Source organism: Lathamus discolor, chromosome 3 (assembly GCF_037157495.1).
Source record: "Lathamus discolor isolate bLatDis1 chromosome 3, bLatDis1.hap1, whole genome shotgun sequence".
Classification (NCBI taxonomy): domain Eukaryota; kingdom Metazoa; phylum Chordata; class Aves; order Psittaciformes; family Psittacidae; genus Lathamus; species Lathamus discolor.
In genome coordinates, this window is record NC_088886.1 from 148480604 (window position 1) to 148603503 (window position 122900).

At 48.2% G+C, this 122900-nt stretch overlaps 3 protein-coding genes and 1 long non-coding RNA gene across 7 annotated transcripts; 2 read left to right on the forward strand and 2 right to left on the reverse strand.

The window, feature by feature from the left end:
• Nucleotides 1–7286: 7286 nt before the first annotated feature.
• Nucleotides 7287–23505, reverse strand: OAT (ornithine aminotransferase). Its single transcript, XM_065672440.1, has 10 exons — nucleotides 23398–23505; nucleotides 20365–20591; nucleotides 19180–19404; nucleotides 18957–19052; nucleotides 16315–16442; nucleotides 14226–14348; nucleotides 12585–12713; nucleotides 10900–11013; nucleotides 9976–10120; nucleotides 7287–8223 (listed from the first exon to the last, which is right to left on the reverse strand). The coding sequence occupies exons 2-10, from the start codon at nucleotides 20561–20563 to the stop codon at nucleotides 8063–8065; spliced, it is 1320 nt and encodes a 439-aa protein (XP_065528512.1). The 5' UTR covers nucleotides 20564–20591; nucleotides 23398–23505; the 3' UTR covers nucleotides 7287–8062.
• A 217-nt stretch (nucleotides 23506–23722) lies between these two features.
• Nucleotides 23723–28532, forward strand: LOC136010761 (uncharacterized). Its single transcript, XR_010610989.1, has 4 exons — nucleotides 23723–23983; nucleotides 25451–25544; nucleotides 27823–27878; nucleotides 28411–28532. It is a non-coding gene; the product is annotated as an uncharacterized LOC136010761 (long non-coding RNA).
• A 5226-nt stretch (nucleotides 28533–33758) lies between these two features.
• NKX1-2 (NK1 homeobox 2) lies at nucleotides 33759–40431 on the reverse strand. Its single transcript, XM_065670717.1, has 4 exons — nucleotides 40395–40431; nucleotides 37437–37532; nucleotides 36363–36524; nucleotides 33759–35507 (listed from the first exon to the last, which is right to left on the reverse strand). Exons 1-4 carry the CDS (start codon nucleotides 40429–40431, stop codon nucleotides 34942–34944), a joined length of 861 nt encoding a protein of 286 aa, XP_065526789.1. The 3' UTR covers nucleotides 33759–34941.
• LHPP (phospholysine phosphohistidine inorganic pyrophosphate phosphatase) lies at nucleotides 40374–121320 on the forward strand. Of its 4 annotated transcripts, XM_065672442.1 has the most exons (9): nucleotides 40374–40548; nucleotides 52025–52212; nucleotides 52866–53019; nucleotides 58524–58587; nucleotides 59801–59893; nucleotides 69045–69136; nucleotides 93023–93118; nucleotides 94038–94122; nucleotides 120473–120563. In XM_065672442.1, the coding sequence occupies exons 1-9, from the start codon at nucleotides 40430–40432 to the stop codon at nucleotides 120479–120481; spliced, it is 900 nt and encodes a 299-aa protein (XP_065528514.1). In that variant the 5' UTR covers nucleotides 40374–40429; the 3' UTR covers nucleotides 120482–120563. The 4 variants fall into 4 exon arrangements, 3 of the variants coding, with proteins under 3 accessions (XP_065528514.1, XP_065528515.1, XP_065528516.1); XR_010610990.1 differs by lacking the exons at nucleotides 93023–93118; nucleotides 94038–94122 and adding an exon at nucleotides 71533–71640 and having other exon boundaries at nucleotides 120473–120546; XM_065672443.1 differs by lacking the exon at nucleotides 94038–94122 and having other exon boundaries at nucleotides 120473–121320.
• The last annotated feature ends 1580 nt before the right edge of the window (nucleotides 121321–122900 follow it).

The window sequence follows — 122900 nt, forward strand, 5'->3', positions numbered from 1 at the left end:
CAGGCCACACACAGGGAAGTGATGGATGCCTCATCTCCAGGGCAATGTGCCCTCCTCCCCAGTCACCCTTGTGCCCGCAGCCAGTGGGCAATAGGTGCCAGGGAACCCTCCTTCAGCAGGGGGGCTGGACAAGACAACCCCAGAGGACCCTTCACACCGCTCGGCCCTAGCCGGCACAGCTCCAGGACATGGCTAGAGGAGAGGACACCCACCCTGGCTGTGGAGCTGCTGCACAGCATCGAAGAGATCCTCATGAGTCCCGTCCTGCGTGTGGAAAGGAGCGCTCGGGCTCAGGGTCTGCAGCCCCAGAGCCCATGGACCAGGAGCCCCTCCGCACCTACCATGTGCTGCAGCAGCTCCTTGCTGCCGGCCTGCTGTGAGGAGCTCTGCACGGACAGCCTCATGGCTGCTCTGTCAGCCTCTGCTGCCTGCAGGACAGGAGAGGGCACAAGAGCGTCTCCAGGAGGGGCTCGGCCCCTTCCCTCCATTGCAGACAACAGACCGCAAAGTAAATGTCGCAGAAGCACAGAATCAACTGGGTTGGAACAGAACTGTAGCATCGAGTCCAACCCTTACCCTGCACTGCCAAGCCCACCACCAAACCAAGGGCAAACTGATCTTCCCTCCCTCACGATCTCCCCTCATGGCTGCCCCTCATTCTCCACTCGCAGCCACCCCTCATCCCCCCTCACCATTACCTCTCATGGACGCTTCCCACACCCCATGGCTGCCCTTGCTCTCCCCTCATTGATCCTCCCTCATGTCCTGCCCAGCCATGCCGCTGCCCGTGGCTGCCGGGGTACCCGGACCAGCACTGACACCCCCTTCCCCGTCCCTGTCAGGACCAGGAGCCCCTCCACACCCACCATAGGCTGCAAACTGTTCCCTGTCCCTGTCCGCACACGGGTCTGGGCTCCGGCTGACCCTGCTTGCGCAGGGACACGGGCCCAGGGCTCCCTCCCCACCTCAGCCAGGCTGTGCCTGTGCCATCACCCTCCACACTCCCCAGCCCTGCAGCCGCTCCTTGCACCTCCTGGCCCCTGCAGAACGCTCCTCCCGTTGCTCCTCGAGCACACGGAGCGGCTGCTTCACCTCTGCCGCCTCCATGGCAGCGCGCCGGCCGTGAGGGGCACGGACACAGCACAGGTCGCTGTTGGTCCTCTCCCACTCCTGCCTGGCAGCACCCCGCTTCTCCCGGTGCTCCCCACCGCTGGAAGCAGCCCAGCGCTCCGCCAGGGCACCTGTGTCACAGCCCCGCGGTGACAGCGGTGGCATGGCCGCCGCTGCCCCGCTGTGACATGGCCGCTGCTGGCAGCAGGCCCTGAGCTGGGGCCCAGCCATGGCAATCAGGGAAACGGGGCGCCGGTCTTGGTGCAAGGGCCGGAGCGATGGTGGCACCAGGGAGTCCGACTCCACCATGGTCACTGCTGGGGCACACGGGTCACTGCATTGAGGTGGAGGTGGAGTTAACCCAAACCCAGGGCTCCACTGCGGATGGAGCAGAACAGGGGCTGAAAACGGATGCTTCTCCATCAGTTCCATGTAACAGGGCCGGAGCTGGGCTGAGCTGCTGGGAATCCCCCCCAAACAGTGGGAAACCCCTTGAAATCACTCTGGCATTGCTCTGGGGTGGAGGAGGCTGCTCAGGGTAACGCAGGATGCTTGAGGGTTTCTAAGCACAGAAATGGGGGGCTGGTATGGTGCAGCAAGGGGCTTGGAGCTAGATGATCCTTACGATGATCCCTTCCAACCCAAACCGCTCTGTAATTAGTCTGCTTCTCCCCGTGTCTCATTTCACAGCTATTCCAAACGACTGTGTTAGCTTGAGGATTAGCTCTCCCATGTGCCAGACCCCAGGGAAGGGCTGGGAGCTCATCCAAGGTGCAGGCCTGCGTTCGGTTTTTATGTCGGGAGGGGGTTCCTACGCAGCCTAAATCGCAGCAGATTAATAGGACTTTACACAGGAACAAGTAGGTAGTTGCTTTCTGCCCTTGTCTGTTTGGACTAGGGCCAGTAACAGCCAAGGGGGTTTCCAGACAGCACAGGCTGTGCTCAGATTGCTCCAGACAAGCGCAAGCAGACGGACAAAGAGCATCAAGGCAAACAGCAAGTGAAGAGGGTTTGTTCTGGTCACCTCTTACCTGCACCATGCTGGCACTCAGCATGCTGGGCTGCCCCAAGGATGGAAAGAGGACAGTGACTTGTATTGGAAGGACAAAACAAAGGAGCATTTTAACCAGTGGCCCAGCTCAGCAGCTCTTCCCTGACCCCATCTGACTGCATGGGCTCGGGTAGCTCCCTCCAGCCCCCCCATGTTTTAAAGATAGAGCAAGATGAAGTTACCTCTCAATAGCCCTTCCAAGCCATGGTCAACACAGAATCATAGAATAATGAGGGTTGGAAAGGACCTCAAGATCATCCAGTTCCAGCCCCCATGGTAGGGCAGTACCAGGGATTTTTACTTAATAGTGCTGTTAGTGTTTCTTTTCTTGTCTGCTTTTTGTGGTGAGGGCTGAGTGAACCTGCACCAAAACACCTCTTTTTACAGCACAAATACAGCAAGTCCAACTGGTTAAGCCTGTCACTTTGGATTGAAGCACCACAGGGATGCCCAGGGAAAGCATTTCCTGAGTGCAATGAAATATTTATAAACCTGGTATATAGAATAAATAGAATCCCAGCATGGTTTGTTGGTGGAAGGGACCTTAAAGCTCGCCCAGTTCCAACCCCTGCCACGGGCAGGGACCCCTTCCACTGGAGCAGCTTGCTCCAAGCCCCTGGGTCCAACCTGGCCTTGAGCACTGCCAGGGATGGGGCAGCCACAGCTTCTCTGGGCACCCTGTGCCAGCACCTCAGCACCCTCACAGCAAAGAGCTTCTGCCTAAGAGCTCATCTCAGTCTCCCCTCGGGCAGGTTCAAGCCATTCCCCTTGGCCTGTCCCTACAGGCCCTTGTCCCAAGCCCCTCTCCAGGTTTCCTGTAGCCCCTTTAGGTTTTGTCTCAAACCTCCATCTTCTGATTTATTCTACTTCAGTGCTGTGAGAAAAACCTTTTTCTCTTTCTGAAAAGCTGCACTGGAGATACAGGAATCCTTTTCACAATTCCCTTGACACAAGGTTGGCCACAACAGTGCACAACACAAGTTATGCATTAAGATAATGCCCAGAGAAGAGCCCGAACTTTGTGTCACCTTTCAGTATCCATAAAGACCAAAAGGAAACCCCCGGGCTCACAAGACACCCAAAACCCAGCAGCAAGCTCTTAGCTTAAAGCTGAGCTTTTGGCTCCACCTGATGGGAAAGAGGAGAAAGGAACAAGAAGCGGCACCAGCCAAAAGAAAGCGAAGCTGAAAGGCACAACTACAGCCTGCTTTTCTACTTCACTGATCCACAGACATTGCTGGTGAAACACAAAATAGATTGCTTCATCATGGAAGCTTCTAACAAACAGGGTCAAGATGTGCGGCTCTTTACCAGGTCATGACCAACAGGCATTTGGGGTCTTTTAAGTAAGTAAGCTATTTTGGTCATTTTTAACTTTAGGAAATAACTGTTTGATGACATCAATTTGTGGGCTTACAGGTGAAAAGCAGCCCAGATAACGAACAATGTCATTAGCATGGTTCCCATGCAGAAAAGGGAAAACCTGCATTGTGTGTTTTCCTATCTCACTGTTCACTAAGCTGCTCTCAGCATTCCACATGGTGCCTTTAAATCTTGGCTTACATTTATCCATAAATAGCATGATTTATTTTTAATGCCAGTATATATATTCCCTGCTTTCATGCCAGAAACCACGCACATTTCTCCTGCCAAAGTGCACAGGTGCCCAGCACAATTGGGCATTATTCCTGCAAACAAAGCCTCCAGTGAAGCCAAGGGCTGCCCTGGGTGCCCCAGGAATGCTGGTTTGGCTCTGGGGTACTTACATTACCTCCCTGTGTTTGCACAGCACTGAACGCAGAGTCACTGTTCATTTGGGAGAGCATTTCATGTGCCTGATGTAAAGAAGCATCAGAAGCTACTTCACCAGAGTATGTGCAGGCGATATGATGGAGGCACATTATGCCTTTACAGCCAAATGCTTAAAGGAATGTGTTGTAGATACATACAGATACATTTACAACATTTATTGTTCTTGTTAAAGAAACCTAAACCTTCCGGATAGGCAATACAGATCTCTGTCAAGTACCACTTTAAAAATAAATTCCAATTAAATTTAGAAATAAATTCTAAGAAAAGTAATTGAGAAACACCAGGAAGGTACAGAAGGGGCATTCTCTGAGCTTGCTTTTTGCACTTCTTCACCTCCTATGAAGTTAGGATGCAAAGAAAAGCCCCTCATATTTTTATGAAATACTACAGCCTGGCGAGGGGCTTTGGACAAGGGCCTGTAGGGACAGGACAAGGGCAATGGCTTGAACCTGCCCGAGGGGAGACTGAGATGAGCTCTTAGGCAGAAGCTCTTCCCTGTGAGGGTGCTGAGGCGCTGGCACAGGGTGCCCAGAGAAGCTGTGGCTGCCCCATCCCTGGCAGTGCTCAAGGCCAGGTTGGACACAGGGGCTTGGAGCAAGCTGCTCCAGTGGAAGGGGTCCCTGCCTGTGGCAGGGGCTGGAATTGGATGAGCTTTAAGGTCCCATCCAACCCCAACCAGCCTGGGGTCCTGTGAGATGTGTTACGCTGGTATGTGCAAAGAAAATATGTATAAACTACATTAATTTGTGAAGTATTTGCATTTCAGCCTCCTTCAGATTCAGCTTTGCTCAGCACCAGCATTTGGCTGAGCTATAGACACTTGAGCAATAAGTGGAACAAGTACAAACACGACAGCACTGGATTTCTAGCACGAAGCAGGTCAGGGCCCTTTGGTTGTCTACAGTCTTTTGGTAACAAAAGCCCTGAAGACAATTTCTAGGGCTAATTAAGATCCCAGACAAGAGACTGATTTAAGAGCAGTTAGTTATACAAGCTGCTATAGTTGAGAGGTTTAAGCAGTGTCACTTTCAGCCACGTCCCAGTTTATTTTTGGTAGAAAATTGACCAAAAACCACTTTCCATGATGAAGCAAATTCGTCTTTGCTCCCTCTTTTTCTCCCAACAGTCACACATATCAATGCAGATGGTCCTTCTGATAGCTTGTAATTGTGCACACTAAAAGAGAGGGAGCTTTGACATTTGCTTTGGCCATTCCAGCTCTTCCTGCTATCTCACAGACAGCTGCCAAGATGTTTTCTATTGTTGTTGAAGCAGAGATTAACTGGTGACAGGCTCAATGTCTGGGGAGAGAAATTCTGGGTTTCTGTCTTCAATCCTGAAATAATACATATAATTCTGTACTTGTTCTGACATTGAACTGTAATTAAAGCAAACATCAAACGTTCTTTGTCTGCTTCAGCTCCTAGGCCACAGCCATACACCTTTGTCCTTGCGTTGGCCACCTGAAACATATAATTAGGGTCTGAACATGCCTACAAGCTCTGGGGGCTGTCATCCTCCATCCTGTTCCTGAATTTCTGAGCTGCTTAGGCAGGTAACATGCACCTTCCTCCCACAGGCAGCTGTGGCTATGGGAACAACCCAGGGTTGAGAGCAAGGCAGAGAGAACCTTCAGGTTGAAACAGAGAACTCCTCAATTACCCTGTCATTAAATAAGGGCAATTTAGGATGACAGTTTTTTACTTGTGTTCAGAAAATCTTATACATACCTTGATGTTGTTCATAAGCTTGCAAAGAAATTGGATTCATGAAGCAAACATGACTAAAAAGCCCAGAGATCAGTCAGCAATAGCCTGATGAAAGAGAAAAACTTCAAGTTCTAAGCTGTCTTGGCCTAGTAAATATGCAACCAGAAAGTGGCTTGGACAAGAAGCGAGCTCAAATTGAATACCAGAACCTAGAGAAATACTCTCAGAAGATGAAAATCAGTAGACCAGACCACAGAATTTTACATGGTTGTAATTCTTGCTTATTGCACGAATAAAAATGGGGGGGGAAACAGCTTCAAAGCTGTTCTTCAGAACAGTCTGCATGAGAAGGGAGTCTGGGAACACAGTATGAGAGATAAAAATACGCTACTGCAGGAAAACCCAAACCACAATACCGGGGCATAAAGTACAGTACAGCATAAAAGCCATGTGGACTTGTCTAGCACTGCTTGGTGTTAGTGAGGGCACGGCCGGAGCAGTGAATCACAGCAGGAGATCAGCCAGGGCTTTGGGAAACATTACTCCTCTGCAAAGAGTTGGAATTTTAAGCAGAGGAGCAATGACTGAAACAAGCTTTAGGTATGTAAAAGGCTGTTGGATAGAAGGAAAATAACCTGTTCTCTGCAGTCTGATGGACACTATCAATGGGCAGCAGGAGAGACAGATGGAGAACATGGTGGGAGACTTCCTAACAGTAAGGACAGGGAGGCTCTAAAATACAGACTGGGGTCTTATGCCCTCCAGCCTTTTCAGGCCATTAAGCAATACCATAGATGTAACTGGGGCAGAGGAGCAGACCTGAGAGTGTCCTTCATCCTTGCCAGCCCTATTACTCTGCAAAAATAAACTTTTTGGCTGCTAAGGACTTTTCGGGGTTTACCTTTTTGGTCTTTGAAAGGACTCCAACAAATGCTGTTGACATTATGGTTTCCTTCAGTTATTTCACTCCTTTTTAATCACATTGCCTAAGTGCAGCTTTCAGAAATGCCCAACTTCCTAAGCAACACCTCTTGGCATACTTTTGTTATTCCTAAGACTAACAGTAACAATGACATATCACTCCTTGCAACAACGAGGCCTTTCCAAACTGAAATCAGTCTTACTTTATCCACAGCAGATGAGTGCTCATTTTCTCTCACCCAAAACAAGGTAGGGTAAACTGTTACATGCCCCTAACCAGCAGCTCGGTTCATTTCCACAAACCAAGTTGCCTTTAAAACCCCAAGGGATTATTTACCACTTCCTACTACAAACACGTGACTGCATTTAATCCCTATGCTTGGCAAAGGGAACATTTTGCATTAACAGCGATTAATCAGGGTTTAGTCTCAGCTCAACTCAAGTCAAGTTAAGAAATACAAAAAGCAACCTAGGACAAGAACAGCAGCCAACTCCACAGTTTCATATGGAATACCACATTGGCAGCATCCAAAGGCATGGAAGTGCAGAAGCATTCACCCTGTATAAAAAGCACAGCAGAAGCTTCCATATAGAGACTGACAGAAGTACATAGGCAGCACTTGCTCTGGCTCCGGACAGAGGCAACTCTGAGTTTCTGTGGAGCTTTTTGAATACACTCTGTATTATAATTACACATTAACTTCTTTTAATAATGCAAGGCATGGTTTAATATAAACATTCAGATTATAGAAAGTTTTACAACAGTATAAACCCGTCTGTCTGCTCAGCTCTATTGTACAAGACTGCAAAGCCAAACACTGAGGCCAAGCTCGAAAACAGCATCTCTTGTCATACAATCAGAATATTGTACATACAGAATACAGATCGATGCTTCTCAGGTTCACAAGCATAACACCCAGTTTGTATTATTCATCCATAATACAAGGGCTTCTATCCTACAGGCACCTCACCAAGGGGCAGAAATGCCAAATATAACATTTTGGAGAGTGATATAGAACCACAGAACCATAGAATGGTTTGGGTTGGAAGGGACCTTAAAGATATCTTGTTCCAAACCCTAGCCATGGGCAGGGATGAGAGTGCAAGATCACCCTTAGTAAAATATATATAAAATACACTTTGGCCAAGACTTTCAACAATTAACCAGATTTCTATAGATACCTCCCCTCAAACATTCTGACTTAACTGTTCAGTAGGTACACAGCTAGATGAACAGAACCTCATCAAGTTTGGGAACTCTTTAAACTGGAAACTCTTTAAAATCATTCTGTATTTTCTTCAGAGCTATTATAATTGAAGGGCAGAGCTATGTTTTAAGAGTCAAGTCCTCTTGGATAAAAGGAATGAGAGATGCTTGCTTCAAGAACAGGCCTCCATCGCGCTTGTTTCCACGCAGCACCTTGGGTCAGTCAGCAGATACACTTGGAAAGCCACGTGTTCAGAAAGACAGAATGGTCTTATGAATTATTTCAATGCACTCTCTAATTTCATCCTCCTTAATGACAAGGGGTGGTGCCAGCCGGATGATATCACCATGAGTAGGTTTGGCAAGAAGTCCGTTATCACGAAGCCGCAAACACACCTTCCAGGCATCGTAGTCTACAATTGAAGATAAAAAGAAACAGAAGACACTTAGAATACAGCACACAAAGCAGCACAATTGAAGCACATGGTATGTGGGGCCAGACTGTAAAATGCCTGCCATCTGGCAGTGAGAAGATGAAGTGTGTTCACAAATGAAGCAGTCACTTCTGAGCCATCCCCTACAATTTGCAGTGAACGTGCAAGACTGCTGCAGAACTGCAGTTTGTCTGAAGGGACTCACAAGTTTGCCTGCAGTACACTGAGTTTTGCTCCTTCACAGCTGACTGCTCGCCTTGTAGCAGTAAATTTAAAACAGGGAACCATGCGAAGCGTTACATTTATGCCTGGATTTCAGCGCATTGTGTGCATGTCTTCTGCAACAGCTCCCTGCAGCACTGTGTCACTTAGAATGTATTCATAACAAATACAATTGTCTGCTCTGGGTCCTAAGCAGTTTTCTGATATAACTCAAGGTGTTCATTCCTAGAAACGTGTTCCCAGTTGTCAACTTTTTCCTTATTTGTCCTCTCCCCGATTCATTGTACTCTTCCAGCTATCCTGGAAACAACCAACCTCAGCCAGTCCTTCCATAATCTGACAGAAACTAGTGTTCCAGATGTGGACAGTTTTATTCTGATGAAGAGACAAAAGCGTATTTGGTGGGGGCAAGATTCACCATCAGGTTGAACACTATCAAATCATAAAAGAATTTAATTCATTAAAAATAATTATTCAGACTTACTTAGTAAAAAAAAACCCTAATTGTAGTAGCACACAGTCACTTGCCTAGATTTTCAGTAGGTACTACAATACTGTAGCCAAGATCTGAACTCAGACATGATGCCTATAAACCGTCCTCCTACTCCATTAAGATACTTTCAGTTTAAGCTGAAAAATGTTTGTTCATGCTGTGAGACCTGGACAGGCTGGAGAGTTGGGCGGGGAGAAATTTGATGAAATTTAACAAGGGCAAGTGTAGAGTCTTGCATCTGGGGAAGAACAACCCCATGTACCAGTACAGGTTGGGGGGTGACCTGCTGGAAAGTAGTGAAGGGGAAAGGGACCTGGGGGTCCTGGTGGATAGGAGGATGACCATGAGCCAGCAATGTGCTCTTGTGGCCAAGAAGGCAAATGGCATCTTAGGGTGCATTAGAAAGGGAGTGGTTAGTAGGTCAAGAGAGGTTCTCCTCCCCGTCTACTCAGCCTTGGTGAGGCCGCATCTGGAATATTGCGTCCAGTTCTGGGCCCCTCTGTTCAAGAAGGACAGGGAATTGCTTGAAGGAGTCCAGCGCAGAGCCACAAAGATGATTAAGGGAGTGGAACATCTCCCTTATGAGGAGAGGCTGAGGGAGCTGGGTCTCTTTAGCTTGCAAAAGAGGAGACTGAGGGGTGACCTCATCAATGTTTACAAATATGTAAAGGGTAGGTGTCAGGATGATGGAGCTGGGTTTTTTTCAGTGATGTCCAGTGATAGGACAAGGGGCAATGGGTGTAAACTGGAACATAGGAAGTTCCACGTTAACATCAGGAAGAACTTCTTTACTGTAAGAGTGACAGAGCACTGGAACAGGTTGCCCAGGGGGGTTGTGGAGTCTCCTACACTGGAGATATTCAAGGCCTGCCTGGACAAGTTCCTGTGTGATGTACTGTAGGTTACCCTGCTCTTGCAGGGGGGTTGGACTAGATGATCTTTTTAGGTCCCTTCCAACCCTTGGGATTCTGTGATTCTGAGATTCTGTGATTGTGCAGTTGATTTTATTTCCTTACCTTTGGTTTCCCGAATTACAATTGCATTTAATAGTCCTCTTCCTCGTACACAAGTTACAATATCTGATGGTGTCTTCATGAGCTCATTTCTTAATATGTTACCCATTATTTCTGCATTTTTAGCCAAGGTTTCCTCTTCAATTACCTAAAGGGAAGTCAGATCTCCTGTTAACTGCAGGGCACTGCATTTGTTTTCTGTACCATGCTGCAATGGATGACTAAGGACATTACAACTGCTGAGCTACAAAAGCTGCTGCATCCAGAGTATCGCTGCAAAGGCTGCATATCCAAGCAGATTAGTATTAAGCCTTTACTCATTCTTGTTCACAAGAAACAATAATCTCTTTGAAATTTTATTCTAAATTAACTGCTTTTCATTTGCTGTTATTTACAAGTAAATGATAAGGCTCTGAAGACTCTTAATCTGTCCAGGTCCACAGACTGAGTAATGATGAGGCTTTCAGAGTGCCTTGCATTACATGTAGTCAATTATGTAGTCACAGACTAATGAGGATATGGACTCTGTACAAGGCATTTTGCTAGCTTCTGTTTGAGCCCCAGTAGCACATATGTTATCAATGTCACAAAGCAGCAGCCTCTGCAATATGGTCCAGTAAAATAAGCCAATTTAAAATGCCTTTGTGAAATTAGTGAAACTATTTTACTGAAACCTCCCTTAGGTAAATTTTGTCATTGAAGACATTGAGACCATAGGAACATAAAAATTAGGACACATTCCCAGTAAAGACTTTAGCAGTTGTTTTGTGATCTATGCAAAGTTAACCACTACCAATCTTCTACCCTTATTTAAAGCTGGATTTCTACTTGTACCATAACAAATAACATCATTTATTTAAGCAACAATCATGTCAGTGTGACACTTATTTTCCTTTGGAATCCAAATGTCTACTACAACACACAAACCTCCAAGGCTGCTATTGCAACACGGCAAGCTAATGGATTTCCTCCATATGTAGATCCATGTTCACCAGGCTTAATGGTCAGCATGACTTCATCATCACATAGTACTGCTGAGACCTGAAATGGGAAGGTCAGCCCATTGATTTACATATATATTCATATTGTAAACTTAAATATCTCTGAAGCATACTTTTCCCTAGGGCTCAGGAAAGGATAATTTTCAGCCTGTGGTGATAAATTACATTTACATTCCCAGCGCTGCGTAGAGGAGTGTATCTGACAATCACATTACAGCTTAATCCCTTAAATACACTTAGCTATAGTGGTGACATTAACATCTAACTACAGTTGAAGGGCATTTCTCCAAACTGAATATTATTTCAAGAGTTTCAGCTTCAAATGCTCTGTGCAACAACTCAGAAATACCTCCAATCAGCCAAAATCTTTCAAGGCATATTGTAATTTCCAACTAATCAGCAGGAATTTAAATCACTCCAAGAGGATAAAAATCAGTCATGCGGGCATGCCAAGCAGATGAAAATTGTCACAAATAGCTTGATAATGTATGTTTTAACGCACATTGGTATTTTTTTCCCCTTTGTTGGACTCTCTTTGGAGAGTATTTATCACAGTCTTGCTGTAATTATTTCTAGGTGAATTCTGCAGACTAACCAGTAATTCCAGAGTGAAAAGCTAACCACTGGATACTTATTTTCCTGACAGGATAATATCGAACTGAAGCAAATGGAGATTAATTTTTCAATTAGTTGACAAGGGCTAAAAACACCTAAAAAATCACCAGCCTAAGAAGATGGTATCTAATAACTTGCCACCCTAACAAGTCGAGTATCAACATAGCAAGTTCAGGATACCATATAGACATTTCAGCTATAAAGGTAATATATATCCATAGTTTTCTTATGTATCTCTCACAGCTTGAACTACTTGACAGCACTGTTTTGACCAGCAGGTCAAAGGAGGAGATCCTGCCCCTCTACTCTGCTCTTGTAAGACCTCATTTGGAGCATTGTGTGCAGTTCTGGTGTCCTCAACATAAAAAGGACATGGAACTGCTGGAACAAGTCCAGAGGAGGCCACGAGGATGATCAGGAGACTGGAGCACCTCCCGCATGAAGACAGGCTGAGGAAGTTGGGGCTGTTCAGCCTGGAGAAGAGAAGGCTGCGTGGGGACCTCAGAGCAGCCTTCCAGTACCTGAAGGGGGCCTATAGGGATGCTGGGGAGGGACTCTTCATTAGGGACTGTAGTGACAGGACAAGGGGTAACGGGTTCAGACTGAAACAGGGGAAGTTTAGATTGGATATAAGGAGGAAATTCTTTCCTGTTAGGGTGGTGAGGCACTGGAATGGGTTGCCCAGGGAGTTATGAGTGCTCCATCCCTGGCAGTGTTCAAGGCCAGGTTGGACAGAGCCTTGTGTGGGATGGTTTAGTGTGAGGTGTCCCTGCCCATGGCAGGGGGGTTGGAACTGGATGATCTTAAGGTCCTTTCCAACCCTAACTATTCTATGATTCTACGATTCTAATTGTCTCATAAATCATAGTTAATCTTGTAAACACTGATTTCCAAGAACAACAAATATCAGACTTACTGTTCTTCCAACTAGTAGGCTTTCAGTGTTAATTACTTAGAAATCACTATTCTACAAATAGATACTTCTTTGGTACTCACGGGATATAAGCCACCAGAAAGGGCCTTTCCAAGAAGAACTATATCAGGTCTCACATTTTCATGGTCAACAGCTAGCATCTTCCCTGTTCTCGCTAAACCAGTCTGTACTTCATCAGCAATAAAGAGAACCTTTAGAGAGACAAAGAAGAAAAATCCACACATAAAAGAATGACTCTTAACTCCCGTTCCCAACTTGGTTCAAATAATACAGCATAATTGCGCTCAGTAAGTGAAAGACCTTCCAGCTGCATTACTCTAAGTACATGAGGCGGGCCACGAGGATGCTCAGGGGACTGGAGCACCTCCCATATGAAGATAGGCTGAGAAAGTTGGGGCTGTTCAGCCTGGAGAAGAGAAGGTTGCGTGGAGACCTCAGAGCAGCCTTCCAGTACCTGAGGGGGGCCTATAGGGATGCTGGGGAGGGACTCTTCATCAGGCACTGTAGCAACAGGACAAGGGGTAACGGGTTAAAACTGAAACAGGGGAAGTTTAGATTGGATATAAGGAGGAAATTCTTTCCTGTTAGGGTGGTGAGGCACTGGAATGGGTTGCCCAGGGAGGCTGTGAGTGCTCCGTCCCTGGCAGTGTTCAAGGCCAGGTTGGACAAAGCCCTGGGGGAGATGGTTTAGTGTGAGGTGTCCCTGCCCATGGCAGGTCGGAACTGGATGATCTTAAGGTCCTTTCCAACACTTAACTATTCCATGATTCTATGAAGGTACTTCCTTTAGGTCCTTTAAACCTCCTGGAGACTTACGTGTTCTATGAAATGTGAAACCACCAACAAGTGAACATACTGTCCTCTCTCTCCAATATCTTTAGCACATTCTGTTCTACATAAGGCATAGTCCACATAGGGTTGGACACTGTCCAACCAGTATCTGTTTGCCATATAACAAGGAGTAGCATTTTCAAAAAGTTAGGATTCATCTGTCTCTACTCCCAATGCATTATTTGTACCTTTGGAAGTTGAAGGACACGGAAATACACAACAAACACATCTTCCCACCCTTCCAGAGACACTGAATGCAAGTCTGTCTTTCTTCACTCGCAGAGAACAGTTATGGATCTAACACTCCATTTCCAAAACTAAACCTTTCTTAGTACTGTTCAGACAGGACATAATATTGAGGAGTCTGGACTGGGGTATGAAAAAGAATCTATGAAAATGCTGAAAAAATGACAAAATTATGAGACCTCTGTTTGTCAGAGAATTTAAAAGATCACCCTTAAGCATATTTTCTTCACTGTGTCATTCTATGACCCACTACTGGCTCTTGGTAGCACTTAAGCACTCCATAACAACGTCTCTTGACAGCCATGGTAGAAGCACTGCAGGAATTAGCTTCTGGCCTAAGAAACTTATAATGTGAAAAAGAAATGAAAAGTTAATATAAACTAAATGCAATTTCAGGAGCATTCATAAGAAACTTCAGTCAGTGACAGCAGCAAGAAAAATGTGCACTGCTAAGAAGTACTTCCTGGTAAGGAAAGAAGTCTCCCTCCCCTATTCCAATGAAAGAAAAGGAAATTATTAAATAGTACGTGAAGTCCTGTACCTTGCGTACAAGGATGACCTTACAAAACACACCAGTAAACACCGTGTGTAATGTTTAAGCCACTTTGGTATGGAGAATTCCTTACATTGTGTTTTGTGCAGAGGTCCCGCACTCCTGTGAGATAACCTTTGTCAGGAATGACCACACCTGCTTCACCTTGAATGGGTTCGACCATGAACGCTGCTACGTTGGGATCTTGAAGGGCCCGCTGTAAAAATGGATACGTGGACAGGGAAGACAAGAAGAAAAAGCTTTTATTAGGTCAAATTTAGAAGAGATGGAATTGAATACATGTAGCAGAACCTAGCTCTAGGCCTGGAGTTCTGCCTCAAGTGATAATATTATCCATACCAGGAGTTATCCCCAAGTGCCATTCCAGTTCCAACACAGAAGCCTGTGTTACTTTTGCCTTGAGAAATCAGTTGCTGTGCTTGCTTGGAAAGTTACAAAGCTTAAAAATTGCAAACTCAGACAAGCAGATTATCAGGTCAGTTCTTAAATTACCTCAGAAATACACCCACTTTGGCATTACCCCATGCAGGACAAACAGTTGCTCAACGCTTCCTTCAAACAAAAAAGAACAGTGCCTCTCCAGAACAGTTTTGTCACCTTAAAGCAAAGTCCATAGCTATATTCTTGCACCATCAAGTTCTAAAAGGTTTAGAAGTCCATGAGACTCAAGAGATATAATGATTCCCAGTATGAATTTAGTACATAATTTCTCAGTATGGCCCCATAAACAGAATTAATTCAGTCATCACTGACAGACACAGATCCCCGTTTCAGGTCTCCACAGCACATTATTCAAAGCCTTGATAAAGTTGGCTAAAAGCCACTAAATACTTACAGGGCTTTCACAATGGGCAGCTTTATGTAGGTTCAAATCTGAGTAAGCTTTTCCACACAGCAACTATAATACACTGAGAGACCTTTGTTTCCTCTAACCAAACTCTAAGGAGGCAAGCATCTCTGTCCTAAATCCTCCGAGCAACCTGCTCTAGTGGAAGGTGTCACTGCCTGTGGCAGGGGGCTGTAACTGGAAGAGCTTTAAGGGCATTTCCAACACAAACCAGTCTGGGATTCTATGATTCTATTACCCAGATGATGGAAAAGTGGCAATGCCAATGTTCCTAGTGCTTCACGACTACCTGTGTTTGGCTGGAGCCCTCTTGCCTCCCAGGTCCCAAGTCTAGCACCCTATGGCTGCCATAAAGCACCATCTACCCTTTAATACTTTAGCCCAAATTATGAGGGTGGGAAAGTAGGTAGCTAAAGATACTAGTCTCAGAATTCAAGTCCTGACTTTGGAATGTATGCTACTGATCTCCCCTCTACTCAGCCTTGGTGAGGCCGCATCTGGAATATTGCGTCCAGTTCTGGGCCCCTCTGTTCAAGAAGGACAGGGAATTGCTTGAAGGAGTCCAGCGCAGAGCCACAAAGATGATTAAGGGAGTGGAACATCTCCCTTATGAGGAGAGGCTGAGGGAGCTGCGTCTCTTTAGCTTGCAAAAGAGGAGACTGAGGGGTGACCTCATCAATGTTTACAAATATGTGAAGGGTAGGTGTCAGGATGATGGAGCTAGGCTTTTTTCAGTGATATCCAGTGATAGGACAAGGGGCAATGGGTGTAAACTGGAACATAGGAAGTTCCACGTTAACATCAGGAAGAACTTCTTTACTGTAAGAGTGACAGAGCACTGGAACAGGTTGCCCAGGGGGGTTGTGGAGTCTCCTACACTGGAGATATTCAAGGCCCGCCTGGACAAGTTCCTGTGTGATGTACTGTAGGTTACCCTGCTCTTGCAGGGGGGTTGGACTAGATGATCTTTTTAGGTCCCTTCCAACCCTTGGGATTCTGTGATTCTGTGATTCTGTGATCTGAATTCCCTTAAGTTTTATCTGCTGTTCTTCATTTGTACCTTGAATATCTTAGTGATGTGGGAAATGAAGCAGGCTGTGTGGTTTTCCTTTTACATCCTAAAGCAAAACTGAAAGCAGATTTTACACACATCTCCTATATGTATTGTAATATATGTATTTCTTATATATGTCTAGATACATGTATCTTAGTGTCAAACCACATTTCAAAGGATAAACTGATTTTCCTGATTTGCTATTTACCAATGAGATGCTGTAAAATAATTGCTGACAAGAGAACAAAAATGGTCAAATACCTCAAGAGCTGGTAGGTCATTGTATGGGATCACTTCGAAGCCTGGCATGAAGGGTCCAAATCCATCATAGCTGGATGGGTCAGTAGAACTAGAGATAGCAGACATTGTTCTGCCCCAGAAGTTGCCAGCTACAGAAGAATAAAAGGGGGCAGTTTGTTACAAAACTAAGAGCCAGAACAGTTTAGAGGGCATCACACTTTCCATCTAGTAATGTGGTGTAAGAGTTGTCTAACATTAGCATATTAGCATCCTTCTGCTAATTGTCAGCATTTTATATTGATGCCATACATAGTGTTGCTGTATCAAAAGCACGTATCAACTTTTTAATTCACAAAGTTCAAGGAGAACCCATTTAGATTTACAGAATATTGTGACATTGTGCTATTTCCTATAGAAACATGAGTTAAAATGTCTAGGAACCATCTATCACCAAGACCATGACATATCCATTTAATATTTCAGTTAAATCAACATACTCTCAGCTAATCAGTAAGAAGGTGCTTAACAAGACTAAGATTAAGGGTTCAACACCTTCACAGCATTCCAATACTTTTCTTTCTCCCCTTATTTCTGTGTATGTAGCTGTGATCCCAGGGGCAAAGATTGTTCTCAATCTGCAGGAAATCCTAAAGTCAATTGTTACTGAAGCAGCCAGCTCTAGGCATCCCCTTTGTCTCATTGCCAGGGTAAACAGCATTACAGTGTTCACCGCAGCAATGTCTCCTAAGGGAACAATCCCTGCCAAGCTTTGCTCAGTCACGCGCTTGTCACCTCAAGGTTATGTTAGAGCAACCCTCTGTATCCTGAAGCAAAGCCCTGAGGACTGCATTACTCAGAGCAGAGCAGGCTGGCTGCTGATGGCAGGCTCTCTCCACCTTAGCACCACTCCAGTCTCTGTGCTGGCTCCCTGTCAAGCACAGGATCTACGTCAAGTTCTCTAGACTGATGTTTAAAGCCATATTTTGTTCTGACCCACGCTACCCAAGAGGGCCTTTTTTCTGCCAAAATGCTGGCTTTGACAAGAGGATTAGTGGGTTTTTTTCCTAGCTACTTGGCACATAATGACATATTGTGGTTCAGGGGACTGGATCATAAAAATGGAGAGCATATCCAGTTCATCAAGATGAGAAAGCACTTACTAAAAATTAATTGTATGAAGAGCAAAATAAACTATATATGGAAGGGAAGGAGGGAGAAATATATTTGTTCAAAGAATTCCTAGAAGAAATAAACAACCACCTCATCTATTTAAACCCAGAAACCATAATGCAATCTTTAACTATGAATTGCAATTTAGAAATGCTGCCTAATCACAGTTGATGGTTCAGGTACTATAGCTACCAAAAGTCAAAACCAGTATTTGCAGTTGGATCAATTAAAAAGAAGTCAATATTTAAGTAATAAGCTTTATTCTGGAAGGTTTTATAAAATACAGAACCACCGAACAACATTAGAATTGACAAACATCCTTCACCTATAACCAAAACCACCAAATGTCAGTTATCTGAATTAGACATTTATCTATTTCCCTAATAAAGCACAACAGTCTCTTCAGAGCAGGTAACTTCTGCCTGTTACAGAGCCAAGCAGAGCAGTCAGATAAAGGGCACCAAATACATAATCAAGACTTTCCAGGGCCCCATATCTACTTGAGCAACATTGCTTTTACTGTCATTGTGTGATCAAGACTACAATATGGCTTTACTGGGTTAATGCCAAGTTCTCAAAGACCTTAAGAACGCGGAAGAAAACTACTGGCAGTGAAAGCCTAAGAAGGAAACAGGCTTAACCCTGATGTGGAATCTATAAGAAGAATGAATTCACCAATTAGTGACTCCCAAGCAGCAGTTAAAAGAGCATGGTGCACTGAATGCACTTCCCAGGCATTCAACCTTTTTAGCTGTCAAAAATTGGTGAGTAGTACAAAAAAAGGTCCACTTTAAACGCTCAATACTGTTTATAAAGCCTTATCAACCCCCTTACTAACAAGTTTCCTCCCTGGATTTAAGTTCCTTGTTGCATTTCCCTTGCAAAACCAGACATTACCAGCAGTTCCTGACAGCACAGCTACCCTCATTGTCTCTTGATGCATACACCTCCACAAGGGAGAGGATCTGAAACTGATGTGTCACAGGAATTACACTCACATCTCTTGCTTTTACAATCATATAGAATCACAGAATCACTTCTGTTAAGATTGCATGCGTTTCTTTAAGGATATTACGTTAAAAAAAACAACAAGTTTCTAATTCATTGTAACTATTTAAGGTTAAAACCAAATAGCCAGAAGCTTAGGTAGACTGTTCTGTCAACAATATATTTTGAGACTGAACTTCACAATTTAGAAGGAGGCACTTGCCAAATCCTAAAGTCCTGCAAAGACTCGTGTAACCACAACAGAATCACCAACTATAGATATGTGAGTACAAACATAACCTGTTAACAGGTTGAGAACTTAGCTTACATTATTAAAACGTCAAAGGTTACGGAAACCTTCAACAGACTTGGTTCACTGACAAAACTGAAACATTAAGAATGCTGCAAAGTACTCGGTACAGCTATAGGACAAAAGAGGGTGCTATATGCAGTGGCTGGAGGTCTCTTCCTCCTCAATACCTCAACTCGTAACACATTTTACATACCTGCAAAAATAATTTTTGCTTTGTACTTTGGAATTCCTTTCACAGTGTATGCCCACTTCCGAGCCAGCTTACAGGCAGTTTCTCCAGCTTCCACTCCTAAAACATAAAGCAGAACCATTATCACACTTGTACATGAAACAGGTCACTAATACAGAACCAAATGCTACAAGACTGTTGAATCTCACAGACGAGAAATACAATGGAAATAAAGTTATCTTTTTACCTGTGTTCATTGGAAGAACTTTGTTATAATTGAACATTTTGGTGACAAACTCCTCATATTCACCCAGTACGTCATTGTAGAACGCTCTGGATGTAAGGGTCAGTTTTTCAGACTGAGTTTTCAGAGCATTCACGATCTTTGGGTGACAGTGGCCTTGATTAACAGCACTGTAAGCACTCAGAAAGTCAAAATACTTTCTACCTTCAACATCCCACACATAAATACCTAGGAAGACAAAGGTATGGTCAATACAAATAACAGAAGAAGACATGAGATAATGCTAAATAGTGGAAGCTGAGAACTACAACACAACCTGGTCAAATATAAATGGTATTCTTGCTATTCCTTAGGCATATCTGAAAGGCCCTCTAATTAGAAAATAATCAATTGACAGTGGAAGCTTGAGCAACAGATTAGCACAGTACAAATAAATGTCCAAGGAGGAATCAAGAAAAGAAGCATTTCACATGTAAAGCTGCCATTCCACTATGTTAGTAAGTAATACCAGAGTATTACTTCCCCTCCAAGTCCCTGTTTTGGGTCCTAAAATGTAACTAAGGAATATTTTTGTAAGGGGATTAATAAGAGTTGGAGGTCATAAAAGAAAGAACAAAATCAACACAACCCAAAGAGTCTCAAAATGTAAGAGATGGTCAGCTCCGAGCTGTCAAACTGTGTGCTGAAAATGACAAACTATTGGATCACTATGCTGACAGCATTTCAGTATAAACTCATAGAATTTAAAGGGCAGAGCACAAAGGTCCCTTAAACATAACTAAAGATCAGAGCAGGAACAGTACAAAAGGACTAAATAGGGTTCCAATGCACCTTTTCCTGTTGACATGAGCATTAAACCTCTCCACAGAAGGTAACAGAAGAAATAGAGTTGCTTGAAACTTTCTTGTTGAGTTATTCTGAATTATGATCTGAATTACAAACTTAGACCTCTATTTAGATTAATTATTTCAGAGACTACAACTTTATCAGGCAGCTTTATGCATAATGATCCAGTTCTCTAACCAGCAATTAGTCTTTATTTCATCAACTATCTCAATTCCACCCCAGCCTCCAAAAAACCCAAAGGTTCAGAAATTGATTAGCTCAACATCATTGTGCCATGATCCCATCCCATCTACACACACTCATCCCATCGACACCACCCAGGGAAGAGCCTAGATAAAATACCTTTTCCTTTTTCCAGAGCAACAGGCAGTGGGTGATAATTGTGGGCACCATATTTAGCCTCACGTTCAAATATGAACTCAGAGGATGGAGGTCCTTGAATGGTTTTCTTAGTAGCAACTGAGGTGGCAGAACTGAGCGAAGCGTGAACGCCTCGACAGAGAATAGCGATGCTCTGAGAGTGGGTTAGCTTGGAAAACATTATTGACTTCAGGGATGCTGCTATAGACCTGGGGGGAAAGAAAGAAAGTTAATCATTAGCACAAAGAATACTTCAGGAGAAACATATGACACAATTGAGGTGGCTTTATTACCAGGTTACAGGTTTTTCAACTCTTGTGCAATTCAATCAAGCTTATATGAAGTATAAACGAATGCAGTAGTAACTTCAAATAAGTATTGTTTTCTGTTTTAACATACACTTACAAGAACATACACATAAAGCACTCAGTGGGCAGCATTTTAAGACCATCAAAAAACAGATGGAAAGTAATAGTATGTCAGATATTAATGATCATGATGGCATCTTGTATTTTCTATAGCAGGATTCCGTGATTTCCCCTGAATCCATAACCTCGTACTGGTAATGTCTAAGGATTATCTGAGAGTAGAACTGGATGGGACAAACACATTTCCTCCTGTGCCTTCACCTCAGCCAGTGTAAAGATAGGTATCACAGAAGGGAAACTGAGTTGGCATTCTAAAAGCTCTTCAAACAAGCTCTTCTTACAGCACCAAGTACTGGGAGCAGCACAGAGCCCCTAAGGAAACCACAATTGCTTTAGCAAGGGCAAGAGTTCTCAAAGCTTGAGTTCCTAGTCCTGCAGAACATCACACATAAACTGGCAAAAGATGTAAGGCCCAAAGGAAAATCACAGATTATGACAAGTACTTTGATTATCAAATGTAGACTCTTTTGGCATACTCTGTAGCAAACTGAAGAGGTAAGTAGCCTTGATACTGCTGCACCACCCAACAATAAAAGCATACTGTAAAACTTAACCAAAATATGCTTATTAAATATCAAGATGAGAATGCTATAATAAATATATTAAATAGAAGCAAAGGAAGAAGTTCTTCCCTGTGAGGGTGCTGAGGCGCTGGCACAGGGTGCCCGGAGAAGCTGTGGCTGCCCCATCCCTGGCAGTGCTCAAGGCCAGGTTGGACACAGGGACTTGGAGCAAGCTGCTCCAGTGGAAGGGGTCCCTGCCCGTGGCAAGGTTGGAACTGGATGAGCTTTAAGATCCCTTCCAACCCAAATGGACTCTGATTCTATGAATGCAAGGATGGTTTACTCAAGGCTGTTGTTATTTCAGGCTGCTTGCAGAGACAAACATTAAGTCATAGATATTTTCTACATTTATTTTGGAAAAGGTCTGCACTCTGGATGTGTCACATTTAACAGAGAGTCATTTCTTCCAGCACAATCCTCAGGTATTACATTGCTGCTCCTCACTTCTAAGCAAAGCCAAGCCAGGAGACTATTTTCTGCATCTGCCAAAACCCAAGTCTTTAGGAAGCATCAATAGTCTCCATTCCAGCAAGGCATGAATAGCAGCTTCACAGCTCTGGGCATTTTACCAGCTATCATCACCGCTGTTACATATTGGCCGTTTGTGTTAACACTTTAAGATTTTGCAAATAAAAGAGACAAATATTTCTCTGTGCAAGAATTGACAGGAACTGAGCTCAACTGAGCCACTCCAAATTACAACTTGCTTAACTCCCAAAATGTAACTGTGCTGTGATATCCAGGCCCCTGGCACACCTCCACGGCACAGCAGATAATTCTGCCACAGGCTCCCACGTTTTTGGAGACTCTCTCATTCCTGAAATGAAAACTGCAAGGAGGTGAAGCTGCCCTGCATCAGAGAGCTACTGTTCTGCACAATGAATGACACACCACTAATATGAGGTTCTTCTCTTACTTTGTTCAGGCTGGAAAATACTAATCAGAAATGATCCAGAGGTTTTTCCCCCTCCATGAGGAGAAACCCCCTCAAAGTGTGCTAGCGAGGTCACATCATGTTAGCTGAGGTGATTACATGGAGTAGGCCTGGGTGAAGCTGGGCATTATGGATGCATCTAGGATGGAAAGGTGAAGAAGAATTCAGTTTTGATGATCAACATGAGAAGATGAACAGAAGTTTCGGGAAGGAGAAGAGGCACAATGAAGGGGGGAAGAAGGAAAAAACCCAGACTGTGAGGAAGTGAGAAATATGATCGTGCCCTGCAGCACGCAGTACTGGAATCAGAAGCCAGGGTGCTTCACCGAGTGGAAAAGGTCTTACATCAGAATAGAAAAGCTACACGAAGCACAGCTGTAAAACATACTTGAACCACTTTGCTCAACTGTTGAGCAAGAGCATCCAGACAAGAGCACTGTGCCTGCAGACCCCACCGACCAGCTGTATGCACCCCATCTCTGACATGCACCGGAATACACCCCAAGCTAAATGGCATGTATTATCAGATACATGCAAACCACTCAGGTTCATGTTGATACAGCATAGAGGAATCCTTGCCATCCTTCAGCCTTTACCAACTCAAAGATGGTGAACGTTCAAGAGCACAAGCTGTAGCAGGAGGGCTACCGGTCTAGACATGCCAAACCACCTTTTCAGACCACACCACATCACAAGCAGCCCGGGACCTAGCCCAGCAGACAAGAAAGAGCAAGAAATCCAGCGCTGGAACACCAGCACCCTCTCGCCATCCCCCGGCCAAGGCCGCTGCAAAGGTGTCACGGACCGGAGCAGCGCTGCCAGCAGACACAAAGAGGAGGGTGCCGGTGGCGGCCTGGCCTGGCCTGCCCAGCCCAGCGGCGGCGGCTCTGGCCTCAGTGCGGGCCCAGCTCCGGGAAGCAGCCGCAGTGGGGAGGCCCGACCGCTCCCGCCGCCTCCGTGACGGGGCCTGTGCGGCCTCGGCTGCACAACCGCTGTCCTGCCGCCGCCGCGGGGCGGAACGCCGGGCAAGGCGGCACTGCGGCAGGCAGGAACCGCAACCCTCGGGCCGGGTGCCCCCGCCGCGCTGTACCTGCCGCCGCCGCCGCTGCCGTTGCTGCTCGAACCGGAGCCCGCGGCGAAGAGACGGAGCCGGCCCCCGGCAACTGTCACCGCTCCTCGCCTAGCAGCACGCCCCGCCCCGGCCCGCTGACGTTCCCGTCGCCGCCGCCTCTGATTGGCTATGGTGGGTGATTGGCAGCCTCCACCCCCCGCTCTGCCATTCCCCGAGTGGCCTCCCCGGCCCTCCCACCCCCGGCCGCTTCCCATTGGTGGAACTGCAAGCACACCCCGCGCTCAGCCAATCAGGACGGGACGTCGGCACACCAATTCACCGCCCAGTTGGCCGTTGGCTGCCTTCCCTCAGACCCGCCGCCCGCCTCCTCGCCCCTTCTGCCGGGTCGGGGTGCTCGGGCTCCGCTCTCCTCTATGTAACAGCGGCCTTCGGGGCTATGGTAGCAGCCGCAGAACCCCTCCGCCACCCGGCGGCCCGAACAGAGCGCCCTCCGGTCCGGTATCACCGCCCTCGGGGCGGGTACCGCGGCTCAGCCGGCTCCTCCGTCGTGCCAGTCGGGCCTTGGCCGCGCTTGCTCCCGTCTGGGAAGCTGCTGTAGGAAAGGGTGAGCAGGGAAGTAAAAACCTGAGAGGAAAGATGTTCCTGGAAGTGGGAAGTGTGGGGGATGACTGTGGTCACTGTCACTGGCTGCTGCTCGTCCTGTGGCCTCCCTGCATGAGTATAGAATGGTTTGGGTTGGAAAGGACCTCAAGATCATCCAGTTCCAACCCCCCTGCCATGGGCAGGGACACCTCACACTAAACCATCCCACCCAAGGCTCTGTCCAACCTGGTCATCACTCCCCTGGTATTTTATGAGATATATTTTCACCGAAGCTGCAATGATCTTTTTTCAACGAGCTTTTTCCTGATCTTACACTTGCGGCTTACAAGAAATAATTTAAAATAACAGGGATTCGCTAAGTTTGCTAATGGATTCCTCACAGAGCTCCTGTGCCAACTGTTCTCTGCCCACATGTAGGTTGCACCAACTTCCTCTGCAGTTCCTCAGCGTGGTACCATGACAGGAGTAGGCTGCTGGTCCCTGCTGGTGGTGTGGCATTGACGGAGGGCCGGCCTTCACACCCTGCTGCCTTTGGAAGGATAGAAGCCTTAGGGAGTGAGGTCCATTACCGGACAACCCAGCTTAGAGCTTTCATGAGGGAGGCAGCAGGTGAGCAGGGGCAGGCTGTAGCTAGCCAGCACAACCCTGACCTTTCCCCAGGCTAAATTACACTTGGAGAGCATTTGGAAACACCCAGAAAATCTGGATGTTTACAAGGAGCTGTGAGACGTGTTTGATAAATACGTCCTGGGTTTAATCCAAACGAAACACATTGAGAATATTTCACTTTTCCTATGACCCACCTCATTGGGGGACCCCAAAACCCCTCAGTCTTAGCGGTGATAACTTCTAGCTGCCTCTTGCGTTTTGTTCTAAAATTATCCTGGTGATTTTATCACTGCTGGATAACAGTTTCTTTTTGCCACAAAGAAAACATGCTGTCCAAGGTTGATGTGCCATTTGCATATCTTCCCTGCAACCCTACAACTGAAAATACCCCTGAATCTTGTTGTATCTTCTAACTAAATTGCTCAAACCTCGGCTGTCAGAGAGCATCATTGCTTATGTGTTTGAAGAGCAATGCCCTGAGAGAAAACATTTCCCAGTGTGCAGTCAGGCTGACGCAGCGAGGGTTGGGAGCACAACAGATGATGCTGTGTTCACTGTAAATACACATACACTTAGTCTCAATTTGCTAATATAGTTATAGCTCTTACTAGGTATAAACTAGATATAGTGCCCTACATCTGCTGCCAAAGCTGAATGCATAAAGCACCAAAAGGTTGTGCCTTAGGTGCTAAATTGCAAAACACATTTCGCAGTAATTGTTGAATGAATATGTAGTTGTACTGTGCCAAGCTTTTAAGTCCAGAAGCAGTTATTATCTATCATTACCTTTATGATTTCTTTTTTCCTGAAATGCCTAAAATTTTAAGTCTGAAAATGTATTTATTGTTTTAATTTTAAGTATATTCATGGAGTCCTTCATCCAGCTCTGGAGCCCCCACAACAAGATGGACATGGAGCTGCTGCAGCAAGTCCAGAGGAGGCCAAAGAGATGGGTAAGTTTTATGTAGGATCAGCATAGTCCTGTTGTGGCTTATTTTCTTTCCTTCCTTTTTGGGGGGGCACTTATAATCAAGACACAGAAAATATCCACTTTTCTTGTTTAAATGCTATCATGTTGGGATTTTAAATTGTTCACATTGTGCACAGAGGCAGCTATTAATATACATCCTGAAGCAGCTGCTCCCAGCTACATATACTATTTCCTGTGACTTAAGAAGGAAAGCAGAAGTTCAGTGGGTACTGATTAGTTACCTGTAGATACCTAAAAGACTCCACATGACTGTAACCAAAATATGATCAACAGAAGACATGAAAGTTCACATTTGACAGAAATTTGCCCTGCAGAAAGAAGAAAATCTTGACCTACTTGAGAAAACAAGGTTATTATATTCATTTTGCTTATCCAGAAAATACAATTTGACATGTAAGTAAACCATAAAGTTATAAGAAGAACAAGTTAAGTCATGACAGTTGTTAGGAGTAATTCTGCAGCTCTGTCTCTGGCAGAAATGCTCACTGAAGTCGTCAGGAATTAGGCGTGTGGGGAGACTGAGGAATTGCATCCCAGTTACTGTGGTTATTTGGAGGTGGGGACAAACCCAGGGAATTACAGCCTGGGCCTCCGGAGTCGGTTTGGCTGCACAAGCTCAGGGAGTGCCAGGGATTAACATTCTGCTCATGGAGGCTGCTGAAGGCACTAACACAGTGAGTTTAACACTCTCTTAGCTCTGTTGCAGTGAATGTCCAGAGTGCCTCAGCAGCTGATGTTCAGGCACGTGGCACTGGTGTTCAATTCTTCAATGGCACAGTAGTTTCTTACTCAGCTCAGAGGAGGAGTTCTTTACCTCAGAGCAAGACCTAGACCAGTCAGCAGGTTGGATATGGAGTTCATCCAAGTCCTGAGGCTCAAGGTGCAAGTTCATGATTAGCTAAAACCAATGCAAGTCTATGGTGCTGGCAGCAAGGCAGACCCACCCCTTTTCCCATCTCTGGGAAAGCCAAAAGGGTAGTCTTCACTCTTTCTCTTCTTGCTGAAACTGTGCTGCCACTCAGCAAAAAAATTACCCTTCTCTGAGCCAAAGGCAGATTTTAAGGCAAACCTGGTGCTGAGTGTATTGCCCTGTAATACTGAACTTTTCTGTGGCACATGTCTCCTATTTGAAAACATATGTCTGGAAAAGACCCCAGGAGGAGATTAAGGTGATAAGATACCAATGATGGAGATGGATCCTATCAGGAAATTTCTACTTCTACACTTCAATCTTTCATCAGTGAGAGCTGAGAGATGGGCTTGTTCAGCCTGGAGAAGAGAAGGCTCCTGAAGGGGAGACCTGAGAGCAGCTCCAGGGCCTAAAGGGGCTACAAGAAACCTGGAAGAGGGGCTTTGGGCAAGGGCCTGTTGGGACAGGCCAAGGGGAATGGCTTTAACCTGCCATGGGGGAGACTGAGATGAGCTCTTAGGCAGAAGCTCTTCCCTGTGAAGGTGCTGAGGTGCTGGCACAGGGTGCCCAGAGAAGCTGTGGCTGCCCCATCCCTGGCAGTGCTCAAGGCCAGGTTGGACACAGGGGCTTGGAGCAACCTGCTCTACTGGAAGGTGTCCCTGACCATGGCAAGGGACTGGAACTGGATGAGCTTCCTTCCGAATCCAAACCATTCTGTGACTATGATTCTATGAAGTTGATGCAGGCTTTTGGTAGTGCCTTATATAGAAAAATGCTTTCCATGGCCCATGTTTGCATTATTCTGGTTATTTGCTGACAGCAGAATTCTACATTAAGACATTTCTTGCGGGACAAGTAACTTGAGTCTTTCCTGCAGCACAGCCAGAATATTTTATAGTGCAATGTGTCAGAACACAGGAGCAACAAATTGTAATGTGTGCAAAGCTCATCTACCTCTCACCTTCAGTTAGAGATTTGTTTTTCACATCATATCTTTAAAGATAGTTTGGCAAAGCTTAGCACAGCCCCCTCAAAATCGTGCTGTCCTATTGGATGGAGGCAAGTTAACCCAGCTTAAATAAGCACAACAACAACCCTTACAGCTGATATTCCTATTGCAGTATAAACCTTGAGCTATAGTTAATACTTATCCACCCCGATTTGTGTGTTGGCTTATTTTACAGAGGTCTCAACAAGACTCTGTTTGTTAGATGACAGCATGGATAACTGAATTAAAGAATCAAAACAGTTTAAGTTACTGTCTTCTGTTAGGCATTGTTTCCAATTTTGAACTTATATTTGGTTATTTTCCTTTGCAACTTATGACCAGAGCCTTCCACAGATGAGATGAGACATCTTATTTGTATGAAAAGCCTAGATTAAAAGGTAAATTATAAGCTTTTTATTTCTTGATCTTGATTTTGATTAAATGAAAGAGCCTTTCTATATACGTTTCTGGTGAGCAGCACATTCTATGTGCATTACACTACCAAGAAAACACACAGTTGAGAGAGTTTGGGAAAACAACTTTCAGTGTACCAAGACAGATTAAAAGAGCTCACTAGTGATGAGTTCTAGGTTTTTCTCTAGTTGTGACACACAACTCTGACAGTAGGGCGCCTGAAGTTCCTGCAGCAGCACAATGCAAGTGTGAGATCTATGAAAGCAGAAAGTGGGCAGGATCCTGAGAATCCCCAAGAGCCTGATAAATGGCGTTTTCTAGCATAGAAATCAGAAATGGAAAGATAAAAACCAAAGAAAATCTGTGTGAGGTTAAGTCAGTTTGAATTCCAGGCTTTCAAGTGCCTCATATGTGAGCTCACTTCTTCCATGTACAAATGTAGTTTGATTTGAATCCTGCGGATCTTCTGCTTCCTGACTTCCATTCTTCATTCTTGGATTCTTCATTCTTTTCTAGTGATTTCTGGAAGAGACAACAACTTTACCTCCAGACTTTCAAAATCTGACCCAGATGGCAGCTATAATTGTGATGAGAGCACAGAGAAAATGAACATAAATACATCTAACTGTGTAATAAGAATAAATACCTTGTCAATTTGGTTAATCTCAGGATTGAGTACTGAACATCTGGATACGTTTTCTCTCAGGAGCTAGGAAACTCTTCTCAGGATTGTACCAGGACACATTCCCACTGTGTCCTGCAGTTCAAGTGTTTGACATTGCTGCAACAAAGATTGCTGATCTTGCTAAATGCAGAGCACTGTGCTCAGGGGTGGTGGAGTCTCAAACTGAAGAACTTACATAATGCCTTGATCAAGTCAGACTTTAACTAGATGTCATTGCAGTGAAAGATTAGCAAAGGAACCTATTGCATCATCTGCCTCCTTAGGATGACATGTGGCAAGTTCCTGAACTTCCCCATTCAGGACTTTAAAAGAGCCATAGATTTTGTAGAATACAGATAATTCAGAAAATTACAGGGTTTTTTTGATACATGCTAGGACAAAAGACTTTTCTTTGAAGACCATTGTTTTAAAACAATTTCTTTCATAGAAGCATAGAATGTTTTGGGTTGGAAAGCACCTTAAGATCATCCAGTTCCAACCCCTGCCATGGGCAGGGACACCTCACACTAGACCATGTCATGCAAGATAATGATTGTTGTCAAAAATCACACAACTTGAGGTATCCAAAGTATGGAGAACATATGCCAAAAGGAAGTAAGATCCTCAGAAAGCAGAAAGATCTTGACAGAAATGACCTACTCTGAAACTGTCATACGGTGTTCCTTAAAAGGGACACACAAACTCGTAAAGCATTTAAACTCTTTGCTCTCTGCAGCTCATTGACCATTTCTCCAAACTACCGCTCTTCTCAGGCAGTTCCAGTGAAGTGCAGCATTTCTTGGATTCAGCAATACCTGGGACTTCTAGAGTGATTCAGGGAGGGACTGAACAATAAGAAAAGGTGTCAGGTTAATGGCCACCTACAAGCACTAAAGAAGAGGTGTCAGCACGGGTATTGGGTGTTGGGACATCAGCACGGAATTGACCTAACCTGAGATGACAAGGTACAACTCACCTGACTCTAACTCATCACATCAGGTTCTTAAAGATCTACAGATACAAAATCTGATATCTTTTAAGGTTCCCATTTTGCAATGTCTCTGTATCTCTGTATATTCTCCTTTAAAAAAGATAAATGAATGTTTAATCTAGAATCATAGAATCCTGGAATGGTTTGGGTTGGAAAGGACCTTAAAGCTCATCCAGTTCCAAGCCCCTGCCATGGGCGGGGACACCTTCCACTAGAGCAGGTTGCTCTAAGCCCCATCAAACCTGGCCTTTAAGGCTTCTTTCTTTAAAAAATAGCAGTAAAGTAACTCCCATGATCAAAGCCAGCATGTGTAGGAAGAAGTGAGATCTTTTATTTGTATTGATTTTTATCTTGTACACAGATCTGGTATCTCTGAAAGTATTTTCAGTATGTCAGAGGCTGCTTGCCCGAAAAGCATGAATCTGGGATACTTCTGACATCCCTCTGCAGTGTTGCAACGTGCCTCAGCCCCATTTTTAATTACATTTGTTATGTGGCGTTCCACAGAATGTAGAAAATGAGGTGATCATCTTGAGAAAGAAGCTTGTTTAGGAACTCTTCAGTGTTTGAAGGGGAAAATCTAAGAGAAATTGAGTTTAATACTTTGTGAAGCAAATGTCGTGTTGCTACAGGCTACATGAATCACAGGAACCACAAAACAGCTCCTGTGAGTAAAACAGCAAAGAAGGCAACAGAGAGGCTAAAGCAAACCTGTAACATGCAGCTTGCAAACTAGCTGCACACATCATTATCTTCCCAGAGACTTTTACTGAGCACGCTGCCAGCAACAGGGCCCAGACCATGAGTTTCCTATGTCAAAAAAGTGCTTTTCAGGGTGACTTCAGCTGATCCTGGAGTCATACTGGAAAACAAATAGATGTGGTCAGGTCTAGTGATGCAAGAACCCCGCTATCAATTTTTCCTCAGGAGAATCTCACCCACCAAAAAGTTTTCTAGACGTCTGGTCTGCCCATGAGCTGTAAAGCTGCTGGAGATCAGACTTTGATCTCGTTCCTAAATGATGTATGGGACCAACTCCATCACTCCCGAGTCACCTGACCACTTAGTGGGCTGATGAGGCATTTAATAGATCAGCTGTTGTATTTTGTGAGGCTTGTGATGAACACATGGGTACCTCGACTTTCATCGCTGCTCTGAACGTGGTGTAGAAGTGGCAGATTGCCAAAGAGATGGTGTTTATGAAATGAGGTGACCAATACAAAGGGTCTAACTGCTGGCGTGAGTATACCACAACCAGGTCTGCACATACCTGTTGTGATATGTGTCGCAGAAAATGAGGAAGGATTAGGTAGCAATATGTTTAAAGGGGACCCAACCTGCTTTGTGCATATCCTACAGAGAAACTGCAGGCTGGAATCCAGCCCACAGTATGTGAGTTTTAAATGTTTGGTACATTTCCTATGGCAGATCTTCCTAGTCAACACCTTCTGTAGTAAAAGCAAGGAGCTCATTTAGTCCAGAGAGAGCTACCTGGAGCCCATGAGGCAGGTGATAAAGAGAACAGCCAGAGCAAACCTCCATGTTCATATCCCCTGCACGTCAGCCATTCCACACAGCACAGGAGCATGTTTGTGGGTGAGGACGGACAAAAGGACGTTTGCCAGAAGACATCTCTATGCACCTCTCAACATAAATACAACCTGTGCTGCCATCAAGAGGTGGGACTTGCATGTGCCACAGCAACAACGCAAATCAGTGGTCATGTCTCTTCTGAAGGAACTGTTCTGCCAGAGGAAGAGCAGCAGAAGACCTCTGAGCTCACTCTCTCCTTGCTCCTTGTCTTGGGTCTTCCTGGGCTCTCTCTACATGGTCCTAGTTGATCTCAGTGAGGAGAAATACGCAAGTGGATTCTATCCTCAGCTCAGGAACCTGCGTGTAGGTAGCACGTGGCTTACTACAGATGTTTTAACAAATAATAATGATGAGAGAGAGATAGTAAGAGAGAGAATAAGAGACAGATTGTTAGGAAGGAAACAGAGTTTAATTCTCCAGTCATGTATTACACAAAAATCATACTGGTTTTCTTAATGAAAAATCACTGACATTTCAACAAATGTATTTTATCTGTCATTTCTCAGTGTATTTAGTTGTTCGGTCTATTCTTCAGACTTGCAAACCCAACTGTATGAGTTATTTGGAGTCTTTTTCTCAACTACAGATCTGAAAGCCAGGTTAAGTTGAGGTTTCTGACATTGTTAGGTGTGATGTTATGGTGTTCACCCATGCACTTCTTTCATCAGCAGGAATGAAGTTCATTTCCGCAGTGCTTTTGTGGTTCTCAGACCACTAATGTTGCCTGTGTAAAGAAAAGGTATGAAAAAAGAATTAAGTATTTTGTGCAGAGATGAACACTATGAGTCAAGAGCTTTCCCTTCCTGCAGCTGAAGCACAGCACATGTTTCTTGCTGTCCTATGATGCCCCAAGTACATGCCATTGCTGGAGGTGAGATTGCAGGCCCATTGCCCCAGCTGCTATGTTATGTTCTGGAATGGAAATGAAGGTGTCTAAGAAGAGCTTAACAGTGTTTTGGGCAGTCTGAAACCAGGTAGTTGGTGCCTGCTCACTGCAGACACTGTTATTATGGATGTTACAGTGCTATAAGGGAGGCAATTGACTTTCCTGTTCTCTCTGGAGCAATTCTCTTTGAATTCAAAACTCTTAATATAGATGCATTTTTGTTTCTTTTTATACATGGAACTTACTGAAGATTCCCTCTAACATCTCTATTCAGCTGTAAGAGAAGTCGATTTTTGTCTATGCCTGTAACTATTATACAAATCTGTGCTCAGAATTGTTAGAGATAATGGATACTCAGTGGGGCATTCCCAAAAGTGTTACCAGTGTGAATGGCATAATGTGGACAATGCAGTGTTTAACAGCAATTGCTATTTCCAGGGCTGCTTTGAATTGCTGCTGTAATAAATGGCCATTCAGCACATACCCAGCTAAAAGCTGAAGAGCTCACCCACCCGAGTTCCACAAAGCAGGAAGGCTTGGAAGCAATTAGCCGGAAAAGCTTTGGTGGACTGGGATCAGTGCTGTGCAGCACCCTTCCAACACTGTGCAGAGGTGTGAGTCATGCAAGGTGGGAACCATGACTGGTACCTTCTCTGGAATGAACCCTACAACATCTTTGTGAATCTGTGCTACGGAAGTGACCTAATGGAGTGGTGGGGGAAAAGGGCTGGCATTTCCTGCATGGGAATCCAGTATTCCCATTTCCTGTAAAGCTAATGGAGTTGGGCCAAAGGCAGAATTCCTCGTGAACCAGAGAGCCTAGAGATGTTTATGAACAGCAAAACTACAGCCTCACAGTGAAGAAATTCCTAATATCTAATCTAAGTCTACCCTCTGTCAGTTAAAAGCCATTCCCCCTTGTCCTGCCATATGACAAATGACCTGGCACAAATCTCCTTTTTTCCACCAGAGATTAGACATTAGGGAGAAGTTCTTCTCTGTAAGGGTGCTGAGGCGCTGGCACAGGGTGCCCAGAGAAGCTGTGGCTGCCCCATCCCTGGCAGTGCTCAAGACCAGGTTGGACACAGGGGCTTGGAGCAAGCTGCTCCAGTGGAAGGTGTCCCTGCCCATGGCAGGGGTTGGAACTGGATGAGCTTTAAGGTCCTTCCCAACCTAAATCATTCTTTGATTCTACAATTCCATGATTCAGGCAGCCAGCAAGGGACAGCAGGTTGTTGGCAGCATTGCATCCTGATGGTGCAGACCTCGGGACTGCCTTTTCAACAGCAGCTCTGGAAGTACACTGAGTGGTTGTAACGACTCCATATTTTATGACTCTAACTTCAAACAAATTAGAGTTTAAAAGTTACTGTAATTAACCTGCAAGTAAATACATTCATACAGTAGTTAGGAGTTCCAAATCCGTGACCTGAGGCGACTCGTGTTTTGTTCATAGCTTTGCAAACAGTGAAGAAGAAACTGATACCTCCCATGTGGTGTGGAAAGCAAACTGCATGCCCTTCCTGTTCCCCAAGGCTGGCCTTGTGGGTTCCACACCTCTGCTCCCAGCAAGGTGGAAGTCAGGAAGGTGATTTTGGGAAGAGAAGGGTGTCCTGTGAAGCCCCCTTCACAGCCAGGGCACCTGCACTCACGGACTGTATCTGCACCCAGCTGCCCATGAAGCAAATACTGCTTCAGCCCAGTACAATTAAAACCAATTAAACACAGAATAATTTAAAACCCCGTTTTATTTAGACAAACACAAGAGTCAGATAGGATTTATGAGCTCAGGTTTTTTGGTTGGACAGCCAATATGTACTTTAAAGCATCGCAACAAACCGAGAAGACACAGTCTTGAACAGTGTGTTGCAATAATGTGGAGAACTGCGTGAGACAGACTTTTGTAAACCAATTACTCCCCATCCACTCAGAGACAGATAACCCCCAGACAGAATTCCTTTTCATCCCAGTGCTTGGAACGATGAAGATGAAATGTGATTTTCCCTTCTAACAACCACTCCAAACAGCAAAAGAAGAAAAAGCCTGTGTTTCTCTGTTATGGAAAATAGGTCTTGGCATGCTGGAACCTCTGTATTTCTACCCCAAATGCCCTATTTTTAAAGGAATGAATAATGCAATCGTATTATCTGAGTTATGGTTTCTTTCCTGCCTCATTTGCTGTGTTAGTACAAGAACAACTGTTCTCTGCAAAAAGAGTGATCTTCAGACATCTCATCCAAAACCTTTCAAGTCACTGGGAATGAGCTGAAAGGAAGAAGTCCCACGGACCCACAGGCAGATTCCCGGCTCATTGCCCAATGACACAGAGCTGCAGTTCCATCTCTTCTCAGACAGAAAGGAAAACTCTCCTCCAGGTAGGAGGTCAACTGTACGGCATATAGTTTTCAGGTCACAAGCCAGATAGGAGAGTAAAACATGGGGCAAACAGGGCACAACTGAGTCGAAGGAGTGAATTCAGAGCAAACTCAGAGCCAGGAGACATCTTCACTGGCGAGCATCCCTGGGATTTGAAAAATCCATGTTCACCATCACCATCAGCAGAAACAGGATAACAGCAGTGGTAAGGAGTGCTCCCAAGCCCTTGAGAATTGCGACATGTGCTAACAAGCCAAACATCAGCGAGGAGTGCTTTAAAAACCAACTCAGAGTAGAATCTGGAGGGAATTAGCACAGGGCATGTGTAAAGAGAGTCACTGTTCCCATCTCCGACACCTATAATTACATCTCAAATGTGCTAATAAAATCCAGCGGCTTTTTCTCTTTGTCAATGTGCCTTAAACATGCTGCTGTGCCGCTTAGAAATGAACTTTCTTACACTTGAAATCGCCATGCAACCACCAGAAGGGAGGGCGCTGAGACCCGCACCCGGCCCTGGGCTGTCCCGCCGCAGCCTCAGAGGTGCGGGGCGTAGAAGGGGCCGAGGAAAGCGGGGCCGAGGAAGGGCGTGAAGGCGCCGGCGCCCAGCGCGAAGGGGGCTGCCGGCGGCACCAGGACGTTGGCAGCGGCGTAGGAAGGGAAAGTCTGGAAGGGCAAAGCGCCGGGACCCGGCGGGCTGGGGCTGCCGCCGCCCGTCACCGCCGCCGCCGCCGTCGGGGATGAGGATGGGGCCGCCCCGTCGGCTCCTGGGTGCTGCTTCTTCCACTTGGTCCGCCGGTTCTGGAACCAGATCTTCACCTGCGTCTCGGTGAGGCTGAGGGACAGCGCCAGGCTGAGGCGCTCGCACACCGACAGGTACCGTGTGGCACGGAACTTGTTCTCCAGGGCCACCAGCTGCTCGTAGGTGAAGGCCGTCCGCGCCCGCCGCGGTTTACCGCACCCCGGCTCGGCCCGCCGCCGCCTGCCGCCCCGCGGCGAGCCCGGCTCCTCCGCCGAGCCCGGGCGAGCTCCGGACCCGCTGCCGTCCCCTGCCGGGCCCTCCTCGTCGCGCTCGGTGCCGCTCTCCAACGCGGGGTGCGCATCTAGGCGAGATGGCGGCGCTGGTCAGAGGGGTCTGCGCACCCTCCTCCCGCACCTCCCCACAGACACCCCTCGGGTCCCGGCTCTGCTCCTCCGACACCCCCCAGCGCCATAAAATGAGAGAAATCGTTAAAACAAGATAAAGGTGAGGCGAAGCCCCCCCTCGCGCTCCCCGCTGTGCCACCGCACCCGCGGCGGGGAGGGGGGAAGCGGCGGTATGGATTTCTTACCAATTAAAAAAGAAGTTATTAAAGTCCCCCTTGTGAAGCGAAATAAATCCCCTCCTCCCTCCCACTCCTCCCCAACCCCGCGCTAATGGAGTTTCAGATTTGCGAGGGCCGGATCGATAGATGTCATCTATTAAAGGTAAGTTTTAATCGAACAATATTAGGATCAGGCCGGGGGAAGGAGGTTTGAAGTGGGCACCTGCAAGCTGCGGGCAGGAGATAGGCGGGAGTCGGTAATAGGATATCGATCAACGGGAGCTCAGGCATCCTCCGGTGGGAACGGGCTGAGCAATTACCCAGCCGGCCCGCCGGGGCAGCCCACCCCTCCATGCCTATCCCCGGGCAACGGGGACCGGGGGCAAGAGCCGGGGCGGACATGAGGATGCCTCAGGAGCCGGGGCTGACGGACGCACACCGAGAACTTTTTCCCTTCGCATCATCCAGGCTTCAAATCCAGCTCCAGCCCGCCCTTCCCCCGCGCTGCGCATTCCATCCTCCTGCGGGAGACCCGCACTGGGATCCCGCACCGGGAGCGCACCCCGAGCGACCGGGAATGGGGATCCCGTCCGCCGGCGCCTCCACCTGCTCGCCCCGCCAGCACCGGCCGGAGAAACTCGAGCGCGTTCCTACCATGTGCCTCTAGTTTATTCTTCCCGCTGCCGAGAGCAGCAGCGTCTTTTCCTACTTCAACTCTTCCCAAACTTTCCTCCCGTTCGCCGGAGCGGGGGACGCTGCCCCAGCTCCCCGCGGCCGGTTCGCGTCTCCTGCTGAATTTCTGAGGATCCAGGATGTCTAAGATGGAGAAGGAGATTTTATGATGGATGGGGGCCGCCTTGCCCCCGCGGTCCGGGCATTCCGGCATTCCCCCCCCACCCTCCACGCTTCCCGGAGACCTGCTGGCTCCCAGCGCGGAGCCGGCGGAGGCTGCGCGGGGCCGGGCCGCCTCCCGAGCCGCACGGCGGGGCGCTGGGCGCGGAGTGAGCGCCGGGGAGGAGGGTAGGGAGGGGAGGGGAAGGTGGTGGAGGCGGGGGGGGGGGGGGGATAGAGGAGGGGGCAGCGCAGCCATTGGCACGCTGCCCCCGAGCCCCCTCCCCGCCGGCTCCCTTCTTCCGTCCCTCCATCCCTCCATCCCTCCGTCACTCCATCACTCCATCACTTCGTCCCTCTGGCTCTGCATCCCTCTGTCCCTCCATCCCTCTGTCCTTCCATCCCTCTGTCCTTCCATCCCTCTGTCCTTCCGTCCTCCCATTTGTCCATCACTTCATCCCACTGTCCCTCCATTACTCCATCCCTCTGTCCTTCCATCCTCCCATTCGTCCATCACTTCATCCCACTGCCCCTCCATTAGTCCATCCCTCTGTCCTTCCATCCGTCTGTCCCTCTATCCCTCTGTCCTTCCATCCTTCTGTCCTTCCGTCCTCCCATTCATCCATCACTTCATCCCACTTCCCCTCCATTACTCCATCCCTCTGTCCCTCCATCCCTCTGTCCCTCCATCCCTCTGTCCTTCCGTCCTCCCATTCGTTCATCACTTCATCCCACTGTCCCTCCATTACTCCATCCCTCTGTCCCCCATCCCTTTGTCCCTCAGTCCTCTCATCCCTCTGTCCTTCCATTTCTCCATCCCTCTGTCCCTTATCCCTCCATCCTCCCATCCCTCTGTCTTCCCATCCTCTGTCCCTCCATCCCTCCATCCCTCCATACCAGCCTCACTGTGGCCAGGCTTTCCTGTTCCCTGCCGCAGGCTGGGTGAAAGGATGCGCCAGGGGCAGACAGGAGCTCTGGCCCCAGGGCCGGGTCCTTGGCCAGCAGAGGTGTGTCACTCACTGCTCATGGAGCCACTGTCCCCTTGGGTCCTTCTCCCACCCACACACTGACCTGCGTGCAGGCCCCAGCTCAGGAGTGGTCCTCAACCTCGTGCGACAAAGGGACAGAGAGAGGAGGGACAGCTCCTGCATCCCTCCGCTGCTCCAAGCAGACTCCAGGATCAAAGTGCTCTGCTCTTTCAGTCGGGAAATGTTTTTTAACTGTTCTCTAATTAGATAACTAGTATCTATTTTAGATTAGATATTAGGAAACAATCTTCCCTGTGAGGGTGCTGAGGTGCTGGCACAGGGTGCCCAGAGAAGCTGTGGCTGCCCCATCCCTGGCAGTGCTCAAGGCCAGGTTGGACACAGGGGCTTGGAGCAAGCTGCTCCAGTGGAAGGGGTCCCTGCCCGTGGCAGGGGTTGGAGCTGAATGAGCTTTAAAGTCCCTTCAACACAAACCAGGCTGGGATTCTATGAAACTACAGAGAGAGATGAGCAACTCTTCATTTCGGGGCAGCTCAGGGTTGGTTTGTTTCAGACCCTGGGCCAAGGGCTGGCCTGAACTGAAACTCACTCAGTGAGTAGGCAGGGAAACTGAGGCACGAAGTGCTGAAGAAGCACTTACCCCATGGGGCAGCCCCCTGACAGACCCTCCTTGCCTTGAGTGGAGATACTTCATTGTCTGTTCAACCTTGTAACTGGGACAGGGTGGGCAACAGCAGGGCCAGCCTCTGCCCTGTGCCAGTGCTGTGGCCACTGGTAGCCAGCTGTGCTTATTATAAACTTGCTGGCAATGTATTTCTGCACATCTTTATCTGCTCAGGAGGAAGCCTTTCCTTCTCCTTAGTGTCCCTGTTGGTGGTGTGAGTGAGGCTGAGGTGTGGATGAAGGAAGAGGCACTCTTTAGCTGGAGAAGGCAGCGCTGGGTGGGAATCTGCTGCTTCTGCTTTACCCCTAGGAAGAGGTGCAGGGCACAACCCTCCTCCTGTTACAGGTGACCCAGCAGAGCTGGGGTTCCTGTTTGCTGTTGCACACTGGCCTTAAGATAACAGGGAAACGAGAGGATGAGATGAAGATGTTCAGGGTGATGTAATCACAAGTAATTCATAGAATCCCAGACTGGTTTGTGTTGAAGGGACCTTTAACCTTATCCAGCTCCAACCCCTGCCACGGGCAGGGACCCCTTCCACTGCAGCAGCTTGCTCCAAGCCCCTGTGTCCAACCTGGCCTTGAGCACTGCCAGGGATGGGGCAGCCACAGCTTCTCTGGGCACCCTGTGCCAGCGCCTCAGCACCCTCACAGGGAAGAGCTTCTGCCTAAGAGCTCAGCTCAGTCTCCCCTCGGGCAGGTTCAAGCCATTCCCCTTGGCCTGTCCCTACAGGCCCTTGTCCCAAGCCCCTCTCCAGGTTTCCTGCAGCCCCTTTAGGCACTGGAGCTGCTCTCAGGTCTCCCCTTCAGGAGCCTTCTCTTCTCCAGGCTGACCCAGCCCAGCTCTCTCAGCCTGGCTCCAGAGCAGAGCTGCTCCAGCCCTGGGATCAGACTACAGACATTTCTGGTTGAGTTGCTGTGTCTGCAGGAGCTGAGAAGGTAAATTGCAGCACTGAATTCATTTGAGACGTCCAAACATCACCGGTTTAACACGTGCACACGCACCAGCACAGAAACGTGCTTGTGCAGAGGCACACATGGAATCCCCCACCCTCATGGATCAGCTTTAGCAGTCTGTTTGAAGTTGAGCCGTTTCCCAGCTCGAGCATTAAAATTCCACCCAAGTGCTGCCTTTAAATTGCTTTGATGCTAGGTGGGTTTCAACCCTGACCTGTCCTGATGGCAAGTGATGGCTGTAACAAGCTGTGGATCAATATTCATAGCGGGTGTCCTGGGCTGATAACACCATCCAAGACAATGTTCGCTATCGGTGGAGACAGCTGAGATATTGCACCATTAGGAATGTTGTTTTAAATAACCTGATCCATTTCTGGGTCTATTTAATGAATTTCACAGTTTAGATATTATCTTTAAGGGAAAGCCAGAGGCTATTCCAGAAGCAGTGATGCAAATCATTTGTGCCAAGGCTCCTTGGATTTTCTTAGAGTGCACTATAATTCCACTGCAGATCCTTATATATTCTGGGAATTGTGGCATGCTATTGATAATGTTAGCAATAAGAAAGCATTTGGACTTTATCGAGGGGGAAAACAGTATTATCTGTAAAGCTGCATCACATTTGATAACATCTTATCTGTGATTGTGAAAGTCTTTATATGGTGAGACAGTGGTTTTTTCTCTGTTGTCTGTCTGTATGAAGTAGTGGACATGGATGAGAAGACGCCATCGAGGAAGGGCACGGCCCTGTCAGCATCCTCAGCCTTCTGCTGCCCTGTGGTAGGTGCCTTGCTCCCCAAATCCTACCCTGCTGCAGCCCACCCGCCCCAACCTCACTCATGTGAAGGTGCTGCTGAGGGTCAGGAGCCCCTCTAGGAGTGACAAAACCAGGGTGGATTTTGAGGAAGACATCCCCGTGGCTTGCCACAGCCTCTGGTCCAGGGGATGTCCATCCTCAGGGACACGTCTTCCCTGTGAGGGTGCTGCGGCGCTGGCACAGGGTGCCCAGAGAAGCTGTGGCTGCCCCATCCCTGGCAGTGCTCAAGGCCAGGTTGGACACAGGGGCTTGGAGCAAGCTGCTCCAGTGGAAGGGGTCCCTGCCCGTGGCAGGGGTTGGGGCTGGATGAGCTTTAAGGTCCCTTCCAACACAAACCAGGCTGGGGTCCTGTGTGTCTGAGGTTATCAGACACCGCCCTCCTCGGACTACATTTCCCAGCAGCCCCCGCGGCTCGCTTTCTCTGCTCCGCACCTCCGTCGGGCTCGGTTCCTCCCGGCGTGCGGACCATGGCGGCCTGGTGGCGGGCGGTGCGGGGCGTGCTGCTGGACATCAGCGGGGTGCTGTACGACAGCGGCGGCGACGGCGGAGGGACGCCCATCGCCGGCTCGGCCGAGGCCGTGCGCAGGTGGGTGACAAGCGGGGCCCGGCCTGGCACTGACCCCCTCCACCGGAGGAGGCCGAGGCGCGGCCGGCGGCGTGAGGGGGGAAACACTCCAGACATGGCTCCGAACATCCACTGCGGGCCCGGCCCTGGGCTACGGAGCTGCACCAGGGGCGGCAGGATCAGCGTTACCCCCCCCGACTGCTCAGCCGCCTGTTCGCTGTGTGAAGTTGCCCAGCGAAGGGGCTGCTTTTAGGCATATTTAAGGTGGAGGGGGGGCGGCGGTTGCTGCGCTGATGGGGAAGGGAGCCCTGAGCAGCACAGGCAGCTCGTACCCTGCTTGAGTGTCTGTTTAGCCAGCAGCACGTGTAGCAGGGGGTGCACGGGAGGCCTGGCCTGCGCCCCTGGTGATCACTTTTAAGGCAGTGCCCACGCTGGCATGGTGCTGCGGTGAGTTAATTAACTTTGCTCCAGGCCAGGTTGGACACAGGGGCTTGGAGCAAGCTGCTCCAGTGGAAGTGTCCCTGCCCGTGCAGGAGCTGGATGAGCTTTAAGGTCTCTTCTATCACAAACCCGTCTGGGATTCTATGATTCTATGAAATTAGGTGGGGCTTCCTGCAGAGAACTGACACCCCAGCAGACATGGAGAGCTTCAGCTCTGCAGTTAATGATTGCTCAGCTTGTAAGTGACTCGGAAGCAAAGTATTGTCGTGGCAAGTTACCAGTGCCCACAGGCAGTGAACTCTTTCACTTGTAGCTGGGTAATGCAGTCCAGTTAACACGAGAGCAGTAACGATTGCTAAACAGCAGTGGTTTCACTTAGCGAAGTTAACTGACTGTAACTAACTAGGTTGACTTGCTGGTATCAATGCTGTTTGACCAGAGGAGCGGGATGGGGGCCAGAGGAGAGCAATGGCCACAGGGCTGTCTTTGTTTAAAGAGAGGTATTGATTCATGGGTCTGCTCTGCTGGAGGAGGGAGGTCGCAGGTTTCTGGAAGAGCCTCTGGCTCTCTGTGATGTTTCGGTAACCCACTGCAGAGCATTCAGATCTGTTTCTTGCGGGGAGTGCTGCCGTGTGTACCCCGTTTGAAAGGTACGTGTCTAAATGCTGAACCCCTGTGAATTGCTGATTGCCTTCTTGGTGAGCATCTCTGTGGCTTCTGCCTTCTGGGGCCACCCACCATGGACACACCTGTGGCAAGTGCTTTATCAAGCAGGGAAATGTGCAGCAAGAAATACTGAAATCACTAAAATTAATAATATGAGTTTAGCTAAATACGTGCCTTAACATTGGTGGAGCCACCATGGAAGAGGCAAAATTGGGGAAGATCGAATGTACAGGTGATGTACGTTGGTGTAGGATGTGTTTGATGAGAAGCTCACCACGACGCAGCTTCAGTGTGTGCTTGAGCACAGAACCCTGCCGTGTGCCGGGCTGCACCCCCAGAGCGTGAGCAGCAGCTCAGGGAGGGGATCCTGCCCCTCTGCTGCGCTCTGGGGAGACCCCCCCTGCAGCCCTGATCCAGCTCTGGGGCAGCAGCACAAGAGGGAGGTGAATCCTGTCTTCTATGGGACAGTGCTGAACGCTTTGCGCAAGCGCAGGTAGATGTTGCTCTGCCCCTTGTCAGCCTGTTTGCTGACTGCAAAGGGACAGACACAGCCTGGGTTAAACTTCCCTGGCGTTCCTGCTTGTCCCACTCAAATCCTCCTGGCAATGTTGCTTCTGCTGAGGCTGATGCCGGTGGTTTGTTGGTGGAAAAGTCTTCTGCTGTCCATCTTGCAGAGGAGCACATCTTCCCACCTGCCTTTCAGGCACTTTCTGCTGGGACATGGCATATTCCAAGTGTAGCTGGGACCTCTAGGCATGACCAACCCGAACGTAAATAACAACTTCATAATAACTGCTGGAAGAAGATCATTCCTTTAACAACCGTGACATACTCTACAATGTCAGAACCACTTTTGCCATATTATTGTTTTTTCTATGAGGTTTTTAAACTTTATTTTATGCTGTGTTGCAGGCTGGTATTAAATAACTTTTGTCTCTGCATTTGCTGATAACGTCCTGCGTGGAGGCAACATTAACTGCAACTTGTCTTACAGCAATATTAGAAATACAGTGATGAAACAGCAGTAAAGCTCTGGTCTTGGGCTAAATGTGGGATATTCTGGGCTTTTTCTTGATATCCTGGGAATGTGGCATTCATATAAGTGGCTCAGTATAATCAGTTTCCTTTGGTAGAGTTAAGCAGCTGTATTTATCTGTCTCTTAGTTTGGTTATGGTTCCAGCTCACACCATTTAAAATCTTTATTGACTCATTATCCTATTGCCTGTTGGTCATTAATTGTTGTATCTGTGTCACAGCACAGCTCGGTGGTTTCAGGCAGATGGATTCAAGCTAAAAGCATCACTTCTTTTAATGAATTCGTGTCAATTACGAAGTCATAATAGCAGATAGCTGGGAACTTTAGAACTAGTTCAGATTGCTGTGATCTTTTGTTAAGAGACATGTCTAAAACCCTTCAGTGCACATGTATAGGAGACTTAAATACTGTTTTGATCATTCATATTGCAGCTATGGACTCTCATAATATGACAGCTGACCTGTTCTCTTCAACTTGTTCTTGCGACATCATCTCCCACACCATTACAGCAGTTAACTCAGTGTAAGAACATGTAGTACACAGCAGTGAAGGTGATAAGCAAACAGTTTGATTTGCAGTGAAGCCATTTCCGCTTGTAAAAACTATACTTGCAGTATTTTCCTTGTTTTCAGCCGGATTCTGCAGTTATTGGAGTTCGTATTTGAGAGAGTTGCGATGTGATTTGTACCAGCAGAATTTGGCCAGTTGTATGTTTATGATGCCTGCAGGGGGGTGGTTCTCTCTTGTTTGCTTGGTTTTAGCAGCGGTACAGGCAGGTGGAACAGAAAAGTGACCAAAGGAGCTGGTGGACACTGAAACATCCTGACCAAGATGAGATCGGTAGCACAATCCCCAGTGCTGTAGAGACCATCCTGAGGAAAGCATCAGGAGTCGCTATCAAAGTTGATACAACTTGTAATGAAACACACAGTGTTACAACTGGGAAGGCTTTATTTATTGCTCACATATCTGCATCACTCATCAATCTAAGTGTGAAATGTCTTCAGGTTCACTCTGCACTGCCAGGGAATTGGTAAATCAGAGACCAGAAGGATGAACCACAGAGTATTTGTTGTACAGAGCAGACCATGTGTGCTCAAGTAATGATGAAGTGAATCCAGATCCTTTGTAACTCATCCAGACTATGGCAAACGGGCACCCACGTGCCTAAGGGCACTGACAACCCTGGTTTGGCCCAGAAGCCATGGTGCCAGGAATGTTATCAAATCCACCAGGGACTGCTAATGTTAACTTTAGGTGGGGGTATTGGAGTGCTGGATGACTGGAAAATCGAGGAGCAGCTTGGTAAGATAGTTTGGCTCTTTAAAACTTTTAAACCCGTAATGTTTCTTGCTTGTTTATGTACTGTGGCATATGTTTTAATGAAGTTAAATAAAACAGAGTTAAATAAAACCCATCTCTGAGTGTGTGCAGTTAACTGAAGAGGTACCATGGAGCAGATTGGAAAGCCCATGGACAAGATCAGAAAGCCCATCGGTGACTTAAAGGCTTCTTCTGGAATTAGCCTTAGCAGTGCCTCTGCGTGTGCTGTTATTGTCTTAACTGATTTACACAGCATTGACACGAGGTGAGCTATTCACTTTTTAGCTTACAAATAGCAGGGAGCTGGTCTCTTGCAAGACAGAAGGTGGTTAAACACCCATAAAAGATGTCAAGGCTCTGCTCTGTTATTTGCATTTACAACTGTGTGCTGATAGCGTTCCCATTAGCATATCCATATGAAAAGCACACAGGAGTTGGACATTTACAACATCCTGTTGTTTGGCCAGTATAGTGCATCTGTTAGCACAACTTACTACAGGGTCCTTTAAAAGAGCAGCGGAAATCTGGGGAGCAGGGAGGCTGGGGAGCAGCTGGACAGTCCTGTTGAAGTAGAATACCTGGAGAGTCTAACAAGGGGTGGGTTGGGAGGAGGACAAGCGGAACTGGAACTGTAAAGCAATTCAGCATGCAAGGGTTTAGCTGGGACAGTTGGGAGGTTACAAAGGGCCCTCTGAAAGTGTGTGTGTGACAAGGAGTAAGGAATCTTTGTTGTCACAGAAGATAAATGGAGCGTGGCTTAGCACAGTGTGTGCAGATGTTCAAAGTTTCAAGGCTTGCTGTGCCTTCAGGACATGCAATAGCAAGGGAGTAGTTCCCCCTGGAAAGAAGCTTTGAAATAAAACCACACAAACTGTTGTGCAAATATCCATTTGTTTGTCTTTGCACGTAACTCTTTGCCCTTTCTAGCCGTGGATCTCAAAGAAGGGTAGTGTCCTTTGCCCTTTGTGAAGCAGCAGATACAAAAAGGTGAAGTACTGTCATGCAGAACCAGAAGATCCAGGAGTTCATCCTCAGTGGGTGCAGTTATCACAGCTTCATCCCAATCTCTAACATTAACTGTGGCCTCAGTTTTCAGTGGCCCTTCCTAACCCGTGTTTGTGTTCCTAGTCAGCAGTGTTCATTCATTCCTTAAAATGATCTCTGTCCCTGCAGTTGTGGGGCCTCCAAGTGCTGTCTACACAAATTGCATGAGTAAGTGCTTGTGCTTTTGGAATTTAATCATCATTAGGGTCTTGAGCTGCATAATTATGTGCTGTGCAAATATTGACCAGCAAAGGATAATAGAAAATATTACCGTGATACCTACTGCCTACCTACCTAAGTGCTTGTTTGTCCACTACCTTGTGTAAACACTGATTAATCCCTGAAGTGGATGAGCAGCACTCTGCCTCGTTCCGCGCTTCACAACTTGAGGCTCGTCTCCGTTTACCACTGCAGTAGTATATTTTTTTCCCCTCGTCTTTCAAGTTTGCTGAGCTCAGCCTGGGATCTTAGAATTGAGCCTGATTCTTTGCATATCAGCAGAGATCTTTGCAGCAGCATCACCATTCAGATTCCGTGCTGTCTTGGTAAGTGATGTTCCCAGATCAAAATCACACTAAGTTTCTTGGGATGCAGCTTGGTCTTTGAGCTATTGCAATGAAATATGGGGCGCTTCCTGAAGCAGATAAGCAGAGCACCCAAGAGTGAATTCTTTTCTATAACAGAGGTGAAATGAAACCTTTTGGCAGTTTATTTTCTGAGAAACAGGGTGGTTTACGTACAAATAGATGCTGTTTGTATCCAACGTAAGAACTCGGCTGTGACAGAGAACTTGGTTTTGTCTGAAATTTGAATGGAATAAAAAAGCTACAGAGGCAAAAAACCCTGACTGCTTTTAGCACAGAATGAAAGCTATTGCAATGTGAGTCATTATATGGCAAACAGGCATATTCCAGACCTGTTCATCCGAACTGAATCCCCAAAGTTCACACTTTTTTCATGTCAGCTCCAAAGTGGAGTTACCAAGTATTTAACATCCCCCTGAGTTTCCTTGTGTTACAAAATACACCCATATGTTTGAATCTACTCAGTGCTGTGTTGCTCTGATGGAACACAGCCAGGCACTACAAGGTGAGGTGAGAAGCCCTGATTCAGTTCCTGCAGCCTGGTTAAAGCCTGGGGCTGCTAGGGGTAATATTTTAAGCTGACTTGGTAACCTGCAGCAGTTAGATGCATCTCGTTACTGAATAGAATGGACCAGAAGGGTTTTCCTTTTGGGTTTTCCTTTTGCTTTGTGCTTCCTTCCTGCAGGTTCACTTCAAAAGAACATATTTATTAAATAAGCAATTCTAGCTTTCACCCTTGTGGCATATTGTCTACAAATCTGTAGGCAGATCTGTTGATCACCCTTCTGTTAGGCAGGTGGGATGTGATTTATGGTACTGGGTGGTTTGTTCAGTAATCCTGGTATCCAGTATTTGGTGGTCAGAGAGAGGCAGCCTGTGTAGGGAATTCAGGGCAAAACAAGCTTTGTGGTAGGTTTGATGTACAACTGCCAGTATTAATTTCTACCTCTGCAGAATTCCAAATGATTGGAATACCTGAATAAAGCTTCCTGTGAGCTACAATTCGGTGATTTTTCCCAGTTTTTGCTGTTAAACAGTGTCTCAAAAGTGATGATTCCAGAATTTTTAGTTTTATAACAGTACCACTTCTTATTTCACCCTTGCCCATCCTTAAATAACATTGGCCTCTTTCCTTGCGACTCCTTCATTTGTGCCTGTTTTCATGTTCATTCATGCCTTCATTCGTGTTCAAAGGTATTGCCCTCCTATTTTTTAATGCCTTTTGGAATCCCTTCTTTGGATTCCCTCCAAGTTGTGCACTTCTGTACCTAGAAAAAGGTGAGCCATATGGGTCTGGGGAGGAAATTGTGCTTGTGAGATAGCAGATGTAGAGATGAGTTTCAGACACAGGAATCTAAGGGGGAGTGGGGGCAAAAAGTGCTGTACATAAGGATTGCTCAGGCCAGCCTCGCTATAGGGAGCAGAAAGCTGGGTCACCAGAGAGCAGCAATGATAATGAGCTTGGCTGTATTCAGACATCAGCAAGTGGAGACACCAGATCAGGGCACAAAAGCAGCATCAGGGGTGCCCCAGCAAGATTTAAGTGTTTTGGACCTACTGTAAGGGTGGCAGGCATCAGAGGAATGGAAAGGTTTTGCTTTCTTCCCCTCCCTGCCCATCTGTACAGGAGTATCAGCTTTCTCTTTTCCATGTTAGCGAAGCCCTTTCCGGTAGAAGCCAGTGACCAAAGATGGGAATTCTTATACCATGTCCTTAGTTGCTTCTGCTACGTGCAGGACAATGTGAATTTCACAAGGAATGACACCTTCCAGCCTAGATTCCAGAGCCGTTTCTTTTCCTGTTGGTGTCTTAACCTTTACATCACCTAAAAAGAACAGGTTTTGCGTTTTATGTGCCCAGAGGCTGCCCATAAAGGTTGGCAAAGGCAGTTGGTGAAGTCTGCACAAGGTCAGCCGGGATGTCTAATAATTGTCTTACCACTTTACCTGTTATGGAACAATAATGAGAGTTTTTTCATTATTTTCGGGTGAGTGAACCTGGCAGATGCTGACAGGCAGCAGATGTGTAAAGTTCGAGGTGATTTGTAAGGGACCGGCTCATCTGACGCATGGTAATTGCATTGTGGGACACTGTCACTCAGCGTCGTGTCCTGCGCCAGCGCAGCGAGGTAAAGGTCAGTTCAAAGAGCTGGTGTAGCATGAGGGGCAGCCCAGGGCTGGCATGAAAAGCCTCATCTCCATCTCTCCCCTATACCTGTGATCATAGCATGCCCCGAGCCTGGTGGGTGCCCTGGTTCGTAGAATCATGGAATGGTTTGGGATGGAAAGGACCTTAAGATCATCCAGTTCCAGCCCCCTGCCATGGGCAGGGACACCTCACCCTAGACCACGGTACCCAAGGCTCTGTCCAACCTGGCCTTGAGCACTGCCAGGGATGGGGCAGCCACAGCTTCTCTGGGCACCCTGTGCCAGCGCCTCAGCACCCTCACAGGGAAGAGCTTCTGTCTTATATCTAACTTGAACTTGCCCTGTTTCAGTTTGAACCCATCACCCCTTGTCCTATAGCTACAGTCCCTGATGAAGAGTCCCTCTCCAGCATCCTTGAAAGTTTTAGATTTAGGGATTGTGAGTGGTTGTTTTGGTCTACAGTGGGCTTAAACCCCTGCTCTGGGAAGGCTTAGGGAAAGTCTCCTTACCCACCTGTTGGTTACACTGATGTTCATCTCTCTGCTTAGAATTTGGGGCTTGGAGGTTTCTTTTGTGACTTGTTCATAGGCTGGTTTGTGTTGGAAGGGACCTTAAAGTTCAGCCCGTTCCAACCCGCTGCCATGGGCAGGGGCACCTTCTGCTAGAGCAGGTTGCTCCAAGCCCCATCCAGCCTAGCACTAGGAGTGGTATGAGCAGTCCTGTTGGAAACAGACTGGGTTTGTCTGATGGCGAACCTGTTGATGGCCCCACATGGGGAGCAAGCGATGTCTTCAGGATGTCCACATCCCCTGGACCACACAGAGTCCCTGCGCACAGAGTGCGGTGCTGCCTGTCCGTGTGCTCAGCTTGCTCTCTAATCAGGATTGATTTCTGGTGCTTCTGGAGGTTCAGTGGGATCTTTATCAGGCTGTGATGTGTGGAAGCCCTGATTGACTGGGTTTCCTGGGTGTGCCTGTGCTTCTGTAATACACATGCTGATAAACCTCTAATACCCTGAAGATCTTGATAAAATGTGTGTTGTGTATCTCGTCTGCTGTTGCCTCTTTCTTCTGTACTTGCTGGTATCTAATCCCCTGCTCTTTATCTTGCAGGACATCATTCTATAGATTTTGTCCTGTATTATTCTCCTAAAAGCCCTGCACTTACCAACACTAGAAATGGCAGTAGCTCTGCACGTGCTTCTTGAAGTATGAACCCTGGGTTAGCTCAGTTGCTCAAGGTTTCCGGTTAAGCTGGCCAGCTTAGGAGCAGTGCCCCCCATCGAGTATGAACTCTCTGTACAAAGCATCTTGACTCTGTCGGACAGAGACCTTCAAGCCATCTTTTAGTTTCTCATAGAACCCCAGTGTGGTTTGTGTTGGAAGGGACCTTTAACCTCATCCAGCTCCAACCCCTGCCACGGGCAGGGACCCCTTCCACTGGAGCAGCTTGCTCCAAGCCCCTGTGTCCAACCTGGCCTTGAACACTGCCAGGGATGGGGCAGCCACAGCTTCTCTGGGCACCCTGTGCCAGCGCCTCAGCACCCTCACAGGGAAGAACTGCCTAAGAGCTCAGCTCAGTCTCCCCTCGGGCAGGTTCAAGCCATTCCCCTTGGCCTGTCCCTACAGGCCCTTGTCCCAAGCCCCTCTCCAGGTTTCCTGCAGCCCCTTCAGGCACTGGAGCTGCTCTCAGGTCTCCCCTTCAGGAGCCTTCTCTTGTCCAGGCTGCCCCAGCCCAGCTCTCTCAGCCTGGCTCCAGAGCAGAGCTGCTCCAGCCCTCGCAGCATCCCCATGGCCTCCTCTGCCCTCGCTCCAGCAGCTCCACGTCCCTCTTGTGCTGCTGCCCCAGAGCTGGATCAGGACTGCAGGGAGGTCTCCCCAGAGCACAGCAGAGGGGCAGGATCCCCTCCCTGAGCTGCTGGTGCAAAGCCTGACCATGCAAACTGAGCGTGAGTTCTGCTGTAAACACAAGAGGAACCAGTGTTTCCCCCGTGTAGCGTTGTTAAAAGCTCTCCCTAATATTTAATCTCTTACTCAATAGTGGGTTGCTGATGTAGGTAGAGATGCAGGCTCTGCTCATGGTCTCCATGCTGGGTGTTAAGGGATAGGTTTGTTCCAGGGTGCGTGTAATTGTGCACGTACCAGTCAGTGTGACTATACTTTGGCAGAGAACTGCAGATATTAGACATACAACTTTGAAGGAAAAGGTGGCTTTTCAATGCATCATTTCTTGGTAGAAATAAATCTTTGTCTGGAGTTCTTGATGGTTTTTCCTTTGTTTGGTGTTCCAGGATATCTTGGAGACTCCTTTCCGTGTTCCTCCATAGGTCTCCCATTTGCTGACCAACTTGGCTTAATTCTTTGTAGACTTTACCTTATCCTAAGCATTTACTGAGCTCATTTGTTGAGGGAGCAATTACAGGTGGCCGCAGAGGCACGAAACAGTCCAAGATGCATCCAGACTGCTTCTGCTTTCCGAAATGGAACTGGTTTTCATCTGAATACTGAGAAGGGATTTAAATCTGTGCTATAGGGAAACAGTCATTGCTTTCACCAGGCTGACCTGTGAGGGTGTTTGGGCAAGGCAGTGCTTAGTGCTCTTCCTGGATTCATCCCATTGGCCTTTAGGAAGAGAAAGAACAGCTTCTCATTCAACAAATGTCTGCTTCAGGGTAGTTGTGCATCATGGGGTTTTTCTCCTCAGAGTGTGCAGATTGGCTTTGTATTTAGAATAAGGCTTCTTTAGCCATGGCACACTCGATGATAGTTTGTTACGTATCCAAACTCCACTGCTTTGCTTTCTAACTCCAGCCGAACGTGTGTTTGGAATAACAGATGCGGAATACCGTCATCCCCCTGTCGCACCGATTGCTCATTGTTCTGAGAAGGTCACATCATAATTCATTAACAATAATTATTCCCTGCATACCCCCTGCACTTCTTCACTCAATTGCTTCATTAACTTGTGAGTGACTCTCACGTTCACCGCTCCGATCGATGAAGATATATTTATAACGTACAAGTGGATGCTATTAGTTACAATATATTAACTGCCTAATTTAAAAGAGAAAAGCTATCTTTATGAAGGGCAATTAACCACTAAGTGTAATTGATAATTCACATCCCTCTGATTAGGAAAGACAAATAATAAGAAAGAAATGGATCACCAGTGTTATTGAAGAAGACACTGGCACGTGGTTCTAACAAGCAGAAGGGGCTCTCTGGGTCAGGACTGGAGTTCTAAGGATCCTTTGATGGAGAGCTCATCATTGGATGCGTTACCTCGAGGTGGGTTTGGTGTTTGCACCAACCGACTGGGATCATCTTCCCGAGAAAAGGAGCCCAGCGTGTTTTGGTGTCATGAGAAGCATAATTTTCCTAATAGAAAAGTCCTTTTTCATCCTAACATGAAGAAAAGTAATATTTTAATGAGAATTTATAAGCCTAGCCCCAAACTTACCAAGGTTTCTGCACCTGTATAAGCTCAGGTCCTCAAAGGTAACTGTGTACAAATTCACACTAAAACTGACCAAATTGAGGCTTTTTAATATATTTGAGGAGCTGAGTGATGCTCCCTTTGGCAAATATATATATATTATAAATCGTGATACATTTTCAATGCTTCGGATTGTCCGTGGCCCTTTGAAATACAATGGTTCTCCAAACAGCTGACCACTCATCCTTGGAGAAGAGGCCTTTTTTGTGACATCCTCACTAGATCACCACAGTTTGGGCAGGAAACAAAGAGGCAGGACTGGAATGAGGTTGCAGAGTAGTGATCCCCAGGCGCCATGTCCTCGCTCTGGCCACTTCGGGCCATGTTTTCTTCCTTTGAGAAGCCATTTACCAGTAAACATTTATTAATGAATCACTTGGAAGTGCCATATTTTTCAGGGTTACCCACCAAGTAACAGCAGAGGTGTTTTATGAGAGATTAAATAAGAGGTGTTTTATGAGAGATAACTGTAACTGAAGCCATCCCGTATCTCCATCATTTGGAGAGGGTCTTTTTGACAAGGGCCTGTGGTATCAGGCCAAGGGGAATGGCTTTAACCTGCCAGATGGGAGACTGAGATGAGTTCTTAGGCTGAAGCTCTCTGAACATTTTAGGTGTATCCTGGTCACAGTAAGAAATCCTGCTCCTGTTCTGGAATATCATCACTGCATGTTCATTGTGGTTACCCAAGTTAGGAGTGGGGCGGCGGAACTGATGCTCTATGTGTAGCTAACCCTTCTCTGCTCTCTTTCCTCAACAGGATCAAAGCATCTGGTCTGAAGCTGCGGTTCTGCACTAATGAAACCCAAGCGACCCGGGAGAAGTTTGTGAAGAAGCTCCAGGGCCTGGGCTTTGACATCTCCGTGGCTGAAGTCACTGCCCCAGCACCAGCAGCCTGCCGCATCTTGAAGGAGCGTGGCCTAAGGCCACACTTGCTTGTGCACAATGGTGGGACAACGCTGCGACAGATGCTGGGACATGGAGGGGGACAGCTCAGAGAGATGTGGGTCTGTGCGATAGAGCAGTGAGTTCCCATAGCTCGTGTGGGGAAGAGCTCCCAGATGCTGTTTTCCTACAGGGGAATCTTCTTCCTTAGTCATGAGAATGTGGAATATAACTTAGTGGTCTGGTCTGAGTGGGATCTCCATTGTGGCAGCGATAGAGTTGTGCTGGGAGGTAGCAAGTGCTCAGAGGAGTCTGCTCCTTAACCACAGTGACTGTGAGATAGGTGAGGTCTTTGTTACCATGACAGAGGTTTTAAGTTTGAAGTGTTTCCTGCTATAGAGTGTGGGTATGGAGAAAAGAGATGGATCCTGCCCTCACTGGTACCCATGTTTGCCTTGGGTCTGCTGAGACACGGGTGGCAGGAGCTAAAGTAAGGGGAGGAAATGGTTTATTTTGCTCTTTGTTATAGGACAGGTGAATAGCAGGAGCCACTCAGGAATAGAGGGGTCTGAAGAACACTTGATTAAGACTTGGATTTACTTATCTTTTTAAAGCGTTGTGTCATGGATGAAGTGAAACACAAAAATGGGGGGAAACGGTCAGTTCCAACGGGATCTGAAGTAGGGATTTGTGGTTTATTTTTTCCGTCCTTTTAGATCTTGTTCCTGAATTTGCTGACCTTGATAAAGCAAACCCAAACTGTGTGGTTATTGGAGATGCAGCAGAGAACTTCACCTATGCAAACCTTAATGAAGCTTTCCGAGTTCTCATTGGGATGGAGAAGCCTGTTTTGATCTCCCTTGGAAGAGGGTGAGTTCAGCATCATTTCTTCCTCAAGTCTCTACAGCTTTTGATCTGCCCCCGGTGTCTTTGTAGTTAATGGAGGCCAGATAATTGTGTGGGCATTCACAGTACCAACTTCTAAGCAGTTATCTATGCGTCTGGACTGGGAGGCTGATCTGCTCAGGTATCTGTGACTGAACAGTCCCCGGTGGGTCATTCAGTCAATTTACCTGTCCCAAGTCACTTACTTGTGGCCTTTCTAGGGGTGTAAGGGAAAACTGAGGTGATCACAGTGGAACAGGTCTCTAGAAGGTGGTATGGATGCTCGCCATGAGCCACAGTTCAGCCCTGTGCTGATGCTTCCTGACCTTGCCATGCCAAATCCTCCAGTTGACTTTGAAGATACTCATCAGTAGGGTCTGTGCTGCTACAGCCCTGGGTGAGCATCTCTTGAATATCAGCTCTCAGTGGTCTTCTTTCTGCAGACAGTGCAGAGGAAGCACTTGTGTGGATGTGTTTCGTTGGCTTCTCGAGGGTGAGGGAGATAGGTGTTCTAAGGAGGAATTATAGCAGCTTTTAGAGAAACTGGAGATGCTCTGGTGTATGAGCACAGCAAATGGCAGCCTCCAACCTTTTAAGGTGAGTGTTTAAGAGTGAGCTAGACCTGGATGAAACAATCCACATGTTTGCAGGTGGCAGTGGAGGTGTTAAATAGAATCATAGATCCTAGGTTGGAAGGGACCTCAAGGATCATCTGCTCCAGCATTTAAAGAGCTGTAGTTTGTAAGCCACCAAGAAAAGGACTTTTCTTGTTTTCAGAGCAAGTCTAAGCGCATCTTAAAATACCCCGTAGAAATCGTGCAGAGTTTGGATTTTGATGTGTGCAACCCCCAAGTGAATGAGGTCAGTAGGATTACAGGCACTGCTTATCTTGTCTTTGCCCTTGCAAGATCTCAGAATGAGAACTGTTGTCTGAACTGCTGCCTGTAGCCATGTGTTCCTGTCTGAACTGAAAATAAATGAGTTTGATAGTGACAGAAACCTAAAGCTGACGAGAAAATCCAACAAGCCATGCTTGGATAAAGTGCTGTTGATGTCGATTTGGGATGCGGTTTAATCTTCCAGCATCCAGAAGTTACTAATTGTGAGGAGGAGCAGGTGATCCAAAATTGCTCTGTTTCAGCCAACAGCCAGGTTTATTCTTCCAGGTTCAAATCCTGCCCATATTTGTAGCGGTTGAGTTGTGATGCTGGTTGTGGCTAACAGCCTGTGTGACCTAGATGACATCCTGCTCTTTGGGTGGTGCTTAAAGATTCTATCTCTGAAAGCTGGTGTTAACATCGCTGCAGGTTGACTCATATGTGTGAACACGCCAGACATAAGGGAGCACTTTTGTGCTGGTGGCTTGAGAATTGCTGTATGAGAGGAGCATGAATCACAGAGTCACAGAATCCCAAGGGTTGGAAGGGACCTCAAAAGATCATCCAGTCCAACCCCCCTGCAAGAGCAGGGTAACCTACAGTACATCACACAGGAACTTGTCCAGGCGGGCCTTGAACATCTCCAGTGTAGGAGACTCCACAACCCCCCTGGGCAACCTGTTCCAGTGCTCTGTCACTCTTACAGTAAAGAAGTTCTTCCTGATGTTAACGTGGAACTTCCTATGTTCCAGCTTACACCCATTGCCCCTTGTCCTATCACTGGATATCACTGAAAAAAGCCTAGCTCCATCATCCTGACACCTACCCTTTACATATTTGTAAACATTGATGAGGTCACCCCTCAGTCTCCTCTTTTGCAAGCTAAAGAGACCCAGCTCCCTCAGCCTCTCCTCATAAGGGAGATGTTCCACTCCCTTAATCATCTTTGTGGCTCTGCGCTGGACTCCTTCAAGCAATTCCCTGTCCTTCTTGAACAGAGGGGCCCAGAACTGGACGCAATATTCCAGATGCGGCCTCACCAAGGCTGAGTAGAGGGGGAGGAGAACCTCTCTTGACCTACTAACCACTCCCTTTCTAATGCACCCTAAGATGCCATTTGCCTTCTTGGCCACAAGAGCACATTGCTGGCTCATGGTCATCCTCCTATCCACCAGGACCCCCAGGTCCCTTTCCCGTTCACTACTTTCCAGCAGGTCAACCCCCAACCTGTACTGGTACATGGGGTTGTTCTTCCCCAGATGCAAGACTCTACACTTGCCCTTGTTAAATTTCATCAAGTTTCTCCCCGCCCAACTCTCCAGCCTGTCCAGGTCTCGCTGAATGGCAGCACAGTCCTCTGGTGTGTCAGCCACTCCTCCCAGTTTTGTGTCATCAGCAAACTTGCTGAGGGTGCACTCAGTTCCCTCATCCAGGTCATTGATGAAAATATTAAACAGCACCGGTCCCAGCACCGACCCCTGAGGAACTCCACTAGTCACAGACCTCCAGCTAGATTCTGCGCCATTGACCACAACTCTCTGCCTTCTTCCTTTCAACCAGCTCTTGATCCACCTCACTGCCTGATCATCGAGCCCACACTTCCTTAGCTTATCTATGAGGATGCTGTGGGAGACAGCATCAAATGCCCTACTGAAATCAAGAAAAGCCACATCTACCGCTCTGCCATCATCCACCCACCTAGTTACTTCCTCATAGAAGGCTATAAGGCTGGTCAAACATGACTTCCCCTTGGTAAAACCATGTTGGCTGCTCTTAATGACCCCCTCATCCTTGATATGTCTAGAGATGAAGCCAGGAGAGTTTTTATTTGCTAATACAGAAACTCTGCCAATGTTTGAAAACAGCTGCAATGCACAAACTCCACCCAAACTATGTTGGAGATGGGGGTAGATGTTCCTCTGGCCATGAGTAAAGTGTGGTGGCCATGAAGACCTCGAGAGAGCCCAAGGATGTACTGAGAAATGGCTGGGCTGGTGGGTAGAGCAAAGACCTGCAAACACAACTGAGCTTTTGAAGTGACAGATCAACTGCTTGGACAGTTTGAGTATCAAAAGGCATGCTTAGTTACTGTCTGTACGTTAAAGGCACGTTTTGAGCTCCTGCTTCCACATGCAGGGAAAATCCAGTCAGGGAATTTGAATGTTCTCCTGAAAACAATGCAGTTTTCTGAGATTTTAACAGGAGGTTATCAGTGCCAGTGCTGGATAATGACAAATCCCAATGGCTTGGAAGCGGTTATTCTTACCTGTTGGGCAATGTATAGGGATGCTGGGGACGGACTCTTCGTCAGGGACTGTAGTGACAGGACAAGGGGTAACGGGTTAAAACTGAAACAGGGGAAGTTCAGATTGGATCTAAGGAGGAAATTCTTTCCTGTGAGGGTGGTGAGGCACTGGAATGGGTTGCCCAGGGAGGTTGTGAGTGCTCCATCCCTGGCAGTGTTCAAGGCCAGGTTGGATGAAGCCTTGTGTGGGATGGTTTAGTGTGAGGTGTCCCTGCCTATGGCAGGGGGGTTGGAACTGGATGATCTTGAGGTCCTTTCCAACCCAAACTATTCTATGATTCTATAATGTACGGGTTTAAAAACACTGTACGTGTTTTGTTTGAGGAAACTGCAATGACAGCTTGGTTTCAGTGGTTCAATAGACTGCAAGGGGTGTGAAACCCCGTCTTAGTTTGTGGGTTATTGATCTGGATGGGTAGAACTTCCCAGAGAGAAGGAGTGTGGCCTTACTTGGTGCTTATGCTCTGATCCTACAACATGGGCGAAAAATCCTTCCTGTTTCTCAGTTAGGAGAATGAGGAAAAGATGTTGGGCCAACAGCAGGATGGTTAATGCATGTAAAATAACCAAGGTTTGTGTTAGGAAACAAATCTTTAGGATTTGCAATGTGTTCAATGCAAAAATGCCTTTGTACCCTGTGCATGTAACAGTATACCTTTAGTTGGTCGTTCACTGATGTAGACAGCTCTGAAAGAAGTCCCTGTTACTTGTTCGAAATGTTAGTTTTCATTTGCAAACACAGATTTGTGGGTATTCTGAGCTCAGTTTTTGCAATGAGCGTTTATTTTATGTAAATATTGATCATTTTATTTAAATATTGATCATTTAGGTAATGTGAGCATGAGTTCTGCATGGGTTACCCCGGTTAGGTATCTCTGACTCGAAGAAGGGCGTTATAACTTGGATGAACAGTTTACCTAGTAAAGAAAGCAGTCTCATTCATGCAAAGGGCCATATGCAAACCCCAGCCACAAACCAGCTTCACTTTTAAGGGGCAGAATCAGTGTCGTTGGGTGGACCTTAACAAGGTGCCTTCCTTGGGCAAGTCCATTCGTTTTGGTTCAAGTCTGAGTTCATCCCATAGAAAACAAAGGTGTCGGAGCCACTGAAGCAGAATGCCCTCCTCCCGAAAACGGAGTGATTTACATTTAGCATCTGTTTTGGGCTGAGAGTGGGAATTGGCTTTGTAATTCCTTCTGTCATGGCACTGTCAGAAAATTAAGCTGTTTACGCTGGACTGTAGAAGGTTAATGGCTGTTCTAGCAAAGGTCAAGTGGCCATTTGAAAGGGAGGCAGTGCTGAATAATGGGAAATGGCAGAAAGATAAGGCATCAGATCTTAACTGACTGCTCATCCTGCCTGTTTCCCTGTAGTATAGAAACCTGTCTTTACTCTGATCAGGAAAGCTTGGAAGAGCTGCCTTAATGTGGGTTGCTGTTCCAGAAAAGCACTATGAAGATACTAATTTTATGAGCTTTGTGGCAATAGGAATGTTTTTAGGAGGGACAGATTTAACTTGGAGGGCTTTCTTAGTCCCTGGCTTTCCTCATCTGGAAGACTGGTGACAAGCAACGATGCTCAGCTCTTCGGAATGAAAGAATGAATCCTGGAATGGTTTTGTTTGGAGGGGACCTTAAAGCTCACCCAGTTCCAACCCCTGCCACGGGCAGGGACCCCTTCCACTGGAGCAGCTTGCTCCAAGCCCCTGTGTCCAACCTGGCCTTGAGCACTGCCAGGGATGGGGCAGCCACAGCTTCCCTGGGCACCCTGTGCCAGCGCCTCAGCACCCTCATAGGAAAGATTTCCTTCCTGATATCCAATCTAAATTTGGGGTTCTCTTCCAGATACACTGAAAAAGATGCTGCAGCTGCTGGTTGGTACCAGCCATCATCTTGTATCTGCCAAGGGGTCTCTGTTGCTGATTAAAGGAAGAGCAATGTAACTGCTGTCCTCTGGAAGCAGCTAGTCCCTGTGCAGTAAAATACAGGCCAAGTTCAGCCTTCACTTAAGGTAGTTGAAATCCTTGATATGACTTAGTTGAAATCCCTTTGAACCAGTGGAGTCGTGTCCTGGGTGCCAGATGGGCATCTGGTCTGAGATCTTTTCCCCAAGCATTGCACATTACTGAGCCTGTCCTTTAACTTAATTCCTGGCGTTAAATTAAGGCTCCAGAGTTTCTGATTACTTGGACTTTTTGTTGCAGCCATATGGACATCTGTATAGGCCCAGAAAGCATAAAATGTGGGGTTTTGTATTTAACTGCCAACCTTTTCATTTCATTGGGACTTTATCACTTTCATTTCCAGACGCTACTATAAAGAAACCGATGGTCTGAAACTTGATGTTGGAGCATATATGAAGGCATTAGAGGTATTTTATAGCTTGAATTATGCTTACTTGCACACCTTGTTAAAAGAGTAACTGGGATAAATACGGGTCATCTTCTGTAATTACTCACCTTGGTGGAGGAAAGGTTCCACAGATTGGAACTCATTTGCTGCATTCGAAAGGCTGGTGGATTCTAAAGGTGGATTCGTTTGTTCTCTGGCTTTGCTCAGGGGTTTTTCCGTTTTACTTTAAAATATGAACTTTTACCATGTGGTGGTACCTTTGTATGAAGTGAGGCCCTTGAAGGAAGGAGTCAGGAAAGAAAAGCATGGAATATCATCTGTAAGGTACACTGAAGGACCGTTTCTTGTTTGGTGTAGCGTTAACACAGCCTTTGCCCTTAACAGTCAAGAGCAAAAGGCCCTTATTCAGCAAGATACTGAAGGGCAAACCTGGTTTTAAGCCTGATTAAGTCTGTGCAGAAGTGGAACCCAATAGCTAAGCCAGTCTGAGAGAAGGAGAGAGGGAGAGAGTCATTACTCTCCCTTTTATAGGCTTGCAGAGAGATGTAAAATAGTACATGGCGAATGCAGAGAATAAAGCAAAATAGGGTACTGGACAAGCACAGAGGATAGTGGAGATAAAGTATGCTTGCAGCATATTCATTTGTACCTCTGAGTTTTGGAGGTTTTGCCTTCCAGATAAGTTTAGGTTTATAATGGTCTAGGGACAAGCTAGAAACACCTTTTCCAGCCTAGAACTGATGCTTCTTTGCAGGAAAACAACCTCAAATCTGGGTGGTCACTTGAATCTTAAATAATAGGCTGGGTGGTTGAAGAAACCCTTTACAATCTTTTAAGGCCCTCCAGCACTTTTGATCATTTCATATGAAGGATATTTGCTGTTTCTTTAAGAGTGATGCTCTTAAAAAATGGGAGCTACTGGAACAGAGTCTCTGAGCTCTCATGAGGGAGAATGTAAGAGCTTTGTAACTTGAGATTGTTCAAGAGGACTTTCTCTCCTGCCAGAGCACATGAAACACTTGTGTTATCCTGATTCTCTGATACTCACCTTCACCCACTGTATTATTGAAGGGCAAAATCAATAATCACATACTTTATATACTTTGGGGGTTGGAACTAAATGATCTTAAGGTCCTTTCCAGCCCTATTCTATACAATTGACTGGAGTTACGGGGTTGAAAATTGCTTTTCTGACCAGCACGTTTTGTGTGCGTCCCTCTCCTTTTCTCCAGTACGCTTGTGATGTTGAAGCTGAGGTGGTGGGGAAACCAGCAAAGCCGTTTTTTGAGTCAGCCTTAGCAGAAATGGGAGTTCCACCGCAGCAGGTGAGTTTCTGGTGCTCTGGCCCCTGGCTGTGCCATGCAGGTATGCTCACTGATGCGTTTTCTCTGGTTTGCTGGCTGTCACGCAAAGTTATCAAAGAAGCGGAAGGGAATGTGGCCAGTGTGTTACACATGGTGCAGAGAAATACTCATACGTGGGATCTCCCTATGAACGACTCCAGAAAATGTAAGGAAGAGGGAACTGCTTGACAAAATGCTTCAGAGGGAAAAAAACCCCAAATACGTTTGCCCATTCTGTTAGATAACACGAAGCAGACGAAAGGGAACTGGCAGCCAAGAGGGTAGATGCTAGCAGGTGGGGACCTGTTGCATTTCTTCTGCCCTGTTCATGCTTCCTACCCTCCTGAAAGGCATGCTGTGAGTTTCTCTGCTTGCTTTGAGGGTTCTTATTGCTTGCCTGCTATTTCCCTTTTCATTTCCTCTGTCTGTCTCTGCTCTGACTTGTGCTCTCCATCCCTCTACCCAGTTTAGACTCTTGTATCCGTTCTCTGCTGTGGCTTCTCCTACTTGTACTCATGTTGCACTTTGTAACTCACCTTCCTCCCAAACCTTATAGTTCAATAGAACATGCACTTCTGTTGTGAAGTTCCTATATTTGGAGACTAAAGAAAGCAATGCATAAGAGTAAAAGTTAGTTTTCCCAAGGAATTATGGAAGATGTTGATGAGAGGTGCTGCTATGCGTGGCATTCCGCTTGGCAACTAGAGGCTGCAATGTGGTGGATGTGCAGCCAAAATGTTGCTTATTCCCTTTGGTGTCACACTGACTACTTAAAAGAGAAAGGTAGACGTAAAATGCTTTCTAATTTAGGTGAGTGGGGAGCACTGACTGACTCAAAACCTCCTGCTATGTTGATGGATTCATCCAGTGCGTGATGCTCCCTGGCTGCTTAGTACAGACCGTTCCCCCCCCGTCCCTGTAGCTGTGGCCAGATCTTCTTTATTGATTTGTTGTTATGTCACACAGGACATGAGGATGAGGATGAGATGACTCCCAGGCAGCAATGAATTACAACATAATAATTCCATCAGGGGGTTTTGGTGACATTATAAACCACCGGAGTGAAGTTTGGGTGGCTTCTAGGTCCCTAGAGCCCGGAGATGAAATTATGGCCCTGTAATTCAGTACGTGCTTGGGTTTTACTTTATAATAGAAAGGGGAGATGGAAAAGACCTAGTAGGCCATATAAATCATCTCCTTCTTTGTGCAGGAGTGTTCCCTGCTCCAGGTTATTAATGTTTTGTCCAGTTTGCTGTGAGCCAGACAGCTGGGCTTCTGTCAGGACCTTAGGGACAGTGGTCACAGTGGAGTAGGTCTTATGGGCCCTTTTAAACTGCATCTCATTTCTAGTTTTACTCCCGGTAACAACCACAAAAACTGCTTGGCATCCTGGATATCTGTTCCCTCTGATTATCTCCAGACTTGTTACCATTACAGTAGTTGTCTCTTACTAAGCTGTGTGTTTAGCTCTCAAGGTTTCCCTTGGGATTCAGTCCCTCTGCACCCTGACGCCCTGCAGTGATCCCCTTGTTTGTCGGTATCTTTCCAGTAACAAGATTGCTCAGCCTGAACACGGTATCCCGGGTACAGCCACAGCAACTCTTCAATCCATTCATCCAACCCACAAACCAAGGAGTCCATTTCAGACAGAGTAACACTGGGATAAGTAGTAGATGGAGAAAAGAACACAGGAAAAAAAGCCCCACAGAGCTCAGCCCTTAGCTACTCTTTGTGCATGAAGGGTCATGTTTCCTTCCTGCTTGTACTAGAAATGAGTAGTATACAGGAGTAGGAAGGAAGCTGTGGCTGCCCCATCCCTGGCAGTGCTCAAGGCCAGGTTGGACACAGGGGCTTGGAGCAAGCTGCTCCAGTGGAAGGTGTCCCTGCCCGTGCAGGAGGTTGGAACTGATGAGCTTTAAGGTCCCTTCCAACACAAACCAGCATGGGACTCTATGTTATTTATGAGTTTTCTATCCCTGTGACCCTGCATAGCAGCATTCGTTGCCCTTTTCCATAGGCAGGATGGTGCTGTTGTCCTCAGACACTGTTACAGCAGGACCATATTAGCGCATGGCGCCAAGGGAGGGCATCATCACAGGGATGTGACAGGGCACCACGACTCCTGTCTCAAAAACTTAGCCCCAGGAAGCAGATTTGATTGAATGCATCAAAACTGGCAAAACCAGTCCCATAGGGTGAGCTTCAGTGAGTGGTTGCCATCGACTGCAGGAAGATTTGGTTTGGGTACATAAAAGCAGTAAAAGTCCCCAGCAGAGACTATTTGTTCATTGCCTGCTGTTTGCCATAGTGCTACTGGAGACTAACTTTGTATTTTGACAGAGGTTTTTCTTTTCCTATCTAGTTTCTGGTGTTAAATGCCATCAGTTTGTTGTAGTAATACAGCTAGTCTGTAGGTGTGATATTTTGTATTCAGAGAGATTGGAGATGAAGGGAGTGTGTGCCTAACCAGAAGCAGCACAGCAGCCACCACTGCCTAATGGCACCAGTCACTCCATCCTTTGCCTAAGGAAAAAACCTGGATCAGGATGCACGTGTGTAGGAGGAACAAATTACAGCAAACTACCTTGATTCTAACACCTTTTCCTAACTTTGACTTCTTGCTCTTGCAACTTTAGTGTTCTTTGAGAAGCATTTGCAGGTTGTTTTAGTTTGTCATACATAATAATAGGAACTCGGTATATTCAGTTCAATAAATTCCATAGTAATGCACTGCAGTAGATTTTAATCTGTCTCCTGAATGAGCTCTTTACTCCTCTGCATTTGTAATGATATGACAAGGGCTGGTTTTACTTGCCTTTGCTTTCAGAAAATGCTTGCCAATGATTTATTCCACTTGTGGAATGCATTTAATCCATCATTAAACCATTTGAGGTGGGCTGTGCTTTTGAAAGCATATTACAGTTTTCTTTCACCTGCCTTTTAATGAAGAATACCCTTTTAATAAAGCTGTAATTCCAGACAGTGGCAAATCTCCCATTTCTCAAGCTGCTTCAATCAATAAAGTTATCACCAGTCATTTCCCTTGATAACTGCTTCTTTCCAAGGCCCTGACTTTGCCTTCTGCTGCTGAGATGTTTTCAACCTGCACTTAGAATAGAAGGAAGTCCCCAAAGTCCAATTTTCATTTTAACCTTTCCTCAATGGCCTAGAAATAACAGATTGACAGTATTACTTTAATAGATTGGAAATTTAAACCTCTTAGAGGTAACCAGACCTATCTGCTGCTTCGGTAGTATGACAAAGAATAACACGTCTTAAAGGTTACCGAAATGCCTAATTCATGTGTTTTAAGGCAGCTGTAACAGTGGATGATTTTTACAGCTTTATAATAAAACCTAAATAATGTTGAGGTTCTGGTAGTTTTATATAATCATAAAAAGTTCTCTGTGTAGCAAATGGTCCTGGTTTAATGGGAGTTATGGCAGGTCATGCTGGAGTGCATAAACTACACGTAGTTAAGCAATTCCCATTCCTGCCACCTGCAAGTCTCGCTTGGGAGTTAGTGGGGCGTGAGAGCAGAAGGAGGTCACCCCGAGAGGGGCATCAGCATCCCCTCCTTGTTCCCTGGCTACCACAAGGGAAGGTTTTCCAGCCCCAGAACAAGTGGGAAGTGGCCAAGGGAAGTTTTAAGCTCGGAGTCCTGCTGCAAGCACATTGAAACCCATCTGGTCCTGCAGGCTGTGGAAACCTGCCCTGGAGGGTTAATGTATTTCTGTGTTTTACCTGCCTTGTTGTGCGTTTTCTCCCATCACAAGCATCAAGCCTTTGCGTGTTTGATGTAGTTCCAAGGCAGAAACACAATTAACAGTAATACAGGATCCTGAAGCCTAGGAGATTACCAGCTGGCCCAGGAATAGGGAGAAAAGAGAGTGCATTGTACTTCTTGTGTAAAGGGGTTTAATACATTAATGAAGTTTATACCCAAAAACTTTATTTCCTTATGTCCCTGGCACATTTAGCTGAAGGTTATTAAGTCTCTAGCAAGAGTCTGTTTAGGTATAAATACATTTGACTCTAGAAGCATTCCTTTAGTGAGAGGTGTCCCTGTCCATGGCAGGGGGGTTGGAACTGGATGATCTTGAGGTCCTTTCCAACCCTAACTATTCTATGATTCTATGATTCTTGTGTTAAATAGTCTGTTGAAGTTGGCACACTCTCTGCATCCTCTGTAGCCTTCAGCATCCCACATATCATACCTGAGCTTGTCCAAGTAAACACGGAGCCTGGCTGGAGAATACAGGATGTCTTTATCTCTCTGCCTCATTCCTTTCCTTACTCCACGGTTCCTTTTCTGATCACTTATTTTTCTGTGATTTTAGTGAATACCAAACCTCTTGTTTGCACCCAAAAAACACCCCAAGGTTCCCATTCACCACCCTAAAGCATCTCTGAAGCTTTATTAGTGTTGCCTACTTCTGTGCATGAGAGGAATCAGTCCCCACCTTCACTCAGCTCTGGGTCTGTGGCCCAGACCACACCAGTCAGATTGCTGACTGTGATGGTGATGAAGCCTTGGGTGGGATGGTTTAGTGTGAGGTGTCCCTGCCCATGGCAGGGGGGTTGGAACTGGATGATCTTGAGGTCCTTTCCAACCCGAACTATTCTATGATTCTATGGTGATCTCTGTGCCACAGATGTTTGTCCAGTGGGGATTATACTGTGCCTTCCCACCCCCAAATTCTTGGAGGTCCTGTTCATCTCCTCCATTAGCACTGTCAGTCGGAGTTGAGTTTGATGGGGAGTCTTCAAGAGCGGTGGCTTCACTCAGCTTTGGCATACGTGTGCTTTCTTTACTCCATGTGTACAACCACACACACCACCTCTCACCAGATATAGGGGCTAGGAAGGTATAAATTACACTCATCTTAATTCTTTGATGATTTGCTTTAAACTGGAGAGATTGTTTCACTTCATTTCTGGCCTTTTTTAGTCAAGTTTTAGCTGATCTAAAAGACGTAACTTCCATGGACTAACTGATCAGCTTAATGGCGTGATCCCTGTAAAAATCATGAACGCAAACGGGCATCTTTCCATTCTTGCTCTCAGTGGCTATGTGACCTTTCAGTTTTATCTCTTTTCTCTCTCCTCTTACCATATTGCAGTCGGAGGGGAAGTTAAACCCAGGTTTGACAGGTAGGGTTTTTTCATTTCCCTCGGCAGCGCACCTTTTGACCCCTATCTTCTTGCCAATGATTTTTTAAATCCTAAATGATTTGGGAATAATTGCTCCTCCTTTAGTGATTATTGCCCTTCACCGATAGTAAATCTGTGAAATCCCTGGGGGCTGGAGTACACGTTTGTGTGCGGATGCCACAAGCTGGCCTGGACAAGCATCGCTGCTCATCGCTGCTCACAGAGCTGCCAGGACTCTTGCAGGAAAACTTGCCCAGACAAGGGAAATACAGCCCCAAGGAGCAAGGAAGAGCTGCTCTGCCCCGCTCTGCCCTTCCCTGTTTCCAGAGGAAATCCAGTTTTAGGGTATTGAGAACCCAGGAATGAAGCTGGCTTTGCTTCAGGAATCTCATCCTGAACATCTGGGTTCAGGAAGGGCAGAGAGCAGCTCTGCTCCTGGGTGCTCTTCCCTGTCCCCCCTGGGGAGGTGTTAGAAGGAATTGTATAAGAAGAAGGGATTCTAAGCTATTAAAGCCAGGGGTTGAGAATGACTGTATATCTCAAAGCATCTTGGAGGTGAGTTGGCAATGGGAGTTGGAATCCCACTGCGTAGGAGCAGTGTTGCCGGGTTCTTTGCAGCTCTGCACGTAACAGTGGGATTATTGTGTTTTCCTCATCTGTATATGCATGCTTTATTTACTGGTGACTTAAAATTAACCCGTCATAGAATCCTGGAATGATTTGGTTTGGGAGGGACCTTAAAGCTCATCCAGTTCCAACCCCCTGCCATGAGCAGGGACACCTTCCACTAGAGCAGGTTGCTCAAAGCCCCATACAACCTGGCCTGACAAGACATGCTTCTTCTGGGCAGAATGGAGCAAGGGTGGCCTTGTATAAACTATTTCAAAATAGACTGCTTCAGCGTGGTACTGGACAAATGAGCCTTGACTTGAGAGGGCATCCTGTTAACATCCCATCACCTGAGGGGTGATCATAGAATCATAGAATAGTTCGGGTTGGAAAGGACCTCAAGATCATCCAGTTCCAACCCCCCTGCCATGGGCAGGGACACCTCACACTAAACCATCCCACACAAGGCTTCATCCAACCTGGCCTTGAACACTGCCGGGGATGGAGCACTCACAGCCTCCCTGGGCAACTGATTCCAGTGCCTCACCACCCTAACAGGAAAGAATTTCCTCCTTAGATCCAATCTAAACTTCCCCTGTTTCAGTTTTAACCCGTTACCCCTTGTCCTGTCACTACAGTCCCTGACAAAGAGTCCCTCCCCAGCATCCCTATAGGCCCCCTTCAGGTACTGGAAGGCTGCTCTGAGGTCCCCACGCAGCCTTCTCTTCTCCAGGCTGAACAGCCCCAACTTCCTCAGCCTGTCTTCATACGGGAGGTGCTCCAGTCCCTGATCATCCTCGTGGCCTCCTCTGGACTTGTTCCAGCAGTTCCATGTCCTTTTTATGTTGAGGACACCAGAACTGCACACAATGCTCCAGGTGAGGTCTCACAAGAGCAGAGCAGAGGGGCAGGATCACCTCCTTCGCCCTGCTGGTCGCGCTCCTTTTGATGCAGCCCAGGATCCGGTTGGTTTCTGGGCTGTGAGCGCACACTGCAGCCAGCTCATGTTCATTTTCTCATCGTTCAGCACCCCCAAGTCCTTCTCTGCAGGGCCGCTCTGAATCTCTTCTCTGCCCAGCCTGTAGCTGTGCCTGGGATTGCTCCGACCCAGGTGTAGGACCTTGCACTTGTCGTGGTTGAACTTCATAAGGTTGGCATCAGCCCACCTCACAAGCGTGTCAAGGTCCCTCTGGATGGCATCCCTTCCCTCCAGCGTATCAACCGGACCACACAGCTTGGTGTCATTGGCAAACTTGCTGAGGGCGCACTCAATCCCACTGTCCATGTCAGCGACGAAGATGTTAAACAAGACCGGTCCCAACACCGATCCCTGAGGGACACCACTCGTTACCGGTCTCCAGCCAGACATCGAGCCATTGACCACAACTCTTTGTGTGCTGCCGTCCAGCCATCATCATCCCTCACATGAGCAGTATTACAGAACTACATAGAAGATACTCTGCTCTTGTGAGACCTCACCTGGAGCATTGTGTGCAGTTCTGGTGTCCTCAACATAAAAAGGACATGGAACTGCTGGAACAAGTCCAGAGGAGGCCACGAGGATGATCAGGGACTGGAGCACCTCCCGTATGAAGACAGGCTGAGGAAGTTGGGGCTGTTCAGCCTGGAGAAGAGAAGGCTGCGTGGGGACCTCAGAGCAGCCTTCCAGTACCTGAAGGGGGCCTATAGGGATGCTGGGGAGGGACTCTTCGTCAGGGACTGTAGTGACAGGACAAGGGGTAACGGGTTCAAACTTAAACAGGGAAGTTTAGATTGGATCTAAGGAGGAAATTCTTTCCTGTGAGGGTGGTGAGGCACTGGAATGGGTTGCCCAGGGAGGTTGTGAGTGCTCCATCCCTGGCAGTGTTCAAGGCCAGGTTGGATGAAGCCTTGTGTGGGATGGTTTAGTGTGAGGTGTCCCTGCCCATGGCAGGAGGGTTGGAACTGGATGATCTTGAGGTCCTTTCCAACCCTAACTATTCTATGATTCTATGATTCTAAGATAGATTGGGCTGGTACTGGTATATGTAATCTTGCACACTGCATCTGATGTGTTACTCAAAAGAGGAATTAGTCATTATCAGCTGAAGCTGTTCCAGATGTACTTGCTCATAGCTCATGGTTTATAAATGCTTTCAGAAAATCTTCTGTTCAGCTGCAGCATTAGGTATATCCTGAGATTTCCTTTACATGCCGGGTAATATGGGGAAGAAGATTATGGTGTAATTAGATGATTAATAAAAATAGCTCTGGAGCTTAAGTGTTTTTACACTTGTTCAGTAGGTTTGATTTAGCCCTGCCCAGCAGACTGCTTGCAGAGTGGGAACTGAAGTGTAGGCAACACAGAAGATGAGCTGGTTCTTCTATGGTTGCATTTTATGTAAAAAGGACTGTAAAAAAGAGGACCTTAAAGCTCCTCCAGCTCCAACCCCTGCCACGGGCAGGGACCCCTTCCACTGGAGCAGCTTGCTCCAAGCCCCTGTGTCCAACCTGGCCTTGAGCACTGCCAGGGATGGGGCAGCCACAGCTTCTCTGGGCACCCTGTGCCAGCGCCTCAGCACCCTCACAGGGAAGAGCTTCTGCCTGAGAGCTCAGCTCAGTCTCCCCTCGGGCAGGTTCAAGCCATTCCCCTTGGCCTGTCCCTACAGGCCCTTGTCCCAAGCCCCTCTCCAGGTTTCCTGCAGCCCCTTCAGGCACTGGAGCTGCTCTCAGGTCTCCCCTTCAGGAGCCTTCTCTTCTCCAGGCTGCCCCAGCCCAGCTCTCTCAGCAGGGTTGATATTAGATGGTCTTTAAGGTCCTTTCCAACCCAGATCATTCTATGATTCTATAATCATCACGTTACATTGTGCAGAACTGAACAGATGAGATTTTACAGTGATTTCCCAAACTGCTGCATCAACCTGAGAATGGGTTGGGATCAAGCTCAGCAACTTACACATCTTGGTGGTCACGATCTGAAGCTTGTAAGTGGCTTTTAGAATACCAGTTTTAGGAATTGTTTAAAAAGATAAGCTTAGTTTAAACCACTTGGAGCATGACATAAGTGGGCCGTTAGGACCAGCATAGGCCTAACTTCCTGAAATTCACCATTCCCTTTGAGCCGCGTGCCAGATCACTTTGATTTATGTTCCTGATTACACATCGCACGGCTATGTGCTGCACTGGTACATTGCTGCAGGAGCTATAGCATGGATTAAATTCAAGGTAGGGTGACTTTTAATCAATACGATGACAATATTATCTTGTTTAATTTGTCTGATGGCAGTATTAAACATCAAATCAAGCTGTTTGTTATGTCAGGGGAGGGTGACGTATGGCAGAAATAAACCTCACTTGATGCCGCTTGTTCTGTATGTCATTGCTTTGACAGGCCATCATGATTGGAGATGATATTGTGAATGATGTAGGAGGTGCCCAGCAGTGCGGGATGAGAGCCGTGCAAGTGCGGACAGGGAAGTACAGGTCAGTGCGCATCCTACACCCTGCGCTCCGTGGGGGAATCATGGAAAGGGGGGGAAGAACTGCAGGCAATGATTCTGCCAAATCCCACTGTGCTCTGGTTGCCTTACAACACATTCATTTCTGAGAGAAAACGAATTCCACTCTGGAACGTGGTATGTGTTCAAAGTGAGTGCACAAAATCCCATGCCTTTCCCACAGCTTTTCCTGTTGGTGGCAGAGATTTGCAGTCAATGTACGCTCGCGTCTGTTGTCTGAACAAACGGCTCCTTGGGCAGCAGTTAGGCTGGGGTGGGGATAGCATGTTCAGTTGCAAAACACAGTTTAGGGAGACCCTGTGTGTACGAAAGTGGCAGGAAGAGGAAGACACATTGGCTTTGAGCTCCTAATAAGTGTTTGCTGTTAAATTACTGCTGCGATGTCCCCATCACAGGGCACAGAACCGGAGTGTTTCTTGGGGTTTGCCTATTTCTTTTCCTGCAGCCGAAAGTGTTGTTCCCTTGCTATAAGACGGGTCTGAAACCTGTAGCAGGGTTAAGATCATAACATTTGACTGTCGACTCAGTGCTCTCTGTGGGTTATCTCTCGCCGCTTTATGAAGGACTCTGTATGTCAGTTATCTCCTCCAGACATGTATTCAGCGCTGAGATGTCTGAAATGCGCGCGCTGCTTCTCCACTTCTCATCTAATCAGAGTGGAGGCTTCATCTCTTTCAAATGACCCTTCAAACCCTTCTCCATGCAGTTGACTCCATCATTCTGTGCTTTCATTGACCCAAGAGCTACCTCCCTGCAGCTGCTGACAGGAGACCTGACATAGTCCAGGGTTGACTGGTGGAAAATGAAGCCATGATCTCATGCTCAGGCCAGGTTTGGTTTGAGGTCATCTCAAGGTGACTCTCCAAACGCAGTGAAGCATCGGTCCCTATGTTTAGTGTCTGGATTCCATAACACTCCAAATCTCCTCTTAACCGCCATCTCCTCTTAACCATAACCGGGCCTTTTTGGGGTACGTTCAGCAGCACCATCTGGCAGTTGGTAGATTTGCAAATACTGAGAATGTAAAAGAAGGATCCTCTTTTTGGGAGGGATGGTGCTTGAGAATGGTGCTTGCTGTGGGCTATCTGAAAAGTTACTGCGTTAGTTTTCGAGTAATCTGTTTCTCGGTTTTCCTTCCCGTTTGTGTGAGGTGATGAAGTAATACCCAGTGCCTTAAATCTGATGGACCAGTAAGTGATGATTTCTGAGGAAAAAAGACATACAAGTGTATTGTGTGGATCTCTAAGATAGCGCATCTCAAAATCAGTTTTCTACAAGAATAAAGCTCCAAAAATCCACAAGATTAAAACGTTAAGTGTAGAGTTTGTGCTGTTGGGATTATTTGTGTTTAATCTGTGTAATGCCATTAATTTCCTGAAGGAGAAAAGAAGGATTCAACAGCTGATTCTATTCTGATATTAAGGGGATCACTTAATAAATCTACATCTTGATGCCACTCAGATACAGGTGTCAGTGAAGGAGGTATCTCTGCACATAGAGGTAAATTAGACCTTTGTACTAAACAAATACCTCCTGTGATGTATTTTGCCCATCACAATATGCCGCAGGTGATGCTGCATCCAAACTGTTCAGGCAGCTGTCACAAACTCTATCTACACACACATACACATAAATATGTATAATGATCTGCTGGAAAAACATATCTTGTATCAAGCTTGAGTCATGATTTCACAGCTGAAAGGGAATCATCTGGTGTTCTAGATGGGGAAAAGAGTGTGGTTTGTGCTGCTGTTTTCTGGCTTAATGTGTGGTTGCTGTCACCTGAAATAGTGTTCTGTTGTATACACAGGAGCGTCTCTCTAAAACATGATGCCAGACCTGTTGTCAGCAACTGGGAGTAAAATGAAATAGCTCTTGCTTGCCAAGAGAGGTCAGGGATGTATGTATTTATCGGAATGACTGATTTAGCACGCATGGAAAATCAAAATACGCAGCACATATTGAGAAAGGGGGGAGACAAAAGAATGAAAGCTGATGGGCAACTTAAATTAAAAATAACAGAAAATGTTGTTATTGCATGGCCGGTTTAGTTTAAATTCTGCTATATAACATCATGCACAGGTCCTCTCTTGCTTTTACGGTAATCCTGTCAGAGAGCTGTGTGCTACATCCCAGTACCTCTGGATGGCACCGTTAGTACGGTATTAGCCACAGCTTCGGGACCTCCCCAGCGTCTGAACCTGGTTTTGCATAGGTGTAAAGCACGAAGACCTCGGGTTTTGTATCTGCTGAGTGCTGGTGGGATGGGATTTCAGTTGTGACAGTCTTGTGGCTATGGACAGGGATGATCACCCCAGTTGAGCTGTCTCTGTTTCTGCTTTGTTCCCAATCCCACCACAGTGATGGTGCCTCACTTCAGCAAAACAGATGCAGAGCTGCTCTGAGGATGAAGTAAAAGATAACAGAGGAACCATCCCAAGGCATTGCTGCAGGTGCATTTACCACTGGGTATGTGAAAATGACATAATTTGACCAAGTTATCCCAGTGAAGGCATTTTGGATGTCGTTCTGTAGGTACAAGGGATCCCGTTGTACCCCTCCAGCCTCACCCAGATGCTGTCCCTGACTGGCAGATGCTGTCACCTCTGGTGCACACATGTGCATTGGGGCAGCTCTCCTTATTTCAGACCTTGGTGCAGTTCACATCAACATCTTTGAGGTCTGCTTTTGTCAATGCAGGGTAGAGGATGTTGGCTTTGCAGGTGGGTCGAGGTCCAAAGGAGAAGCAGAAAGGGTGCATGGAGAGCTGGCATAGCCCCACGCTGCCTCCCTCCATGGGCTCTCCCCTCCTGGCCTCTGCAGGGTCACTTTCTGTGTTGGCTGCTCCCAGGGTGAGCTGCAAAGTGAGGATTAAGCTGCTGCAGAAACATTTGGGTTTACATCACCTTGCATGGAGGTCCTGAAAATCAGTTCCTTTGTCCTGATTCTTTCAATCTTTAATAAAACGTGTGGAGATGGTTTCTTTCAGTGTGACAGACTTCACTCCTGCAGCCACACTTATCTGCTCCTCGAATGCACTTAATCTTCCAGCAGGACTTAAGTGTTGAGCTCTTTCTCTGTAGCCAAACCAGACATAGCACGTATTAGTCCATGAAGACATAGAATCGCACACTGGTTTGTGTTGAAGGGACCTGAAAGCTCATCCAATTCCAACCCCTGCCACAGGCAGGGACACCTTCCACTAGAGCAGGCTGACCTTTCTGAGGTATAAAATCCAAATGCAAAGGGTCAGTCTGGTCTGCAGGTTTGTCCACCCTCAGCTTGTCCCATCTACAGACCAGGTCATTGCTGCAGACTCTCGTGTGCCGAGAGAAGAAGCTGGTGTTGGGTTGTTCAGCGTTGGGAAATCTGATGCTAATTCCAAAGCTTCTGTGCACACCTGGATGGAGGCCCTTCACAGCAACATCTTTCCCATCGAGGGAAGAACATGTACAGGGTATGTGCTAATTCCACTTGCAGCTAATTGGCCTTGACATCAGACCAGTCATTTCCACCCCAACTATTGATTCTGCAATGCTGCGGAATATCCTCGTTCCTCTTTGTAGCGTGCAAGTTAGAGCAGAGAATGACTTTGAGGCTCTTCCAACTGTCTCCATGCAACGTTGGAAACAGCTTTAGGTGCATCAGTGCTTCCTAATGCAGGTGGTTCTTGGCAGGGTGAAGGAGTTACTGACCCTTCTCCTTGTTGTCATTTACAGGTCTTGGTGTAAGTAAAGACCTTTCCATCTCTGGTGTGTGGCAGGAGTCAGGAATGCTCAAAGCAGTGGTACCCACTGCCCCTGCTCTCCTGTGGGTTCTAAAATGGTTCCAGAGTCTGGCAATACGGGTTCATCCCCCTCTGTGCCCACACGAGGTTTTTGTTGTTTGGTTAGAGATTTATCTCATGGCCGTGGCTGATGTTGCCACATCCCTGTGCTGCCTCACTAGGGACATAAGGGATGTGCCAGGGATGGAGGATAAAAGGATCAAGGCCCATGAGAGCTGTCATCTCTCTCCTGCTCTGCCACTGTTCTTTGAGGGAACTGGGTCAAGTTACTTCATGTTGCTGTTCTTCAGTTTCCCCGCTTTATAATTATCCTCTGAGAATAATTATCCTGGCTTTCTTACTAAAGTGGCTTCTGATCTGCTCCTCTTATCTGATTGAAGAAACCATAACAGAATTTGCACCGATTTATAGGGAATTGGCTTGCCACAAGAGAAATCCAGACACAGTCAAGACGAGTTGTGACAGAGGAAAAAATCCTTCAGGCTGCCATCACCAACTGATAAAGGATGAGACAACCAGGGTGGGTTGTTGCAATAACCTCCTAAATGAAGTTATAAAGTTATCCTTAAAGTGTTTCCACTCATAGATAAGTTCACAGCTGTCCCTGTGTTAGTCAATGGAAGCTCATGATACCTTCTGCAAAGAAACAGTCACAGCTTAGTGCTCCGCCGAGAAGGAGCATCCCTCCACCCTCTTGTTCTTAGTCACTGCATTGCCAACCACAGTGTGCTGGTTTGTTCATATCTCCTTGATGGAGCCTGCAAGCTGTGTGTAGTGGGAATGAACAGGCAGAGGCACTCCCTGTGTGCCGAAAGAGAACCAGAGGCATTCTGATGGCCTCACAGTCCTGGTAATTAAGCCTGTTTCAAGTATGAGATGGAAAAGCTTCCAACCTGTATTTGCACCATAAGAAGTTGTATTGTAATTCCTGTTAACCTCTTAAGCAATGTTTATTCAAGCCTAGTGCCAGCGGGTTGGTTTTCATCTTAGCGTGATAGCTGATTGCAGTCAATCCTCAGGTGTAGTCTTAGCCACCATTTATTGCACATTCACATCACAGTTTGCTCTGTCCACGTGAGGATCTTCACATGTGTTCATCAATTTCTGGACCGTGGTTTGGTTGCCATCGTCCGTGAGTCAGCCCTGAAGAGGAAGTTGAGAGTAAATGCTGCAGTCCCTCAGCACACACCCTCATCTGATGACAGCCTTAGCTTTTCCCAGTGCATTCAAGTGTCCAGACACAGAAATTATACTTCTAGTATCTGATGCTTTAGGAATGAGTGGCCTATGAGAAGGTGTAAGTAAGGTATGAGTTCTTGATGCTGTAGTATGGTGTTACAGTCCCACCACCCACTTTTCAGTATAGGGTATAGCCAATTGCAATGCAAAATAACCAATTGCAATGTGTTATTGTTGAACTCCAACTATTGTTGGACTAAACTGCAATGTGTTATTGTTGAACTACAGCTATTGTTGGACTAAATGATCAATGTAGGTTCTTTTCAGCTGAATTAATTCTGTTCTATTCTATTTGGTTCTATTCTATTCTGTTACATTCTATTCTACTCTCCTCTACTCTAGCCTTCTCCAGCCTATTCTACTCTACTCTTAAATGCAGGTTATACCTGAGCTAAAACACACCTTCTGGGGGAGCAGAGAGTTCTGCAGTGTTGTAGCTAATGTGTAAATTCTTGTCTTCAGTCTAAAAGAGAAATGGCAATCTTGGTTGTGGGGGTTTATTAGCATTTGGTATTTTTTGTTGGCATTTATTGGTACCATAAAACACCTCGAGGAGGCAGAGTGTGCTCAGGACATAGTCCTGCTCAGTGCTGTGTGTGTGCTCATGTGCTGTTCTGAACAAATGAGTCTGAATATGAGAAGAGGGATCAGTCTGTGATGAGAGTAGGGACAAGGATAAATAAGGGAGGAATGGATCAGGTCAGTGAGGAAAAGCAATATTACTCAGCAGTCTCAGCAGTGCTGCTCTCTACCTGTCTAACACTTGACTTTTCCTTAGCAGACCTACTCTAATCAATCATCACATCTCAAACCCTTACACAAGGAAGCAATTTGCATCTTGCAGATCAAGATGGTAGTGACCACATCAGCCTGTGCTGCAGTTTTGCTTCGCCTCTTGCTTCACATCCACACAACACACTGAGCTGAACCCAGGACACTCACGCAGTAGCAGAGTCCGAAACATTTCCATTTCTCCTCTTGTGAAGTTGATCAGTAAAGCGCTGAAAGAGGAGGAAGTGATATCAGGATCTGCTACTGGAAGCAAGAGGGCCTGAGAGGGCACGTGGCTCAGGTGGGCTTGGTGTATGGGACTAAACCACTTCCAGACCCTCTCTGGAACGCATCCAAAGGTAATGGCCATTTTGCTTTCGCGCTCCTTTGCCCTGGTGTCTCGATGACTTGGTAGTACATGCTTCTGCTCTTTCAGCCTGGGTTGGCAGCCATCCTCCACCCAGCTCATATATCTACGTGAGTAACACTGGAGCCCTTGGCAGCGGCACTTGTGTTTCTCTCCCCCGTGCAAATACATAATCCATGAGCTGAGGTGGGATGTGGAGCTGTTGGAGCAAGTCCAGAGGAGGCCATGGAGGTGCTCCACATCCCTCCTGTGTTGTTGCCCCAGAGCTGGAGGCAGGATGCAAGGGGGGGATCACCAGAGCACAGCAGAGGGGGAGAAGAGTGGAGTGGAAGGGGAAACGTAGGTGCCTTTCCTCAGCACCAGCTTAAGGCTGCCATAGGAAGGTTCCACAGGGAAGCAGCCTGGGAGGCAGCCTGGATGTGCAGCAGTGTTTCTCAACCCTTGTCGCCTGCAGAAGGCTGAGCTGTATGAGCTTGTTCAACAGTTGACAGCCCTGATGAATACCATCCCCATCCCTAACTGCTTTATTTCCCTAGAACTGCTCATGAGCGTGTTGAAATGTGCTGCAGCAATGGCACAGCTGGGACAGCTGCTCGGCCGTGGCTTCAATAGAGATTTCCTTCTTTTTACAAGGCAGGTTCCTCTTCTCTGCATGGTTTCTTCCTGTAGTCAAATGTCATCCCAGCTCATGTGGTTCATGGAGTCCCCTCACTGAGCATCACAAGGAGTGTGCCAAAAGGGGTGACTGCTGTGGTTGGTAAAAGCAAAGCGGGGAGTTGTTTTCAAAGGCAGAGAGACACAAACAAGAGGGAGGCCAGCCAAGAGAGCTGCTGATGTAACTCCCTTGGAGCAAACGGTTCAGTATCTGGAATTTAATCTCCTGGCTTGGGCTCCTGCTCGCACTGTAAACAAGCTCAGGAGCCACAGGGCTGGAGCAGTACCGTGTGCTGGCACCCTGCATGCACAAAACAACTGAGAGCACCTCCCGTGTGGAGCCAGGCTGGGAACATTGGGGCTGTTCAGCCTGGAGAAGAGAAGGCTGCGTGGGGACCTCAGAGCAGCCTCCAGTGTCTGAAGAGGGCTATAAGGATGCTGGAGAGGGACCCTTCGTTAGGGACTGTAGTGACAGGACAAGGGGTAACGGGTTCAAACTTAAACAGGGGAAGTTCAGGTTAGATCTATGGAAAAAGCTCTTCCCTGTGAGGGTGCTGAGGCGCTGGCACAGGGTGCCCAGAGAAGCTGTGGCTGCCCCATCCCTGGCAGTGCTCAAGGCCAGGTTGGACACAGGGGCTTGGAGCAAGCTGCTCCAGTGGAAGGGGTCCCTGCCCATGGCAGGGGTTGGAACTGGATGAGCTTTAAGGTCCCTTCCAACACAAACCAGGCTGGGGTCCTGTGAGTATTCAGGCTTTAGTACTGGGGATGGATGTTGCTGAGATGGGGAGGCTGTGAGCTGCACAAACTGCCGCGCTTTGCACCCTGCAGCCTCAGGGCCCTCATCCTCCACCCCTGGGCTGCTGCCGGTTCCCGGTTTGTACTGGAGGGGACATGTGTCTCACCGTGTGGAATTCCCGAGGGCGGGATGCAGGCAGCCGTGCTCCGCAGGGCCCCATCGCATTCAGCCCCTGGCTCTGGCTTTCCAGTTGCGCTTTGTGGAGGGTGGGAGCTTGAAGTGGTTTTCATCTTGGTGTGAGCAGCCAAGCACTGTGCTGAGCAGAGCAGCCGCCTTCCTGCCTTCCAAAGGGGCTCCTGTGCCGCAGAGCCCCTTCACTTGCCGCAGAGCCAAGCTCTGTTACAGACCCCAGCAGGCGTTTGCAGGGGGATAACACGAAACGTTCAGCTCCGTTGTTGGCTGCGTGACACTGAAATCAGGCCTAAAAATAGAGCCATGTCTGACCCTGAAGTGAAGGATTTTCACTCATAAGCCAGCCTGGTGCCCACCCAGGTGACATCATCTGGAGGGGAAGTTGGAAAAGCTTCCGGATTTGTTGCTTTCAGTGCGGGAGTGCTAAATGTGTGTGTCAATGGGTAGGCAGGAGGCTCATTGCTGTGCCCATGAGTCGGGGGAAGGAGGGATGGGGAAGAATCCCAGAATCCCAGCCTGGTTTGTGCTGGAAGGGACCTTAAAGCTCATCCAGCTCCAACCCCTGCTACGGGCAGGGACCCCTTCCACTGGAGCAGCTTGCTCCAAGCCCCTGTGTCCAACCTGGCCTTGAGCACTGCCAGGGATGGGGCAGCCCCAGCTTCTCTGGGCACCCTGTGCCAGCGCCTCAGCACCCTCACAGGGAAGAGCTTCTGCCTAAGAGCTCAGCTCAGTCTCCCCTTGGGCAGGTTAAAGCCATTCCCCTTGGCCTGTCCCTACAGGCCCTTGTCCCAAGCCCCTCTCCAGGTTTCTTACTCATCAGCCCAGTGGTGTCTGGTAATATTAATGATGGTTGTGGTTTGAGACTGCGTGATTTAGACTTACAAGTGCATGGATACTGCTCACAGTGGCCATGGAAGCATCCGACATGCCAGGTATTGAGTGACCTCCCTTGGTTTCAGCTCTCTGACACTAGAAAGCAGCTTTGCTCAGTCTAACCTTCAGGGCTTTGATCCACATCTGTGCTCAGGTAGCGTGGATGACCTTACTGCTGCTGTTCTAAATCCAAACTGCTTGAAGCCAGGTCCTCATGTTTCTGTGCTAAGCTTCTTGTTCTTTAAAAGTCATGGTCTAAAAAATGCAGTAGGCATTTTTCCTCTGAAACTCAATGTCTTTTTCCCTCTGGATGCTGCCAGGCAGCTCCTATGCTCATCCTCTAATGAGGACACCTTTACCTTGGTGTTGATGAGCGCACACTGGAATCTGTCGCTCTCTTCAGATGGCGAGAGCTCAGTGTGGTATTTACACGGGTGTCTCTGTCGTCTGTTTCCCTTCTGCCTTTTAAATTCTCATTGCGTATTTATAACAGCGAAGATGCCTGAAGCACAACCGTGGGCAGCGTTTGGTTTCTGAGTCCCAAATGAAGCTGAGAACGCCGCTGTTGCTGTGTAAACACCATGGCAAGAGCTGATTTCATGCATCCTGCTGGGCTTTTTTGGACAGTGCTGATGAGAAGAAGGGAAAGTTTTACCATATCAATGCCCAATCTGATACGGAACCAATCGATTTGGTTAGAGATTGAAGGAAGTGTTGGGGCATCCCAGCCCTTCTTGGGTTTTCATCACAGCACTGGAACTCTTCCTGCAGACAGCCCGGTTCGTGGACATCTGCCGCAGCACAGGCACGGACGAGCTGCTTTTCACTTCCTCAGCCTCTGGGGAGGGTTTGCCTGACTAAGCATGAGGTTGTCTGTGGGGCAATGACCAGGCTGTGGCTGCAGAAGTGTTTCGTTGGCATCAACCGTGCCCATGGAAGGTGGATGATAGCCCAGGCAGGTCAGGAATGGACTTCCCATACCAGGGTTAAGTGTATGGCCCAGAGAGGCGCTCGGACGGCTTTTCCATGTTTTAGCCATTTCAATGTGCAATCTCGCAGCCTTTCTGACTGAGATGGCTCTCTATTTGCAGCTATACTGTGAAAGTCCTTAGCTTTTGATCCCTGATACTTCTTATTAAGTTCAACCTATTAAAGGTCTTTTCCAACCCAGTCGATTCTATGAAGTAACGATGTGAAAGGCAGGGACCTAAACCTAAGCAGCTGGAATAAATCCCCTGTGTGCCAGCAGGGAATGCCAGTCCTGCTCTACATCAGCTGCTCCATTACAGACCCGTTGTATCACGGGGTGTTAATGGAGCTGACAGAAACGAAACGAAGCACACACTTGAAGAGCTGGCTTTTATTCTTGCAGACAGAGCTCTTTATTTTGCCTTGCTGCTTGAGATGTTCTAGCAAGCACTCCCTTCCCTGTCACCTTTAAACTATGTGGCGAGGTGGGGAGTGGGCTTTTACCAAAGCGAATGGACTTGTGCTTTGGAAAGCCCCTTCCTGCGGTCTTTGCATGACTGTCACTGTGCTCTCAGCGCTCCCTGAGCTTCGTGATGCGGTAGTTTTGTACAAAGCTCTGTTTCGTTGCCCATATAAGCTTTTAAAGCTGTGCCTTTGAAAACGCATCCCCGGATAGCATTCCTGTAGCTTCGCACGTGGTTGGAGATGGGCGCAGAGGGCTTGGGAGGAGGGCTCAGGGGCTGTGAGATGGTGGTCAGAGGTGCTGGCAGACACACAGTGATGACCAGCGCCGCTGCACATAGCACAGGTTGTCGGATAGCACTCAGATAAAACAATGCATGATAAAAGACTGTTACAGCATGAATTCAACATACTGTATGAATGTCCTTAATGAAACCCTCACGTCGCCTTCCCCACACCAAATCCTCATCTCCCCATCGCTCAGAGCAGACACAGCCTCATATGTGGGGGACCTACAGAGCAACTCTTTTCTCCTTGGCAGTCACTGATTTCCGTGTGGGTTTTTCTACCATGTCTTTCCAGCAGTTAAAACCAGACATTAATGCATTTATTTATGGAGCAGAGCTTTGGGATCCTGCCTTAACTGTACTGGCAGAGGCAAGAACAGAGGTTTAAACTAGCACTGGCCACAGGGTCAGATGCTCACAGTTTGAAAGTACATGGGCATTCCATGTAAAGATGTGTTGGAAATGCCACTCGTGGCCATGGTGGGGACATCTGTGTGTGTTCAGCTCTGCTGCAGATGGACTCCTGGCTGGTCCCATGCAGGTGCTTGGAACACCACAGCGCCCTAAGAAATACATGGAATCATGGTGGAACAGCGTGGCTGGGCCGAGGGAGAACGTGCTCAGTCCCATCAGCACTAACAGCTAAAGCTGCCTGCAAGGCTGTGCACATCTTGCCTGCAAAGCAAGTGGAAGAGGAGTGTTCTGAGTAACCCTGGCTGAGTTTTGGCCCGTGCTTCCTTGCGTTCCCATCTGCATTCCCAGTTCGCACGGCCTCCGAGCGGTGACAGTGAAAATAACCAGCGCAGCCAAGATGAACTCCCAAGTATTTAGGTTTCTCAGCTGCACCTCCATAAATCCGGCTGATGCTCTGCTGCAGGAAAGGGTCTGGGGTGTTAAATAAATAGACAGTAAATTTCAGAGCTTTTGGTAAAATTAGGATTGTCGTTACTTTCCCGTTCCAAGAAGACTAATCTTGGTTATAATGGTCCCAGCTCCATCCAAGTCTTTTCAATAGCTCGTACACTGATAAATGAAGAGTTCACTCTCACAAATGCATCTCCTTCCCCTGATGGATTCAATGTGTTCCAGATGGATGGAGAAACCATTTTTATTCCTTTTACACTTGCTAAGCTATTTCCAGGCATCCAGTGGGCCACAGCAGCAGCAGGTGCCTGGAAATGGAACTCTTTATAGCAGGTGAGAATCCAGCCCCCTATTTCTAAACTTAAAACAATGTGTTCCACATTAGTGATCTTCCCCGAGCACCGTCCCATGGTAAGGACAAAACCAACTCATTAAGGTTGAGCTGAGCTCTTAGGCAGAAGCTCTTCCCTGTGAGGGTGCTGAGGCGCTGGCACAGGGTGCCCAGAGAAGCTGTGGCTGCCCCATCCCTGGCAGTGCTCAAGGCCAGGTTGGACACAGGGGTTTGGAGCAAGCTGCTCCAGTGGAAGGGGTCCCTGCCCGTGGCAGGGGTTGGAGCTGGATGAGCTTTAAGGTCCCATCCAACCCAAACTATTCCAGGATTCCATGATGAAAGCGAGCAGTGGAGCAGAGCTATGGGCTTGGAAGCAGTTTTGAGATCATCATTTAATATTACAGGGAAATGCCTGGGCTGGGGTTTAGTAACCGTTGCTGGTCTGGTTTTGCAGCACGTTGGTAATTGCTGGGCCTGTCTGCATGTGTGGGTTTATGAGCTCTGCTGCCTTTTGGCTGAGTCTTTGCTCTTTTCTTACCACAAAAGTAGGTGTCTTTTCCAGTCCGGCATGCCTTGCAGGAGCTGAAACGCATAGCCTTGATTTCCCGTTCACCATTAAAGCACTGAGGGATTTTGGAGTTGTTATAAGCGCACATGAATCCCCAGACAACAAACCATGAAAGGGGAAAATAATGGCCCAAAGAAGAGAGAAGGAAAATTTCCTTTGACTCCTTCTAAGTCAGGGTTTGAGTCCAAGGGCTTCAGGAGCACTGTGAAGTCTTTGTGCTTCAAGACGCAAGCCAAGCTCTCACAAATAAAATTCAAAGGGCAATTTTCCTTCAGGGCACAGATTCTAATAATATAAAGCCTCCTACATTTTCCTAAACCACTGTCAGAAACTGGCCACTGTTGAAAGCAGAATACAGCAGAACACCAGGGCTGCCTGTCTGAACTGGTGCCGCAGCTCTCGCGTGCTGTATCTTCCTATAGGATCATGCTGGAGGGGTGCGTTGTCACCGGTACCACTACGCTTTCCCTCGTAAGGCCACAAGCTCCATGATGGGTTGGGTAATTGAGGACGCAGGAGGGGAAGAGGGGTTTGAATGGTTTTTGGGGGTGTTTCAGGAAGCCTCAGTGCCCTGGTTGCTGAAGCAGTATCGGTACAGTTCCATATTCCCAGCTCCACTGCTGCCATCCCTGCCTGCCCCTCGCCTCAGTGGGTGATGCACGTTAGAATCACAGAATCCTGGTGTGGTTTGGGTTGGAAGGGACCGTCAAGCTCATCCAGTTCCAACCCGCTTCCTAAGGTCTTTGTATCTCACTGGTCCTGCTGCAGCCTTGGCAGAACTTGGACCAGTGGGTATCTGGGAGCAGGAGGCAGGGTTAGGAGTGGCTGCTGGCTCTTGCTGCCAGCTGTGCACCAGCTGTGGTGTGGCCATGAATGGGGGAGCGTGCCCTCTGCCCATGGCAGCCTCCTCGTGCAGGTCTGGTCCTTCTCCATCCCAAGCTGTTGGGAGCCTTTCCCATCACTGCTGAAGAGTTGAAAAAGGTTTTGCAACTCCCACATGTGGCTTCCTTCCTGTTTTTTCTGTTACTTTTAACCCATTGCACATGCCAGTCACAAGAGGCAGAGGCTTTCTGGAATTCCTGACCTGGGATTGCTTTCAGCTACGAAACCCACTGTGACATGATTCATGCTGCGCCTTGGGAGGGTGTTTTCATAGAATCATAGAATAGTTTGGGTTGAAAGGACCTCAAGATCATCCAGTTCCAACCCCCTGCCATGGACAGGGACACCTCACACTAAACCATCCCACCCAAGGCTTCATCCAACCTGGCCTTGAACACTGCCAGGGATGGAGCACTCACAACCTCCCTGGGCAACCCATTCCAGTGCCTCACCACCCTAACAGGAAAGAATTTCCTCCTTATATCCAATCTAAACTTCCCCTGTTTCAGTTTGAACCCGTTACCCCTTGTCCTGTCAGTACAGTCCCTAATGAAGAGTCCCCCCCAGCATCCTTATAGGCCCCCTTCAGATACTCAGATCACTCAATATCTCTCAGGATCATGACGCCTTTTAACTGGTACCATTTTAATCTCATAACTGAAGTTATTCCTTCGCTTTCATGTCAGAAGTTGCTAGGTGAGGCTTTTGGAAGGTTTTGGGAAGGACAGTAAGGAGATGTTGAATAGGATGGTCACAGAGGAGGGACAGAGTAACCTCTTTGCCTTCCATCGATGCCTTGCACCGTCTGCAGCATGCATCCTGTAGCTCAGAATTCTGGCACCCTCCTCCCACACCCTTGTGCACTAATGTGGCCATTCCCAAGGGCTTTGTCCCTGCCAAAGCACAGCCTGTTACCAAAAGCAAAACACAATTAAGAGGAAGCAGTGGAGTTTGCCATATAAACGTTTAGGGCTTACCCACACTGAATAATAATGCAGAGCGTAGTTTCATCCACACAGATGCTTCCTGGATCAAAAGGAGCAACTGGATCTGATGGGAATGGGTAAACAGCTTTGCAGCTCCCAGTTCCTGCAGCTCAGGTCCCGGTGTCTGTCCCTGCCTGGCTGTGGGTCACTGCTGTCATGAAGGGTGACATGTCCTGGGGGGCACAAATCAGCTCTGGGTGGCTCTGGGCAAACCAGGGCAATGGAAAACTTCCCCCAATCCCTTCTCTAACACTGGCATCGTGCCCCATGTGTGCACTTCCACTCTCCTTCCCTTGAAGTTACTGAGTAGGGACCTCCTTGCTGCTGGTAACCGAGCCATTCGCATTCCCTTTGGATGCTGTGGGGACATCCCTTTCCAGGAAAATCCAGGCTTTTCTGACCAGGATGCTGTAAAGCCCAGTGCCCCAGTGATGGGTTGGTTTGTCCCTCCTGACTCTGTCTGAGGACTGAGGCTGTGTTGCAAGCCTCATTGCAATGAATTCCTCATTCATTTGAGGAATGAGGCTGTGCTAAGGGAAGGGTGTAGGGAGAGGTTTGGGGGAAAAGCAGCCCAAACCATAAGTGGGCTCTGTAGGTGGAAAGGAATCTGGAAGCGGAGAGCTGGACCAGCCCAGCCTGTGCTCCAGGGCCCCTTTATGCTTCCAGCACACCCACAGCCACATGGGTTTGTATCCAGGAACGTTTTCTGAATGGAAAAATCCGGAGTCCTGTGAGAGTGGCTGGAGGGAAACCCCATCTTGTATCCCTGTGCAAGGGCCCTGCAAGCAGCGGAGACAAGAAACAACTTACACACAAGAGTAAGTGGCAGCATCCTTCCCATTTCTGCCTGGCCTTTCCGGTGCTCCCTAACTCCATTACTGGCTGTTCCTCTTCTCCAGGCAGCCTGTGAGGTGATGTTGATGGGATCAGCCACTCAAGTGGCAGGAGGTGACAACAAGCAAGAAGCAACCACAAGTGTTAGTCTTGCCTTAGTATTCCTGTATGGAATGTGAGGGCTGTGGTACAGTGTGTGGCTGAGACTGGATAAAGCACAGCCTGCCTCTGTATTCAGCGCTGTCTCGACTGGCTAGCAAACTAACTGGATCCCAAGTGGTCATCATCTGGGAAGTGCGTGATTGCCGGTAAATCCAGGAGCTGCTTCTTTATAGGAAACTCCTAGAAGATGGGCTAGTCAGCAGAACAGCAGTTTTCTATAGCAATTACTCGGTGGGGATTTGGCCAGATCTCTGTATTGCAAAGGTATAGGATGTACGTCTATGGAAATCCTTGACGGTGTGATGGAGTTCAGTCAGTCCCATTTGTTGGATGGATCCAGATCTCCGTGGCAGATTTCAATGGAAAGCTGGAGGGAGCGAAGCCTGTTTTCTGGATCTTTTACACAGCAAGAGGAAAGAGAGCCTTCCCAAAGGCTCAGCACGATGTGACTGTAAAACCACAGGAGGAGTCAGGGCTGGGTGTCTACTCCCTGGAGTAGCCAGACTCTTATGGATAAGACATTCCACTGTCTCCAGAAAGCCATGGGGCTGTCGCTGTGTTGTCAAGCTCCTTTCAGAAGACAATGTGGGAGAAGTGTCCTTTATACTGAGATTGCTGTGCCTGCTTTCCAAGTCAGTGCTGGCTCCACATCCAGAGCCAGCACGTGCCATGGAGTTGGGACACTTGGTAGGGATTTCCCATCTTCAGATTGTAATTCCTGGGACAGGAAAAACCCAACCCTGGACTAGTCTGGGTCTTACCTGCTGGTGTTCTTAAAGAAAAGGCACAAAGAAACACTGAATAAGGAGGTAAATATGGTAGTTACACCTTCCTAAAACAGCAACAGCTCAAAAAGGCACCCCGGCGTTGTTTCTTTGTCTTGCAGAGTGTTTGCATAGAGCATCCTCCAGTAGTTTGGGTACTGCAGGCAGTGCCAGTGTTGCAGAGTGTGGCATCTGACAGCAGTGTCAGCATCAGTGAAACTGCAATGTGGAATGAGCCTGGCTCTTCCTGTCATGAGCCTGTGTGGTACACTGGGAAGCACATGGGGAGGGAGGGAGGAAAACTTGGTGCTGTGGAGTGACTGGACCAAGTTTGGTCCATCCTCTTGGGAAAATGCCAGGGATTTCAGACCTACCTTCCAAATCTTGTTTCTCCTTCATTCATGGGCAGCAGCCCAGCTTTCATTGCAGAGACTTGTATCCATACTGGGCTGTAGCTGGAAGTGAAGGAAGCCCTTCCTCCCTTAACTGGCTGCTATATCCTTCCTTTCCCTATAGGAGGGCCATAATCTCCTCTAGATTGAACCTTACAGCCAGGTGTTCCTCTTCCTTGCCCTCTTTTCCTGTGGCAGTGTTCATTCCTTGGGCTCTGCCTTCCTGCCTGGTTTTAATGGGCTCACAGCACACCATGTTTCTGAAAACCTCACTGCACTGTAGGAAGTCCCACAGCATCTATGGATCCTGCGGAGCATCACTTTGCAGGATGCACTTTCCAAGCCTGCACCCTGCTTACAGCATCCAGCTGCTCATCGGAGAAGGCCATAATTTAGTGGTCCCCAGCAGAGCAGCAGGTCGTGGAGCCACCTTTCCAGTAGATGGCATCAAAGACAGTGAGTTCCTCTTCCTGAAGCAGCTCACAGCTCCCCATCCCTCTGTCCCCACAGTCATTTCCCTACAGTGCTAGAGCAGAGATTCCTTAAAAACCCCAAGCTCCTTAAAGCAGCTGAACAAAAACCATTATAGACCTTCAGGTGCTGGTTTTGATGTCTGAATGTCATTTTCTGTATATACTTTTTATAGGTATATATAATTTTTGCATATATAGTGCCCTGCATAGTAGGAAAAGGCTATTCAGCTGCTTTTTCTTTCTTTATAAACTGTGAATAGACCTGATGGTTGTTGGAGGTCATTGACCTACTGGACATGAAGAAATCCCAATCTCAACATAAGAAGGACATGGAGCTGTTGGAGCAAGTCCAGAGGAGGCCACGAGGATGATCAGGGACTGGAGCACCTCCCGTATGAAGACAGGCTGAGGAAGTTGGGGCTGTTCAGCCTGGAGAAGAGAAGGCTGCGTGGGGACCTCAGAGCAGCCTTCCAATACCTGAAGGGGGCCTATAGGGATGCTGGAGAGGGACTCTTCATTAGGGACTGTAGCAATGGGACAAGGAGTGATGGGTTCAAACTGAAACAGGGGAAGGTCAGGTTAGATCTCAGGCAGAAGCTCTTCCCTGTGAGGGTGCTGAGGCCCACAGGGTGCCCAGAGAAGCTGTGGCTGCCCCATCCCTGGCAGTGCTCAAGGCCAGGTTGGACACAGGGGCTTGGAGCAAGCTGCTCCAGTGGAAGGGGTCCCTGCCCGTGGCAGGGGTTGGAGCTGGATGAGGTTTAAGGTCCCTTTAATCCAAACCATTCCAGGATTCTATGAGTCTCAACTCCCATGTGTAGGAATTCCCATGGTCAGCAGGTTTATCACATCTGGACGCTCCGCTCTGCCGGCATTGACACGTTGCATTTAAAATCTGATCATTGACTTACAGTTATTTCTGTTCTTTGGGAATGCTTCCAAAATCGAATTCCCTGCATTAGCAGAAGGAGGTCAGGAGCAGCAGGTGGGTCCCTGGTGAAGTTTAGGAGCAGGGAATGTGCGTGTAGTTTTCATTTCTAAACTTAGACCCCGGTGACTTTTAAATGTAACGATCGTAGCATACCCTGCCCTTGGGAAGCGTATTTAAGCTGCCTCCCAGTGCCTGCGTTCGCCAATAGACTTAGCAAGGTTTTATGGATCTATTTTCAACTGAAAGGAAAGGACTGGAATTCCTTCCTGCGGGGTTCATCTATTTGTGAATTCAAAGAAACCAGGCCATAGATACCATTACATATGCTGGGCCTGACTCTTCACTCCCCACCTGCTCAAGGTAACCTTGGCTGCAGCCAGCAGCAGGCAGGATTTGACCTGTTGCGGTCTGGGAAGCAGTGCGAGGGTTTGGGGGGCTTCTGTCCTTGAGCTGGAACTGAACCTTCGGTATGTGGACAACTGATTTGAACCTGGACGAGAGTGAAAGCAAGGAAATACTTGATGGGTTTCCTGGGTGAGAATAGCAGCTTTGCTTTTGAAAGCCAGGAGTCTGTGATTCGTAACTTCAGGAAGGCTTATTTGCCCAATAAAACAGCCTGCTTGACAGTACCTGGGGACTTCACCCTAGTGACCAGTCCGTAGCCTTTAACTCTCAAATGCAGTCCCAAGAGACAGGCACAGTTTGGCTTTGCATGCACTGAGGAATGAAGGAATAAATAAATAACCCTTCCTGGCCCATGCAATTCACCATTTATAGTCATGTAACCAAATCCTGCATTCTGGGTTCCACAGAGCCAGGGGCTGGCTGGGGCAGGGAGAGCGGATCCTCTCCATCACAGGGCAGGAAGCCTTGTCCCATGCACGGGGCAAAGTCTGTCTGATGGGAAGAGCTAAAAGGATCCTGTGCTCTGCAAAAGCCACAGGGAAGCAGCTCCATTTTGAGTTATCCTTGTCTAGTTTCCACATCATCCATATGTACATGTTATAGTTTCATGGAATGGATTGGGTTGGAAGGGGCTTTAAAGCTCGTCCAGCTCCAACCCCTGCCATGGGCAGGGACCCCTTCCACTGGAGCAGCTTGCTCCAAGCCCCTGTGTCCAACCTGGCCTTGAGCACTGCCAGGGAACAGAAAGGCCAGAAGGGCTTGGTTTTGTGCTGAGGCCACATAAGGGTGGCAAGTGAGTTTGTTGTTTGGCTCACAAAAGGATTCAGCTGCTGTCCCATGCACTGAAGGGGCTCACCTCGTGTTTCATGGGTTTGGTCATTGGTTTTGGGGAAGTCTGGAACTCACTTACTTGTTTCAGTGAAGGCAGCATGTTACCTGCCTGGAGCATAGGAGCGCCGGGCCCTGGGAGGATGCTGCTTTACAGCCCGATTTGAACCAGATTTGGCAGAGATTTGGCAGAGATTAACACCAAAACCTCCTATGTAGTTGTGCCAGGGATCTACAGTGAGGGGCGGGCAGTGGTTCAGAGCCCCATCGAGAGCACAAGGATGCGCGAGGACAGAGCTGTGCTCAGAGAGGTTTCCACCTCCCTCCTTACGTGCGTTAGGAGATGGCAGAGGTTTGTTGTAAGGGGCTGGGATTTTCCTGCTCACTTTGCTTTATACAAACTTGCCCGAAAGAACCTTTAATTCCAGCATTTTAGTAAAGGGCACATCAGCTCTCATTCCTGTGTCACAGATGATCATACCTGACACCTTTGGGAAAGAGGAGCTCGTTTTAGCTTGTGAGATGCCTCTGGTTGCTTTTTGTGGTATGTAAATGTGTAAATTCAATCTCCGCTAAAGTGGATTTCCCTTTCTTTGCTCTGTTGTTTCTTTTCCTTGTGTTCAATCTCTAGTTTAAGGGGCTGTGGGAACAGCCACCCATGGTTGCTGCACTTCTGTTAAACACTTCTAAGGTATTTTTCAGCTCATTTGTTTTCAGTGAAGCTCTTAAAGCTCAGCTTTAACAAAGCCTTAATCTGTCCCTTACTGGATCTGTGTGGGGTTTGGTGTTCACCATAACCCCCTGAACCAGCCCTAATACAGACTAGAATTGCTCTTGCTTGCTTCTCAGCATAATCCATTGATAGTACAAGATGCAATTGGCACGTAAGGGCTTCACACAAAGTCATCCTGTCCTGTTGTCAGCCCCAAAGCTGGAGCCAAGAAAGGTCTCAGGGAGGAGACTGAGTTTGGCAGCAGTTGTTGAAGCCACTCCATGCTTTGCTCCTTGAGGCTGTATGGTATGGAAGCAGGTGACTTTAGCCATGAGAAGGTGTATTATTGCCCTTTGAATGGCCCACATTACTGTTCTTACAAAAAACCCAATGGAAGACTCCTTATCTAATACAAGAATTGAATGAAAATCAGCTGGGGCTGTGAAGTAGCATCTGTGTTATCTTTTCCTTAACCCCGCTTTACCTCTCCTCATCTCACCATGCAAATCCCATCGCTAATGGGATTTATCACACAGAAAGCTCTGCAGCAAAATCTGTGGCTTTTGGAGGAAGGTATCTGTAGTTTCCTCAGTAAATCAGATCAGTTCTATTCAGGATGCTCAGCTGCGGTGTGCTCCTGCGATCATGCCTAGTCCTTGCTAGAGAATGTCTTGTATGCACAGAAATATGCTGGATGCTGAGTAGAAACTCCCAGCAGCTTCCTCTCACTTCAAGGCTTTGGTCTTTTGAATCATCTTTTCCTTATCCTGACCCTGTCTTTATTTCCCAAGGAATTTGCAGTGTTCGGTTGTTTGCACATGGCTGCTTCTGGCTGCAGGCTCCCTCCCTTCTGGGGCTGCCAGCACAAGTGATGTGATCTTATGCTAATGTGCTCACCTTACAGCATCTTGTGTCCCTCCAGCTCTTGGCAACCCAATAGGCCCGTAATTAGGTTTATTCCCTTCAGTATCCCCTCGGCGTTATCTCCTCTCTACTTGGGTATCTCTCTTCTCAGAGGTGATGGTTACAATAGCCAAAAGCCTCTCTGCCTTGCTTATAAACTCGTACCATGGACTTCTACATCAGGCAGGCAGGCCTGATTCTAAATCAGCTTCCAAATTCAAGTGTAAAATCTCCTCCCTGTATTAATGCACGTTCGGGTGTGCACCATCGATGACTCGGTATACTGGGTAAACACCAGTTGCTAACTGGGTTAACGTGGCCAGTTAATGCTGTCTAGAATGGGATTATCCTGGAACTGAAGAGCTCACAGATGTTGTGACACTGCCGTGGCAGGGCTCTGCAGTGGTGTCAGGAGGGTTGAGAAGGCTCTGTTGACCCCTCACTCCCCATCCAGGCAGTTATTTGAGATGAGAGAGGTGACCATAAAAATGCTAATAAGCTGCTGTAAAACACCATCAAAAAGGCCTTATCATGGTGTGATGGAAGTGGTACGAGCATAGCTGTGGGTGTGCCGATGTAGGTGCTGTGCCACCAAGACCAGGAGGGTTTAGCACCATCAGAACTGTTGCAGCAAGTTGCACATCCCGGTGGGTTGGAGGAGAGGTGTTGGTATGTGGCTGTGCTGAGCCTTCAGCGTGACTCGAAGGAGGTGTTTTGATGGCAGGAAGCCTTTGGTTCAGACTGGTCGAAGTGTCACCTCTCACGCTGCTTTGTGACACCTTGACTCATAACCACAAGCTCTTCCTGAGCTCACACGTTTTCCTCCCCAGCCCTGCCTGTGAGCAACTGCTGCTCTTGCAGAGCCCCTTCACCACTCCTCATGGCCCAGAGACCAGAAGGGAGATGCACATTTCCAATGCTCGCATCACCTCCTGCTGTCTGTCCAGGGCAAGCCAGGTTAGAGAGTGGTTTCCCAAGCTGTTCCTCACAACACAGACCCTGGCACCCCATCTAAATAGATGATGCACCAGCCTGGCAGTGCTTTAACTGTCCAGGTCTGCCCGGCGCTTTTGGGACCTTGTTCCCCTGTGTCCACCCAAGCATCTCCAGGTGGTTTAGAAACAGGAAAGGTTGCTAAAGACTCTACGTGGCTGGGAGAAAAGGGATCATAGTGACTTGAAAACGCTTGGTGCTTGGAGAGCAAACGTGTCACTTCTGGTGGGAGCTGGGTGAAGACATCACCTGCAGCAAACGCTTTCTCCTGCCTCAGGCAGCATCCAGAAGAAAGAAAGGGCTGCGTGTTTTATCTTAAAGAAGTGCAGAGACGGGTGCTGCCAGAGGAGTGGAAGAAATGAAGTCCGGCTCTTTCCAGGGCAGATGTCCTGGTTCCAAATCCCCTCTTCATTTGGCCTTGAGAAGCTGGATTAAAGTAGGTCAGTTCCTCCTAGGGCTGCAAAGGCGAGAAGCGAAGCTGCAGCACGGCACAGACAGGAGATGCAAACCCTTCCCCTCTCAGTCCTCACCTCCAGGCCTCCTGGCATTTCAACCCTGGGGTCTCTTGAGCTCTGCTTTACTTCTCTGATCAGAGCATTGCTTGGCTGCTGCCTATGTACTAAACATCTTTTCTCCTTGGCTGCTGGTAGCAATATGTGTGGTTTCCTCTCTATATCTATTGCAAGATAATGATGGCCTCCCTGCTCTACACCTTGTGTGCAAGAGCAGGGTAGCAAATGGCCCAGCTCTTACTGCAGTGATGTGCAAAATGCACTTGCACCAAGCAGTTCCAGCTTTCCTCAGCTCTTCCCCACGCCACAGGATTGGAAGGGACTGAGGAAGTCAGGATTTATAACTGGAGGGCAGCAGGGAAGTAATGGTCCTGATCTATATTCCAGCTACTCTGAATATAAAGCACACAAGAAAATCTCATCTGGATGCATCATTTGAAGTCACATGAATTCCACTCAGCTGAAGAATCTTAACTGAGCTGCAAGCTTTGGACAACACATTAGTATTTTCATCAATTTGACCCCAAACAGCCGTTAAAACTCTTTCTGATGGCTAATACACGTTACACGCTTTTGGCTTAATTAGAACAAGACTAATCCATACTTCAGTTAAGTTTATTACACTTAGAAACTTAATGCAGTTAAAAGATCCATGGTCATTAGCTAAGTCCACTGTAATTAATATTTACAGAAAACTTCTAATTGCATGTGCTTCACAGCAGGAGAGGGGGGATGTGAGGCCTTTCTCCCTTAAGCTGCTGGTGCTTAAATCAGGTTGCAAGCTCCATATTGGGTGTCCCAAACTCATGACCAGCTGCTGCTCACGCTCTGGGGGTGCAGCCCAGCACACAGGCAGGTTCTGGGTTCAAGCGCACACTGAAGCTGGGTCATGGGGAGCTTCTCATCAACCAAGAACCCAAGTCCTTCTCCTCAGGGCTGCTCCATCCAGTCTGCTCCAGGCTATGTTTGTGCTGGGAATTGTCCGGACCAAGGGAACAGGAGTTTTTTGGTGCAAAGTGGCCAGGTCTGCTCCCCACCATCTGCTGACAGCTTGCTTTGGCCTTCTGTTATGCCTGGGCTCTTCTGCCATCCTTTGCCCTCATCATTACCCAGACCCAGGTGGGATTTCCATGCCCTGCTGCTTCATTGCAGCATCTTGGTGTAGCACAGCCAAAACTCACAGGGACAGCCACGGCTGGACACTGAGCCATGGAGAAGCCAGAGTGATGGAGTTCACTCAGTGCTGTCAGCCAAGTGGGGCCCATCACAGGGATGTTCACAGAGAGCGAGCTCTCTGAGTGATGTACCAAGGTGTTCCATCAGCTTGGGAGCAGGGAAGGGATCATCAGCGGAAGGACAGCACAAGCTGCATCAGGTCCACACGTTGCTGGGTGGCAGGTCCACACACTGACACTGAGTGATGTGATAGTGCCCATGAAGCCAGCAAGCACACTGGCTATCGGACAAGCCATGGCAGCAAGCTGTGCCCTTTTGCACTGGGAACCCCTAGATCTTCTCCAGAATCTCTTGTTTGCAGCTCCTGATGAATAGACCCTTTGTGCTTCAGAACCAAGTAGCACTGGTTTCTCCTCCCTGAGAAAAAACCCAGTATCCCTCCTCAAAGGGATGGAATATGCTCCTTTTTCCATAGGAGGGCTGCATAATTCCCTGTAATTTCATTATCTCTGCGCACTCAGAAATCCACCACGTGGCTCTTCTGTCAGTGGCGAAGGTAAGAGACTGCACCAGCACGAATTGTCTTTAATAAGATTACACTGTGATAATAGGCTGTGAGGATAATGTAGCTGCTGATGATTTTGTTCTTTTTTGCTTCCACATAATCAAGGGCAATGCCCCTTAGAGCTGCCCACATGTGTAGTTGTGCAGTAGTAAGTATATATTCTATATAACAGCTTTACTATCCAAAGGGAATTTTTGTTTCTGTGGGCAATACTTCTTTGTTGTTGCCATTTTCAGGGCTCTGTGTGTGTGTCTGAGCACATGCAGGCGGATGGTCCAGTTCCTGCAAGACACCGGGGGTGTTTTCTGTGGGCAGAATCCAAGTGTTGAAAGGTAAAGCAGCCAACGAAGCTGTCTGGAAGGGGATCAGCCTCGTAATGCTTTAATCTGATTTGCAAAAAGAAAAGTAAAACCTGTAGATGATTTCTGCATGCGGATGCATCGCCCGACATCAGGCGTTCAAGTTAGGCTGGGCTCCCGCAGTGCCTCAGTTTCCTGCACAGTAAAGGAGATGAAGGAGTTGTTGGGACTTCTAAACCTGCCTCAGTGGGTGTCCCAGGTGGTTTACGTTGTACCCCGGGAGTGCTGAGGGATTCAGTTCCTGAATGTTTGTAAAGCTCTCAAAGGGGGAATGGCTTGAACCTGCCCGAGGGGAGACTGAGCTGAGCTCTTAGGCAGAAGCTCTTCCCTGTGAGGGTGCTGAGGCGCTGGCACAGGGTGCCCAGAGAAGCTGTGGCTGCCCCATCCCTGGCAGTGCTCAAGGCCAGGTTGGACACAGGGGCTTGGAGCAAGCTGCTCCAGTGGAAGGGTCCCTGCCCGTGGCAGGGACTGGAACTGGATGACTTGAAGAAGAATTGTATAACCCAGCGCTGGGAAACTCATCAGCTCCCTGAGCTCTGCCTGCACTGGGTCTCTCCCTGCTTTTCCAGCAGATGGGGAGGAGTAGCAGAGGTTTTCCAGCCGGATGAGGCAGTGGAATCGGGGGTCTGGAGAATGGGAAAGGGTCGTGTGAGTTTTCCTTTGTGGTGGCAAAGGCCTTTCCCTGCTGCTAACGGGGAGGATTTAGGAGTGAGTGCTTCAGCCTCGGCCATCAGCCCCCAGCTGAACCCATGGGTGAGGAGCTGGCTTTTCATTTGGGCCTCACAGGGCTCTATTCTGCAAGCTAAATAGAGCCCAGATGGCTTAGAAAGACCAAGAGGGCTCCAGCCTGGGCGCAGCTCTTGCCACGCATGTTCCCATGCTTTTCCAACAGGGGCTGCTCTGCCAAGTGTGATTTCAGAGGAAGCTTGGAAAGAAAGCCCAGCCCCGTCTGTCAGCCTTCCTTTAGAGAGCTTCTGGTGAGTTCATGATGGGCAGAACAGCTCAGAGAAAGGGATTTACAGAGCTCAGAGCTGGCCTTCTGCATGTGCTGCTTCCCGTCTTCCTAGGATGAGTCCTCTTCCTCCATGGGTGAGAATAAGAGGCTTTTTAGGGCGAAGAGGACAAAGAGGCAGAAGCTGGCTCTTCAGAGCCGTTGTGCTGTGGTTGGTTGGAGGTGGATCTGCGAGCATCTGTCGCCTGTAGCCTGGGGAGCTCAGTCCCAAAGAGCTCTGGTGCAGTGCAAGCTCAGTCTCTTCAGTGTGTTTGCATGCGTTGCTGTGCGCGGTGTGGGTGGCCGCCCCTTGCTCAAGGTGGATGTGCTTCAGCAGAGGAGCGGTTTGCACACAGGTGAATATTGAGTGCCTGTGGGTGCAGACCGTGCCAGCAGCGTGTTAAAGCGTTTCCTGGGCTGCGCTGGGAGCTGCAGGGCTGCAGGGTTTGCCTCCTCGGCACTAAAACTGCATTGGAGGAGTCAAACCTCATCTCCTGCTGTGGTGAGACCTCCGTGTCTGGCCACATCCTATAGAGCCAGGCTGAGAGAGCTGGGCTGGGGCAGCCTGGAGAAGAGAAGGCTCCTGAAGGGGAGACCTGAGAGCAGCTCCAGTGCCTAAAGGGGCTGCAGGAAACCTGGAGAGGGGCTTGGGACAAGGGCCTGTAGGGACAGGCCAAGGGGAATGGCTTGAACCTGCCCGAGGGGAGACTGAGATGGGCTCTTGGGCAGAAGCTCTTCCCTGTGAGGGTGCTGAGGCGCTGGCACAGGGTGCCCAGAGAAGCTGTGGCTGCCCCATCCCTGGCAGTGCTCAAGGCCAGGTTGGACACAGGGGCTTGGAGCAAGCTGCTCCAGTGGAAGGGGTCCCTGCCCGTGGCAGGGGTTGGAGCTGGAGGAGCTTTAAGGTCCCTTCCAACACAAACCAGGCTGGGGCTGTGTGATCCCTGCAGACCAGGGCAGTGTCTCTGCTCCGGGGCACTGCTCTGGTTGCCCTTGGAGCCCCCATGGGCTGGGGATGCGCTAGGGACCTGGGTGCTTCTTTGTGCTGTGTTTGAATGCCTGAATACCTCAAAGGTGGCTTTGCAGGTGTCCATCCCGCCTTCATCCTGACACCCGCTGCGTGCTGCAGGCAAGCATGCCTTGGCTCAGCGCAAACACCCCACCACTGCTCCATCCTTCTGTGAGCTGGAAAACTTCTAATTAAAGCCAGATTATTGGTCTTGGCCCTTCTTGTTAGTGTTTTGCTTTGGGGTTTTCTTTTTGTAAGTCCCTTCAAGATGTCTGGATAGATGATACTGAGCTTCATTTGTTTGTGATAGAGGAAACGTTTGCACACAGTGGCTAAATGTTGTTGGAAAAGAGCAAAATTACTGGCTGCTCACTTAATCCTGATTAAACTGGCAGCTGGGAGATACTGATCAGTGTGTTCACAGCAAACTATCCCTGTCTAATGCGCAGGGCAAACAAGCCTGAGCTGCAGTTCCCTTAACCCTTCCTATGTCAGTGGCCTTGTGCTCTGAACCGGAGCATCGCTTTTCCTGAGCAGTCACCCAGGTCTGGGATCCTTCTCCACTGGGGACCTTTGGTGGTCCCCACTCCCAGTTGCTGCTGCAGGGATGCTTAATCATAGATTCACTGAAACCCAGACTGGTTTGGGTTGGAAGGGACCTTAAAGCTCATCCGGTTCCAACCCCTGCCACGGGCAGGGACCCCTTCCACTGGAGCAGCTTGCTCCAAGCCCCTGTGTCCAACCTGGCCTTGAGCACTGCCAGGGATGGGGCAGCCACAGCTTCTCTGGGCACCCTGTGCCAGCGCCTCAGCACCCTCACATGGAAGAGCTTCTGCCTAAGAGCTCATCTCAATCTCTGAACGGTTGAAGTGGATTGGAGTGTTTCATATAACCCAAAAAAGCTGCCCTGAGAGAGTACCCAGAGGGTCAGCACAGTTCCTGTTGGAGGTTCCATAACCAGTACCGGGTCCTGCACAGAATTAACTCCTTGTGGTAGATTCTGGTGCTGATTCACCACTCAGTGCTCCTGGAAAAGGTCGCAGCCCTGCAGAGAAGGACTTGGGGGTGTTGGTTGATGAGAAAATGAACAAGAGCCGGCTGCAGTGTGCGCTCGCAGCCCAGAAACCAACCATATCCTGGGCTGCATCAAAAGGAGCGTGACCAGCAGGGCGAAGGAGGTGATCCTGCCCCTCTGCTCTGGAGCATTGTGTGCAGTTCTGGTGTCCTCAACATAAAAAGGACATGGAACTGAAGGAACAAGTCTAGAGGAGGCCACGAGGATGATCAGGGGACTGGAGCACCTCCCGTATGAAGACAGGCTGAGGAAGTTGGGGCTGTTCAGCCTGGAGAAGAGAAGGCTGCGTGGGGACCTCAGAGCAGCCTTCCAGTACCTGAAGGGGGCCTATAGGGATGCTGGGGAGGGACTCTTCATCAGGGACTGTAGTGACAGGACAAGGGGTAACGGGTTCAAACTGAAACAGGGGAAGTTTAGATTGGATCTAAGGAGGAAATTCTTTCCTGTGAGGGTGGTGAGGCACTGGAATGGGTTGCCCAGGGGGGTTGTGAGTGCTCCATCCCTGGCAGTGTTCAAGTCCAGGCTGGATGAAGCCTTGTGTGGGATGGTTTAGTGTGAGGTGTCCCTGCCCATGGCAGGGGGGTTGGAACTGGATGATCTTGAGGTCCTTTCCAACCCTAACTATTCTGTGATTCTATGATTCTATTTCTTGACTGTCAGATAACAAACTGTATTCCCATGGGACGAGTGGGAAGCATGGAAGGGAAGTGACCCCTCAATACCTCAGGCAGCATCATTGCCAAAACCAGCAGCTGTCTCTCCCCATTCCCTTGCATCCTTACCCTTGCCCTGCTTCTCCATCCTGGTGCTCTGCCCACCTCACGCTTGATGAGATAAAGGTTCCTCACCCTCCCAGGTATCCCAAAGAAAGATGTTTCTCCAGATGTTCCCCCCCCCAGCATGTGACAGTCTTGCAGCAGCATCCATTGTGTGCTATAAAGACAGGCGCTATTATAATCCCTGTCCTTGGACAAACAGGTTCAGGCTTCCTGTTTGCCTCCTTACCCTTATTCCACCAAATGCTCCTCTCTAGGTGCATCCACACAATAGCTGACTCTGAGCCCACACTTGTATCCTCCGTGCTCTGCTCCGGATGGTGGATTGCTGTTGGATGGCGTTCCTCCAGGATGCTGATGGTCCTTCCTGAAGCGTGCTGTCACTGACCACAGGGCCAGCTCCTCCTCCTCACATCCAAGTTTATGAGATACAAACTTGGATGTTCATGTCTTTGTCAGGGACTGTAGTGACAGGACAAGGGGTAACGGGTTCAAACTTAAACAGGGGAAGTTTAGATTGGATCTAAGGAGGAAATTCTTTCCTGTAAGGGTGGTGAGGCATTGGAATGGGTTGCCCAGGGAGGTTGTGAGTGCTCCATCCCTGGCAGTGTTCAAGGCCAGGTTGGATGAAGCCTTGTGTGGGATGGTTTAGTGTGAGGTGTCCCTGCCCATGGCAGGGGGGCTGGAACTGGATGATCTTGAGGTCCTTTCCAACCCTAACTATTCTATTCTATGATTCTATGATTCTATGTCCATGGCGAATGAAACCTATCTGCCGTAGGTGATGGAGTTGAGCGTTGAGCTGTTTGACAGCTGAGGAAGCTTAAATCAGGATGGAAACAGTGATGGAGTTGTGGCTGTATTGCAGGGTGCTGCTGTTCTCTTTTGCACATGGTAGAGAGCCTTGTCACCTCTCAAACTTGCAGTTCAGGTGTACACTCAGGCTGCGGTGCCCTTACTGTGCTCCATGGGGTTGGTGGCATCACTCGGTTCTCCTCTGGGTGTGTGTTTAACTCCCAGAAGCCACCCCTGTGTTGGCACACGTTCATCCTGCCTCTCCCCAGGGGCCTTGACTGCTGCGAGCGATACTTCAGCCTGTTTGTGTTTGAATGTTCTTCATTCCAGCCTGGGCACGCAGGGTTTCCTTTGCTGCTGCTCAGTCATGGAGCCCACTCAGAACTGACCGCAGCATTTCTTTGCATTGCAGGGTTCTTTCAAGTCCCAGGGAGATGCCAGGGTGAATAGTGGGAGTGCCTGTGGGCATCCAGAGTGCTTTCACGCCTCGTAATCTTCTTCACCTCTAAGAGATGAACAAAAGACTGCGTTTTTTCCATAACCCCTGCCAAATCTTGGTTCTTTCTTCCTCCTTATTGGTCCTATTGGCCTGAGCAGCCACCTCTTACTTCTTAGCCTGCCTTAGAAAAACCACCAGTTAGCAAAGCACCTTTACAGAATGACAGGATGGTTTGGGTTCAAAGGGACCGTAAAGCTCATCCAGCTTCAACCCCCTGCCATGGGCTCTTCTCTTGGGGTTACCTTGCCCCACACAGCTTCCCTGTGGGATACTCGGCCTTCTTCCTCTCCTCCGTGTTCTGGGGCAGGACAGGGATGGCAGACTTTGGAGCAGATGTTGGCCAGGTGGACATGGTTGGGATGGACTGGAGTTTTGCAGAGTGATAGGGAAAGATCACGAGTTCTCTCCATCAGGGATCCTTTACTCTTGCTCTCCACCCGCGCCAAGAGGGGAGAGAGGTTTGACCACAGAAGACAATCTAAGGCATGGGGATGGAGCAGTCTCCTCCCCTGTGTTGCCTCTCAAAGTAGAGAGTGTATTTACAAGCACAAGCAAGACTTTGATTACTGTGCCCTAAGTATCAACATAGTCATATCCACGCTGTAGGCACATGGGCGATTCAGGCATCACAGGCACTGAACTCATGACGCGTTCTCCGATGTGTCATGGGTTCAAATCTGCTCAAATCTGCTTCCCTGTGGTGCTTGTAAACATGTTTGGTTACATTAGTTTTCTGTACGTGTATGTGATTTAGATAAACCATAGAATCATGGAATGGTTTGGGTTGGAAAGGACCTCAAGATCATCCAGTTCCAACCCCCCTGCCATGGGCAGAGACACCTCACACTAAACCATCCCACACAAGGCTTCATCCAACCTGGCCTTGAACACCGCCAGGGATGGAGCACTCACAACCTCCCTGGGCAACCCATTCCAGTGCCTCACCACCCTAACAGGAAAGAATTTCCTCCTTAGATCCAATCTAAACTTCCCCTGTTTCAGTTTGAACCCGTTACCCCTTGTCCTGTCACTACAGTCCCTGATGAAGAGTCCCTCCCCAGCATCCCTATAGGCCCCCTTCAGGTACTGGAAGGCTGCTCTGAGGTCCCCACGCAGCCTTCTCTTCTCCAGGCTGAACAGCCCCAACTTCCTCAGCCTGTCTTCATACGGGAGGTGCTCCAGGCCCTGAGCATCCTCGTGGCCTCCTCTTGTTCCAGCAGTTCCATGTCCTTTTTATGTTGAGGATACCAGAACTGCACACAATGCTCCAGGTGAGGTCTCACAAGAGCAGAGGGTTGGAAAGGACCTTAAGATCATCCAGTTCCAACCCCCCTGCCATGGGCAGGGATGCTTCGCCCTAAGTAAATGATTATGGGTGTCAGTGGGCAGATTGGTGATTGTTTTAACATCTGGGACAAAGAGAAGTGCTCCTTTCTTATTATTCCTAGAGACATGGAGCAGAAGACACTGTTTAGTTACTATCCATGCAGCCTTTAGGAGAGACCCTGATTCCAGCTTATCTCTGGAAAAATCTGATGGAGTCACAGTGCGGATTCATTGACAGTGAATGAGATCTAAGACTGTGGAAGGTGTTGGGTGAATTATCTATTGGGCAGGATAGCGGTTTTGAGGGAAAATAAAGTGGTTCCTGCGATTCCTGAGGTCAGGATGCGTGTTTTACTCCTCTGCAACACAACTGACACCACTGATCTCTCCCCTGCCTCGGGCAGGACGTGTTTCATGGCCACTAAGTGGAAGCAGCTCAGTCTTTCACGTTCTATAGTGCGCTTGTTCCCCCTTCTTCGTCTCACAGCCTTGGTATCACTGATAGGATGACAGAACGTGTTCAGTGCTCAGAACTGTTATAAATGTAGCTCAGATGGTGCTGATGGGGGATGACATATTCTCCTGAATAATTTATTTTAACAGGAAGGATTTGTGATGCTGAAGTGTTAGGGGAACTCTTCCCTTTAACTCTTTATGGGGCGGCTGCTTGTTGGGATTCATTTGTTTGGGCAAGGAGAGGCTTGGCCTGTTGGAGCATGGGTTGGACATCTCTTGTCAGCCAAAGCCACCACCTCCTTCAGGGACTCTCAAAGCGTTGGTCATGGTCCTTTGGAGGCTGGAGGAAGGGGATTCCCACGAGGACTCCATAGGGAAGTATTGAAGGAGCAGTCACTGACAGTTTGATTTGCCCTGCCTTAGGAACAGCGAGCTTTTTCCAGGGTGGAGGATTGAAATGGGCTGTAAGCAAGTTTGCTGATGACACAAAACTGGGAGGAGTGGCTGACACACCAGAGGACTGTGCTGCCATTCAGCGAGACCTGGACAGGCTGGAGAGTTGGGCGGGGAGAAACTTGATGAAATTTAACAAGGGCAAGTGTAGAGTCTTGCATCTGGGGAAGAACAACCCCATGTACCAGTACAGGTTGGGGGTTGACCTGCTGGAAAATAGTGAAGGGGAAAGGGACCTGGGGGTCCTGGTGGATAGGAGGATGACCATGAGCCAGCAATGTGCTCTTGTGGCCAAGAAGGCAAATGGCATCTTAGGGTGCATTAGAAAGGGAGTGGTTAGTAGGTCAAGAGAGGTTCTCCTCCCCCTCTACTCAGCCTTGGTGAGGCCGCATCTGGAATATTGTGTCCAGTTCTGGGCCCCTCAATTCAAGAAGGACAGGGAATTGCTTGAAGGAGTCCAGCGCAGAGCCACAAAGATGATTAAGGGAGTGGAACATCTCCCTTATGAGGAGAGGCTGAGGGAGCTGGGTCTCTTTAGCTTGGAGAAGAGGAGACTGAGGGGTGACCTCATCAATGTTTACAAATATGTAAAGGGTAGGTGTCAGGATGATGGAGCTAGGCTTTTTTCAGTGATATCCAGTGATAGGACAAGGGGCAATGGGTGTAAACTGGAGCATAGGAAGTTCCACGTTAACATCAGGAAGAACTTCTTTACTGTAAGAGTGACAGAGCACTGGAACAGGTTGCCCAGGGGGGTTGTGGAGTCTCCTACACTGGAGATATTCAAGGCCCGCCTGGACAAGTTCCTGTGTGATGTACTGTAGGTTACCCTGCTCTTGCAGGGGGGTTGGACTAGATGATCTTTTTAGGTCCCTTCCAACCCTTGGGATTCTGTGATTCTGTGATTCTGTGAAGGCACGGTTGGATACCTTTAATTCCTGGCAGCAGCTCAGTTCCTTGGAGGCAGCGACTGTAAGTACTTGCTCTCAGGAGCAGCTACTCCCATTCCCCTGTCCAGGGGGAACAAACCGATTTGATGCTGATCCAGGGGTTTGGACAGGAGTAAGCGAACCAGATGGAAGGAGAGTGGTTTGTGATCGTAATCCTGACACTTCAGACATCTCTAAAGCATGTTGGAACCTAGAGAGTACGTCCAAAGGATGTCTAGGTGGGAAAAGGGGTCCTGAAGTATGCTTAGGTGATGCTCAGAGAGTGCTTTTGTCAGCACACTGTACTGGGGAGAGGAAAGACAGAAAATCCTCTATTTCTGGTTTACAGATGAGGCCCTGCAATGTGAAAGGTGAAGCTCTGATGTTCTTGAAGTCGATGCCAAAACCCACTCATGCCTGCCAGCTGGCCAGGACATCATCCTGAACAGTTTGTGACTCCCGCAACCCCTGCTTTAGGGCTTGGCCACAGATTCATCCATCACTTGAATCTTATCCGTGTCAATCTTGAAGGGACTGGAAACACCCCCCTCCTTTATCTGGCTTTTCCATAATGAAGTATCAAAGTGTTCATACAGAGGAGCCAAGTACTGTTATTCTTGTGTTTCAAATGGAGAACCAGTTCATGGAAGGCGAAGTGATGTGCCCGTGGCAGAGGCAAGAGTGGGTTTTCCGTGTCCTCCATTATCCTCTCTCATAAACCCAAATAGCAATAAAATGAAACAGAGGTTCATAGCAGGGAAAATGAGGTTTTAGATCAACCATGGACTCACTGTGGCTCAGTGCAAACTTAGTGACCTCAGCATAGTTTTGTATAGCTAAATTCCAAGGAATAATTAGATCCCTCTTAATTACTGAGACAGGAACTGGTAGGAGAGAAGATCCAGAGTCTTTAGGTCAGATTCACCTTAATCCATCACCAGGCCTAGCAAAAATTTGTCTTCTGAATAAATGCACCCTATAAATTAGGCCCATAAATAGTTCCTATTGAAGCAAGCTGTCTTCCTGCTTTATGCATGATTTTAAAGGAAGATAATGGCATATGAATAGAAGAACAGGAATTTCCTTCATCAACAGAGAAACAGACATTCAGAATGAGTAGCATAAATTCTAATGCATGTATATGTGTGTGTATCTGTGTTTTGGGGATGGTGCTGACATCTGCATGGGACACATTAGACAAAGGCTGACTTTTCGATACCTGTTGGAGACCGACACTGCTCTCCAACCTGGGGACAGTTCTTCTCCATTCCAGTTTCTTTGTGCATTAACAATTACTCTCAAATGCTTAAAACTCAATAGCAGTTGCCAAAACCTGCGTTGCCTCCCAAGGAAATGCTCTTAATTTCTTTGGGATTAGGTTCCAAATGTGTGGCTAAGCTCAGCTCAATGATAGCTGAGGCTTGGGGTTAGGCAGATTGTGAGTCCACGCACAGATTTAGTGCCTGGAACATGCACACAGCTGTGACCATGCTGGGGATGGGGCTGTGGACATGTAACGATATTAGTGTTAGAGGAGATTAATCTTTTCCACATTTCCTGCTGTGGTTGGAGGTGATTTTCACATTGGTTTGCTCTTGGCTGTCCCAGTGCACTGAGTCCTGCTGCCATGGGAGCCTCCTCCTTGCAGTGATTTCACAGCCTTGCGTATGATGCACACATGAAAAATGTTGGTTGAGTAAGAGGTTTCTTGGTTCCGACCAGAAAAGAAATACATAAAGTCACTAGAAAGTGGCTTTTATGCAGAAAGGCTCATATATACCATAAAAGCAACCAGAACAGTCTCTGAATGAGATATAAAGAGACTTGCTGTGTGCAGAAGTAAGCTAAAACCGGATATTCCTCTTTGATTTTAGGACTTTATGTTTTAATACCTCTGAAATACAAGTGCCTTTATGCACCTCACTGGCTCTGCCACCTTCCCGCTCCCTTTTGTACGACACAATGTGCAGTCTTGGGGTCCCATAAAGTTGTCAGAGGATGCTGCTTGCAGCCCTGTCCCTGCAGCAGCGATTAAAACATAGCACAGGCTCGGAGAGCGAGGGAGAATCATAGACTCAGCTGGGTTGGAGAAGGATATTGCATTGCTGCAAAACTGCAAGGAGAGGGTTATAAAATTATCATGCCTGTAAATTCCAGATGTGAACCATATGACGGCAAAGCCCTTCTCTCTGTCCTTGCTGAAGTGGGCTCCCTCCTAAGCCTCCCCAGCATCTGTCTGCTCTGAAAGCTCAGTTTTCCCTGTGCTCAGTCACGTGCACAGCGCACACCTTGTGCTGGGACTGAAAGGTCTATTGAAACAACCGCAGCATTATGCAAGTGATGAAGTGTTTGCTTAGGATCAGGTGTCGTGGTTAATAAAAGCATTAAAAAGTGTCTCTGGCCACTGTCACAATGACCTTCCAGTTCCTCTGTTAATACGGATGTTCATCTGGTTGGAGTGGCTTTTGTCCTATTCCCTGGGCACAAAAGAAAGAGGAAAACTGGCCTTTAAAGGATGGAAAGTTATGCAGCAGTGCTAAATATATCAGTGTTGTTGGACCTGCACTTACCAGCATACGCTGTTCCAGCAGCGCTTCCAGCACAAATGCAACAGAGGCGAGTCTGCTTGGGAGCACTTGGTGGGGTTTGTTGGGAAGTAGGGAGTTATATCCACATGGAAGGGCGGTGGCTTTGGGAAAGCTGGAGCACGGGGCTCCTGCCTCTCCACTGCCGGATCCATGTGAGGCGTTGGGATGTGCGTCCTCTTCCCGGGAGCGCTCAAGTTACACACGCCTTGAGCTTTGCCATAGTAGCAGAGGAAGGGAGAGTACAAAGGTTATGGAAAACAAAACATTAATTCTCCCGACCAGCTGCGTTACAGCAAAGCGCAGCTTATTTATACCCAGGGCAGGCTGTTCGCAAACCAGGTCTGCTCTCCAGCAATGCGTTCAATGACAGCTATTAAATGATTCCACGATGGCCTCATCGTTACCATCTGATAAAAACCAGTGCTCCCTCCAATGACCAGGGCTCCTCAATCACAGCTCTTTATGCCTGGGGAAGGAGGAATGGGGGAAACAAAGCCTTCAGCAGCGTCGGTCGTATTCTGCAGACGTCTCTGTGGGCGCATTGTGCGGGGAGGATTGATCGCTCGCTCAGAGCTCAGAGTCTTGCAGCTTTTAATTAGGGAGATGGGCTGGTGTTGTGAATAGCCCTTTGGTTATATGGGATACCTTTCCATGGAGAAATAAATACCCCGATGTCACTTCCATCCACCAGCATAAATCACAGCTGAGGTGGGCGATGCTCCCTGGGGAGGCTGGACCCCAGCCCATGGTGCATTGAGGAAGCTGGGGAGCTCCAGCACATCCACTCATGGGCCCTGTGTGTCTCCCATGCTTGCAAAACCAGGATGCATTTCCTATTTGTGTAAGTGAATTCAAGCCAAAGGGATGGAACCTGATGCAGTGTGGCATCCATGAGGCTCCCTGGCCCACTGGGGCTTTGCAGTGACTCCAAAGGCTTATCCCATAGGAGGGCACGTGCACGGCAAGGGGGGGTGCATAGATCAATCTCCTGCCCTCTGGATTGCTGCCAGCTTTCCAAGCAGGCAATGCTTGGAACTGATGGCTGCACAGAGCCCTGTGAGGGCTGCTTTGTCAAGGGCATACCCGAGCACTGAAACCACAGGGACAGCTAATTTATGTGAGAAGGTTTCCAGTGAATCAATGGGGAGGGCACTGCTGCCCAGGGGCTTGCTCCTCTCAAAGTGTTTAATTGCTAATCAGAGGCTGGCTTCAGCTGCTCCCATTCTCTGGCACTTTCTGTCTGTCAATAGAAGTGGAGAGGCTCATGCTTTATAACCGAGATGTTTATCTCACCCCCATGTGGGAAGCGCTAAGAGGCTGCTGGTTTGTACTGCAGGGCTTTGATGAGGGAAACAGTTGCTGTTACTTCAGTTTCAGCCAGATTTTCGGACTAGGAGCTGGGAGGAGGATGCCTTAATTAATCCTTTGGGAAAGTGGTTGGGATTCGGGCTTGGTTTGGGTTTGTAGCTAAAGAGCATCTCCCAGATTGAGAGCAGTGAAGCTCAGGTCCAAATGTTGCCTTTGCCTTTCTGCGGCTCTTCAATGGGCAATATTCCTTCCTCCTTCGGGCAGCCTGCTCCATTATCCCCAGTGAAGTTGCTGCTGCCAGACTCTGAAGCTTGTCAGTCTACCAACACTTGTGGGCTAGCTTAAGTAGTGTTTTATTCCTCTAATGAAGTAATACATGGTAATGGCTGCTGGGTAGCTAGTCTAAATGTCTCAAGAGATTGTAGTCAACTGGAAAGAGAAGGTCTCTGTACAGATATTGGCTGCTTTTGGCAGGGGCTATTAAGTATGGGTTAGGAAGGTATCAAACATTCTTTTTTCTACCTGTTTTTAATCATGTTGAATGACAGCATGGGTTAGAATTGACTTGTCTTCATAAGCAAATAGTTTTCAGTAGAGCATGATTTCACCATAGCGTTTACTATGATCGGCTGATGCTTACCTGAGAACCCCAGTTTATCTGCATAAATGCTACTTAAACATTTTTTCAGGCCCTTTTTTATATTATGTGGATTCTTGGAATTTCCAGAGCTTCTGTATTCTCTGAGTGGTGTTTGTTGGCTTAGCTGCGAAAGCACAAAGAGGCTTTGTCTGGAGTCAGCACGCTGGCATGTGAAAGACTGCCATGGGATGCAAGCTACCATTAGCCATAGAGGCTAATGAGTTAAAATCAGATTACAGTGATGCAGGCAGAGTTAGCTTCAGAAGCTGTAAGAGGTCATAGGCTGAATGGAAAGCTTTACTGAAGCCCTTAGTCCTACAAGATAAATGTGTTCCAGCAAACCCAGCTGGAGCATCACTAACACATCACTTCTAAAGCTGGACAAGTAACTTCCAGTGTTAGGAAATACATTGAAGACCCTGGAACCAGGACTTGGGCAGATGCTGCTGAAAGTCAAGGTGTGTGGATTGCCTCTAGAAATGGTTGTTTGGAGGAGAAGGTAGGGAGGTTATTCACAGGAGAAAATACTTGGTGGATGGCAGCCAGGTTATGTGTTACTTCCCATGGGTCCCATCAGGTGGGAAACAGCAAATGCCTGCCCCAGTGTCCTCGCCAGTGGTGTTTCAGGAGCTTGTCTCATCTGGCTTAATATTAGTGAATAATCAAGTATAGGAAACTACCAACCAAATCATATCAGAGTCCATAGCAAAAGCAGGGCTCTGAGTACAGGTGTGTGGCAAACACGCACCCACGGAGCACACAAGAGCGGCCGATGGAGAAGTGTCAAGAGAGTATCACTAAAAGCAACGTACTTGTGGAAGCCTGAAGTCCACATCAGCCTAGAGTTGGTTTTAGTGATGTTGAATCACGAAAATGCCCTATTCCTGGCATTCTAAATTGGGCAAAAAGGAGAAGTGTAAAAAGGGGGTTTGGTAGGAGAAGAATGAAGGCTGATGAAGCACAGGGAAATATTCCTACACCAGAATACCCAAAGTAACCCAGAGACCTCCTAAGTGCTGGAGAGAACCCAGCCTATCCTGCTGACTTCAGAGGGCTATTTTAAGACATAGATGGTTTTACTTTGGTTTTACCCCAGCGCTGTAGATCTCTATAAGGGAAGGCTGGAAAATGACTTCTTGAAGCGCACCCAAAGCGAAGGCTCATGCGAGTGGCAGGATGGAGGGTTTGCACAGCCTGCGGGTCTTAGCCTCCTCTTTGGAACCTGAGTCAATATTTCATTAGGTTGTGCAGCAGGAGGAGGCCTGAGGAGCTTTGTTCTCAGTGCTTTTTCTTCCTGATGGGATTCTTCAGCCTTGGTTGGAGTCAGGGCTCCTGCTCGGGATTTGACTGTAAGAGGATTTCACACTTGACTTTGCAGAGCAGAAAAGCTGTAGTTGGACACTACAGGGCATCTTTAACCTGTACTAGCTTAAATACCGATACATGCACCCATAAAAGCTGCAGAGTATTGCCTATGTAGAGAGCTGCTCAAACAGTTTATACTAAACATGTGTGACACACTTAAACTTTCATTGCTTTCTCAAGACATGCCCATTTGTATGGACTTGGGACAACTCCAGGCTGCCCGGCTGTTTCCATCCAGCGTGAATGTATGGAATGGGAGTAAGGTGCATAAACAGGTCTGGAGGAAGGTTTTCCATTAGCTGCAGGTAGTAATTTATGGTGGGAAAGCAACAGGCAATTAAACCCCTTACATTGCTGGGCATTAATGTATGGTGCTGTAAGTTAGAACATTTCCTTTAATGTTTTACTTAATGAAGATGAAGCCTCCCTCTTTATGGTCTTAAGCCCTTTCCACACAAGGGCTTGTTTCAGAAATGTCTGTATTATACATACCCACATAGCACACACACCCCAAGCTTACATTTCGAGCTAGTGCTTCATTGCAGACTGGGGAAAAGCCATCAGAAAGCATTGATTCGCCCTCCACAGATTGCTCTGCGCGGTCTTGAACGCAGTTTGGAAGGGATTGGCCTTGTCTGGCTGTTTTTAACTTCAGAGGCAGATCTCCACCCTAAGATGCCTTGCAAGAAGTTAGCAATCTGTGCAGGGGATAGAGTCTTCTTGGCTGTTCCACCTCCAGTACAAAGTGATCCTTTGAAGCGTTTTAAATACTAGATTTTCCCAAAGGTATCGAGCACGCTATGTAAATAAACTTCATTTCAAGCCAGGCTGGGTTACAGAAGCTGCCAGTCCACAGCTAAAACCAGTATGATGGGCCTTCCGTTCTGTAAAGGATTTCACTCTGCACTTGAAGTAAAGGGAGGAAACCAGCCTCAACAGAAATACTCAGATAAAAGCAAATACTTTGGATGCCAAGAAGGTAAAGCAGTCTCCATGCTGCTGTTCTTGTTTATTTGTGCTTTGTTCTCCTCTGTTCTAAAACTTGAAGCCTTTATTATTGATTTAGTGTGTAAGAAATGTACCAAGTTCAGTCAGATCCTAGTCAATACTGAGTACCATCCCTAAGCAGAGGAAACTGAGCTGCTGCTATAGCCTTACTGATGCTTTGAGGCCATCATTAGAATGGCAGACTTTCAGATTTCCCTTGGGAGAGGTCACATACCTGCAATGGAAAGCTCCTGCACTGTGTGCTGCACTGGAGGTGGGGATGGAATTCCCGGTGTGCCCCCCTTTCATCCACAGCTCTTCTGGGTACCTTGCACAACCTCATCATTGGTTTTTAGGTCTTGAAGCCTGTGAAGAACTGGTTCAGAAACCATCTTAACCTTACAAGGATGAATGTGGCAGGGTCTGAAACCAAAGTGACGGCAGTGGTGGTGCCTGGTGCCATTGCTCTGAGCAGGGTAGGTGTGGTACAAAACAAGTAATGATGGAGTCCTGATGATCTTGTGGTTTCAGGCTGTGACAGCCAGCAACAAACTGCCATGGGAAGTCTCTAGTCAGTCCCACTCAACCTAGTGTGAAGAAACCATTTGGAGGTGGCCATGGCATTTATTAGACATCATATTTATGAAAGTGGTGGATGGGGACCAATGGAGAGGATGGTGCTGGAGGCTCTGCAAGTTTAGCACAGGGTGCAGACCTCGCCTGTGCAGAGCTGATGGGCTGCAACACCCGGAGCTGAAAGCAAGTGTCCCAGGCTGGGAAGGTTGGGGCCTGGAGAAGAGAAGGCTGAGTAGAGACCTCAGAGCAGCCTTCCAGTACCTGAAGGGGGCTACAAGGATGCTGGAGAAAGACTCTTCATTAGGGACTGTAGTGATAGGACAAGGGGTAACGGGTTCAAACTGAAACAGGGCAAGTTCAGGTTAAATATAAGGAAGAAGCTCTTTACTGTGAGGGTGGTGAGGCGCTGGCACAGGGTGCCCAGAGCAGTGGTAAATGCTCCATCCCTGGCAGCGTTCAGGTCCACATTGGACAGAGCCTTGGGCAACCTGGTCTAGTGTGAGGCATCCCTGCCCATGGCAGGGGGGTTGGAACTGGATGATCTTGAGGTCCTTTCCAACCCAAACCATTCTGTGATCCTATGAATGCTTTACTGCTCCAACCCAAGTATTCAGCCCTCAGTGACATGGCTTAGTGGTGGCCTTGTCAGTGCTGGGGGAATGGTTGGACTTGATGATCTTAAAGGTCTTTTCCAACCTGGTTGATTCTATGATTCAGTTGTTTCAGATTTGGGATTGTTCATTTGGCCACGCAGAGCAAGATCCCCATTGCCTTGACTGGCATTAGGTATTTGACAAAACTCTTGGAAGGCTTCAGCAAGACCAGGGGTTTGTGCTGACTCTGCACTAAGCCTGTGCTGTAGCCCACAAGCTGGACACACCAGCAGCCTTCATCTGAGGAGCTGTAACTCAGAGCTGGAAGGAAGTGGGTATAAACCTCGGGCTGTTCTCCCGGTGCAAGCAGAGGGCTGAGTGCCAGGATCACTGGGGATTTAATCCTTGCACTAACAATGTTAGCTTAGCATGCTTTCCATAATCCATTCTTAAGCACAAACATCGATGTGGTTTGACACCTTGGAAAGTGTGCTAGCTGGCTTTCCCCAGCCCACTGCTCCCTCCCATGTCCTGCCTGATGCAAGGACCATGAGGAAGAGAGCCAGGAGGAGAAGGAAGACCCCATGGCCATCCCTGCTGCCCCTGCATGGCTACACTAAGTGTGTTTCCAGGCCAGTGGTGCTGCATGTTTCCTGCTATGCTTCCAAAGAGCTTGAGATACTTGGCTGAAGCATGTTGCATATATGCAGTATGTCATCATTCTTTGAACAGCTTCCCATCTTTGTGGATGGAATTGACAGAGGGCATCCTGCATTTCTCTAAGGGAGGCATCAGTCTAAGATCTCCATTACCAGTTGAAAAAGAAAAGGGATTCAGTGTGGACTTCCTATTGCTGGTCCATACAGAACTGTGCTGTTTCCTATTGGATTTAGGAGCTTTGCTCCCCAACAGCCCCATAGAGCCCCATAGAGTAGCTCGGAGGCTGCAGGCACATGGCACAAGGTTTTACTTCGTTACTTGCTCAGCTGCCAGGGAGGCCTGGTTTTCTCATCACTAAAACAAAGCAAAAAGCAAAGCTGCTGATCAGCTCCGTCACTTTGAGCAGCTGAAGCAGGCTCTGAAAAATAAACAGCTCTGGGAGATGCTACCTTAGATGTCAGACGCCAGAGGACCAGGAGCTGCTGTCTGGGTGATGTGCACGGAGCTGTTTTCCCGGCTCATGCAGTCCCCTGTCACTGGCAGAGGCTGGAAAGAGTGCAGAATAATTCATGGAAATGTGTTATTTAAAAGCTTTGTGTTACAGCTCCTCAGAGGAAGGTTGCTGCTGTGCCCAGAGAAGCTGTGGCTGCCCCATCCCTGGCAGTGCTCAAGGCCAGGTTGGACACAGGGGCTTGGAGCAAGCTGCTCCAATGGAAGGGGTCCCTGCCCATGGCAGGGGTTGGAGCTGGATGAGCTTTAAGGTCCCTTCCAACCCAAACCAGGCTGGGATTCTATGATCTCTTGGCACTGTGGACATGAAAGCGCAGGTAGGCAGATTATGAAGATCTCATTTACAGAGTGGCTTAAGCAAATGAGCCTTAATTTGGAATAGCTGTAGCAAAGCTTCTGCTTTGGAAGGGGCAGAAGTTCCTGAGGAGCACATCCAAGTTATTTGGGTGGGCTCTGCGTGCTCAGGTGGCTCTGAGCCCTTTCAGAAGGCGTAAGTAATGCACTGACTCCAGGATTAGGCTGACCTCTTGCGTGCTAGTCCAACTATGTATTTCCTTTCATTGTATCAGTTAATAGCATGAGCGTGTTTAGAAATAGGTGGGTTCCTGACACCCTTGAGCATAGTAAGGTTGGGTGTAATAATCCTACCTCACCTGGAGCATTGTGTGCAGTTCTGGTGTCGTCAACATAAAAAGGACATGGAACTGCTGGAACAAGTCCAGAGGAGGCCACGAGGATGATCAGGGGCTGGAGCACCTCCCGTATGAAGACAGGCTGAGGAAGTTGGGGCTGTTCAGCCTGGAGAAGAGAAGGCTGCGTGGAGACCTCAGAGCAGCCTTCCAGTACCTGAAGGGGGCCTATAGGGATGCTGGGGAGGGACTCTTCATTAGGGACTGTAGTGACAGGACAAGGGGTAATGGGTTCAAACTGAAACAGGGGAAGTTTAGATTGGATATAAGGAGGAAGCTCTTTACTGTAAGGATGGTGAAGCACTGGAATGGGTTGCCCAGGGAGGTTGTGAGTGCTCCATCCCTGGCAGTGTTCAAGGCCAAGTTGGATGAAGCCTTGTGTGGGATGGTTTAGTGTGAGGTGTCCCTGCCTGTGGCAGGGGGGTTGGAACTGGATGATCTTGAGGTCCTTTCCAACCCAAACTGTTCTATGATTCTATCTGCTCTGGGAGTAGAAATCAGGCAGAGACCCCAAGGAGACATCCTGCTGTGCTGGGGTTGTTTGTGATCCTCTCATTTCCTCATCCAGGCTGAGTACCTTTGCAGCCAAAGATGCAGAACGTGCCTTAATCTTCCAGTGGAGGTGTTCTTTTGGCTTCCCACATGAGGAAGGCTTGGGAGCAGGGAGGTACCGGTGCCCAACACGTGCGTGAATTGGCTGTTCCTGCCCTTTGGAAGGAGAGCTGGCTGCGTGTGTGCCTGTCTGCTTGGGTTTCCTGGGAGTGGCACAGGTATCTCATAGTTTCATTCTCATTTCAAACTAAGACTGACTTAGTGAGCACCATCTGAAGACCAGTGGTATTCTCCTTAGGGTAGCTCAGATTCTTGTGCAGTGAGAAGCTGTTTTTAATGCTGTATCTTTGTTTAGAGGTTATATTATCACAAATTTGGCCTAACACTTGACCTCATCAATGTTTACAAATATGTGAAGGGTAGGTGTCAGGATGATGGAGCTAGGCTTTTTTCAGTGATATCCAGTGATAGGACAAGGGGCAATGGGTGTAAACTGGAGCATAGGAAGTTCCACGTTAACATCAGGAAGAACTTCTTTACTGTAAGAGTGACAGAGCACTGGAACAGGTTGCCCAGGGGGGTTGTGGAGTCTCCTACACTGGAGATATTCAAGGCCCGCCTGGACAAGTTCCTGTGTGATGTACTGTAGGTTACCCTGCTCTTGCAGGGGGGTTGGACTAGATGATCTTTTTAGGTCCCTTCCAACCCTTGGGATTCTGTGATTCTGTGATTCTGTGATTTGAAATCTTAAATGCAGACTTCTTTTATAGCAAAGATCCTTTCTTGCCTGTGTCTGGATCTACCAGGATTCTGAGGCTTAAATCTCCATGCGATGCTTTGCCCGTGAAGAAGGCAGCATTCGTTTTACACCTTTCATATGGATTTTGTAAGCAATGTATTAAAAGCAAGCAATGAAATCTTCTCTTAGGTGAAGGTCTTTAAAGTGCCAAACAGAGTAAGGTGCCTAAGCACCACTAAGCTTCCAGTTCAGCCCTTGAAATTAATCTTTCCCACTCTTGTACTATTAAGTCCCATTAATAGCTAATGCATTAGTTGCATTTAAGGTGCACATCTGTTCAGATATATGCACAAAGGAAATATTGATGTCCAAATTCTTTCTCAGGGGCATTTAAAATGATTTTCTACTGAATTGAGTGAGGTCATTTGGCAAAGCCATGCAGGTCATCAATAATTAATCCAAGTAGGCCGAGCTGAGTCTCACGGTGCTTGCAAACACCCTGTTAGACAGGAGAGTTTGGCAAAGCAGAGCCAGCTCTCAGGTTTGCTCTGCAAACAGTGAATGTGCCTTTAAGGGGGAAGAGGGAGACTTGCTTTTATTGAAACCAGCTGTACTGTACTTGCATCGCAGCACTAGGTGCATCCATATATGCTGTGCAGAGCTTCTGATCCCCCAGTCCATCCCTATCCGACCTGGGGGCCACTTAAACACTCCTGGCATATACAGTTTGTTTCCACCGCATGCTGGCAGGCTGCAGGAATGCAAGAGATGAGATAGGATTTCTCTCAGTTAACTTTAAACTGGAAGAGGGGAGATGAGCTCTTAGGCAGAGAGGGTGCTGAGGCACTGGCACAGGGTGCCCAGAGAAGCTGTGGCTGCCCCATCCCTGGCAGTGCTCAAGGCCAGGTTGGACACAGGGGCTTGGAGCAAGCTGCTCCAGTGGAAGGGGTCCCTGCCCATGGCAGGGGTTGGAGCTGGAGGAGCTTTAAGGTCTTTCAATTACCTGATCAATGTATATAAGTATGTGAAGGGAGGGTGTCAAGAGGGTGATGTTTCCTCTGGTTTGTTCTTGCTTAAGCAAGTACATGGATGAATCTGTATATGTCCAATCCACAGCCCGTACAAACACTTCCAGGGTTTTTTCATCTCCAAAGCTCTTAATCTGCCGTGTTCACATGTGCTGTGTTTCCTGAGAGAGAAAATAAATAGGGACGGGTGGAGGAAAACAGCTCCCTGCGTCATCCACTTCCTCAGCACCATCAGTGGCCCTGTGGTGCACTGTGGCTTGCAGAAATGGCAGGAATTGGGGTTATTCAAGGGGTAATTGGTCCCTTGGATGGGAGCTGCATCCCTAGCAGTGTTCACGGCCAGGCTGGATGGAGTCTTGGGTGACATAGTTTAGTGTGTGGTGTCCCTGCCCATGGCAGGGGTTGAAAGTGGATGAGCTTGATTTCCTTTCCAATCCAAACCATTCCATAATTCATGGAAGTTTGCCACTGCCAACCTCCAGCTTGTGCTGTCCTTGTCACCTCTGCTCCTTTTACTTCTGTGTTTTAACAAAGCCCCACTTGTTCTCCCTAAACCACTTCAAATCTGCAGTTATGATCATCATTTCCAACCTCCTCCTTGCTCCCTGATGTGGTGTCCTCCACCAGATCTTGCCAAGAGCCAGGTTAAAAAGACCTGGTGGAGGACCTGGTAGAGCAAAGTGCAGCAGGGACACCAAGCACTCCATCATCAAGCACTCCAAGAAGAGATTCAGAGCGGCCCTGCAGAGAAGGACTTGGGGGTGCTGGTCGATAAGAAAATGAACATGAGCCGGCTGCAGTGTGCGCTCGCAGCCCAGAAACCAACCGTATCCTGGGCTGCATCAAAAGGAGCGTGACCAGCAGGGCGAAGGAGGTGATCCTGCCCCTCTGCTCTGCTCTTGTGAGACCTCACCTGGAGCACTGTGTGCAGTTCTGGTGTCCTCAACATAAAAAGGACATGGAACTGCTGGAACAAGTGCAGAGGAGGCCACGAGGATGATCAGGGACTGGAGCACCTCTCGTATGAAGACAGGCTGAGGAAGTTGGGGCTGTTCAGCCTGGAGAAGAGAAGGCTGCGTGGGGACCTCAGAGCAGCCTTCCAGTACCTGAAGGGGGCCTATAGGGATGCTGGGGAGGGACTCTTCATCAGGGACTGTAGTGACAGGACAAGGGGTAACGGGTTCAAACTGAAACAGGGGAAGTTTAGATTGGATCTAAGGAGGAAATTCTTTCCTGTTAGGGTGGTGAGGCACTGGAATGGGTTGCCCAGGGAGGTTGTGAGTGCTCCATCCCTGGCGGTGTTCAAGGCCAGGTTGGATGAAGCCTTGTGTGGGATGGTTTAGTGTGAGGTGTCCCTGCCCATGGCAGGGGGGTTGGAACTGGATGATCTTGAAGTCCTTTCCAACCCTAACTATTCTATGATTCTATGATCATGCACCTGTTATAGCTCTACCAGTACTCACAGCATCCTCTTCTAAGCAGTTATTTCTGGAACTGGGTATCTGAGCTCATTAGTTAGAACATCACCAGCAACCAACTGGTTAGAAACGGATTACCGCAACACTCCAAATTAAGCCTTCTTGTGCAGTTGAAAAGTACAAGTGTTCACCCCAGGAAGTGCCTTGGAATTCAGGAACACAGAGATCTGGGGAACGTTTGCTGGCGTTTGCCAAGCTTTGGGTAATTCATGAAGAAAAATAAGTCCCTATCCCCTCAGTCTCAGTGTTGCCTTTCATGTTGAGGTGTATTGCCTGGAGAAGTGGTTGTACCTAAGCTGGTTTATTCTGCTCAGTTAAAGGGGTAGCAGTTTAATATAAATAGGAAGGATTAAGCAGCAAGCCCATGGACTTCCTTCAGATGTTAGCAAACAATTTGGCTGTTCATTTCTACCGGTTTATAGATGCTTGACTTTAGATGAGTCGCAATTAAATACAGTTAGCTCTGTGTGCAGTTCTGCGAGGCAAGAGAAAAGCAGTGGAGGATGCTGGTTTGCTCTGACCGGGGTTTGCTTTCCTGGAGCTCTTGTGGGCATTGGCCAGGAGGAGATGGTATGGCAAGGTCCTCTCTGGAGATTGCCAGCTTCTTGGGAGCCCATCAGGGACTGTAGTGACAGGACAAGGGGTAACGGGTTCAAACTGAAACAGGGGAAGTTTAGATTGGATCTAAGGAGGAAATTCTTTCCTGTTAGGGTGGTGAGACACTGGAATGGGTTGCCCAGAGAGGTTGTGAGTGCTCCATCCCTGGCAGTGTTCAAGGCCAGGTTGGATGAAGCCTTGTGTGGGATGGTTTAGTGTGAGGTGCCCCTGCCCATGGCAGGGGGGTTGGAACTGGATGATCTTGAGGTCCTTTCCAGCCCAAGCCAGTCTGTGATTCTGCAGTGGCATAGAAGCTGCATGGCTTGTGCCAAGTTTCTGTTGATGGTGCCGATGTCTCAACCAAAAGCATCTCCCCAAGACCCAGCAGGAAAGCAAAGGATGTGGTAGCTGCCTTGTGAGGACAAACCTTCAGCCCTGGGTCACACACCCCGTCAGAGCAGCTCCCCAAAACCTGGTGTTTCAACCACAAAAGCCTCTCTTCCTGTTCCAGGGACATCTGTTTGTGACATAAGAAATGGGGTCCAGATACAGAATCACAGAATCACCCAGGTTGGAAAGACCTTAAAGATCATCAAGTCCAACATTTATCCCAGGACTTCCACATCCACCACTAAACCATGTCACTAATAGAATCATGGGATCAGCTGGGTTGGAAAAGACCTTTAAGATCATCAGGAAATGGGGTTCTCTCAAATTCTGGGCCCTGCTCCAACACTGGATGCGTTTAGTAGCTTTGGTGCAGGTTTGTTTCTCATCATAACAGCAGGAAACGTGCTCTGCAGCCATTCATCAAGTGCCCATCAGCAGTGCTGTCAGTCCCGGTGATTTATTTGGGCTTTCAGTGCCAAACATAGAGCTGCACATTTTGCAAGGAAGAGTTTCACACGTGGCACCAAGGAAAATGACTGCATCAGTCCAGAGAAACTGGCAATGGTTACAGTGTCCGTTTGCATTCCTCATAAAGAGAATCCTGTCAAACCCTGTCTCGCGTTTCACAGCCATGGTAAGAGCCCCTGAAGAAGACGCTGATGGAGAAATGCTTTCAAGCTTTTTTATCTCATTTCATGCAGCAGGGGTGTGTGCTCTTTAGTTGGGGAGTTAGGGGGAAGGTGTGTGGTGACACAGAGATCCCTTGTACCAACACATTGTTGGTCGATGAGAAAATGAACATGAGCCGGCTGCAGTGTGCGCTCGCAGCCCAGAAAGCAACCGTATCCTGGGCTGCATCAAAAGGAGCGTGACCATCAGGGCGAAGGAGGTGATCCTGCCCCTCTGCTCTGCTCTTGTGAGACCTCACCTGGAGCATTGTGTGCAGTTCTGGTGTCCTCAACATAAAAAGGACATGGAACTGTTGGAACAAGTCCAGAGGAGGCCACGAGGATGATCAGGGACTGGAGCACCTCCCGTATGAAGACAGGCTGAGGAAGTTGGGGCTGTTCAGCCTGGAGAAGAGAAGGCTGCGTGGAGACCTCAGAGCAGCCTTCCAGTGTCTGAAGGGAGCCTATAGGGATGCTGGGGAGGGACTCTTCATCAGGGACTGTAGTGACAGGACAAGGGGTAACGGGTTCAAACTGAAACAGGGGAAGTTTAGATTGGATCTAAGGAGGAAATTCTTTCCTGTGAGGGTGGTGAGGCACTGGAATGGGTTGCCCAGGGAGGTTGTGAGTGCTCCATCCCTGGCAGTGCTCAAGGCCAGGTTGGACGAAGCCTTGGGTGGGATGGTTTAGTGTGAGGCGTCCCTGCCCATGGCAGGGGGGTTGGAACTGGATGATCTTGAAGTCCTTTCCAACCCTAACTATTCTATGATTCTATGATTCTATAATATCAAATCTCAGGTCATAAAGGGCAGTGAAAAGTCAGCTTTTCTCTTGTTCTGCCGGAACAAGAAGGTTCACTTGCTGTCTGGGTCAGATTTCCACTTGGATAGGTCTGTTCTGACAGGTTGAATTCCCTGCCTAGACTCACCTATTAGGAATGGTCTTGAATTGTCCCGACCTCCAATGTGATTTGCTATGATGGTTCACCCAGATGCAGTTGAGTATGTGTGAGGGATGAAGGGATCTACACTGCTTGGCAGAGTCCTTGGCAGGAGCTTCAAGGAGTCCTTAAAGTGAACGAAGCAAATGCATGCTAGGGACAGTGAAAAAGATGCCCTGAAAAACACAGGCTTTGAGTTAACCCTGTTCTCTCCCAGACCAGCTGGGGTTCCAGGGTTAGTCTGTGCCTGGAGGTGCTGCTGCTCTGAATGCACTCATGAGAGAATCATTTCTGCAAAGGGAAATGTAACTGCAGAAGGTCTGCAAAGCACATAGCAGGGTGCTGGAGGTGTCCTAGAATCCCAGCTTGGTTTGGGTTGGAAGGGACCTTAAAGCTCACCCAGCTCCAACCCCTGCCACGGGCAGGGACCCCTTCCACTGGAGCAGCTTGCTCCAAGCCCCTGTGTCCAACCTGGCCTTGAGCACTGCCAGGGATGGGGCAGCCACAGCTTTTGTGGGCACCCTGTGCCAACGCCTCCGCACCCTCACAGGGAAGAGCTTCTGCCTAAGAGCTCAGCTCAGTCTCCCCTTGGGCAGGTTCAAGCCATTCCCCTTGGCCTGTCCCTATATGCCAGGGCCAGCTTTGGCTGGAAGTTCCTTGTGCGCACATCCAGGCAGTGGTGCTCAGCTGCTCCAGACAGCTGCAGTCTTCTGTCATCTCGATTTATGTTCTTCTCTGCAACCAGATTCCCATGTGGAAAAGAAAAAAGTCGGAGGCTCATTTTGATGACAGCGCAGTGCAGGTTCATCCTTCACCAGCCCTGGCAAACGGAGGGTATTTATAAGGGGTTTTATTTCTGGAATACAAAAGGGAAAAGTACAAAGCAAATAACCTCCCCCGTCAGTTCTGTGCCCTGCTCTTGTGATGGCTGCCCCAGTGCGGTGCAGGGAGGGTCATGGTCACCAGGAGAGAAACTGAGCTGGGACTGGGAGCAAGGTCTGCTCTGGGCTGGAGTTTCCACCTGCACCCAGTGGCCTTGTCCAAGGATGCTTGTCCCAGGACATCAGGGCTGAGCTCCAGTGGTGCTGCACTTCACGGTGCCTTAAACCTCTCTGTAATGGGTTCAAACTTAGACAGGGGAGGTTCAGGTTAGATCGAAGGCAGAGCTGTTCCCTGTGAGGGTGCTGAGGCGCTGGCACAGGGTGCCCAGAGAAGCTGTGGCTGCCCCATCCCTGGCAGTGCTCAAGGCCAGGTTGGACACAGGGGCTTGGAGCAAGCTGCTCCAGTGGAAGGGGCCCCTGCCCGTGGCAGGGGTTGGAGCTGGATGAGCTTTAAGGCCCTTTCCAACACAAACCAGGCTGGGATTCTATGAACTAACCCAAATGAAAGCACTGCACTGCATATGGCACTTCTTCATTCGGGCAATAGCAGTATCACACAGGGGTTGCTGGAGGACAGCTCATGCAAAACTGTGCAAGTAATTACTCTTCTATGGATTTGCTCTAGAAACAGGCAAAGAGCAACTCACTTCTGAGCTAGGGACAAGAAAGGTCTGTACAGCACTTAGTGAATGGGAAAGCTCCATCAGTTTCGTTTTGCAAGACCACCATCTTCTTGTACATCTTAACAGTGATGGTGTCCGACAGTACCATGGAAAGGGTCCGATTCTGCCTCCACCACCCCAAACCACAGCAGCTTGAAGCCATTTTTTTGCCACTGATTTAATTAGGGGTAGTGGCCTAATGAGGCACAGATGCTCTATCCCATTGCGCTGACTCAGCAGCATTGCTGGGGAGGAGCGGGACAGATGTGGGAGGCAGGGATTTTCCAAACCTCTTGGTCCTGTTATGGCTCCTGGGCTGAGAAACCCACCAGCTGCTGAAAACATCTGTATTTTATACACTTACTGACTTCCCTTTGGAAACAGATGAGTCCCAGTGTCCACCCCCATATCGCTCCCTGTAAAGGGCAGCCCTTTATTTAGCACAGGCCGTATTCCCCGTGGGGAAGATGCGTTTGCCATCGGATGCACGGGAGGCAGAGAGGTGATCATTGTGATTATTTATGATGTGCAGAATTTGGTGAGCACTTGTCTGTACGAGCACCAGCTCCTCTCTTCAGCTCCAGCACTGGAGCTCCCCAGAGCTGGTTCCTTTCAGCTCATTTCTCAGCCTCACTCTTCATGTCCAAGTATTTGAGCTTGTCACACAGGCACGGCCTCTTCTGGGACCTCGCGCTGCTCGAGGTTGTGCTTTCTGCAGGGTAGAACATGCCCCCGGGAGAAATAAAGGGTGCTGATATTGAGCTTTCCTTGTGTGACCGGGTTCTTCCAAGCCCCTGTGTCCAACCTGGCCTTGAGCACTGCCAGGGATGGGGCAGCCACAGCTTCTCTGGGCACCCTGTGCCAGCGCCTCAGCACCCTCACAGGGAAGAGCTTCTGCCTAAGAGCTCAGCTCAGTCTCCTAAGTTACCTTTAGGCAGTCGTTACTGATGTAGTTGTCTTCCATATGAGGCTTTGCCCGACTCCTGTTGCACAAGGACATGGGATCTACTGTAAGGTGCTAGAAAGACCTGTGCATGGAGGAGGTAGGGAGAGAAGGGGGAACCTCGGCATCGCCCTTTGTGAACAGCACAGCAGCGAGGCAGACCTGGGCCACGGGACCCGCTTGGGGTCCTGTCAGTGCTCAGCTGTGCCCTTGTGTGTCCTCTGCAGGCCCTGTGATGAGAACCACCCCCAAGTGAAGCCCGACGCGTACGTGAAGAACCTCGCCGAAGCGGTTGACATCCTCCTCCAGCAGCTCTAGACCCGATGGCACCATGGGTGATTGGAAGGAAACGGGCTGAGGCCGCACCGCAGCCCCTCCGTGAGGCCACCTCCTCCTCTCCCACCTCCGTTTGACATTAACAGCCCCAGCCCCAGCCTTGCCCGGGCTGGGGAATGCTTGAATATCCAATGGGAGAGGACTGAAATGAGCGACTGAGCTCATCAGGGAACACCAGACCTGTCCTCCTGCTCCTCTTGGCTATCCTCTCCTTGGTGTCAAGCCCCTGCCAGCTCTCCCACAGTGCCAGGCTCTTCGCTGGCTGGAGCTGAGCCTTGTCTGCCCAAGGGGAGCCCTGAGGGTGATGCTGGGGGGGGGGGAGGCTGAACCCCCTTTAACTCTTTGTTCACACCAGGGACCCAGCCTGGGGGTGCCTGGGTGGGAAATGGGGTCCCAGCCATTCACAAACAGCTTTTCCTGTTCCTCTCACCCATACCGTGCCTTTTGAGGTGCCTGGGATGGGATTGGGGTGTCCTCGAAGGGTGATGGAGGCCACCGAGCCCTGAGTTGGGGTGCACCGGTCCAGCCTCATCCTGTGGGGTCCCATTTGTGACTCTTCTGTGGGTGGCACAAACAATCTTATGGGGAGGGGGACATCCCTCATCCCTTGGCAAGCTGCTGTGTTTCTACCATGATTAGCCCCTGTCCGGCACTGCCCTGGGATGGGGCACAGGAATCTGGGAACACTGTGACGCTTTATGGGATCACAGTCAGGAATAAACCCCATCCTGTGCATCTGGCCTGTTTGTCGCTGTGTTCAGTTGGATCAGCGCTAATAGGGGTGTTTAGAGGAATGTGAGATGCTTTTCACTACCTGGAATACTCTGGTGAGGGCTGTGGGATTGATGGGCTTTTCCTTCCCTCCGTGGGGCCGTCTCTCAGTGGCTGTGTGTGTGGGGATGTGGGTTTCCTACCTCTTCCCATTAAAATCCCATCCCTGTGCCAGGGCACTGCTGGTGTTGAGTCCCCCACAGCTCCAGCTCATCCACCAGTGGCTGCGCCAATGGGAGCGTCACTGCATGGCACGGCACAGCATGGCACAGTTGGCCGTGCCATGGAGGCCAGCACAGGCGACTTGGCTCCAGCCAGTGCTGGTGCTCCTGGCATTAAGTTTCTGGTCCAAGCTGGGAATCAGTCTGTGTAAAGCACCGGCTCCATCATTCCTGCCAGGACTATAAATGCTGCTCTATAAATACGAGGTGCAAAGGTTCAGTTGCTTCCTTTCCTTCTCATAGTGACTGCTGTTCTTCTAGATACCAAAAGCACACAGGCACACACCACTCTGCCACGGCTGTAGCTACCTGAACCTGGTCTGCATCCCCATGGCTTGATCCTGCACGTGCCAACTGAGACCCACTGCATCAGTTCAGCCCCAGCTCAGCCCCATCCTCCTGCCAGGGGAGTGCTCAGCATGGTCAGGCTGCCAATGATGCTCCATTGAGCCGGGGCAGACATGAGACCGGGTTTTGGGCAAGAGTTTGTGCTTTAGAGTGCAACGGAATGAGACCATTTGGGCTTTAACCTGCTTCAGACCTCCCATGGGACCATGGAAAGGTGTGGAATTATATATATGTTATTTAGCAGTATACTCACTATAAAAAAATATATATATTATATATATTATATATATATTAAATTTATATATATAAAACTCACTATATAAATACATACGTATACTCAGGCAGCCTGCTCTGGCCACTGTCCGCATTCAGCTACTGCTTCCTGTATGTGCAAGGAGGAGGCATGTGGTAATTCCAGCTATTTTCCAGCATTCCCAACAGCTGAAGATGACCCTGGTCCCTGCAGGACACTGGAGAGGTGATGCTCTGTGTTCCTGGAGCAGCCTGTGAGCGCTGGAGGTACTGCTGAGCTGCAGGGCACCCCTTGGGGCAGCAGGCTAAGGAATTAAATCATGATAAAACAAACCACGTGTGGGCAAATGACCTTGGTGCCTGTCTGAGGTCTGGTTTTGTATCTCTTACCCTCTGGGTAATGGTTCAGCCAAAGGGGACGGTACCGACCGCATCCGCGCGCATTAAGGATGCTGTGAACCCTGGGTCAGTGTTAGGGCTGTGATGGACCACTGAGAGTTTCTTCTTTATCCCCTAATTCTTCCTTTGTGTTCCATCATACTCAGCCTATCGCTTCAATCTGATTAAGTTTTGGCAGATAAACATCCTGCCATCTGTCATGAAACTCTGCGAACTGTTTGCTGGCTCAAGGAAACGCAGCAGTTTTCCTCTCGGGTTTGCAAAGGGGGATCGCCCTGTTTCCCCAAGGATTTAGTTAACACCCTCCATGTGCCTTTGCTCTGCTGGG

Coding starts and splice junctions, on each gene's coding strand:
- OAT (XM_065672440.1), bottom strand. CDS start 20,563: ATGTTTTCCAAGCTAACCCACTCTCAGAGCATCGCTATTCTCTGTCGA. Junction 14,349..16,314: donor ATGACCTACCAGCTCTTGAG/GTATTTGACCAT, acceptor CCATTTTTACAG/CGGGCCCTTCAAGATCCCAA. Junction 10,121..10,899: donor TTGCAATAGCAGCCTTGGAG/GTTTGTGTGTTG, acceptor ACTTCCCTTTAG/GTAATTGAAGAGGAAACCTT.
- LHPP (XM_065672442.1), top strand. CDS start 40,430: ATGGCGGCCTGGTGGCGGGCGGTGCGGGGCGTGCTGCTGGACATCAGC. Junction 52,213..52,865: donor ACACTTGCTTGTGCACAATG/GTGGGACAACGC, acceptor CCGTCCTTTTAG/ATCTTGTTCCTGAATTTGCT. Junction 53,020..58,523: donor TTGATCTCCCTTGGAAGAGG/GTGAGTTCAGCA, acceptor TTTCATTTCCAG/ACGCTACTATAAAGAAACCG.
- NKX1-2 (XM_065670717.1), bottom strand. CDS start 40,431: ATGGTCCGCACGCCGGGAGGAACCGAGCCCGACGGAG. Junction 37,533..40,394: donor AGGAACCGAGCCCGACGGAG/GTGCGGAGCAGA, acceptor CTGCTGGCCAAG/GACCCGGCCCTGGGGCCAGA. Junction 36,525..37,436: donor GCCTGGCCACAGTGAGGCTG/GTATGGAGGGAT, acceptor TCTCCATCTTAG/ACATCCTGGATCCTCAGAAA.